Source organism: Chiroxiphia lanceolata, chromosome 4 (assembly GCF_009829145.1).
Source record: "Chiroxiphia lanceolata isolate bChiLan1 chromosome 4, bChiLan1.pri, whole genome shotgun sequence".
NCBI lineage: Eukaryota > Metazoa > Chordata > Aves > Passeriformes > Pipridae > Chiroxiphia > Chiroxiphia lanceolata.
Genome location: NC_045640.1, coordinates 75,141,796 through 75,281,494, shown reverse-complemented (window position 1 = coordinate 75,281,494; position 139,699 = coordinate 75,141,796). Strand labels below are relative to the sequence as shown.

Here is a 139,699-nt window from a genome sequence, read left to right as displayed (position 1 = left end):
AATACCCCGAAATCGAAGCCTCACAGACCAACAAACATTTTTACAAGATCGATGTGAATATTTAAGCCTGGCATTGCTCCTGACATCCAGCATCACAGGTTTGCACTGAAGCGACAGTGTTTTCCAAAGAGGGACAATCTTTGCTGGTCAGAGACATCTGCCCTTGTCACCTGAGATGTCATCAAAGGTGGCACTCTTCTGGGCTTGGATCCTCCTGCTTCCACTTCCCCTAGCACTGAGGAAGGCCCTGCCAGGTGCGGGATATGCCTTTTCCCAGTGTAACAGACTTTGTACAGGAATTACACATGCAGATCTCCATGCTGGAAAAGGAAAAGCAAGATCGCTCTCTGTCAGTGCTCTGAGGTCAGTGATTCACCTTAATGATCCTGGCTTGCCTCACCTGGGAATTAAAATTTTGTAACTTAAAAGTTGTCTTGCAAAATGTATATTTTTATACTTAATTTACATGTTGAAATAAAAAATGTCGCTTGGATTTTGTCAGGAGTTCTTGTGAATGTAAACAGTAACGTCTCCCAGCTCTCCCTTGGCTTGCCTATCTTAATTTCTTATGTTTTTCTTTAGCTCTATTTTCCAGCGAGTCAGTTTCCAGAAAAACATGTTACTGCAAGTCTGAATAAATGCAACTGAATAAATGCCATTATATTCAAAAGTTTGATATAGGGATGATGTAACAAAAGTTATGTCATATGCCAACTCCTTATCTCACACTGACCTAGTTCCTTAGTACTTGACCTTTTCGTAACTGTTTAGACTATAAGCGTTTCTGACGACACGTGTTAACTTTTATCCAGAAAAAAACCACTATTGCAATATAAGCACTAATAATTATATCAAACTGAAGCCAGCAGTGCTGTGATAGAAGCCAAGGCTGTTGGGTGTCAGCGCCGAAATCCCAGGCTAATTAGGCTGCAGTGCCGCGCAAGCACCACAAGACGGCGCCATCCCAAGCCCGCAGCGCTTCCGTGGAACCATAGACTGGTTTGCATTGGACTCACTCCAGCAGCTCCATATCCTTCTCATGTCGGCTGAAGAATCAATTTTGACAAAAGTTTGTATTTAAAGTGGTGAAGTTGAAATAAATGTACTCTCCCACTGGTGACACGACTGTTAGAGCTGTCAGCATTTGTGTATCAGTCACCCCCTTGTGAGATGCTCTGTTGAGTGCAGAAAAAACAACCGTTATATTTATGTTGGACAGACGTTTTAAGGGCCCATATAATTAAAGTGTTAAGGAGGCTATTAGAGCTTCCAAGGCTTAAGGAATGTCCAAAGGAAAACATGAAATATACACTGACTCCAGCATGCTACATGTAGAAATAAAATATAGCTGATGCCAAACCTCTCATTTACACCTGCCTTGGGACCAGGCTTGAAAAGTACTGAGTTTTAAAGTCTTCTGAAAGTCTGGAAAACTACAGGCCAGTAAGTGGTTGCCTTTACCAGGCAAATAAGTAGAAATCAGAACAAAGGATGAAAGTGAACACAGGACTACACCTAAAATTATGGGGAAGGGTTTACTCAGCTTTTGATGGCAAAAACTGTGGCTCAGGATCTCTCAGGATCCTGCTGAAAGGGGACCCAGGTGGCAAGGATACCCTGGCCCCAATGTCCATCACTAAAGATCCCTTGAGAAAGGAGAGGAGAAATGACTCATAGAAGAATAAAAGGTTAGAAACAGAAGGCAGGACTAAATAATGGTCAGATTTGTTATTGGAGAGAGGTGGTCGAAGTCCCACAGAGCTGTGGGACCTGTGCTGTCCCAATGTGAAATTAATAAGGAAGGTGAAAACTTATATCTCTGAGAGCTGAGTTATGTACGAAGAGGAAACAGTTCTCCTTGCCCTCTAAAACTCTTCACATACAATACGAGTACAGTTCAGCATGTATCAATCAAGTGTCCCATCAGTGACCTTTTGATCACACCTAATAATGTTAATGTGATCACAGTTAGGGATAACTGTGCGGAGCAACTTCAGTCACTACTCAGAGCAGCAAAACCTTCTCGTGCCTAAGTCTGTACATAACTCGGGTGGAATTAACTTGACAGGGGACAGACAGGCAGATTTTGGGTTTGGTGTTGAACCGTCTCCCACAGGGCCGAGAGCGCGCCCCGAGCTCAGCGCCGAGGCTGCTGTACCACATTCGGACACCGGATGGTGCTGCTCGCCCGCGTAACGCCCCGCGCCGGGCCGGAGCGCTCCGGCGGGACCCGCGCAGGAACCTCGGAGCGTGTTCCCGGGAGAAGGGCTTTCCGTGCATAGCTACTGCTGCCTTACACTCCTGGCTGAAAGATACGGGGGGAAGAACTTGACTTCCTGATTAGCTCGCCTAAAGCAGCGCTGTAGTTACATTTTACTGCGCTGCACTTTACTGGGGTGACCTGGGGCAGAACAGAGAAGGATGGACTGAGGTAGAGCTGCCTTTCACACGCTGCACAGCACGTGCAGAACAACCACACCAGCGTTTCCCTGCCAAAGGGGTGCCCGTGCTGGATCTGAGAATGCAGGAGCTGATGTGAAACAGAAAATTAGTCCAGGGTCAGGGATATTTTTAGATCTTCCTGCACAAGAAATAAGAGCAGAAAAAGGGCATGAAAGATTCAGTTTAAGTTATAAATGCTACAGTGGTTCAAGGGCAGGAAAGAAAACTGGTCCTGGACAAAGAAGCTGAAGTGATACTCAGGCTACTGCTTGCTTGAAGTTGCTGGCGAAGCACTTGTAAAGAGAAATCCCAATCCTCTCAGGAAAGCCAAATATTAAAGGAAAAAATCTAGACCAAAAATGCCAAGTCCTGGACAAAACAAGAAATGGACATGACCACTCTGACCTTTTCTGTCCTAAGGGCAAGAGGCTGCTTCTGCCCTTGTTGTGAACAGGAAATATCCTCTCTTTTACCTTGCAGATTTGTGAGTTAACGGACTGCAAGGAAACAAAATGTCCTCTCCCATCAAATACTGTGACCATATAAATAGGGCTGGATCTTATTGACTGCATCTGTGAGCACCTAAAATGATTGAGCTACTGGTATTGGGAGGCATCCCAGCACTGGATCACCCGCAGGAAGTGTAGATGTTACCTCTCATCCTGGCTGCTGTTCTCCCTGTCTGTTGGACACTGTTGGCACTGGGGCTGCTTAATGGCACATCTCATTAACACCATAAGCTTCTGACCGGTTCTGACCCACAGGGATAACCTGACAATTCCCAGGTTCAGGCTGTCTGACACAGACACAGCAAAATATCTGAAGCACAAACTTCCAGCTAGACTAAGGACACAACACATCATTTGTGTTCTAGGAAAAAGACCCAGTTAGCCAGTCAGCAGCTTGCTATTTCCTGGGTGGTTTGTGCGTGCAGGGACTTGCTCCTGCAGGTTGCTTTCAGTGTTTGTGTTTCCTCTAACAGAAATTAATCTGTTTCTCATAAAATTAAATATGAGTATCTCTTTGTCACCAGTTCTGAAAATCACATGGGCATCAGCTTGTTCTATTCCCGTTCAAAGAAAAGTCCTCAAGAATTTAATTCAAGTCCATGTTTCGACACTGTATGGTGGCAGATGCTTACAATACATGGGATAGCCTTTAAACGTGCAGTTCAAAGTCTCTCTAGGAGAGACAACCATTATATTTTAGGTTTTATTCTACATTTCTCATGTATTTCACTGACAATGCTCCTGGTGCTATCAATGTGCCCTAAGAGTGTATTCCATCTTTTTCAAAAATAAATACTAGACCAAAATGTGGGGGGGAAATACTTAATTTCATGGTGCCTGTTTTTGGTGGCATGGGGTAGGGGAAATACTTCCTTCATTCTTTTTTCTGCTATATCAGTAAAAGCAATTTCTCTAAAAAAAATGTGCACTGGCTGCTAAAAGCAAGGAGCTGTCTCTGTGGAACACCTCTGATTTGGGAGTATGAATAAATTTAGTCTAAAATTTCATCATTAGTGACAGAAGTATTAATATTAAAAACCTAAGGAATGGCGAAATCCATGGACAAGGACTTTTACGAATGATGACATGATTTTGAATACCTGAAATTCAAATATACCTGGCTTGCAATAACAACAGAAGGTGCATTCTAAAAATCAGGCCACTTCCAAGCTTTCAGCAAAACCAAAGGCATTTGTAGCAGATAACTGGACCATGAAGCACACTGGGAAATTTTGCCACCACTGCCAAGGGGCAGAAGATCAAGCCCAGAGCAAGCACACGTGATTTAAAATCATTCAGTGTCTGGTACTGAGCAGGGAACCTCACAGGAGAGTAATAAAGGCCTGTTTACATGGAAACATATGTTGGACACAATTTCAAAAACTCAGGGACATGTCTCTGAAGCTCAGCTGCCATCTAAAGATGAAAGGCCAAGAGATTCAGCCAGGGCTTTACTGCTGTGCCATAACTGGAAGGAAAACCTCTGTATTTTTCCTTTGCTGTTCAGAAAATATTTACATTGAGATTTTTTTCTGTTTGGAAGATTCAGGAAGAAATCAGACAGACATCCAGAAAAGTCACAGAAGGTATTACACTCTGATTTCTCAAATGATCTTGTCAAACTCCTCTAGCAATTTCCCTTTCTGAGCTTCACCTGGGACACTCTTAAACACCCCTTCTTGCCCGTGGGCCCAGAAGCCCATTTAAGCTTGGGCTTTGGCATTTTTCCTGGTTTTGAACTCTCTCTCTGCTTTTGAACAGGAAGGAGCCTGGGCAGTGGGGTCCCTGCCCTGCCAGCAGGGTCAGGGTGTTTGGCTCCCAGTCCCTCAGGGCACAGCCGGTCCTTGCTGGGCCCAAATATTCCCCTGCTGGAACTCGCCCACTTGCCACAGCACTGAGCACTGATTCCTGATAGCATTTCCTGTGTGCTCTCTCGCGGAAGATGTAAACAATTATGTTGATATTAATTGAAAATAAATGTAAAAATATTTAAATGCTTTTAAATTCATGTAATAGCAGGGGAGACACTTTGCTTCACAATCTGTTTTCATAAAGATGCTTTCAAGTGGATTCTGTGAATATAGTTCCTATGTAAGTAACAAGATTCTCCTCCTGTAACATCCCCTTTTTATTGGTGTCTACTCATCTAATGCTTCATCTGGCCTTTTGAAGTAAAACATTCCCATGGGCTCTGATGGTCATGAAACGATCAGATGCTTATTATGTTCACCTCTTTCACACCTTCTAAAACAGAACCATTAAACCCCTCTAGTCAAAAGACTGGTGCAGGATGCACACACGAAAGGAGTGCAGCACATACCAGCAGGAAGTCTTGGTAGTGTTTTTCACTACTACAGGGATCTTCTTCACGCCTGTGAAACGGGGTCAAAAATATCAGATTACACAAGTGGGACAGGGAAATCATGTCAGTGACTTCAGTGGGGTGAATAAGACCCTTGTAATCCCCAATAATGTGTTAGGTCAAATAATGCAGAAGAGAAACAAATCATGCAAATCCTTCATTAGAAGTGCAACCTGCGTCAGCTCCAGGCAGGAAGATCAACTCCCAGACAGTGTCTGTAAGAGCCACTACAATGAAAACAAAACAGCCTGCACTGGAAACCAGTGTGTCACCTGTGGCTGAATTTCCTGGCTCTAAGGTGTGGAGCAAAACCATAATCCACTTCAAATCCTTTTTTTCTGTGTCAGTTAATTTGTTTATGAAGTGCAATGAGGGTGAAATATTTTGCTTGAATCCTTTCCAAAGGATTATAAGGGAGATTTACTCCAGAAAGGTAGAGAGCAAGACACTATTTTTCTGACTTACAGATTTACAGGATTCTCTTTTAAAGGGTTAAAGTGCCTGAAATGTTAAAGATAAGCTTGTACCCATAATCTGCCTCGTTTCTCACAAAACATACAGAATTAAGGTGATGTTTTGTTCAAAGGTCTTCTAAATCCATACTTTCAAGTATACTTGGTACCTCCCAAATCCTACTTTTGGAAAAAGGAACACAGTTTCACTTACATTGTCCAAATTCTGCACCACTTGTATTTGAGAATTGTGCCAATTCTTTATTTAATCACATAACCCATGTCAACCCCCTGCTCCTGTTTTTTGTAAAGTGTATATATTCTTTAATAAAATTAAAATATCAATCATGCTGTTCTCAAGGCCTTAAAACTAACATTTTTCCATACTGTATATTTTAATATTTCTTTTTCTGAACTCTACAAATGATTCAGGAAGTCTTGGTAGCTCCAACACATCTCCCGGGAGACAAGGAGCTTCAATCTGTGGAACTTTCATATTTAATGTTAACATCACATCCCCTACCAGGTAACACCGAGTAGAAAATAGGTACATCACAAAGTGATGTCATATCCTTAGACAAAATTTCTGTGTTCAAATATCCACACGGAAATGGAATATTCGGGAATGCGAGCTTCAGATCCACGCTGTGATCTCAGCTTTGTGATTCAGGCCTCTTCTTTGCCTCCTGGGACAAAAGCAAGTAGCTGCTGGTTGTGCAACCTGGAGGGTGTTGAAAGGCTCTCTCCCGTTCTGGAGAGCTGTGGCTCAGCAGCAGGACAGTGCGCAGAGCATCTCAGGGCTCAGTCACCACTACCATTATTCATTTTCACTGGGAGAGTGTGCAAAAGCTTGGCTGCAGATAAGGAGCCCATTATTCCAGATACACTTACAAAATAGGAGCATGGGATGCTTGCTGGTGCTGGAATCTCACAGCCTGTGGCAAGCCCTGTACCAAGGACTCTAAGATGTCACCTGGTAAGACTGCATGTGCTGCTGGACACCCTGCATGTACACACCTTGCCATTCCTGGCTTTTCTAAGTGTGCTGGTTGCTAGGATTGTGGGGGAAAAGAGGAATTAATGCATCCACTTACTGATCCTCTTACAGACACAGATCATAACTCTCAACCCACTAATAAGCTCCACCAGGAACTCAGGCTGAGCAGTGGTGAAATGCCACCTCCTCGGAGCACAGGCACTCTCACTGAGCAGAAACATCAAAGTGCTGATTCCTGCTCCTGGCCAGGATGCTGGCCTGCTGGCCTGAAAGAGGGACCACCATGGCTCTTTCAAAATGACAGCGTCCTTGCTTGTGTGCCATTAGTGCAGAGGAGACTCCGTACACAGGGATGACACTGTGCAACCCTGGGAGATTGCAACATGATGCAGGGAGGATTCGATTGTCTTGCTGGACCTCTTTAGCAAGTTCCTGCCTCCAAGTACAAGAATGACGTGAAAATGGCCTTTGGATGTACCCTCAGTGATTCACTTTGAAATGAGTGAGGGCTGGTTCACGTGTTTGAGAATGAGGCCCTGAAAACCAGCAAAGGTCCAACGCACAGCATTACCTTTTGCAGGCGAACGGTCACAGCAGGAAAGCCAGGAGGCACATCTGTGAGCCACTTACCCCGGGCCACAGCGGCTCCTGTGCCTCCAGCCTGCTTGTTCTCCCTTTATACCATCACAGTCCCATGCAGCACCACACTGCACCTGCAATGCTCCAGTTGGGATAGGAGGTGTGCACTGGAGACAATCCCAGTATGGTTTGACTGCTTCCTAACAACATTTAGTGCCTGGTCCCCTCCCTGGCTGCTGCTGAGGTTCATGGATTCAGCATGTTATCAGAGATATCCAGCACTGCCATAATTTACACCCATTGCTGCTAGCAGGAAGAGCCAACGTGACTGAACTTGCCTCAAAATGAAGGCTTTCATTCCGTGATAAAAATGGCATTATGCCCTGTAATTCCATTGTGTCGTATAACTGAACTTCACGGTGCCTAAGTCTGTTAAGGCTTTAGAGCAACTGCTGCTAATCCTCCAGAAATTATCTGCCAGCTAATACAGCGTGTCTGGTGCTTCAGACAGTGGATCACTGTAAATCATTTTGTAGGCTGTGTTGTTACACTAATAGAGACACACAGTTTTGGGGAAGCCATTAAGATGTTTTTATTCCTTTCTCAGCCCTGGCCTCTCCTTCCCACTTCTGCAGTGCAGCTTTTGCACCATCTCCTCAGTTCTTTCACTACCACTGTAATAGAGTCACTACCATTGTAATAGATTACAAAATTGGACCCCTTCAAAAAAAAAAAGAAGAATCACCTCAAAAGCAAAATGATGGCACTGCAATGAAAAAAACCTGTCTGTAATGATGAGCACCTCAGAAATCTCAGCTCAATCCAATTCCCAAAACCCAAAGTCAGTCCCAAAAGTCCTCCACTGAAACTGTGATTTGACTGCATCTTAATGAGAACCACTAATCCTTTCTGGGTTAATTTGTCCAAGTCATAGTAAAACAGCACAATAGCTGTTGACTGGGAAATATCTTTGATTCTGCAAAGAAATAAAGACAGGCCAATCAAGGAGGACTCCAAGGCACTCACCATGGTGCAACACAACTTGCCTTAATGTTCTGCCTACACAGTAAAATGTGATTTTTAGTAATTCCAGAAGAAAAGCAATTCTTTTGTTGTCTGAACTTCTGTCATCTTATTTCCACTTCTTACTTTCAAAAAATCACATAAGTACTCAAAAAATGTGTTTAAAAACCAAGCTACTTTGCCTTTATGCCTTCTGCTACAGACCCATGCTTTCCATCTGAAATTTCTTTTGATAAATGATTACCATGATGTTTGGCATTTCCTTTTGGACTGGGCTGTGAAAAGGATAGGACATGCACTGGCTTATATGGAATTACAAGCATTCCTTTCACAGTGCACTGGGATGAGTTTAGGACATGACACACAACTTTGTAAACCGGGATCACAAAATGCCAAATCAAGAAAGCACATGATGCAAAGCACTACTTTTTTTGTTAGGACAGGTTTTAGAAATATTTGGACAGGATCTGACTGTCTGTCATGGTGGGGTTGTTTATGCCGGGGCAGCACAGAATATATCAGCTTTTTTATTCTGAGCGTATATTGACTTCAACGCTTGATGATAAATGGGCATAAAAGACTGAAAACTTCAACAAGGCTGCACAACTATACTCCAGAACTCATTTCCCCCTTCCTGTCCAATTCTATACCTTAAAATGGAATCCTTATTACCTAAAGTTTATAACAACAAAAGGCTACAAGTTCAAGAGTGACCTGTATCTATTCCCTTTCCCACATCACTATAATGTACTTCAGGAACTCGTGTGAAAGGTGAACAGTGACGTTCAAGTCATCAAGTGCACATCCTGCTCATCTTGCAACATTAAGTGGAAGGAAATTGTTTTCAAACTGTGGTTTAGTAACCATTCCCTGATAAAAAATACTGTCATATGTCCCTCACTGAAGTGCAAACCAAATCCTTATGTACTAATAGTTGCACGATGTTTTACAACCGAGCACCCCTGGTACAGACCTTTAAGGCACTACTGCCTGAAAACTGTTGGTGTCCCCACTGAGTTTGCTGGGCCTGCTCTGCTCCTGAAGGCTTTTGTCACTCATCACACTCCACACGCAATGAGCACCAAATGTGCAGTCAACACGACAGTAACAATAAAGCTGTTTTAGACAGCATTCTTTTTATATATTTATTTATATAGGAGCAGCAGTGCTATTTTTTTTTAATATTTATTTATATATTTTAACGTGCTGTAAGAGTCCTACTGGATTTGGTGGAACTGAACTCAGCCCAATGCCTCAAGTAGAACAGTAAACTAGAATACATGAGGAAAACCTTTTCAGGAGAGAACTACTGAAACCTCATCAAAGCCAAAAAGTAGATGAAACATAAAGTTTATCCAAGATGAAAGGCTCCTAGGTCTCCTGTATTCCACATTTACTCTATGACAGTCTATGAAGAACTCTTCTGGAGGACATCTTTGTACCCAAGGAGGCTTTGTCCTTCAAAACTGCTGAAGTCATGGGGCTTTTGCAGAAGAATTAGTAATGTTTTCTGAGCAATATGTGTGATTGACAGTCACACATGCCACTTCAGAAATGAAAATGATAAAATATTGGCTGGAATCAAGGCTCATAGTGACTCTTACCAATTCCTGAGCTCTCCAGAGGTTATTAAGCTTTAGAGGAATGGGGAAGGGATATTGTTTTCTGTGGGTGACGAAACATTCGACTCTGTGCCCCACGCTCATAGTGGATGGTTTCCTGATTAACTGTGCTGGGACTGGATACCTCAACTGGTTGGACCCAACAAACAGGTATTGTCAGACCTTCAGGGAAAAGGTGCTGGGGAAAATCAAACTCCTTGCTGCAGATTCGTATCCCTGATCTACATTAAATATTCATGTGTTTGAGTTTGGTATTGACCACTAATGGTCTGTGTCACACAGCAAGGCAGCTGTTTATGCTAGACAAAATGGGTCAATTCCTGGGTTCTGATAACATTACTTCTTATAAGAGAAAATTAGCTCTGGGCTGCAAGTAGGAGAAACAGTGATATATAAGAGTAATTTCCACATCTTTCTTCAAATCTCAATGACAAATACTTCTCCTAGAATAAAGCAGAGAGGATGCCTTTTACCCAAAGAGAATCCAAGCCCAGAAAGGACAAAACACTGATGCCTAATACTGAAGAGAGGATAGGGTGAGAATGGCAGAGGGAGATAGGGCTTTCACAAGTTCAGGACACACCTTGCTAAAGATATAGACCCACTTGCAGTTCTAACTGGGACAGTTCCAGCCAGCTCAGATCTTGATTGATGGTGGTTTGGTAAACGTCATGCCCACAGACATAAATCAGCATTAGAGAGATAGGATCTACCTCAGATGAAAATCCATCCGGGTAGGCAGTGTTCAGGTGAGATTACAAAGCACTCCTTTCAACTGTCCAGTCACTTTCTTTTGAAGATTTAAAGATTAGCTTCATCTTTTCCCCCACAGTACCAGGGTGAATTGCAAATGCACCTAGTGAGCAGAGGAGATATGATTCAGTGTATAAATACTGAGATAGTTAGGCAGAGATTTACACTGCTAAATAATGGTATTTTCAATGCCAAGCTCGCAAAATCTGAGAAAATTTGCACGCCAGTGGAGTTGCTTTCCAAAAGCGCTGTAATTCTGCAGGCAATCTGCAGAGGTTTAAAACAACATGAATTCGGTCTTCATACCATTGGGCCTTTAAAAATCCAGAGAGCTACTTGTGAGTGCTTGGAAAAAACCCAGGGTGTAAGTTCCCAAACTCTCTGTGTCACATAAGTACTCTGGTTTGCTGTGAGGAGTGGGAGAAAGCAAACAAGTCATACCTGAAGCGTTTGTTTGACCTGTTGCTGACTCTCAATGAAGTGTTACAAAATTCGTTGGAGTTAAAGGAAGTTCTCCATGGCAGTAGTTGCCAAGAAGCAATATAATGTAAATTATTCCCTGGGGTTTTCCATTTCAAATAGGAAATAAACCATATGAAATTAAGGAAAGAAGAGGAAAATCCAGTGACAAGAAAAATGAGTTGGATTTCCCTGAAAACCATTACCTTCCAGCACAGTGTTACTAAGCAGGAATAATAGACATTGGGGGTGCTGCCTTTGCTCTTTTTTCTTGAGGAGCAGGACTGGGCGGGAAGAGACGGGACCTGGGGTCTGTTCCCATTGCAGATGACCTTCCCAACCTCTGCCCAGCATCTGTAACAACTGCAGGAAGAAGTGGAATACTCAGGTGCAGCTGCAACCCAAATCCTTACCTGTACCTATTAATAGGGGATACCGATCTCTTTCACAGCAAATACTGAAAATCAACAGAGCACAGAACAAAGCAAACACAGATTGCCAATCTGCAGAAATCAAGGCCATGCACTCAGCAGGGCAAACATTCAACTTGTAAATAAACCAGTAGCACTGAATTCCCAGGAAAGAGTTACTTGTGTGGAGTCAGATAATGTTTCTGCAGTGTCCAACCAGTGGGACCACACCAGGGGTGGATTCCTTAGGATGTGTTTGTTCCGCTTGGACACTGCTCCAGGAGCATTTCCCTTCAGCTCCAGTGTCAGAGGTTGTTGTTTAAGGAGCTAAAAACTCTCTCTTGGTTTCCCATGATGTAAACATACACACAGTGTGCTCAGTGACCATCAGTCCCACAAGGGGCCAGCTTCCCACACGATGGAGACGGGCTCTCATGGATAAAATGCAGCTGCAGTCCCTTCCTCTCCAAGTTCTTCTGTGTTCAACTTCTGTTCTCTCAGTGCAGGCAAAAAGCATGTCTGTGAGCCCTCTATCTCCAGTTCAGACTGATCTTTCCTCCAGAGAGCTAAAGCTTTGGGAATAAAAAATGTCTGGATTTACACAAGGAATTCGAGGGCAACACACTCCTTTTGTCTCCCTAGGAGCTGTTCTGCTTTGCACCATCTCACTCCCTCTGAGTTCAAGACCTTGTTCTCTTCAGATTTGCATCCAATGCTGAAGAGTGACTCTGCTGATTTTAATTTATTCCGGATTTACACCAGTAAGTGGATGATTAGAATTGCAATACTCATGGAATACAGCACAGGGTTGTTAATTCTGCTTTGTTTACAGGTTTGAAAATACTGTAGTTTTGGAAAAACTGTCCTTATTTTATCCTCCCCCCTCAAGTAGGTAAAGGCTACCTAGAACACAGGCTTCTAGTTTTGGGACAGATGAGGGGATATGGGCTGGCAAAGGGGAGGCCAGGGAGTCAGGGAGGGAGTATAAGCAAGTGCTACTCCTAAGTATCTTCTCCAATCCTTTCCTTATTCTCCACTACCGTTTCTGCTCAGCCCTGGAAGTCTTGGCCTTGTTACATGAAATAAAATATTTTTCTGAGTAACTCTTTTGCTCATGTATTGTAATTGGTTTTCAGTCACTTATGACGATTAATGAATAAAGCTATTTGTTTAACAGGAAAGACAATACATGGTGTATACTGCAAAACTGGGAAGTCCCTGAGCAATCCTACTCCAATTAGTTTTTTCTTAAAAATGCAAGTAATGCAATTAAACCGCAGTGGTCACTTTAGTCCTTCGAAAAGGTTGCTGCATGTTGAGTAGCCTGGACATCCTGCTCATGCTTCAGGCAGCATCCTGTCTAGTTCTTCTTTTTCTTCCTTTTCTTTTTTTTTTTTTTCCAATACAACTTCCCTTTCTGGAGATGATTTCATTTCCTATGCAGTTACTACATGGATGGGGAAAACCCGGGAATACACCAAGGCAGATATTTTCCATCAAAGCTGATCAGCAAAAGGCTTTTCATTGTATTATGGATCAGCCAAAGGGCACAGTAAAAAAGGACTGCAATTTTGGATTCCTTCAGACTGCTGAAAAATGTGAACCAAATTCTGAGTCAACCAGAAATGTTCTTCTGGAAGCTGAGGGACTCTGCTGAAGCAAAGCTCAGCGCTGCCACTGGTGAATTTTAGAAGTCCGGTTGCAAGGCTGGAGTATGAAATGCAGAGCACTAGGATCCAGAACAGCCAGCAGGACGAACAATGGGACAACGAGCTGGCTAACAGAAAATTCAGGAGAGAGGAAGAATTGCTAGTGATGGGTTTAGGTGTGTTATATAAGTGGGTATTGCTGGAGCACCTGTTTGTGCTGCAGGGACGTGCCAGGTCCTCTCAAGACACAACTCGAAAGTGCCTCTCCTGCCTCTAAACCAGAGACTTCACCAGCAGTGTAGGTGGAAAAAAACATTCACCAGCATAGATGTTGCAATTGTGCTTCTCTGCAGCAAGAATCATGGGCCACACGGAAAATACAGGAACTGGGAGCATCACCTCCTGCACTGTGAGGAAGTAGTGCTGTGGTACAGCAGAGCTCTGCCTCTCATCCTTGTTCTCAGAAGACCGTGCAATTTTATGACTAAGTAATACCTTCTTAGAGCACTCACACAGTGACCTTTGTAACTCCTGCCCAGTGTCCAGCACTTCTGGAAATGAACAAATGCCATTTCCACCCTCGTTAATGGCGGTGAATATCAAAGATAGGTAGCTTCAGGAAGAGGGGAGGAGGCAGCCCCACAAATTTCAGTGACCTTCTGAGAAGGACGGCTCGGCAAAACAAGTTAGGTCTGCAGAACTGCATGTTAACTAAACAAAAGAGAATGAATATTTTTGGAGTGGGCTGACTCAGACACTGCTGAAGCTCATCAGAAGGTAGATACTAAACGTGGATCTCATGGTTGCACTTCTATTTACAGCCCTTTATTCCATGTCACTCTTATAAAAGTCATTCAGTGTGACAATCGGCAAACTTAAAATCTTGGGAGGGCTGTTGTTATCTAATAAAGGAATAGTTAGGGAGAAAAGACATAGACTTGTGGTATTTGTCACTGTAAGTAAGTTCTCTGTTTGGCCCTCTCAAGTCAGATAGATTTTGCATACAGGGTTATGGAAGTATAAAAAAAATATGAAGAATTTGCCTGCAGGAAATCTAAAGCTCAAGCAGGACTACCCTTTCCTGCTGAATCTAATACTCTTTCAAAAAACCCCAACAGGTCACATGGACTGACTCAGCTGCTCAGCGATTTCTAAATCATCTTTTACATCTTTGAATGTAAAATTCCAGGCATGAGGCATGATTTCTAAAGATACCAGTGAACAATCACTGAGGGAGATGAGGACAAGGCACTGCAAGAGATTCCCCAGGGGAAAAAAATTCCTCACTGCTCATGTGAGCATAAGGAAATGTAAATTTTGTGGGCACTCACAAGTCAGGGAAGGTTGGGCAGGAGCACACAGAAAATGATGTGAGAAACTCCAGTGTTTTCACTCTGTTACCTCTCCTGCCCTTTGTTGTGCAATAGCACAACTGAGGTGGAAGCCTTGATAAGTGGAATTACTGAATTTTACGCCTGTCATAGCACCTCCAGATTGATTTGAACTACTGCAGCACATACCAGTTTGCCATGTGATTTGGACAGGGACTTTTGTACCACAAAGTCCCAAAGTCCCAAAGAACCAAAGTCCCAAAAAGTTGGACATATGAGAGTCTGAACTTCTGTGTGTCATATACTGCCAATAAGCTCATCAGTACTCAGAAATCTTATCACTTGCTGGCTGTTAAAGCACTCTTATGCCAAGAAAAGTTCTCAATAACTATGTTTACGACCCTTATGACAAAAGAAGTGTTTATTCAGCTGGAGGCTACCAGATATCGTTTATGATAGTCATATTTAAGGCTTAGGAATGACTCTCTTCAGTCAGAAACTGTGTGCACTAGAAATCCAGCAGCTTTTAATTCACCCGCCTCACACCTCCAAAAGTAGGTCCTTGTAAATTAATAACAGCAGCTCCTCTCTTTCGCCCAAATCACACAGTTTACAATAAAACACGTGATCTTTTCATACAGAGTTCATCTTTCTGATTCTCTCCACAACCACAAGAGGAATTCTATCTTTGTTGACTCTGAGCTTTTTGCAAGCCACTCCTGAGCTCTCTGCTCACTACCTCTTCAATTACAAGTTAAAGCACAGTCTCCAGAACAGTGCTCAGTTGTCCTCACTGCCCCATATCAAGGTTTGTTATACAGTCATCATTATGTTATCTATGATAAATGTAGAACAGCTAAGCCCTTTCTTTACATTCGAGTAGAAAGGTACAAGAGCCACAAACATCTGATTTGTCTGGACCAAGAAAGCAGAAATAACAGTTCCTTAAAACACAACAGGCAGAAGGTTTTGCACAAAGACGACAAAGGGTAAAAGCTTCATTGCATGCAGAGTACAGAAACAACAATTTTGTCTTTGAGATAATGAAAATCAGTGGGGAAGTTAAAGAGGAATAACAGTTTTTTGGGTTTATTTGGAAAAGAATTCCACACTCTTCAGGCAATGCAATTCATCTTGCATGCAGGTCAGAAGACATTTCCATTGATGTTCCAGCTTGCATTTCTGTAAACAGCTTGTTGTGCACAGAAATAGTGTGTTAGGGGGAAACAAAAATTCCAGAGACAGGAATGAACAACCCAGTCTGTGCTGGTCTCAGCAGCTCTTTGTAAAAAGAGATTGACCAGGAATGTGATAAAGGCCTACAGAATTATGAAGGAAGTGGAAATCAAGGATGAGGATCAATACCTACATCACATTTCCCCCTAAAAGAATCAGGAGGTAGCAAATGAAACCAGGCTTGTAGTGGAAGACTACTAGGGATGAGTGTCAAAGACACTTCAATGTTTTCTTACGCGTTCCTGGACATCTGCCGATGGCCACGGTTGGAGAGGACACTCATCAGGCAGCCCTCTGGTGTGACACACATGGCTGTAATGAGGTGCTGATGTGCCCTGTTAGCTAATCCAGCTGTGTTGGCTGCACGCTGGAAAGCAGTGGGGAAACCACGGGCTTAATCCCAGAGCTGCAGCTCTTACTAGGCTGTTATTCAGAACACATCCTGTAAGGCTATTTACAGTCAGACACTGATAGATATGGTAATAGCAAGTGGAATTCAGTCTGGCATACAGAAATTTCTAAGTCCTTCATGATCACTCAGAGAAAAATAACCTATGTTCATTTATATCTGGTCCTGTGCTTTGTTCCTTTGACTTCTCCGTTACATGGCAGAGGAACAACAATGGGATTCCTTATTGTTTAACCCAAATAAAGCCCACTTGTGTTTTAGTATTTGTCTATACTGCTAGTAAAAATGGTTGTACATCTCTGACTTTATCTGAATAATCCTTCTTCATGATCTCATCTTCACTTTTCCTTTAATTTTATTATAATTAGAAGAAACTTTCTTTTCACAGGGTCAAATTAAAATTTGAAAAAGTGGTTCGATTTATTTCTGAATCAGAATCCTGGAGCAGCTTTTAGAACTTTCCTCAGCCCAAATTCAAAACAGCAAGGAGCTAAGAAGTTTAGGCTTCAGAAGAGCAGTCACGTTCAAAAAAAAAAAAGTCACCTTAGGTTAGGCAAAGTAATTCATCATGGCATAATAACATAGTCTGTATGTTCTCAGTGGTACAACAAAGTCAGTCTGGATTCTGTTGCTTATTAGGCAAAGCAATTCATCATATCATAATAATATGTTCTGTAGGTTCTCAATGGTGCAACAGTAAGTCTGGATTCTGTTGCTTATTCCAGTGATGCCAGATTTGAATTTATCAAAAAACATACTGTCAGTATTTCTGCAGATGTTATCTCAGAATATAATTATTTTTTAATATAAAGTAATATAAGGGAAAGGGGACCTAGTATCTATCATTTCTACGATTATTACCTCCTAGTTCTAGCAAGTCTTAAAATGAAGAAAAAAAAAATAGAAGACTAAAGACACACAGATGGAAAATAATGGAGAAAATGCCTTCCACCAGTGGAGGAAAGTCAGAAAATTATCACAAGAAATACAGAATTACAAAGCCCCTAGAAACTCCATACAGCTCAGTACAGGGCAATTCTTTTTGTCTTTACTTAATGAAGTGCTTTGTGTTAACGAGAAGGGATGTTGTGGTCATGAAGGGAAAGGGGCTTACCCATTCACCTGTGACTCACTGCACAGCAGCATCTCGCAGGTTCGGAGTTTCCGTGGTTGTGATGCTGCAGTGCACAGGGCAGCCAGGCAGGATATAAACACGGGTGGCCCCAGAGCACAAGCACTCGCCATCCCGGGAGCTGCCCGAGCTCACCCACCACAGAACCAGGCCCAGGCGACTCGAGGAACACACACTCTTGCATCATGATGGGCAAGGCTGTAGCTGCTGTCCTGACTCTGCTCCTGATCTCAGCGGTGGGAACACAAGGTAAAGGAACCCCTCCTAAAGCTCTCCTGACTGATGGCCAGGGCAAATGCTGACAGGGAGAGACTGTGCTGTCCGACCAGCGCAGCAAAGAACTCTCCTAATGCTGTCAGCAAAACGAACATGTTGTGCTTCCAGCAGAAACAGTGAAACACTCCACCTGTTTTTGTTTTCCAGGTAAGGCCCTGGCACGGTCAGCCATTGAACTCCGGTGCCAGTGCATAGGCACCCATTCCAGGTTCATCCATCCCAAGTTCATCCAAAACGTGAACCTCAGCCCCAGCGGACCGCACTGCAAGAATGTTGAAGTTATGTAAGTGATTTTGCAAAACCCTCACAGTTACTTGCCATGAAGGAAGCAGATTTTGTGCTCAGGACGGTGTAAGCGTTCTGTGAGTGATGTAACCAGCCAGCCGGCGCAGCTGCTGAGAGTGCAGAACAGCAAACTCACAGCCACCAGGCAGCAGATAACTTTCTAAAACTCTGAATTCCACCAGCACGTGAAAAGATAATGCACAGAGCCATTTGGGGCAAGTGATCAAAACATCAGCTTCAATGGTTAGGTCAAAAAAATGATCACCCTTCTACTCAAGTCAATGAAAAAAACAGCATTAGCATAGAAATCATATAATCTGGTCATTGTCCAGAACTTTTACTGTAACCAGTAACAGTACAATTTCTGAATCAAGATGAAAAGATTTAGCCCTTCAGTTAAATACAAAGCAAGTTGCCGAGGGAAAAGAAGCAGTTTTGAAAAGAGGGAGAGTCCTGCAAATGGTTTAATGCATCAGACAAGTAGATATGAGAAGATACGAGACCATTTAAAAAACAAAACTATGCTAGACTACAGTCTCAACTGATAGAGCTTAAAAGGGGAACACGTCAGTGTATACCTAGAATGATGCTATGAGACAAAAGTGACACTGCCCTGGAGTTCACTAAGTAGCCCTTTTCCCTTCCTTTTTTTTTGCTGTTGTAGAGCTACCCTGAAAGACGGCAGAGAATTGTGCCTGGAGCCCACTGCTCCCTGGGTGAAGCTGATCATCAAGGCAATTCTAGACAAGTGAGTCATTCCTTCTCAATGAGCACAACTTATCGAAAACCGGTATTTTAACTGAGCTACCAGACACATACGGTGTGCAGTGCTCCAAAATTCTGTCTCCTCAGGCACCTACTACTGTTTGTGTTCACTAATTGTGACAAACACTGTGATTGCTTTGAGCTTTAATTATAGCATTAACTACTGAAGCCTTACTGTGCCACACATCCCACTGGAATGTAACCTTCATCTCTCCTAAAACAGAAGCATTTTGAGAACCTGCAGCACAACTACTCAGGAAATCCAGGCATTAACTGATTGGTTTTCTCTTGCTTGCAGTGGTAGAAAGTAACAATCAGCTTTTCAAACTAATGGCATTTAGTTACATGGGAGGAAAAAATCAGGCTTCATTTGCCAAGTGAAGCATCAAACTGTGGAAGTCCACTGCCAGTGAATATCTGTGAAAAGGTCATGATGTACCAGTGTCCCTCAGGTTCAGTTACAGTTTTTCAGGAGCCTGGGCACAGAAGCACAAAGTGGTGGATTTCAGCTGATGCCAGCAAGTCTTACCTGTTCCATCTTCTTTCTTTCCAGGGCAAACCCCAAACCTGAGACAGTGTCCTAAGACATAGAAGAAAAATGTCCTAACTCGTCCAGCAAGACAAAAATAGGAGAGATGCTCACCCAGCTTCTGGCAGCTCCCCTTCTCCTGCCTACTATGTTCACCCTTTAACAGCATCTAGAATATGGATTCCTGCTTTGTAGTTAGTTGACAACAGTACTTTAAGTCTTTATGTAGGAGTGACACCCTGACAAGCAGGCAAAAAAATGGCTTGTGAAAGGGTACAGAGACGATTCTGGATTAAATTTTGCTAAACACAGCTGGAACAGTGCAGTGCATGCATGCTCAGCAGAGCTTTCACTAAATGACTCCTGCCTTTTTGCTAACAGTTTAGGAAAACACCAGCAACTCCTTCTCTTTAGCAAAGCACGGACAGGTAACAGCAACTGGACCTGGGTCACTGCCACTCACAGTGGGCTACTGGCCAAAAAGGGGAGCTTGCAGAATTGGGATGTCAAAATTCTGACACATCAGGTTTTATGCCATCATTTTCAAGATATTATTTATAGTGAATTAGTGTTGTAAAGGTATAAACATATATTTTAAATCCACGTCTTGTCTAGAAAAAAGCACTTTATTTATACATATATTTCTATTTATTTTTGCATATTTATTTCCTTTTGCATAAGAATGTAATTTATCTTAAATGTTTATTTATTTATTTATTTATGGAACTATTTATGTTCATGTGCCTAATAAACAGTTGTTGAAATGTTTTCACTTCAATACTGTGTCTTATTAATTTCCTTATAGAGAGCTGAAAAAAAAAGGAAGCATTTCCTTTCAGTTTGTATCACATAACGGGTTCCCAGAAGGGCAAGTGGTGTCTGAGTTGTGGTGTCTGTGTTGTTTGCAACAGCAGCAAATTGTCGTCTCTGGGGAGTGCAGATAATTTACAATGGGAGGAATTATAAAAATCATCTACTTTCTTCCTCTTTTCTTGGCAGACTCGTGTTTGCAGAGGTCTGGATGATAAAATTCCCAGGTAGTAATGAACAAATACTGGTTAATCACAGAACCTGCAAGGCCATAGCAGTGTGGTGCTCTAACAGCACAGCAGCTGAGAACCTGACAATAAACAAGGGGCTTCATTAACTTAAATAAACAGGGAAATCTGATAAATGTTGAGGAAGTCACTGAGCCTCCTCCCTAATTCCAGTGAGAAGAATAAGGGGAAATCCTAAGAAACAGAGCTCCAATTGTATAGCCTCCTATCTACCTATGACACAACAATTTACACAGGAATGTTGGAATATGAGCAGCAAACACTTGAGAAATGGGAAAGTTGAACAAATACTTTGATATTTGTTTAGCTTCGGTCTTTTCCAACAAGGAGCCACTCCATATTCTGGACAATCAGCTCATGTTTGCTCAAGGTGCAAGATATAAAGGGAATTTTTAGCACTGTTTGAGCGAGCTCTTGTGCAAGAGGACAACCATTGTGACCATGCTTTGCTCCCTGTCTCCATATCTGCCTCTGTCCCACAGCACGGCATTGCGCAGCCTGCCAGACCTCAGAATGGGAAGGAGTCAAATTTCCCAAGGGGACAGGTTTTGTTCAGACTTGTCTTACAACTCTAAGCCTCCCTGTTTCCTGAGGGATTTTTACAAGCTGACTTCTCTCAGAGATCCAGTTTGGAGATAAGCATGTGTCAGAAACATCAGCCAAGAATGGGGAGAGGTGGGGAAGACTCACTTGATCTGCATGGCTGTAAAAGTACGAGTGTATCCTAAAGGACTGGCACCAGTTTTAGTGCCTTACAGATACAACACATCTAACCTTAGCCACGAGCAAAATCCCAGTCAAGTTACTGGGAGCTGGGGCTCTTCTCAGAAACTCCTGTCTAAAATGTCAGCAATGGCTGTGCTCCCAGGAGCCCAGGCAGGTCACCTGCATACCCTCTTCCTCTATAGGTTATCATCACTCATTGGTGAGACGTGATTCCGAGGCTGGTTAGAAATGACACCGTATCACATCTCTGTTCCGTGTGCAGTCACGGAACACCTTTTCTCAGGAAGGCAACAACCACCCTGCCGCTTCCAAAAATGTGTTTCAGTGTTCCTGGAGACTGCTAAGGGGAGCACTGGGGCTCTTTGGGCTCAGTGACTGCCTTTGTCAGACGTGGGCTGTTCTTCCGTGTTAACAGAAGTCACTTACGACATGTGTTCATCTGCTGCCTTAAACACCTGTGATTATTCTAAATGCACGAGGTTAGAAAGAAAAACAAGCAACTTTCTAAGTGCTTATTTTAACCAGGTGTCATTACGTCCCTTTCTGCCAGATACTTTTCCTTTTCATAATCAGAACAGATTAAAGTTTCAGAAGAGTTTAAGTGCCTTTGGTGATAATGCCTCAGTCATTTTAAGTGCATCATTTCCTGCACAGTGATTAGAGAAGCTTTTCAGTACAGAATTAAGCATCTAAATCCCTTTAGCCACACTGAAAATTACAAAATCCTTTCAGAGAACAATAGACATTAGGTATGTCTTGCCTTCATAAGATACTGGCTAAATAATTTCATTGGATTCATATCAAAATACAGTAAGACTGGAATGAAAAGTTACTGGAATTATGTAGGGTGAAAGTTTTTGCACAAGACACTTAAATGTAACACAAAGAGCTGAACAGAAATTCTATATTCAGAGAGGAGGAAAAAAGTCCCTTTATTTTGGCTCAGGGGGATATCTGGTAATGCTGTATAAATTTCCAAGTGCAAGCTCAGCATTGCTGATTAAAACTAATATCCCATGAAGAAGCGCAAACAGCAAATGATGGATAACAACCACAATTTAAAGGAATAATTTAAAATAAACAGCAGCAAAAATTAGGGAAATTTGAAGTGCCATTGAATGGACTGCACAGAGATTTGGATTTCTTATGCAACACTCTCATGTGCTAGGAAACCTGTGTGTGTAGCACCCATTTGGTCAGCACTCAGGTTGCTGGGAGTGCACGCCTCAGGTATAAAACCCGGTGGGAAATAGCACCAGAGTGGGACATCTGTCAAGAAAACTTTGCACAGCAATGGATGGTAAATCTGTTGCTGTCGCTTTGGTTCTCTATCTGGTCTCAATGGCAGGGTCAGAAGGTAAGAAAATTATTTCTTAAAACTCAGGTAACTAATCAATAAACATACATATGCAAATGCAAGAGGGCTTAGATATGTCCATGATGGCTTTCTGCATCTTCAATAAACCATCATTCAGTAGTCACAGGAATCATTTGTACCTGTTAGGATGCTTTCTGTCAGTAAATGAGTTTATTCGTGTGTCATAATATATGCTTTTCTCCAGATTTTAAGAAGTGTTTGATTTAAGACAAGACCTTTTTTCCTAAATATGTCCATATACCTCTTCTTTTCCAAGTAACAATTTTCTCCTATTTGTGATTTTATTTTTGGTAGGCAGGTTGTTGATAGTGCTTCCTCAGAGCAAGAACTGTCTCATTTGCAGGAAAGAATAAAGAACATGAGCAGATGAACATGGTAGAAACTAATAAACAGTATGTGTACACAGTTAATGATGTTAACCCACTTTGTTCAAGTGATGCAATTTAGGTAGAACCTGGTCAGGCACAACGGCGCTATGAAAACACCTAAGTATTTTCACTTAGAGATCCAGCTTTAAATCCAAATGCACCTGTACATCAACAGCTCTAAAAATGTGGCTGCTGATTTTGTGCAGATGCAGTTAATTTTATCCAAGTATCCAGCAAATCAGAGTGCTGAGGAACGAGAGTAAATCTGGCAGAAGGGAATACACATTGCTTCATAGCAGCAAATAAAGAGACTGTTCACGTACTTAGACATAAGTGAGTTTTGTTCCACAGGTAAGGCCCTGGAGAAGACCAACGAAAAAGGTTCCCAATGCCAGTGCATAAGCACTCATTCCACGTTCATCCCTCCCAAGACGGTTCAAGATGTGAGACTGAGCCAAAAAGGACCTCACTGCAGAAATGTGGAAATCATGTGAGTACTTTTGCTAAACAGTATCTTGCTTCTAACAGGAGGAACTGAATCTGCATTTCTCACTCCAGTTACTTACGTACTTTGGGTGGAATACTTCCCTTGTGAAGCCTCAGAGAAACCAAGTGTCAGGAATTAGGGCCTCTATCCAAAGGAACGAGCTAATTCCCTGTCAATGTTACAGTCAGCTTCCAGACAGCTCACATCTTAATTATCACCAACATCAGAGGAGAGAATTAGATCCCCACAGCACATCCAGTGCTGTATCACCCAATTAGTAACTTAGACAACAAAGAATCAATCTAAGATATAATCTTGATGCTCTTGAGATGAATTCAAACAAATTCCACTGACTTGGTCTGCATGAGGCAAAGTTTGAAAGGCCGTGAGTTATTCCCTGTGTCAGAACTGCACACAGAGTGCACACTCCCTGCGTGAGGAGTGCAGAATTTGGATGACATTCCATGTGGGCACAAAGTAAAAGATACAGTGAGCTTCATTTAAAACCACACCAGGAACTGGTCACACGAACTGGACCAATGCATTCAGTAAACAGAAGGGCTCTTTCACTGTGGTTTCTTAAGCAAATACAATCATACCCTCTGTGCAGTACAGTGTGGCATCCAGCTCCACCTCACTAGGAATTGGTAATTTCAGCCAGGTTTGGTCAAAAAATTAAGTTCCTGAAAGGTCTGCTAAACTATGACCCCACAGAGAACTGAAATCAAATAGAGAATTCATTTGGCTCATTATAAGATTACAACATAAACAACTATCTTGACATCATTCATAAAACCCCCCAAACAAATAAGACAAAACCAAACAAGTCCTTCAGTAACTTAATGGACAAATGGCTAAGAGACATTTCCAACCATTAGGAGGGTGGGAGGCCCCCCTGGCCCTAACTTCTCTGTTTCTCTCTGGGCAGAGCTACACTGAAGGACGGCAGGGAAGTGTGTTTGGAACCCACTGAGCCCTGGGTCCGGCTCACTGTAAAGGCTCTGCTGGCAAGGTAAGCTGCTTCCTTTACTGGAACACCTTCAGTGAAGAGCTAGTTTTAGAAGGCACATTTAATTTCTTGGCATGCAAATGTTCACCCTCTTCAGGCATTAGTAATTCTTTCCCACAGTTCTCTCTAAATCAATACTTCTACATGCCTGAGGAGTAAAATATTGTCCTAGCTTTGACATCTTTCTGTTGTATTAAGCCACCCAAAAGGCCGCAATTGTGATGCCCCTAAACCTCTGCTGAGAGACAGCACATTTGGGGTGTGTTTGACACTTCCAAAAATCAAACTCTGAAAGACTCCCTTCCTCTTTTTGGGTATAATTCAGACATGCAGCTGGCATTTCCAAGAGCTTTCACTGCTGTAAACAGGCACAGTCAAATCCCTACTTTGCACAAAGGCACGTGCAAGTCCTTTCTGTTGGAGCAGTTCTTGGAGGAACACAGATTTTTCTTGACTTTGCACATATGTCAATCGGTTGATACAGTAAAAATAAGTCCTTAACAACTCATGAGCATTTATTGCTCTCCCTGTAGCTTGTATTAATAGTAATTGTTTCTTCAATAAATTTCTGAATTCACTTTGTACTTCATCTAATTACAGGGCCAGGGACAATACTGAGCCACCAGTCAGAGAGAAGTCAAGGAAAGATACACCTTGGAGTTCTTCAAGGATATGAAATGAGAGGAAACGCTGATGAGAATGCCAAGGAACAGATCCCTCACCTCTGCTACATTACTAGAGTTGATTATTTTTCTTTTCCTGAGATAGCTGCTAAATCTCCATATTTCCTTTGCTGTGTCTATCTCTAAACTTCTGTCTGTGATGGATCAAGGATTCAAGCTTAATGAATGTGTTTTAGTGCTGTAAGGATGAGAATAAACAAGATTAAATTAGTTACCCTTAAATGGCCTTACTTAAAGCAGAAACAGAATTAGCAAACACATGGATAAACACATAATAAGGAAGTATTTGTGTAGCTTGGAAGGAAGTAATTTTTCATGCACTTGTTACAGTTGTTGACAACTGTAGACTAGGGATGTGGCAGGCCCCACAGGTAGAGTCATATTGTCTTTCTGAAATCCTTTCACAGCCCTCACTAAACATTAGAAATAATGAGGCTAAGAAAGAAGTCTTGGAAACGAATACATAAGAGATGAAGTGCAGAATGAAAAGATCAGCTTTTATCAATAAAAGAACATCACCCATGGATTCCTACACCACTTTATGTGGGGTCCCATTTGGTTTGGCAGTTGCACAAGCTGTCTGGAAAGGTCACTTGCCATGAGCTGAAGTTCTCTGATGATGATGGAAAGACAAGGCTCAACTATAAAGAACCGCAGAAAGAACTCAGGAGACTCACAGATTAGGCGACAAACTACCAGGTGAAATTCCCTGCAGGAAGCAGCCAAAGTGAATGACAAAGGAAAAAACTACAAAGCTCCTATGAAACTAAGACATTCTAGGCTGGCCAGCAGCACATGGGAGAGAGATCTTGGGATGGTGCTAAGGGGTAAAATAGGAATATGAGACCAGGGAATAAAGAGAATTTCTAAGTGTCTTTAGCTAAACAGTATTTGACTGGGTGTACCTGCAGCACAGGTGCAAGAAAGCACGGGCTGACACCTAAACAGGTGCTTCACTGTCTCATCAGCAGTTCCAAGTCACTGCCAACCTCGGGGTAATGACTAGGAGTTCATGGCTTTCACAAGGAAGCTGCTAAAATTAGAGATACTACATCACCTGTGCTACTTCTATTTATTGTGCTGGAGTTTCCACTTAAAGACAGAAAGATGCAGGCAGAGAGACATGTATACACATATATAGCAAAAGAAGTTTAGAAATCATATTTCTGAAGAAAGAACACATTATTTATTTTAATATAACAGGAAATATTTGGCCTTTTTTTTGTGTGTCTCATGTTAGTTCTACCTAACAATATAATAGACCACATTTTTTTGCTTTGCAAAAGGATTTTGCGGCTTTCATATTTATTTTATGTTACTGCTTAAGGGTCCAGGGGAATGCTTATATGACTAAACACTGGTTTCAGTGTCAATTCCCATTGATTCACTGTTAATTTCTTTCTACAGTCAAAAGGGTGTTAGTGATTTGCTACACACTGATGATGCCTGGCCATATAAATCTAATTTCTGAGACAGCAGGTTCTAGCAGCAGGCACCAGACCAGAGATACATGGTGAGAGCAATAGAGGACTCCAAAATACCATGAGTTCCCTGTGGAGTTCCATCTTCCGAGCCCCAGGGTGGGAGGTGGGGTTTGACCCCCACTGGCCTCCTGACCAAAGCAACTCTGGATTGAGATCTGAATCCATAAGTTGACTGAATACACCCTCTGTTCCTTCCTGCTGTTGCCCCTCAAAGTTTTGGTGAACAGTAAGATCTGACCTGTCCAGCAGCTTGAGATGCAACGGATCAGCAGATTTACACACTACAGCTTTTCTGACAGTTCTCACTTACAAGAGTCAGACATGAACGTGTGACGTGTGTTATGGCCACTGACCGCTTCTAATTTAATCAAAAGTTCCCAGCACGAACTTCTTAAAACCTGCCATGCGTTTCCTCCTGCCGCTGCCAGATCTTACTCGCACAGTCAGAAAATGCTGCCGGCCAAACTCATGAAAGGCAAATGCAATTAAGCAATAAATGCAGCCTTCCTCTGGCAAGTAAAGCCCAGTTGCTGATGCCTAACAATTCCCTAGGTGGACTTAGTATCTTTTCTGTTAATACCAGGTAGATGAAGTTTATTTTTAATATGAATTTATTGATATTTACTAATATTTTGTTATTTCTACAATGAATACTAATGTATAATTTTCAATATTACTAGATGCCTCATATTAATATTTGCAATGACTTCTCATATTGAATTGCATCAAATGAAACATTTCATTTAATCCACAAAAAATTTTTAAGTGAAAGCTACAAGTCAGAACTGACTGTTTTCAAACAGAGCTGAAATATATATAATAAATAAGTATGCAATCATATGAATCTATAATTATACACTGTATTTATAAAAACATAAATTAAAAGGCAATCAGCTGAAAAGCCTGACTAAGGCTACATAACCATCTATATTAAGACACGGAAGTTTGAAAAATCCCACAAGCTGACCTAAGCCTTTCTCCTTTCCTTGCTATCACTTCCTCACATAGCAAGTCAAACCCCAGATGTCTAGCAGATATTTTGCTTTTTATGTGTCTTTCCCTAAGCTCTGCCTCACTGTAAATTTCCAGGAGTGTTTGCACAACATTGTGCCCAGCTTCTGAGCAGCAGAAGGGATTATTTCCTAGCTCCTGTATTTGTCCCCTCAGCTTTCTGCAGCTCAAGTGGAATGGCAGGCAAATACCAAGCCCTTTGCAGAGCAAAGGAGGTGGTTTCAGAAGACAGAGTGAGATTTTTTCCTTGAGGAACAAGAGTAGCTGGTAGAGAGGACACACAGGAGACAGGAGTTGACACTCACCTTGCACAAGCTCAGCTTGCACAGGCTGAACCCTCATTCCAGAAAAAACTTTGCCTCCTGGGCCTTTGGGTCTTGTGTGCACAACTTCTCAAGTGAGAGGTTGGAATTTGTCTAAAACAAGATAGATTCTTAATTTTCTTAGAGTAACTTTACCAGCCCAGGAACAGGAGTATTCCTCTGGAACTGGAGCTACTCAAACCAATAAGAGACTGAGGCTCAGCTTTACCGCATCCCTAGTGATGGTCTTGGTCACTGGAGAAGACCTGAATCCCCTTGTGTGGGGTGTGCTTTACTACCTACAAAGATCCCAATCAAGATCCTAAAATACGGCCTTTTGACTTTTGTGCTCAGTAGACAAGGTGATGAGTCATGAAAAACCACTAGTTTCCATCCTGCAACATAGAGAACTCATCCTATATCCTGCCTTAGAACACAGGCAAGGGAGGTATTTACTTCCTTTTCAGCAGTTTCAGCAATCAGACTATTGCATAAGTGTTGTTTTATTCACTGCCAGTGTGGTTTTAACAGGGTTTAGCATGGAAGGTCTCTGCTCGCAGCAGCATCAGCTCACTCGGTGACGCGATCCTTCAGAAGGAGCAGCAATTCCATTTGCACCAGTCATCCCTGATGGCTGCCAGGAAAACACGCTGCCAAAATCCAACACTGGATTTGCAGTTCCCATGGCAGAAGCCTGGATAAGATCCCGGGCAAAGTGTTGCAGGGATGTAGGGAGAACTTGGGTGAAACATGGCACTCCCAGGAATGCAGATTAGAAGTGACTGGCCTTCAGGCTTGATCTCAAGCCTCAACCTTTTCATGCCACTATTGTCTCTTACACCCCTTCACATAATCCCAATGAAACCGCCACATCAGCAAAAAAGTGGAGGGAGAGGAGATGCTTCAGCTCTCAGAAAACACAGTGGATTTACATTTCATTACAAACATCCTGCTATTTTAGATAGATACTCTTGGCTTGGGGGCAGGGCTAAGCATAGGTGGAGCAGGCTCTTGGCTTCACTTCTGACCTGGGGATTTCTGCAGATCCATTACTGCCACACGCAGGAAATAGCTGAGTGTGGTGGCAAGGAGGACAAGCAGTCACTGAATTCCCTGGGGGATTTGAAGGGGAATTCTCCTTTTTTTCCCCCAAGTATTGATAACATTTGAGTATGCACCAAAATTAGACAATAAGGCTGCAAATAACAGAAAAGTGGAACCCCTAATCGAATGTTAATTAACCTCTGTGTGTGTGCATACATGTGTGAGACAGAGATAAGAAGTCAAAAGAAAAAAATCAGCAAAGCCTTGTTTCAAGTAAACTGGTTAAAACTCCAACATCTACAATCTGATGCTAGTGAAACCACACATTAATATAACATAAACATCATAACACAATATAAGCAATAAAACATAAACCTTAGTTCCTGGCAAAACCCTCTTCTGTTTCACACCTTCAGAGAACTAAACGTATTTTTCAGTGAAGATCTCTAAGAGACACAGCTAAGGAAGAGCACCCTCAGGGGTCAGAATCAGAATCTTTGGTCAATGCAATACCCAGTAAGAGGTAGAAGAGACAAAGCTGCTGGATTTTATCCTGGGATGGCTGACATAGTAATGGGAAACAAATGAATTTTCATTGCAGAGTTCCTTTTATCGAGTTAATGACAAGTGTATCACAGTAAACCATAAGAAATCTTTCAATTCTTACTAGAAATAAATTACAATGCTTTACCTACTAAAAATGATTGAGTTTTTATGAACTCCTCAGAGTTGGAGAGAAGTGCCTCTATCAATCCACAGATCCCAAACCCACAAAGCTGTGAGGGTGGAGATGAGAAGCAGCAGAAGTCATCATGACAGAAGCACAGTGTTTTTACAGCACCAAAACAGAACAGCTTCTTGCAATCACACACACTCCAGCTGGGTTAAAAAACCCAAATCTTAATCTAAGCAACAGATCAGCATTTGAGCCCATCTTCCCTTGGAATTGTCTCCCTCAAGAGGTAATGTCTCTACCTGCCACAGCAAATAAAGACTCAGCATTCGCACAACAATGTTCCCTAACAGAAATGCCTAACAGTGCCATAATACTTACTGTTATCTCCCTTTCCTAAGACCTAAGGTTACTGTCACTGCAAAAACACTTCAGAAGGAAGTTATAAAAATTATCTGAACTTACAGAGGAAACAAAAGCAGTTGTGTTCACCAGGTCATGCTGTTATTTTGCCTATAAAGCTTCCTCTGTTTATCATTCATTAACATGTGTGACATGAAAAGTACAGGAATGATTTTCAAATCCATTCAGGATTCAATATCTCCTTCACACAGGCACCTTTGAATACTGAACCCTCAGTTCCTTAATGAACGCAGAGTATTAGAGATGAATTTACTTTGTAGGATGCCACTCGAACAGGAAAAAAAAGAATAAAAATGAAACTAGTTTAAATCAAAAGAGTGTTGAGGTAAAACGCTGACCCCAGTGAAAAAAACTTTATAGTGATTTCAGCACTGCCCAGTTTCCACTCCAGTGGCTTAAATCAGGGGAGTAGAAGCTGTCATCATAGATGGGGATGAGAAATTCAGTATCAAGTATAGATCTGGCATCCCTACAAAGAATAGTTTAAGGAACTGAAGAAAATAATTCAAAGTGGTAGCATAAATGTAACTAAAACCATCCTAAAGTTATCTTACTAAACAAGGGTATACATTAGAAAATGCACAAAATTCTCAAAAGTCTACCAAAAAAATTGGAATGCGTGGCTACTATATACATATTTTAATAAATTAACATATCATTCTTAGCAGAATAATTCCTCGTCATCTAGGAAGGAGTTTCACAACAGTCATGTGACTCATTTTTACTGCATCTGGGAAATTCCTGTAACGCAATCTCCATGCCAGCAGAGCACACAGGCTGGGCACAAAACTGTATATAAGCGTGATGGGTCTCCCAGAGCCACCATCAACAATCCTCCGGGACACGCGCTCACTGCTCCACAGAACCAGAGCTGAACAACCCACAGGAAAACTCCTGTCCAACCATGAACGGCAAACTTGTGGCTGTCCTGGCTCTTTTCCTGCTTTCAGCAGCTGTGTCTCAAGGTAAGTAAAGCCTCCCAAGGACCCCGTGGCTGTAGCATTGTCCAGGCATCTACTGAGATGCTTCTCCTTGCAGAGTAACTTTCTATTTGTCTCAGTAAATTAGTTTGGGAGCTTTTCAGCACCCCTCTTCAGTCAGAAAGAGAGCCTTTGGACTGAAAAGTTACTGACACCTTGTGGGAAAAATTTTAAGGATGCAACTTGCATTTGCTTTGTTTCTATGTTTCATTTGAAGTGCATGTGGCTAGAGACAGGATCTTCCGAAGTGTTCCAATATTTCTCTGCCTTCCCACACAGAGAACAGTTTATCTCATATTAGTTGCTTGGTGACCATCCTGCCTCAAGCAAGTAATATGCAGTTGGGAAAACAGAGAGCAAACAATATGAAGAGAAGCATGGGCAAGCCTCCAACTAATGAACAAGTCTAAGGCTCTGTCTTCTGCAGAGTGGCCAAGTTTTTTGAACCAGATATTCAAATAATGCAATTAACTATACAGTGTAGTCAAGTACAAGGAACCATAAAATATGTGGGTTTATTTTTAAAAAATGTTTTGATTTAGTTTCCAACATGCTTGGGCATCAGATCCTCTGAAACAAATAAGCTACTGATACTCATGCCCTGAGGATTTAGGCAGCTTGGACAAATGCAATATTTTAATTGAGAACATTGTTAGAATAGACCAGCCTTGCTTTATGTCTGATATAGTTACGATAAGGCCACCTGTTAAACCCCAATCTGCCCTTTCTGCTCACAGGTAGGACCGTGGCAAGGATGGGAACCGAGCTCCGGTGCCAGTGCATAGCCACTCATTCCAGGTTCATCCCTCCGAAATCCATTCAGGATGTGAAGCTGACACAGAGCGGCCCCCACTGCCAGAACGTTGAAGTCATGTAAGTAGCTTTGCAAGAGATTCCTTCCTCTTCATACACCCTGCTGCTGCCACTGCTGCAGGACTTTGGGGCTTCACAAGTATGACAGTGAGCAGGCTGACCTGATTTAGTCACATTTGGTTATTATTTTGGGAGAGACAGCTTTAAGTGATACACCACATTTTTCACCGTCTCTATGACCCTGTATTTCTGAACTGATTATTGCTCATCTGTCATGGGACATATTAAATATTTCTAGTGGTAGAATATGAATTGCAAGGACTTGTCAGTTCTTAATACATGAGGTAATGACGTAGCTTTAATCCTGCATTTATTAGGCTCAATGAGAAAAATTAAGTTCCCAGACACAGATTCAGGGAAACAATGAACCTAACCTGGTCTGAATAGCACAGAGGAGGGATTAAAATGTTGAAATCCTTATACTGTTGAACCACTTTTTCACCACTGGAGGTTTCAATTGTGTAAGAAACTTTTCTAATGTAAACAAATCCAAACCAAGCATCTATATATATTGATAGAGATTTTTGGGAATGTGCAACTGCTTTCAGAGCAGACACACAGACTCACACAATTATGGAGGGTTCTAGTCTCTTCACTTGTGGAACATATAAAACAAAATGGCCAAATCTAAGCTACAGCAGCCGAGATGAATTTAAACTATCTAATGTAAAAATGCAAGAATACATTTTGTGAGTAAAACAATCCATGTAGCAGTTTCCTGACTCTTCTTTACCCCCTGTTTTGCAGAGCTACTCTGAAGGACGGCAGAGAAGTGTGCTTGGAGCCCAATGCTCCCTGGGTACAGCGGATCGTACAGGCAATTTTGGCCAAGTAAGTCCCACTCCCTCTCAATTTGGGCAGTTGAGAGGTAAAACTCCCAGAAGAAAACCAATTTGTAGGATTTCTTAGTGATACTTTCTATTCCTTCTTAATCACATTTAAACAACAGGGAAATTTCCTGCTTAATTATAGAATTAGTCCTAGTTTTTCTGACCCTGCTGCAGGGTCCTTGCTCAACCTGATACATCAGTACTAAACCTCTTAGTACCAGCAACTTCATCTGCAGGGACAGAAACACTGATGAGTTCAGCTCCCTTTGAAAATGAGGCTTTAAAAAAGTCATCTTCCCCTTACTAAATTCCTGTTTCTGAGTTCATGAGGTTCTTGCTGCAAGTCAGTGCAGAAGTTCAGGCTGCAGAGGTTTCCCAGCTGGGCAGCAGACGCACATGCTGTGATTTCAGGAATTGCTTTTGAAACATTTACTTTATTCTCGCTGTCCCTCAAGATAGCACATAGAATTGGAAAGAGACCCCTCATCCTTAACTGTTTGTGCAATGCTAAGCAGTGATAACTGTCTTGAATAACCTCTTAAATAATCCTCTTTCCTCACCTCTTAACAGGGCTCAACAAAATTCCGACTCACCACTCTAAGAAACACCAGGACAGAAAAAATCTGGGAACTGCTCCTGCTCCTCCACCAAGAGGAGCATGGTTCAGGCAGTGCACCATCTTCCACCTCCTGCATGCGTGTTGTAATGTTAATTATGGACGGTTCTATTTATTTAACTATTTATTTAACTGCATGTATTTAAGGAAGTCTTTCACAATGGTCAGTGTTGTGCGTGGGACAGAGTCCCTTGACACTGCAGGAAAAGTGGTTTGCTGAGGGAGACTGAGAACCCTTGGCAGCCACTTCAGCCAAACACAACCGGTGAAGTGCAATGCACTTGCCGCACTGTTTATTTTTGCTATTGCACCAGCAAACTGATGAATCCTCCTGCTCCCCTGGAGTGCACTAGTATGTTGTGTCAACAACAGCTTCCTCAACCACAGTCAGCCTGTGGCCAGACTGTGAACTGTAATGTCAAACTTGAAAAACCTAACTACAGAACGTGTAACACTGTGTTTGGTATTTATGTATTGTGATTTCCATGGTATTTATAAACGTATTTATTGAGTAGTTTCTATGCAAGAAAGAAAACTATTATAATTTATTTAACTTCTACTGGATTTTTGATTCCTACTATTAATTTCTGAAGAAATACAATCTCATTGTTCTGTACTTGACTGTATGTCTAATTAGCTACTCCATCAGCTAACGCAAAAAATCGCATCTTACATACACAGAAATTGATTGTGAATGTAATTACTCCTAACAATGTATTATTAAAAGTTTTATATGAGAAATCCATTTGTTATGTTTGACGTTTTAAATTTTCATTTGCTATATTTGGAAGCAGTCGGCTTTATCTTTGTCAGCTTGATTTCTGGAACTGAAATGAAACCTTTCAGTCCCTGGTACCATAACTCCCCCTGTCACGGTAACCTAACATTCCTGAATACACTAACAAATCCTTAGGTAGGGTAAATGGCTCACTTTCCTCCTTTGGCTGTTCCCAATCCATGGGGAGGGGTGGGCTGCAGGCCAAGGCCCCTTCCTTAACTACCTTGCAGACAAGAGAATTTTACCCTCAGACACTTAAGCACTGCCAATGTACAGATCAGCTCCAGAGCTGTAAATCTTTACTACATCAAAAGGCCACCATTTAACTATCCAAATGGGAATTTGTGATCTTTACTTTGGGTACCCAAATAGCAAGCCTTTGCCCTGCTGTAACAACAGCTTCTTATTCTGACCCCTGGAACGCAGAGTGCTGAGCACACGATGCCTGCCTCTTTTAAAGACTGTCAGAAAGGGAAATGGGAACAGGAGAGAAAGGGCACAGGTTTAAAGGCTGTTACTTTAAACTAGAGTATACCTGTTTATTTGAGGGATGCACACTTTTATGTCACTGTTACCTCTGATCTAGATAGTCTTACAATAGCAGAAGGATTTTTGCCAGGTAGCTGTGGGATAGTAAATAAGAGAGCTGTTTCTGGCTTGCTTCTTCTTGAAGACCCTTCTCAGTAAGATTGATGTTGATCCTCTCCTTGGCCCATGTTGTGTCCCTGCATGACAATTTTATAACCCTGAATAAAAGCACTACAAGGCCAGGAGAGCAAAGTAAGGTTAACACCACTTAGTCTGTCTTCTGAAGTGGGTATGTTCTCTTATTGAAAATGAGATAAAAGCTGAGTTTCCCTCTTTCTGTTACCATTCTTTGGCTTAATGTAATTTTTCTTCAGGTGCCAGCAAAGTAAATAAAAAATATAACTCCTTAGGAAGCAAAATTAACTATATTTTTAAGTCAACTGAAGTCAGAAACAACTAAAAAAAATCAGCTGCCTGTAGAGCTGGAAAAGCTTTCACAGAGTTAGCTTGTAATCTTAATGTGCAAAAATTGCAGCATAAAACAATCCAGACAAAATCCAGAGCACAGACATCAGCACTGAAGTCACCAGTCCTCACTTACTGCGAAATACTCTAGGTAATCTGCTGCTGTTAGAGGGAGGACTTGACTATTGCAAGAAAATAGTAAAAATAAAGATCTCTGATAATTCGAAGAAATCCCTTCTTGTAATGTGGATCAGGATTTACTAAATGTGCTGCCAGCAAGAACACAATTAGGAAAGCTGTGTTCAGACATGGTAAAACAGGTGTGGATATTGACTCAGTAATTGCTGGAGGGTTTGTTCTCCTTTTTGGGGACTGAAAGTAAGAGAAAATTCCATCATCCAAATTGCTTTTTGTCTTCATGGTCTATCTTACATGATCTGAATGGAAAGTAGCAAAGTACCTGTTTTCTGATCCAACTGACTATAAGAAAGCTGAACCACTAAGGTTCTTTACATAAACTTGTTCCTTTCTGCTCACCCCTTAAGAGTTTTCAATACAGCAAACCAGGATGAAGGCTCTCGTTAGGAACTGCATGACTCCTCTAGATACACCGTGTTCTATAATCCCACCTACCTGGTCAGACTAGGGGGAAAGCTGAAGAAAAGGAGGGTGTAGCTCTGGTTACTTCAGCGATTAGGCCACTCCAGCTCTAAACAATGTGCCCTGTGGCCCTTCAGTTATCAGACCATGCAGAAGCCCCAGGGGAAAACGGCACCCTTTGGAACCATGCAGACTATGCAGTAAATGTCTTTGTGTGTGTACATCTGCACGTCTGTGTAACATACCAAGAAGCTGAGCAGGCAGTGATTAAGAGCCAGAACACTTGCAACACAATGGAAAGACAGACCCTGGGATTTCACTGCAGTTAACTAAATGTCCTTGTTCATCTCCTCCTTTTCCCAATCTCATGAAAGCTTCTGCTCCCCTTGGCTACTTCATTTAGCATCTAAGTTGTATTTCTGCAAGACTCTCAGAAGGCCATTACACTGTACAGCTGCCATGTGCATTCATCCCCTTCCTTTCATCTCACTACCCTCCTCACGATGAAAAGTAGCAGAGGTGTTTACATGTCCCTTCTCTCCTCAGCTATTCTCTTGGTCCCTTATTTAACCTTCCTCCCAAACCACTTTCATTTCCTTCTTTCACCAACAAGTTTGGTTGGGGGGCAAGAGGAGAGTGGCAACTACCAACAAACCAAGCAATGTCATTTCCTTATCCTCAAACTCCCCCTCTCATGCTTGGTTGCTGGAGTTCTGCTCTTGTATCAAAAGCATTTTCAATCACGAACTGTAATTTGTTCCCTTGAACTTCAGTGTTACTGTTCTTGTAATACTGAAAGTATATTTCTCTCAAAAGTATAAATGCTGCAAACTATAGATGAAGTCATTGGAAGAAATACTGGAAAGTCCCTGAAAAAATACTTCTAACTCTTAGAAGAACAGAGAATGCAAACTTTAGTTTGTTGGCCTCAACCTCTCTGTTGGTGCAGAATATTGACTAATATAAACATCCTGCTCATGTATAAGGTAACAGATGCACGACCCATGCTGTATTTGCTTTTGATTATCGATTGCTTCCCATTCTAAAATAATTGCATTTCTTTTGTTCTTATCACATAATAATGTTTCTGGGAAAATCCCAGGGAAGTTACACATAACACTGCCCTGATATTGCAGACTTGCTCCAAGCGTCGCATTTATTCCTGTTTATAACAGGATATTATGAGTGACTCCACAGGAAATGGACCCTTTGGAAATTATACAAACTGCCATGGAAATTTTGGGGTCAGCAAATAGGCATTGTGTTTCTGTGTGAAAAAGTGAAACAAGAGTTTTGCTACCTGCAGAAATAAGCCTGAGATCACTGTTGTTGCAAACCATAATGAAAACTGATTTTTACTATTACCTGCAGTTAAATTATTTTTAATAATAACCATTGGTGCCAGTCAGTGCACAGATGACTTCACAATCCCTGTGGATTTCTAGGGAGGGAGATTCTCAGTGTGGAAGAATCTGGAAGATTACAGGTATAACTAAGCTTACTGATACTGTTTTCTCTGCCCTTTCACGATATAGGCAGCAGTGTGACATCTCTCTATAACCTTCTGCAGGCAGATTTCAACACAGCTATGCCGAATAACTTAGTACCATTAAACAAATACCATTTATTTTAGCAAGTACCAACCTTTGATAGGTCCAGCTATCTTATTCTATCAAAGTTCAAATTCATGAGGAGCATGATAATTTTGTTTTGAAAAAAAGATTTGTACTCAGTTTGCCAGATCCCACCTGTGTGTATCTCCATGGACTCAGCCAAGGACTTCAGCAGAAGGATAAAGTGCATGTTGGCAACTCCAGTATTAGTGTGTTGATTTCTCCTACTCCTTACTGGAAGACAGGTGAACTGGGGAAAATCTAATCTTTTTATCTTTTACAGAAAACTTTTTCATACATAGACACCTTATAAAAATCTGTGGAAATAAAAGGTCATTAGGCAAGCAGCTTCTTTTGAGGGCCTATTTGGACCCAGTTAATTGACTTACCTCCTGATGAGCCTTCAGTTTTTGAGAAGGAGAGTTAAGCAGCTTTTCTGACTCAGCTAACACAAAATGCCAGAATTCCAAAACCAATTTTTAAGCACTGAACTAACATTCACATTGAACTCCTCAGAGCTTCTACTTTTCCCTTGAAACTATTTTCCGGAATGATGAAAGCTTTATAGCTCATTAGAGGAACAAATTAATAAGTCCACCCCCTTGGCCCAGCTCTTTTATTAAAGATATATACTGTATACTTGCACAGAAATAAGGAGTCTTCAAAAATACTAACGATTCTTCTTCTCTTCTTCTGTTTTTGAGACCACACTTTTTTCAAGTTTGCAAGCAGACAGGAGAATCAGAACTGAACCCAAAATGTCAATAAAATGTCAGAAGCTTGAAACATTAATCGCTTCTATGTGAAGCGTGTGCTAAAGCATTTAGTGAAAGGTTTCATGAACAGTGAGACTGGACGTGACAGTGAGAGCCTGGATTATATGTGTTTCTTTTTACTTGAAGTAGAACTTCTTGAAGGAATAAGAATGTATGAGAAGGACCCACTGTGTGTGGGCAAAACACAAGCACAGACAAAACAATTACACTGCAGTTAAAAGGGAAGGGTTTCTAACTGAAAGTCAGTAACTAATTAAGAGTTTGTCCATGTAGGTATCAGATCTTCGTGTGAGAGGGGCTTTGTCACCCAGCATAAATAGTGAAGAGCAAGTGACTTGTCAAAACATCTGATGCTCTGAAAGTTTTGTGTTTTACCTATCAATAACCAATAAAAGAATGCAGAGCCACCTGGCTGGTACGTGGCTGAGCCAGACAGCACCACCAGCAGACCAGTCATCAAGCCAATAAAAATGTGTTTGCTGACTTACTGAATTCCCGCTGTCAAAATTCCATCAGCTCCTCATTTTCTGCTTTCTTCTGTTTGGAACTTCATCTCTGACAGCAACGACCGTCATACTGCAAAAGAGAAGCGATTTACGTAGGCATTGCTTACCCTGAACACAAGTTTAATAAAAAGAGCCAAAGAAAACAGGCTTTGTTGTAGCTGGTTCATACTGAACACTGCAGCTTCACCCACTCCTCCTAACACCAAAAACACCCCAAGCAGTTTTTGCATAGTCAAATCTTTCCCCAAAGTCAGTAGGAGACTCCATTGACTAAGGAACACGGGAAAGAGCTGTCAATCCATCTGCACACATCTGACCTGTTGGTAGGCCAAATCCTACAGTCATTTCCCTGTTAAAAAATTCTCACAATATTATTCCTGCTTGGAGGAAAGGATGAAGGAGAGCATGTAATGTCTTCTGATATTAAAATGACTATTAAAAGAAAGAATAAGAAGAGAATGCATGAGAAGTACCCTGAAGAATTTGTTTCAAATGGCGTGTACTAGGAACACAAGCCAGGGCCACCCAGATGGAAAGTGTGCTTGATGGAACAGCACTCCCCTAAAAAATGAGGATTTGAACAAAACAAAAAACTTCATTAGAATACATATGATTTTGCAAATTCAAGTATATATTCAGATGCTAACGGCAAACTTTATCTAAATTAAACAACTCTTAGCTCACAGCAGAACAGTATTTGGAGAAAAGTGAAACGCATTTTTCAGTCAATGTCCTGATCATATTTATTTTATGGGAATTTTCTAATGTTTAGCAGAAAACCAAAGGTAAAAATGCAGAATTAAAATGGAATCAAACGTTCCTCTTTTCAAGAGCTTATTTTCTAGAGAAAGCCTCTAGTATGTTTAGTCTCCTACCACCTCAACATACTCCTGATGGGCATTCACTAGCAATTTTAGGAAAGAAAAAATGCTGTGCTCATGTTGGCTGCCATAACTTTTAAAACAATGTCTTGACATATTCCTGTACCTTGTGTGTTTTGAGGCAACTTGGGAGTCCCACAAGCTGAAAATTTAAAAAAGGAGGGAAACCAACAGAGAAACACAAGATAATGGGGGCTGTAACCATCCACTCTGTCCTCACTGGTGATCACATTCATCAAAAATGTTATCAATGGGTTTCCTCCAAAAACCTCCTTCCCTAAACACATCCTGAAACAAGATGAAAGGATATGTGGCCCTCTCACTGTTTTGTGTGTTCACTGAGAATTGAGCAAACTTATCACTGCCATTTTGCCTTCCTTTCTACAAAGGGCAGGCATTTTTTGTTGCCAGGAACAATGGAGTTCATTTTACCACAGACTCCAAAGATGCCCAAGGCTGACCCCGCACGTGGCACTCAAAGAGCTGTAAGACAGAATCCCCTGGGATGGCAGCTTTAGTATCTTCCAGGGTGTAAGCCAAGTATGACTTTGCTTTTCCTTCCTTGCAACACAAACAATAAAAGTAACAGACAGGATTAAAATGTGGTCGTCATGAGAGAAAGATGCAAAGATTTTGTGATGATTCCAACGAGTGTTCCCATTTTCTTGTGGTTCACCCGTCTTGTGTCACTGTTTTCTCAACTGATTTCAGCACTTCAACCAAAAGACCACAACTATCCAAAGCACACCCTCAAAAATTACTCAGCTCCACCGAATCTGAAAACTTAGTTGGATTAAAATTGTCTTTATCCAGGTTTAGGGGGATGTTGATTTGGGGGCTTGGATTGGGTTTTTTATTCCCATTATAGCCAGGAAATACTACAAAACATAGGATTGGTAGAGGTAAAAAAGGTAACATAATGATAAAACTCAGAGAGGGTAGCAGCAGGACACACCCCCTGACTGCAGACACTAGTAGGTAGCAGTGACATCACATTTTACAAATCACAACCTAATTCATTCCTAACCAAATCCCTGCAGGAAAAAGCCCTGCCCCTTCAGAGATTGCCCATGTTAAATGGTTCCCAGGCCAGGAAAAAAGTTCACCTCAGCCTTGTATTGGGGACACATCCTCCAAAGCCATTCTCCTGCAGTTAGGAGAAGCCCTCACTTGCTGAAAGGAGACATCTCCTCTTCAATTGGCGTTTGGCTTTCCTGGGCCTGCTGCCAGGGAATGCACGCTCCAGCTGCCAAGTCAAATAAATACCTGCTGTGGAAAGGCACACAGCCAAAGTCTGCAACAAAGCAGCCAAATCCCTTCCTGCACCTCTTCAATTAACATCTGGGTAAAGTGAAGGCAATTAAGCCATGGGGCAAATAATGCTCTGTAAGCACCTCCTCGGGGCCTGCCTGAGCTGGGACAGCTTCCCCTGCTCCAGGGTCCTGAGACCCACTCTAAGGACACCGAGGGATCTCACAGGATGTGCACACAGCAGCTCCTGCTAAGAGAACACAGGCAAGGGGGGTGACTTGAACAGTAACTTCAGGGAGGCAGATACAAACACCATGGTGAGTTCTGGCACAGCTCTACTGACACCACTGCTCACAAGAACTAAGTTCATCCTCACTCAGAACGATCCTCAAGGTCCCCTCCCAACCCACATCATCCTATGCTTCGATCTGTACAATGTGTGGCAAACTTATCTATAATGAGACATATGGCAGCAGGCAGGGGAGAATTCAGCTTTCTAAATTCTGTAGGACATGATGCTCTCTGTTCCCTGTCTTTTTCTTCCTTGCTAAAGGAATTGAGCCAAAGGCAGTGGAGGGAGACACAGGAAAGGTAGAATCCAAGAGAGTTCCTCTGCAGCTCAGGACAATGGCCTTGCCTCTTTCAAGAGTCCCAGGGGGACCCACTTCCCTTGTTCCAGGCCTGTCTGCACAAGTACTGACTCACAGGACCAGGCTCTGTACCCCCTGCTGCATCACAGCCTGTCCACCCCCTCTGACTGCTGCTCCTCTGGGCTCCTGCCTCTGGCAGGAGCTGGCTGCACAGTTTCACACACTGCAGCTCCATGTCTAAAAACAGCCTCACGCTCCAGACCCCAGCAGACTGCTTCTGGCATTTCCTCAGCAGTAACCCCTGTGGAATGAGCCTGACGGTTCCCATCTTGTCAACAGTCACCCAAGCACAAAGCCCAGCACTGCCACGTAAACCCGCCTTACTCATGTGTCCAAGTACAACACGTAACCTGACTGTGCATGACAAGGCCTTACTCAACAGATCTGCTCTCCAGAGCATCCAGTCAGAGATCCATCTACCTGCAGCAGATTATCTGGCCATCATCCAAACTGTTTATTGCCTTTGTCTGCTACAGCTGGGAAAATCCTGCTGGAATAGGGGCCTATTTTATATGTTATCTTTGAAAGCTGTGGGTCCCTGAAAACTTCTATGGTTCTTCTCTCCTGCTCTGTGTCACATTTTTTATTCTGATGCAAGTCAATCTACTAAAACAACAAGGGAAATATCTTCTTGTGCAACTCTGGATTTTTGACTCCCACCCAGTTTTCAGCTTGGAAGGACATACATTGCCCAACAAAAAATGCTACTAAAACAGGACACATCAAAAACCTCTCAGTTTTTTTAAGTCCTCAGGGGACTTAGGAACTGTTACCATCAGCTCTTTGAAATTCTCAAGATACTAAGCACCAAGAAAGTTCAGCTTGACTGTGCACTAAGAGCACCAGATAAATGAATGCAGACAGTAGAATGTACTCAGTCACAGTAAGCCTGCTGTTGCAACCTAAAACTGCTTGTAATCCTTAGAACTATTTCTTTTCTGGAACCAGAAAGAGGGTTTGTTTTCCAGCTTGGAGTAAATAGCATATTTTGGGCTCTATTGTAATGAACTTGATGAACTGAAGAATACTTATGTTTATATTTAAGCATTTATAAAATATTTACAGGAATGGCTGGGAAATTGCTTTGTTCTCCAGAGCTGCAGATCATGGAAGCAGAAAGCTTTCACAAAGAAATTTCAAATTGCTTACTCTGCAAGGGTACTCGAAGATGGTGACTGTCACCATTTGAATAATGTGTCAGTTGTCTGCAAGGACCTCTGTGGGAAGGCAGGAAAAGTTCTGGAAAAGTATATTCCACTTAGCATTACTAATAGAGGAACACATGCTTGTGCAAAACACGGCCAAGCGCCTTGCTCCGTGGATCTGAGCTCACTACCCTCTTCCACACAGAGACAGTGCACTCACAAACTCACCTGGCAACAATTATTAGAGGGCTTGGGGTCTTTTGGCCACTACTGTGTGATTGAAGGAGCTGAACACGTTGCCAGTGAAGTTGCTGGACTTCAAGGGGTGTCCACAGCCAGGAGAAATGAAAAGAAAGTCCCTATGCCAAGTGCAGAAACGGCTTTGCACAAAAAAGAAACAGCAGGCAGGTGTTCCATGTGAAACAGTTGGCATCATAAATAAAGCTGCCCTGCTGTCTGCAGAGATTATCTGAGGGATAATCTTGTCCTTGCATGTCAGCATAAACCTGACTTTTCACCTCGGCCCAGAAGTTCTTTTGGACTCTCACCTGCTCACAGCTTCACTTCTGACACCCACACACTGAATCTCAAATCTCACTAAAGCTGCTGGCCCTGCTACCTGTGTTTGATACTTGCCTTCAATGGACTGCTGATATCTCCAAGATCTATTTTTAGCATGTCTTACCCATGTTCTTCTATTACATCTGTCATATTTGTGAGCTTCCAATGAAGTGCTGAATTTGCAGAACCATACAATTGTTACTGGATCTCAAAGATCACCCAGTCCAGCTGTCAGTCTCCTGCTACTTTGTAAAACAACACTCTTTCTGTAATATTCAGACAATAAACCTAACACACCCTGGAGCAATTATTTTTATTTCAGTAAACTTGCCAGTCTTCTCTTCCAGGCTCTCCAGCAGTGATGCACCCAAATCCCTTAGACCCCGGGTACCAATTTACCAACCCTCATCACCACAAAAATGTCCCCCAAAAAGGACAGTGCTCAGAGCAACCTTACACAAATCTCCCTCTGTCATGGCCCAATCCCAGCCCACCACGGTGTTTGCAGCTTTTCCCAGGTGATGTCCAGCCCTCCACACCTACTCACCTCTGCCAGAAATGCCGGCTTTCCACGGTTCGCCCGGAACAAAACGCCCCTTCAGGCCCCAGAATGAAATCCGGGGCAGGAGCCATCTGTCCTTGCCTGACAGAAAAACACACAACAGGTCAGCCAGGGAAAGGCACAGGATTTCAACTCTCTGCTGGACAGAAGCTTTCTGCTGTAAAAATCCCCAAACCAGATATGAAGAGCTGAGAACTGTGCAGCAGTGGCCCATTACTGCTGCTATGTCTCTAATTCCCCACAAAGAAGGATGGTGACCCTGGAAGATACATAGGGGAATACCAAATAGTATAGGATTGCTGGGAACTTCACTGTGGATTTGCTTTGTTTTAAACTCACAAAGACATCTCCTGTTGACTTCAGCAGCAGTGCTAATTGTATCAGCATACCCCAGTAAAAGAAACATAAGGTGCTGGGTTTGTTTTGCTGATTTGTTTTCAGAAAAATAATTTTAATTTGGGGGGGGGGGTTGTTTGTTTGTAATAGAATAAGCTTTGACATAAAGTCCACACAAAGGAAGATCCCTTTAGCAGACAGGATTTGTAATGTCTGCTTACACTACATCTTAGAAGTCTTGGCAACCTTTTAATACTTTAAGATTATTTTAGAATAACTTAGAAGACATTAAATGCAATCAAGATATGGCAATCAAGCTTAACAGAAGCTTCCTGAGGCTGAAATTCGTGTTCTCTGCTGTTGCACTCATAGCAAAGAGCTCGAACACAACCAGACACCTCATTTTCACTCGTGCAGAGTTCTGTGGTGAGTCACAGCCTTCTAACGGAGTCCCAGCTCAGCAAATCTTCCTGACTATCACAAACTCAGCTGCTCTGAACTGCACTGGGAAATAACACAGTTTGAGCGGAATCTGCTTTAACTTACTGCACATTTTACATTCCTTGCCATCCAAACAGACTACCTGGGCTTTTGACTAACAAGGAAAGACAATGAGAAAGTCAAAATGTTACATACTTACGCAAAGGTATTACAGAATTTGGAGACTCTTACTAGTTAGGAAGAGCTGTTACTACTTCCAGTAGAAATAGCCAGGACTCTTCTACCGATTATTTGGCAGTAGCAGAAACTGATGTCTCAGCTAAAAGCAAATCAAAGTAGTTTCCTTGTTTCTCCATGAAAACATGCCTTGAAAGGGTCCAATAATATTTGTGAAAGGCATTACAAATGTTTGTCACTGTCTTTGTTGATTCTTCTTATACCTCCAATCTAAAAGTAAGACCAGAACCTTTGCTCCACACTGGATCCCACACCAAATGCTGCAATGTTCCTTTTTGCACACAAAAAGATACTTTCTATTGTTTCCACTGGAAGGTTCTTGACAGTGCAACAGCAAGACAAGGTGCAGAGGGAAGGAAAACCTTAATTCATTTTAATCATGCCAGAGAAAGCTGAGGAAAAGAGAAAACGTTCCATATTGAGGACCCCTGCAGAAATACAATGCACTGATAGTGAACGACACAACCTACCTGACCTGCATCAGTGCTTTCCAGTGCTCCCTGGAGAAAACAGTTCAGAACCAACCCAGGCCAGACTAGAAATGCTAGGTACTAATCAAATCTCTTACCAGTAGTTACTAATCAAAAAATGCAACTATCCAGAAACTTTAGCACTCTCAGAGCACTGATTTACTGCTTGACACCCGTATAAAGGAATGCCAATATAACCAAGATTCAAAATTCTCATTAACACAGACTTGGTGAGTATTTATTTCTTCAGTCCATGCCTCAAAACTGTGTATTGGAGCCAAGATTTTCCCAAGCATACAATGGGAGCCTGAGGACTGCTAAGGCAGTTGCATGGCAATCATGGGAAAAGCATTTGTAAAAGATTGCCTGTGCTCTGATGTCTTTATCTCCCTTCAGATCATAAAGATGAATTTCAACCTTGAATCTCGGTCTCTTTCATTTCCTAGAGAACAACACTGTGTGTGTTTTCTGTTCCAGCTGACAACTACAGTGGACAGAAGAAACACCATCAAATGACTGCTTGATCTTACTTACTGGAAAGTTACTCTGAGTTGGAGGTTTTCCCTCTGCAAACAGCCTTGGCTCCTTCTTTGAGATCAAGAGCTTCACATGTAGACACACACAGACTGGAACCCCTGCCTTGAACTGGATAAATTATTCAACGTGACTACTCTTTGTAATAGTCATAGTTTAGCAAGGACTCCAGGTGAGTTAGAACCAAGAGGTGTCATTATAAAAAAAAAAAGGCTGAAAAATAAAATCACAGTGCCTTATTGAACAAAAAAATTCAACCAACCAACCAAAAAGCACACACACTCTGCTACAAACAATTTATCCAACTGGTTATTAGGAAAACAAAGTATTAGAATCATACTTAGCAGAAAAAAAAGAAACCACAAACACCTTGCTTCTTTCCATATTACACCCAAACCCCAGTTTCTGTACTGTTTCACTTACAGAAAATATAATGTAGGCAACAGGTTGATTTTATTCTTTTCCTGTGTGGCTGCTCTGCATGTGCTCATTCTCACAGATGTCTCTTTCTCTTCTTCATTTTTTATGTTTCAGCCCAGTGGATCAGTCATTTTTTGCTACAGCCTCCAGACACAAAGTTTTCCACCCCTGGGCTCTCAGCACTCCATCTTTTGCAGCAGTTCTCACTGCTGGAATGAACATTTGTGACATTACCTGTTCACTCTGATCTGTTCTTAGTGGCAGAGATGTTTGTTCAAAGGAAAACCACCACATTCCAGCACATCCTTACTTGGGCTCCAAGAGCTGCCTCCTTACCTGTCTTGTACTTCCACCTGGTGGCAAATTTATTGCAGCTCGTGGCCGGGTTCAGGCAGCTCTCCTGGTAGACCAAGTGCAAACCCCCCTCACCAGGAGCACTGCTCTTGATTGCAAAGACAAACAAAGCACTTCTGACTCTCAGCACCTGTCCCAGTTCTGCTCTTTCACAGATGGAAAATGGTTTTAGTTGAGTTCAGGGCTTTTTTTACAACTTTCATCACTGTAAAATTACCACTTGGCCAGCTACTCCCAAGTGATATTTCAGGGAGATTATACTACAAATTAGGAGAAGGCAAATTAAAAAACCAAGATTTCAGTCAAGGCTTTTAGGACTTTGCACAAACCTCACCTGGAACATCAGGGACAGCACAGAAAACAGGAATAAATGCTGAAGGTAAAACCTGCAATCACTGTGAGAAAGGCTGTGGCAGCAGCTCCTGCAGAGCATAACTCAGCACCATCTAAGGGATGAAAGTATGGAGCTAAGGCAAAACACTGCAACAGGTTGAAAAATGAAGATAATTCAACTGGATAAATTAGGAGTGGAGGGAAATGCCTTGAAACACCACCCTGACTGATCAAAAAAAAGGTGAGTTTGACAGAGGAAACGATTCTCACAATTTGGTTTTTGGTTTAAAATGAACAGCAGGTGGAACAAAACAATTACCATCTCACCCAATCCTTCATGATGCATGTCCTCTCTCAACAGCTTCTCATGTCCCCAAGCAGCCCAAAAGCCTCACACTCTTTCCTCTCACACAGACTGTAGAGGAGAAATGGGACAAAAGGTGTCACCCACCGGGCAGAGGAAGCTGAACTAACAAACCACTAACTCTCGAATCCTTGTTGAGTTGCACTGTCAGATCCAAGAGCTCTTCCTCAGAAATGTCTTTAGGCCTCACAATGATCTCACTAGAAATGCCTGAGAAAAACAAAAAACAGGAGACACGTTAGCAAAGGGAAAGGAATCTATGGGCAGCTTGGTCATTTAGTCTAAAAACCTGTCTGAGGCTGAAAAATTCTTTCCTAACAACATTTCAATACAGAATTAAACTTAGGGTTCTCACTCCAGTGACATTAAAACTACTTTCTTCCTATGTCCATGCAATTTCTTTTCTTTAGGTTCAGCAGAGGAGATGAGGAAGAAAATGGTGCAAGATTAAATTAAGACAAAACAGGGGATTCCTCCTGCTTTATTTTTTTATTTTTAAGTAACGGTATCTTGTGCTTACCAAAGGATCATTTTTATGACATACCCACAGCTGCAGCTGCTTTTATCTTGTTCCTGACATAGATATGACTGGCTGGATTGTCTCCTACCAATAGGACAGTGAGATGAGGTCTCTTGTTCCCAGCAGATACCCACGATTCTACATCCCTTTGAACTTCTTGCAACACTTGGTTGGCAAGCTTTGTCCCTGAGAGAACTGTTGCTTCATCACTACAAAGACAAAAAGATACACAATATTTAGGTCTCAAATTTCACCAGGAAGACACTTTTAAGTGTGTGATCTACCATGGTAACCACTGCAAAACATTTTGATTCATTTGCTAGTATTTCATTTGAAAAACACACTACAAATCCACAGGAAAAGAAGCGTTTCCCCACTCTAATCTGAAGAGTATTAATATGCCATCACTGCACATGGAAAAGGAGCTCACCAGCCACAAAAGTGTGGAAAAAGGAAGGTTTTTGGTTCATCAGCTCTTAACAAAACACCATCAAAGGATTACTTGATCTTACTTACTACAAATTCAGTCTCCATAGGCTTCCCTCTCTGAGACGGAGAATTTAACAAGTAGACACATCAACACTGTAACCCCTGTCTTGAACTGAAAATATTAATTAAAAAAGACTACTGTTTGTAAGTGACAGTGTAGCAAAGAGTCCAGAGGAGTTATAATGAAAAGGTGTCATGATAACTAAAAAAAAAAAAAAAAAAAATCCCAGTGCCTGGTTAAAAAAACACCAAAACCGAACAAACAAAAAAAAGCCAAATATACAAGCAAAAAGCCAAAAAGCACACACACTCTGCTAAGAACAATTTATCCAATGGTTATCAGGAAAACAAAGTATTAGAATCACAGCTAGCACAAAAAAAAAAAAAGCACAAACACCTTGCTTCATTCCATATTACACCCAAACCCCAGTTTCTGTACTGTTTCACTTACAGAAAATATAATGTAGGCAACAGGTCGGTTTTATTCTTTTCCTCTGTGGCTGCTCTGCATGTGCTCATTCTCACAGATGTCTCTCTCTTCTTCATTATTTATGTTTCAGCTCTACATGCCCGGGGCACAAGACACTCCTTTCCAGGTACTCATTATCCCAGACAAACAATTAATGCCCACCCGTGCAGCAATGCCTTCCCCATTTAACTAGACAAGGATTTTACAACAGTTTGGTGCCCAAAGTGTGCTCCATCCGTAGGAATGACTATCCTGTTCCTATGCCACTTGCACTAGAAATTCATTGTCTAATGACAACTTCTCCCAGCCTCTAAGCAAACCATGTTCAGTGCACACTGTTCTTCAAAACCTGGCCTCAGGCTCATCAAGCTCTCAAGGTCTCTCCTCACTGAAACCTCACCCTTCTCACCCCATCACCTTCAGTCTTCTCAGTCATCCAAGGATCAAAGGCAAAGCAAGTGAACACATCAACAGTGCTAAAAAGGCACAAATCTAGAAGAAAAAAACACCCTGAAACACACAAAACTAGGAGAAAACACATACAATGCATCCTGTCCAGGAGGTGCTGGGATAGGGCTCTTCAACATCTGCATCTCTCCAAGGACAACAGGGAGTTGTACAAACCTCAGCAAAAGGCAATTTTAAAAGGCAAAGACTTGTCTGGAAAAAAAAATGTTTCAAGACAAAACTGCTCTGACAAATTAACACTCTGGGGCAGCCCAGATAGAAAAGAGGAAAATTATTTCACATTACTTCACATAGGCAGAAGAAAACAAGGACAATTATACCTTAGCAAAAAGTTCCCTCTTCAGTAATGTCCCAAACTGCTTCCAGGATTGCACTTCCAGCTTTATTTCTGCACAACACCAGAAGAAGGGTTGACTGGCTCAAAACAACCAGGTGGAAAGTGTGTTTGGGGGAACACGTTGAGCTCTGTACAGGTGGGACGGTCACTGCTCCGCCCTGCCCTCCGTGAGCCTCAGTCAGCCTCTGGTGCGGTCCAGAATGGCAGAGACTGACCCAGGGGCTGCCCCAAAATGGCGGCGACCGCCCCAGGGGCTGCCCCAAAATGGCAGAGACTGACCCAGGACCTCGAGAACCCCAAAATGGTGGGGGCTCACCCAGGACCTTGAGAGCCTCAAAATGGCGGGGACTGACCCAGGACCTCGAGAGCACCCACTATGGCAGGGACTGACTCCTTGGGCCCCACAGGGAACAGGGAAGCACAGCTGTGCCTGGGGGAGGCCCCAGCCAAGGGCAGCAGATAAAAGGATGGTGACAGGGGTGTCGAGGGGCTGTTCTGCTCCATTTCCATCTCAGAAGGATTATTTTTTGCAGCAATACACAAGTCCATATATAGAAGGTAAAAATTATTTCACATTAGTTCAAACAGGCAGAAGAAAACATGGATAATTGTACCTTAGCAAGAACTTATAGAATGGTCCTACTTCACAAGAACCAACCTCTCCTGCATTCCAGCAGCTACATGGATACTCTGAAGTTAAGAAAGATATCAATGCAAACAGTGCTCTGTTTTTCCTATTTCATATCTACTGGGAAAGGAGAGGGGAAATAGCATTTTTCACAGATGCCAAATATAAAAATATTAAGTACTAAATACCGAAATACCAAAATATTTTGGTGCTTCTCAGGTTCAGAATCCAGATAGTCTATGTCCTTCGATGGAAATATTACACAGGAACTACTTGAACAAGGAAAGCTTCAGCTGTACAGAAAGGTTACATTGCAAGAGCTATTCAAAACACTGAAATTAGGAAGTGAATTCTTACTATTATTATTTTAAACATTAGCCACATGAAAACCTTGACCAGGCGTTGGTCAGTGACAGATTTACTGACACTTATGACAGATGTAATGACCAGGTTAAATGACAGATTTCATACGTGTTACTATGCCACCCCGCCCCTGTGGTATCCTCGAGTACAGATGCTCTTAATCTGAACCCAGTAAAATGCGACTTTACAACAGAAAGTTCACTCACTGAATTCTTCTTGTAAATGAATCCAGTCACTTGCAGGGCATGACAGAAACAAAGATCTCAGCTGCTCTTCCAGATCAACCTATACACTAAAAGCCCAAGATCATATGGAGCATCACAACAGGATTCTCCACATCCCATACAAACCACACAAACACCTCTGGAACATCATTCTGGCAGGAACATCTCCCTTTTGCACAACTGGAAAAAACAGTTACCAGCAGCACAGAACAGAAGCAGGATATGCAGTGGTCTGGGAAGACACCTGCTTGGGCCAAAACTGGCAGAATCAATTCTCCATATACAGAACAGCAGATACTTATTTCAATGACTGTTCAGCTTCCTCATCTTTTCCCGCTGGAAAACACAGAGCAAAGACAATGCTTTCAGCACAGGCACTTGGGTTCTGCCAAACAGAGCCAACTTTCAGGCAGCATTTAAGACAACTCCAGTAGAAACGCAAGGGCTGACAAGCAGGAACCGAGTGAAACCCTCCCATCCACACCCAGGCAAGTGCTCGGAGGTGCTGTGCTACACCACCAGCACAAGAATCCCTGTGCAGACAGCACAATCAATTAAATCAGCGCGCTGATTAATGTCAGGACAACGGTCCTCACTGCACCAAACCGTGTCCTGCTTGCCACCACACCATTAATATACATGGTAATGCTCGAGAAAACCACTGAGAGGCTCTTGAAGGTACCAGGAGCAAACAAACGTGTAATACCGGCTTCCCCTCGGGGAGGGGACAGGAAAATCACACCGCAAGGGCTCCTTCCAGGCGCACCGCTTAAATCCCCACCGGGATTTAAATCACCGAGGCCAGGGCCGGGCCCGCTCGCCGCCCCTCGTCCCGCTCGCACAGACCTCCATTTTCCCGGGAAGAACAGTGGAACTCATCGGGGATCCGAGGGCATCCACCGCCGAGGCCGATCCTGAGGGGAGCCGAGCCCGCTGCCCCCTCAGGCCTTTCACGCCCTTTTCGTCCGCCCAGAGCGGCGCGCGCTTCCCGCCGCGGCGTGAGGGGACCGAGGAGGAGGAGGAGGAGGAAAGAACGAGAAAAAAACGCCCGATGGGCGCCGCGTACCTGTCGGCACTGCAGGGGGAGCTGCTGGCGCTGCAGGCGGCCCGCGGCGCCGGACCGGTGAGGGCTCGCCAACGCCTCAGCGGCGCCAAGCCCGGGCGCAGCAACGCCGAGGAGGAGGAGGAGGCGAAGGAAAAGGAGAACGCTGTGGTGGCCGCCGCCATGTCGGTCGGTCCCCAGGGACGGAAGCGACGCCGTAACCAAGCGACGAGGGAGGAGCCGGGGCAAATAGTGGGACCGACGGGAGGCGGGCGGAGCTGAGGGACGGGCGGAACTGAGGGAAGGGCGGTGCTGAGGGACGGGCGGTGCTGAGGGACGGGCGGTGCTGAGAGACGGGAACAGAAGCTGACGGCAACCAAAGACTGCAAACGAAGTCCGACCATTTGCGAGGCCTCAGCTCTACCCTCAGGCGCAACATCCTTCTCCCGGCGACCGGCGGCTCCGGCGGTCCCGCGGCTCCGGCGGTCCCTCAGCTCCGCCCATCCTTCGGCTCCGTCCCGCCCTCAGCTCCGTCCCGCCCTCAGCTCCGCCCGTCCCTCGGCTCTGCCCGTTCCGCTGCGACTCCGGTCCCGCTACCTGCCTCGGCTCCTGCCTCTTCGCTTGGTTACGGCGACGCTTCTCTCTCTGAGGACTGACCGACATGGCGGCGGCCACCACAGCCTTCTCCTTCGCCTCCTCCTCCGCCTTGCTGCGCCGGGGCTGGGTGCCGCTGAGGCGGTGGCGATCCCTCACTCGCAGCGCCAGCAGTTCCCCTCGCAGCACCGACAGATACGCGGCGGTGATCGGGGAGTTTTCCTCCGCGCTCCTTCCTTTTCTTCCTCCTCCTCCTCCTCCTCCTGCTGCTCCTGCTGCTCCCGCTCCTCGATCCCCTCACGCTGTGGCGGGCAGCGCGCGCCGCGCTCGGTGGGCGAAAAGGGCGCGAAACGCCTGAGGGGGCAGCGGGCTCGGCTCCCCTCGGGGTTTCCTCAGCAGATTTCAAGCGCCTGTACTAAAAGCGTTGTCTTTGCTCTGGGTTTTCAGACGTGGAAAGCTGAGGCAGCTAAACAGTTACTGAAATAAGCCTCTGACCCCCTGGATATTCTGTATAGCGAGAATTGATTCTGCCAGTTTTGCCACAAACAGCTGTATTTCTGGACCGGCGCCTGCTTCTGTTCTCTGCCTCTGTTGCCAAATACTCTGCAAGTGTTGGAATAAATAAAACTCTCTCCTACGGTCTTGGTAGTGTTAGAAAGGAAGGCATTACTTTGTTTCTGGCCCAAGGTGTGTGTGAAAGACTGAAAGAATCCCAGTCCCCACACAGGCACCAATAATAGTATTTTTCACCTGCTTTTACCTTTTAGAAAGCAAAGAGATAATTGATCATTGGTTCTAAATTACATAATTCTCTTTTCTGAGTTCCTATTCTACCTTCTTTTGGCTATTAATTTCTCCTTTTCTGTAACAATTAGTCCATATCTGTAATCTTTTTAGTGTCTTTTGCCCTCTGGTGGGTTTTTCGAGCACAAATACAAAGCCTTTTTTCTTCTTGTTACTTGTATTCTGTTTTTTGAAAAATGTCCTTCCAGATGTCCAAGTTCAACAATATTTTTTTCTTTCCCAGGCTTTGCTCATTGAAGCATATCAAGGTCAGTTTAGCAAAAGTTACTGTTTTAGTAATTTTCCCAAGATACATTCTTGCAAAAGTAGCTTATGACACCATTTTGCTAAAACCTGGCTAAGAGTAAATTAAAGCCTAACACAGTTTATGGTTAATTAAAAGGTTTAATTGCAACCATTGAAAATTAGAAAAGCTATATCCTTTCCAGCACTGCTAGTAACTGTTTTGTCCAGTTCTGCAAAAGGAAGGTGTTCCTGCAATAGTGATTTTCCAAAGGTTTTCATGTGGTATGTATGGGACATGTAAAATCCTGTTGTGATGCTCCATAAGAATGTTCTCATATTCTATTCCCAAATACAGAAAGTCACAGATGTTCAGTGGGGCTGGCTAAGTATGTTGGAAAGGTGGGTCATATAAGTGATACTTTAGTAAGCACAAGATATTGTTATTTAAAAAAAAAAAGAAAAGCAGGAGGGATTTCCTTTTTGTCTCAGTTTCATTTTGTACCATTTTCTTTCTTCTCTGATGCAGCTAAAGAAAAGAAATTGCATGGACATAGGAAGGGGAGGTGTCTGTCAGAGCAGGGTTATGCCCCATCCCAGGCACAAGGAAAAACTGCCAGGTTTGTGTTGCATGAACACCTGACTTGCCTAAGGTTAGCAAGTTCTCTTTTGCGAAAACCATTTCATAAGTTGCTCCAAATTTCCTTCTTCTTTGTTTTTTTGTATTCCCCAAGTTGACATAAAAACAAGGTTAGGGTTGCTTTCAGTCTCTGAGGAGAGTTCACTTCTAGGAGACTCTTTTATCAATGTACTTAATATCTCAATTTCCACAGCCCTTTCTAATTAGGAATCAGAAGAAAACTCCCTCTCCTCAGAAAATGGAGAATTAAGTTGTAAATCATAACAGTGTGGGTTAACTTTATGGGTTTTTTTAATTGAAAATCTTTTAACAAGAGATTACAATGTTCTAAGTTTTATAATATGCATGATATCTTTTAATTAATTATCTCCTTTTAATGCAAAACCACAAAATACTGACTAAATGCAAACACGGTGTTTATGTCCCTCAACTGTTGTTACTGGCAATGTCTGAATTTCCTTATTAACTTTCCTGTGCCTTTATTTGGCTTTTTTAACCATCCCGTAGTGCTCTCTGAATGGGACACTGGGATATATGGTCTCACAGCTGCAGGGTTATGTTGGGATCTGGCCTAGAATGGGTGACATGTGGTTATGTAAAAGTCCCCGGCATTTTGGGGCAGCCCCTGGGTCGGTCCCCGCCATTTTGGGGCAGCCCCTGGGTCGGTCCCCGCCATTTTGGGGCAGGCCCTGGGTCGGTCCCCGCCATTTTGGGGCAGCCCCTGGGTCGGTCCCCACCATTTTGGGGCAGCCCCTGGGTCGGTCCCCGCCATTTTGGGGCTCTCGAGGCCCTGGGTCGGTCCCCGCCATTTTGGAGCTCTCGAGGCCCTGGGTCGGTCCCCGCCATTTTGGAGCTCTCGAGGCCCTGGGTCGGTCCCCACCATTTTGGGGCAGGCCCTGGGTCGGTCCCCGCCATTTTGGGGCAGCCCCTGGGTTGGTCCCTGCGTTTTGGGGCTCTCGAGGCCCTGGGTCTGTCCCCGCCATTTTGGAGCTCTCGAGGCCCTGGGTCGGTCCCCGCCATTTTGGGGCAGCCCCTGGGTCGGTCTCTGCCATTTTGGGGCAGCCCCTGGGTCGGTCCCCGCCATTTTGGGGCAGCCCCTGGGTCGGTCCCCGCCATTTTGGGGCAGCCCCTGGGTCGGTCCCCGCTATTTTGGGGCAGCCCCTGGGTCGGTGCCCGCCATTTTGGGGCAGCCCCTGGGTCGGTCCCCGCCATTTTGGGGCAGCCCCTGGGTCAGTCTCCGCCATTTTGGGGCAGCCCCTGGGTCAGTCCCCGCCATTTTGGGGCTCTCGAGGCCCTGGGTCGGTCCCCGCCATTTTGGAGCTCTCGAGGCCCTGGGTCGGTCCCCGCCATTTTGGGGCAGCCCCTGGGTCAGTCTCCGCCATTTTGGGGCAGCCCCTGGGTCAGTCCCCGCCATTTTGGGGCTCTCGAGGCCCTGGGTCGGTCCCCGCCATTTTGGAGCTCTCGAGGCCCTGGGTCGGTCCCCGCCATTTTGGGGCAGCCCCTGGGTCGGTCTCTGCCATTTTGGGGCAGCCCCTGGGTCAGTCCCCGCCATTTTGGGGCAGCCCCTGGGTCGGTCCCCGCCATTGTGGGGCAGCCCCTGGGTCAGTCCCCGCCATTTTGGGGCAGCCCCTGGGTCAGTCCCCGCCATTTTGGGGCAGCCCCTGGGTCAGTCCCCGCCATTTTGGGGCTCTCGAGGCCCTGGGTCGGTCCCCGTCATTTTGGGGCTCTCGAGGCCCTGGGTCGGTCCCCGCCATTTTGGGGCTCTCGAGGCCCTGGGTCGGTCCCCACCATTTTGGGGCTCTCGAGGCCCTGGGTCGGTCCCCGCCATTTTGGGGCAGCCTCTGGGTCGGTGCCCGCCATTTTGGGGCAGCCCCTGGGTCGGTGCCCGCCATTTTGGGGCAGCCCCTGGGTCGGTGCCCGCCATTTTGGGGCAGCCCGTGGGTCGGTGCCCGCCATTTTGGGGCAGCCCCTGGGTCGGTGCCCGCCATTTTGGGGCAGCCCGTGGGTCGGTGCCCGCCATTTTGGGGCAGCCCCTGGGTCGGTGCCCGCCATTTTGGGGCAGCCCCTGGGTCAGTCCCCGCCATTTTGGGGCAGCCCCTGGGTCGGTCCCCGCCATTTTGGAGCAGCCCCTGGGTCAGTCTCTGCCGTTCTGGACTGGACCAGAGGCTGACTGAGGCTCACGGAGGGCAGGGCGGAGCAGTGGCCGTCCCACCTGTACAGAGCTCAACGTGTTCCCCCAAACACACTTTCCACCTGGTTGTTTTGAGCCAGTCAACCCTTCCTCTGGTGTTGTGCAGAAATAAAGCTGGAAGTGCAATCCTGGAAGCAGTTTGGGACATTACTGAAGAGGGAACTTTTTGCTAAGGTATAATTGTCCTTGTTTTCTTCTGCCTATGTGAAATAAAGTGAAATAATTTTCCTCTTTTCTATCTGGGCTGCCCCAGAGTGTTAATTTGTCAGAGCAGTTTTGTCTTGAAACATTTTTGTTTCCAGACAAGTCTTTGCCTTTTAAAATTGCCTTCTGCTGGGGTTTGTACAACTCCCTGTTGTCCTTGGAGAGATGCAGGTGTTGAAGAGCCTTATCCCAGCACCTCCTGGACAGGGTGCATTGTATGTGTTTTCTCCTAGTTTTGTGTGTTTCAGGGTGTTTTTTTCTTCTAGATTTGTGCCTTTTTAGCACTGTTGATGTGTTCACTTGCTTTGCCTTTGATCCTTGGATGACTGAGAAGACTGAAGGTGATGGGGTGAGAAGGGTGAGGTTTCAGTGAGGAGAGACCTTGAGAGCTTGATGAGCCTGAGGCCAGGTTTTGAGGAGGAGCGTGCACTGAACATGGTTTGCTTAGAGGCTGGGAGAAGTTGTCATTAGACAATGCATTTCTAGTGCAAGTGGCATAGGAACAGGATAGTCATTCCTACGGATGGAGCACACTTTGGGCACCAAACTGTTGTAAAATCCTTCTCTAGTTAAATGGGGAAGGCATTGCTGCACGGGTGGGCATTAATTGTTTGTCTGGGATAATGAGTACCTGGAAAGGAGTGTCTTGTGCCCAGGGCATGTAGAGCTGAAACATAAATAATGAAGAAGAGAGAGACATCTGTGAGAATGAGCACATGCAGAGCAGCCACAGAGGAAAAGAATAAAACCGACCTGTTGCCTACATTATATTTTCTGTAAGTGAAACAGTACAGAAACTGGGGTTTGGGTGTAGTATGGAATGAAGCAAGGTGTTTGTGCTTTTTTTTTTGTGCTAGCTCTGTTTCTAATACTTTGTTTTCCTACTAACCAGTTGAATAAATTGTTCTTAGCAGAGTATGTGTGCTTTTTGGTTGGTTGGTTGAGTTTTTTTGTTCAATAAGGCACTGTGATTTTATTTTTCAGCTTTTTCTTTGTACATTATATCGACACCTCTTGGTTCTAACTCACCTGGAGTCCTTGCTAAACTATGACTGTTACAAAGAGTAAGAGTCATACATCGAATAATTTATCCAGTTCAAGGCAGGAGTTCCAGTCTGTGTGTGTCTACATGTGAAGCTCTTGATCTCAAAGAAGGAGCCAAGGCTGTTTGCAGAGGGAAAACCTCCAACTCAGAGTAACTTTCCAGTAAGTAAGATCAAGCAGTCATTTGATGGTGTTTCTTCTGTCCACTGTAGTTGTCAGCTGGAACAGAAAACACACACAGTGTTGTTCTCTAGGAAATGAAAGAGACCGAGATTTAAGGTTGAAATTCATCTTTATGATCTGAAGGGAGATAAAGACATCAGAGCACAGGCCATCTTTTACAAATGCTTTTGCTGTGATTGCCATGCAACTGCCTTAGCAGTCCTCAGGCTCCCATTGTATGCTTGGGAAAATCTTGGCTCCAATACACAGTTTTGAGGCATGGACTGAAGAAATAAATACTCACCAAGTCTGTGTTAATGAGAGTTTTGAATCTTGGTTATACTGGCATTCCTTTATACGGGTGTCAAGCAGTAAATGAGTGCTCTGAGAGTGCTAAAGTTTCTGGATAGTTGCATTTTTTGATTAGTACTACTGGTAAGAGATTTGATTAGTACCTAGCATTTCTAGTCTGGCCTGGGTTGGTTCTGAACTGTTTTCTCCAGGGAGCACTGGAAAGCACTGATGCAGGTCAGGTAGGTTGTGTCGTTCACTATCAGTGCATTGTATTTCTGCAGGGGTCCTCAATATGGAACATTTTTTGTTTTCCTCAGCTTTCTCTGGCATGATTAAAATGAATTAAGGTTTTCCTTCCCTCTGCACCTTGTCTTGCTGTTGCACTGTCAAGAACCTTCCAGTGGAAACAATAGAAAGTATCTTTTTGTGTGCAAAAAGGAACATTGCAGCATTTGGTGTGGGATCCAGTGTGGAGCAAAGGTTCTGGTCTTACTTTTAGATTGGAGGTATAAGAAGAATCAACAAAGACAGTGACAAACATTTGTAATGCCTTTCACAAATATTATTGGACCCTTTCAAGGCATGTTTTCATGGAGAAACAAGGAAACTACTTTGATTTGCTTTTAGCTGAGACATCAGTTTCTGCTACTGCCAAATAATCGGTAGAAGAGTCCTGGCTATTTCTACTGGAAGTAGTAACAGCTCTTCCTAACTAGTAAGAGTCTCCAAATTCTGTAATACCTTTGCGTAAGTATGTAACATTTTGACTTTCTCATTGTCTTTCCTTGTTAGTCAAAAGCCCAGGTAGTCTGTTTGGATGGCAAGGAATGTAAAATGTGCAGTAAGTTAAAGCAGATTCCGCTCAAACTGTGTTATTTCCCAGTGCAGTTCAGAGCAGCTGAGTTTGTGATAGTCAGGAAGATTTGCTGAGCTGGGACTCCGTTAGAAGGCTGTGACTCACCACAGAACTCTGCACGAGTGAAAATGAGGTGTCTGGTTGTGTTCGAGCTCTTTGCTATGAGTGCAACAGCAGAGAACACGAATTTCAGCCTCAGGAAGCTTCTGTTAAGCTTGATTGCCATATCTTGATTGCATTTAATGTCTTCTAAGTTATTCTAAAATAATCTTAAAGTATTAAAAGGTTGCCAAGACTTCTAAGATGTAGTGTAAGCAGACATTACAAATTCTGTCTGCTAAAGGGATCTTCCTTTGTGTGGACTTTATGTTAAAGCTTATTCTTTTACAAAAAAAAAAAAAAACAAAACACAACACCCCCCCCAAATTAAAATTATTTTTGTGATAAACAAATCAGCAAAACAAACCCAACACCTTATGTTTCTTTTACTGGGGTATGCTGATACAATTAGCACTGCTGCTGAAGTCAACAGGAGATGTCTTTGTGAGTTTAAAACAAAGCAAATCCACAGTGAAGTTCCCAGCAATCCTATACTATTTGATATTCCCCTATGTATCTTCCAGGGTCACCATCCTTCTTTGTGGGGAATTAGAGACATAGCAGCAGTAATGGGCCACTGCTGCACAGTTCTCAGCTCTTCATATCTGGTTTGGGGATTTTTACAGCAGAAAGCTTCTGTCCAGCAGAGAGTTGAAATCCTGTGCCTTTCCCTGACTGACTTGTTGTGTGTTTTTCTTTCAGGCAAGGACAGATGGCTCCTGCCCCGGATTTCATTCTGGGGCCTGAAGGGGCGTTTTGTTCCGGGCGAACCGTGGAAAGCCGGCATTTCTGGCAGAGGTGAGTAGGTGTGGAGGGCTGGACATCACCTGGGAAAAGCTGCAAACACCGTGGTGGGCTGGGGTTGGGCCATGACAGAGGGAGATTTGTGTAAGGTTGCTCTGAGCACTGTCCTTTTTGGGGGACATTTTTGTGGTGATGAGGGTTGGTAAATTGGTACCCAGGGTCTAAGGGATTTGGGTGCATCACTGCTGGAGAGCCTGGAAGAGAAGACTGGCAAGTTTACTGAAATAAAAATAATTGCTCCAGGGTGTGTTAGGTTTATTGTCTGAATATTACAGAAAGAGTGTTGTTTTACAAAGTAGCAGGAGACTGACAGCTGGACTGGGTGATCTTTGAGATCCAGTAACAATTGTATGGTTCTGCAAATTCAGCACTTCATTGGAAGCTCACAAATATGACAGATGTAATAGAAGAACATGGGTAAGACATGCTAAAATAGATCTTGGAGATATCAGCAGTCCATTGAAGGCAAGTATCAAACACAGGTAGCAGGGCCAGCAGCTTTAGTGAGATTTGAGATTCAGTGTGTGGGTGTCAGAAGTGAAGCTGTGAGCAGGTGAGAGTCCAAAAGAACTTCTGGGCCGAGGTGAAAAGTCAGGTTTATGCTGACATGCAAGGACAAGATTATCCCTCAGATAATCTCTGCAGACAGCAGGGCAGCTTTATTTATGATGCCAACTGTTTCACATGGAACACCTGCCTGCTGTTTCTTTTTTGTGCAAAGCCGTTTCTGCACTTGGCATAGGGACTTTCTTTTCATTTCTCCTGGCTGTGGACACCCCTTGAAGTCCAGCAACTTCACTGGCAACGTGTTCAGCTCCTTCAATCACACAGTAGTGGCCAAAAGACCCCAAGCCCTCTAATAATTGTTGCCAGGTGAGTTTGTGAGTGCACTGTCTCTGTGTGGAAGAGGGTAGTGAGCTCAGATCCACGGAGCAAGGCGCTTGGCCGTGTTTTGCACAAGCATGTGTTCCTCTATTAGTAATGCTAAGTGGAATATACTTTTCCAGAACTTTTCCTGCCTTCCCACAGAGGTCCTTGCAGACAACTGACACATTATTCAAATGGTGACAGTCACCATCTTCAAGTACCCTTGCAGAGTAAGCAATTTGAAATTTCTTTGTGAAAGCTTTCTGCTTCCATGATCTGCAGCTCTGGAGAACAAAGCAATTTCCCAGCCATTCCTGTAAATATTTTATAAATACTTAAATATAAACATAAGTATTCTTCAGTTCATCAAGTTCATTACAATAGAGCCCAAAATATGCTATTTACTCCAAGCTGGAAAACAAACCCTCTTTCTGGTTCCAGAAAAGAAATAGTTCTAAGGATTACAAGCAGTTTTAGGTTGCAACAGCAGGCTTACTGTGACTGAGTACATTCTACTGTCTGCATTCATTTATCTGGTGCTCTTAGTGCACAGTCAAGCTGAACTTTCTTGGTGCTTAGTATCTTGAGAATTTCAAAGAGCTGATGGTAACAGTTCCTAAGTCCCCTGAGGACTTAAAAAAACTGAGAGGCTTTTGATGTGTCCTGTTTTAGTAGCATTTTTTGTTGGGCAACGTATGTTCTTCCAAGCTGAAAACTGGGTGGGAGTCAAAAATCCAGAGTTGCACAAGAAGATATTTCCCTTGTTGTTTTAGTAGATTGACTTGCATCAGAATAAAAAATGTGACACAGAGCAGGAGAGAAGAACCATAGAAGTTTTCAGGGACCCACAGCTTTCAAAGATAACATATAAAATAGGCCCCTATTCCAGCAGGATTTTCCCAGCTGTAGCAGACAAAGGCAATAAACAGTTTGGATGATGGCCAGATAATCTGCTGCAGGTAGATGGATCTCTGACTGGATGCTCTGGAGAGCAGATCTGTTGAGTAAGGCCTTGTCATGCACAGTCAGGTTATGTGTTGTACTTGGACACATGAGTAAGGCGGGTTTACGTGGCAGTGCTGGGCTTTGTGCTTGGGTGACTGTTGACAAGATGGGAACCGTCAGGCTCATTCCACAGGGGTTACTGCTGAGGAAATGCCAGAAGCAGTCTGCTGGGGTCTGGAGCGTGAGGCTGTTTTTAGACATGGAGCTGCAGTGTGTGAAACTGTGCAGCCAGCTCCTGCCAGAGGCAGGAGCCCAGAGGAGCAGCAGTCAGAGGGGGTGGACAGGCTGTGATGCAGCAGGGGGTACAGAGCCTGGTCCTGTGAGTCAGTACTTGTGCAGACAGGCCTGGAACAAGGGAAGTGGGTCCCCCTGGGACTCTTGAAAGAGGCAAGGCCATTGTCCTGAGCTGCAGAGGAACTCTCTTGGATTCTACCTTTCCTGTGTCTCCCTCCACTGCCTTTGGCTCAATTCCTTTAGCAAGGAAGGAAAAGACAGGGAACAGAGAGGATCACGTCCTACAGAATTTAGAAAGCTGAATTCTCCCCTGCCTGCTGCCATATGTCTCATAGATAAGTTTGCCACACATTGTACAGATCGAAGCATAGGATGATGTGGGTTGGGAGGGGACCTTGAGGATCGTTCTGAGTGAGGATGAACTTAGTTCTTGTGAGCAGTGGTGTCAGTAGAGCTGTGCCAGAACTCACCATGGTGTTTGTATCTACCTCCCTGAAGTTACCGTTCAAGTCACCCCCCTTGCCTGTGTTCTCTTAGCAGGAGCTGCTGTGTGCACATCCTGTGAGATCCCTCGGTGTCCTTAGAGTGGGTCTCAGGACCCTGGAGCAGGGGAAGCTGTCCCAGCTCAGGCAGGCCCTGAGGAGGTGCTTACAGAGCATTATTTGCCCCATGGCTTAATTGCCTTCACTTTACCCAGATGTTAATTGAAGAGGTGCAGGAAGGGATTTGGCTGCTTTGTTGCAGACTTTGGCTGTGTGCCTTTCCACAGCAGGTATTCATTTGGCTTGGCAGCTGGAGCGTGCATTCCCTGGCAGCAGGCCCAGGAAAGCCAAACGCCAATTGAAGAGGAGATGTCTCCTTTCAGCAAGTGAGGGCTTCTCCTAACTGCAGGAGAATGGCTTTGGAGGATGTGTCCCCAATACAAGGCTGAGGTGAACTTTTTTCCTGGCCTGGGAACCATTTAACATGGGCAGTCTCTGAAGGGGCAGGGCTTTTTCCTGCAGGGATTTGGTTAGGAATGAATTAGGTTGTGATTTGTAAAATGTGATGTCACTGCTACCTACTAGTGTCTGCAGTCAGGGGGTGTGTCCTGCTGCTACCCTCTCTGAGTTTTATCATTATGTTACCTTTTTTACCTCTACCAATCCTATGTTTTGTAGTATTTCCTGGCTATAATGGGAATAAAAAACCCAATCCAAGCCCCCAAATCTACATCCCCCTGAACCTGGATTAAGACAATTTTAATCCAACTAAGTTTTCAGATTCGGTGGAGCTGAGTAATTTTTGAGGGTGTGCTTTGGATAGTTGTGGTCTTTTGGTTGAAGTGCTGAAATCAGTTGAGAAAACAGTGACACAAGACAGGTGAACCACAAGAAAATGGGAACACTCGTTGGAATCATCACAAAATCTTTGCATCTTTCTCTCATGACGACCACATTTTAATCCTGTCTGTTACTTTTATTGTTTGTGTTGCAAGGAAGGAAAAGCAAAGTCATACTTGGCTTACACCCTGGAAGATACTAAAGCTGCCATCCCAGGGGATTCTGTCTTACAGCTCTTTGAGTGCCACGTGCGGGGTCAGCCTTGGGCATCTTTGGAGTCTGTGGTAAAATGAACTCCATTGTTCCTGGCAACAAAAAATGCCTGCTCTTTGTAGAAAGGAAGGCAAAATGACAATTTTTTGCTCAATTCTCAGTGAATTATCCAAACTAACACACAAAACAGTGAGAGGGCCATATGTCCTTTCATCTTGTTTCAGGATGTGTTTAGGGAAAGAGGTATTTGGAGGAAACCCATTGATAACATTTTTGATGAATGTGATCACCAGTAAGGACAAAGTGGATGGTTACAGCCCCCATTATCTTGTGTTCATTGTTGGTTTCCCTCCTTTTTTAAGTTTTCAGATTACCTGACTCCAAATATCCTCAAAACACACAGGGTACCTGCTGAGACAGTGGCTCAGCTCCACTGGTGCAGGTGATCTCACACACTTTAACACAGGGGCATCGTGCACAAGGAGGAAAAGCAGCAGAACTCAGGGAGTGATGGAATCACAAACACACACAGCTGGCTACAAACATTCTGAATATAATTAAGCTTTGAGACATTAGGCCAGACAACATGTTAATAACTGTGAAAAAAACCTGTGGGTGATTTTCATACTTATCAAAATAAGGAACTGTTGAGAACCATTAATAATGTGGGTAAATGCTGCCTAAGCTTCCCACACTCAACTCTGCCAGTAAGCTTTAATTTTCAACATATTAAGCATGAAAAAGATCAATATGGAACAACAATTTTTATCTGCTACACTTGCCTGGACCAGGATGTTCAGCAGTTTAAGATGAACCCACATTACACCTTAGTGTAAAGGATAATTCCAAAGCCAAAGTTAACATTTGCACAGACAAGCACAGAGGGAGAGCATAAGAGGACGCTTGAGCAGCTGTGGTATATTATTATTTATTATTTAGCAATTGTTTGAATTGATTACTCTTGAAATACTTCACAGACACAAAGGATTAAAGAAACAGAGAAGCAGATTCTGCACCACACTGACAGAAGAGCTCATCTGTGTCTCTTAAAGATTGCTGTAATTAAAAGTAACACTTCTTCTCTCAAATAACATAACACTTCTTGAGAGCAGACAGCTTGTGTTCTTATTTAAGAAAATAAATTATAAAAGATTCCTGCAGGTGTTGGCTCATTTGACTTACTGCCTATTCCAAGTAATTACCATAAATGAATCCTCTGAACTTCAATATATTAATATAACAGGTTTGTATAAAGTGTTTCACTGACCTTCAAAGTCCACTTGAATATTTCTTGATATGTCCCACATAGAAAACAATTATGCCTCAACTGTACACAGTTTGAAACTGCTACTACTACAGAAAACGGGGGGGGAAACACAAAAGAACCCCACTATGCCATGGGAGTGGTTTTGGTTCAGGAAACACACTGGACTAATAAGCAATTTTAACTGCTTTGGCAATCCCAGCACATGACACTGACCTTCCAAGGGGAGCTCCTACAACACACCATGGCCTGTTATTCTTTAACAATTTAGGAGACCCCTCCACACTTGACCAGAGAGGCCTGGCCTCGGCATTGCTCACCTTCATCACCTTCCAGTGGGCAACAGCTCTGTAGTGTCTGGGGTAGGATCCACCTTCCTTCTTGAACCATTCCCTCACTTCTGTCTTCCCAGAGCAATGTTTATCCCAGTAAGACAGCAGCTCCACAAAGGGAGTCTATGCTCCCCTCTCCCCACCAAAGCACTTTTCTCTCAGGTGGAGCAAAGACAAAAAGGAAAAGAAACCAAATCCATCTGGTTGGAAACTGCAGTTTTACTGGGGGCAAGCACTGGCATACGAGGTTTTGGCTTCCTGTCAAGTGCTGCAGCACAGCCAGACATTTGGATACAGGCAATACAAGAACCTTCCTTGCTCTCCATTTCTCACTCTCCCATAGGACACCAGCTTGAAACTCTGCTTCGCACATTGAGCAAGCCAAGACTTTACATTCTTTCCTATCCCCCTGGATAACATCTGGCTGCGTCTCCTTCATCCCGCTCTGATGCAATCCATGGCAAGCCGGCTGGTAGCTGGATAATGCCTCAGCCTCATGGGGGTAAATGATGTGTGTCTGATAGGGCTGGAAGCACATTAACGGAAGCTGCACAGTTACACCCTTTGTAAAATGGTTTGATAATAGGCCAAATACTTAATAGCAACAAATCAACTAACCCCCAAACCAAATGAGCAGATCTATTTACTTAAGCCTACTTTACATACCAAGTGGGAAGAGATAAGCATTAGAGCAGCTATTCCTAAAATGCACTGACTGAAGAATGTGGGAAAACCTTCACCTGGTAATTTTTGTAGCAAATGATGAATCGCATTTTAAACAAAGGAGAAAAAAGGCCCTACCTAATGCCAGCTTAGGTGCAAGGACGGTGAAACAGCCAATTTCTGATGCAGCTGACCAGACACTACCTGAATAAAGGGTCTGATTAACCGGCACTTCCTACACAAGAGGACCACAGATCACGTCCCAAGGGACGGCACAGGTAGTCCCAGAAGAATTTCATCTGGCATTTGGCACATTTGTCCCTTATCCTCTTTACCCTCTCCAAACCTAGCAGGCAGGTGAGTCTTCTCTCTCAGCAGACTGGAAAGCCAAGAGAGCAGGAGCAGCACGTTGACTAGTACAGGGGTCCTGCTGCCTCCATCCCTGCCCTGCAAGTCCTGTGGTGGTTCTATGAGCACCACAGGTAAAGCTGCACTTATCCTTCTACTCCAGGTCTGGGCCAATGGCAAAAAGAACAGACTCGGGGGGATGTCTGCATAGGCAGGGATAAAGGGACAAGATGGGAAAAGCTTTAGGATACACAGTGTCAGGTGTGCCTAACAGGAAATACGATGCTTTGGCAAGAAATCCAAAAGCTGGGTGGTACTGAAAGAGATTTTAGGGAGGGGTAGGCTGGACAAGGGCAGCATTGTTGGATCTTACGATGCAAAGTGTTGGGAGGGAACAAGAGGGGAGGAATAAACTGCATGGACAGTTACAATCCAAGTAAGCAGAAAAACAGGGGCCCCAAGTCTGGGGGAGAATAAGAGACAACACGCAGAGATGCATCTCCTCACACTCAGGAGTAACAACAGAAGCACCTGATCTGAGCTATTACCACAGCCAGGGATGCAAGTGAACAGAAGAGCACTCAGAGGTGGAGTACCACATCAGCCAGGCTCACTGCAACAAGTCACCAACCAGGAGCCAGGATGCAGACAGCTCTTTAAAAGTACTACATGGGAATGGGAGAAAGAGTGAGAAGAGCAATTGTGGTCCTGCACGCAGACACACACAAAAAGCTCTTTTCTGTTTCCACATCTTGCACAGTGGCCTGTACCAGCAGCTGTTGCAACCTGGCAGGGTACAAGTCACCTGTTCTACAACTCTCACGGAGCAGGTCACGCATTTCCGGGAGCGTGTGATCCCAACGGTACAACATGCACAGTTCTCAGGCAACAAAGGAAGCCTGGAGGGATTCCACCATTCTAAAGCAGAATCTTGCCCAGAGCACCCACTGGGGCAGGGCTGCACGCTGGTTGCACAACCAAGCCCTAGTGTTTTTTCATCATTCCGAGTATATCTCAAGTTGTGCAATGAGTGCTGGATCACACTCCTGTTACAAATGACACAAGGAAAATAATGGGAAGTGCCAACATGGCTGAATTGCTACTGGGTCATTTAACTCCAAGCAGAACCGATGACAAACCACGTTTGCTGTTAGAATCTGAAGTGATGATGAACTTTGGAGCGGGGAATTTGGATGAGAAGTTACTGGTTTATTTCCAGGTAGCACACACCCCGTTATCTTTCATTCACAGTGGGGAATTCTGGTCAGGTCCACAGGTGGGTAAATAGATGTGGGACAAACAAGCTGATTTTTGCTCCTGAGCTGCCATTGGAAAGGGACCCAGAAGTTAAGCCCTGAAGCCAAGAGCATCTCACTTCAGCAGGAAGTGACAAGCTTTAGACAGGTACCTCTCTGTCTCCACCTAGAAAACAAGGAAGCACGATTTGGGCCTTGAGGATGATGAGGAGGGAGAAAGGGAGCAGAAAAGGGGAAAGACACAATCCTCCTGTACTGCTTCAAAATGGTACAAGAGAAGGATGATATCCTGAGCTGCAAGGGACACACAGTTTTACCAAGATTTTAGTAAGTTGCATTATTTGTTTGTTTGTTTTGAATTATGGGGGTTTTCCTACTTATAATACCTGTAAACAAAAAACAGAGGTCTCTTAGAAGCAGTTGTGCTTGTTTCTTTGGGATAAATGAGTCAAACTCTAAGTATTTCACTCTACATTGCTTTATGAGTAGAGACACTGATTTTTCAGACCCCCGCCTCCAGGCCATTACCATTCTCTTCCCCTCTACACGATAATTGTAAAAGGAAAAGAACCCAGCCATAATAACACAGGTTACCAAAACCTTCAGTTAATTTAGCAGGGTTGCCCTCAATATTAACAGCAGGGGAATGATACCACGGGGTTCTATGAATGCAGCCTCCAGCTGATTTAAAGAAACCCTCCTGTCAGAATTTAAATGACTCATGACTTTTGCACGACACAGAGAATGTTTTAATTTACGTAATTATACCCGTATAAACTATGCACTGACTGGTTCCCAATCCTGAGTTCACTCTGAAGTCTCCCTAAGGCAAAGGTGTCACATGTGACGAGAAACAGTTTATGAGTCTGCAAATGTGAAGAGCAAGAACAAAGAGCCACATCACTCGCCCTTCCTACTGCAGAAATCCTCCCCACTGCAACACCCTCGGCAAGCGCGAGCACACCTTGCTCAGTGGGGCCTGGAGCAGCCGCTGCCAGACTCACAGTCCTCCTTTTGGGTTGGAAATGCTGCAATTGGAGGATTAACAACAACGAGCATTACCTGCAGCTACTATTACTATGTCAGCGAGCTGTGTATGGATCTTGAGCTGCTCTTTTGGGGTGTATCTGTGAGTAATGGTCACTGTGGCATCACCTGAAATGGAATACATTATCAATTAATTGCCACATATGAAATGCTCTAAAAAGTACAGCAATTACTTTCAGGTGCAAATTACTTACTTTGGTACATTAACAACAGAAACAGATGATCATCGGATTTGTCTTGGGATGGAACATTTCAATGAGCATAGGCAGAACACTCACAACACCCGCGGTTCACATATATGAAGAAACGTTTGCTCTTAGAAATTCTCACAGGATGTATTAGTTTATTCACTGTAGACTAAATTATTCCTTCTGCACCTTTGTTAGGTTCAGTGGAATTACAGAAAGCAAACCCAGCATGGAATCCAGTGTCTGCTTTATCAAGCCCAATTTGTACAGGGTGCCACAAGACTCAGTTGTTTGTCAAAAACTAAAGCTTCAAACACAAGATCACCAGTACAAGCAGGAAAGCACATATCCTTCGGGGTAAACTCAAAATACTTGGGGCCTGCTCCTGCACACACCCACAGTTCTAGGTAAGAGCTACAAATAAACCCCTGTGCTGTTTGATGGAGATCCCAAGGCCACGACACACAAAATGAACTGTCTGAAGTCTCCTACCGCATCCAACATCAAGTGTGGTGATCCCTTAAGGATTGCCCAAGCAAGCAGCCAAGGTAACAGCTCTCAAAGGAGATACCCCCAATCCTCTTCCTGTCAGCTATTTGTACTGCAGTGTTCAGACGTTACATCCCTCCATCTCTGCCTTCCACTCACCACAGACTCCTAAGCCACATCATTAACCATTAAACTAAAACTTTTTGCCATCTCAGATATTACCATCACATCTCCTTCCTCTGGAATGTGTCTGACTGAACCAACCTGTGCCTCTCATTAACTCTCTTCCTCAAGCATTTCCTCTTCAACATCTCTGTGCTCTGAATTCTTTGCTCTTTCCCCTCATCTTTCATCCCTCCTCCTTAGTCTCTATAGTCCCCATCATCTCCTTAAAGGGAGGTAGATCAAGACATTTGCAGATAATGAGAACAGAAAAGTACAGGCTTGAAACAAGAGTCTTCTGATACCTGCTTTAAACAAAAGAAGTATGTCTTCCCCGAAATCACAATCATAACTCAGCACAGAGGGTGAGAAAAACAAAAGGATAAACCCCAAAGTTACAAAGTTACCTCTGAGTCATAAAATCAGTGCTAATTTGCCACCAAGATTTTAGTGACAGATGTGTCTGTTGTCAGCTCCTGAAACCAAGTAATTGCTCTCATTACCAAAAAGGAAATGAGAAAGAAGGGGGGAAAGCCCCTACCTTGAGAACAGCAGTCCAGAAGCTTACAGACACCTCAGAAAGGGGAGGGTTTCCATTTATTTGTGATCACGCCAAAATAAAAAATAAACTATTCTTACACTGTTGCTTCTGTTGAAAGAAGAGGAGTATATTTAGCAATTAAGATTCCACATCATACTCCCAAGTCAATTCCCTACGTTATAAAACAGAGGTAGTCTCTTGACCTGCCTACACAGATCATGATTTGGTTTGGAAGGGTTCACACGGCTCTTCCATCTGATCAGATATTGCCACCTGCAGGATATGACTGTTCCTACATACAAAATGTCCCAAATGAAGACAGGTCCCACCTTTTCAGTTCTGTCACAATCTGTTAAAAGAAACACCAAAACCTACAACAGAAAGGAAGAAAAAAGTACTATCCTACACACCCCTTGCATCACTTCCCAATCAAAAACATTTCATCAAATCAGCCCAACTCCTGATAAAAACCTACCCTGACTGACAGCCTGAGAAAGTTCCTTTTCAGCACTTTGGGTTAGGTCTTGTCTGGTCCCCATCCTCCAGAGTTACAAAAAAAGCTGAAGCCTAACCCTGGCCTGCCTTGCCTTCCACACACCATCCAGGCTGGTTCTTGCTGTTCACAGCAGCAGCAGAGCTGAAAACCACCTGCAGGAGATGAACCAGATCTCCAAGGACAGCCCCATCTGCGAGTCACGAATAAAAACCCCACCGGATTACAACTATAAAACTATTTATCGCCACGTACACAACATATACCCACACTTAGTGCTGGTTTATCATCTAAGAAGTACACTTGTTCCTTAGTTTTCTCACTGCCAGCTGCTTTAGACTGTGTACCACCACTTAGGAGGTGGGAAAACTAGAACACCTACCTTACAATAAATACATTTCTTCAAATTAAGCAAAGATAACTTCAAGGAGTTAACTCTTTCTGGATCTAGATTCCAGTCCCGCTACTGCCAAGGCAATAGCCAACCATTTCTCTGTCCAACATCAAACACAGGACATACAAGGCATCACTGACAAGGCCAGCAAACAAGGGTGCCAAAGAAGTCGCGTAAGATGTCAGGAACCACAACACTGGCAGAAGACCCCAGAGTACAACAAGGTCACTAAGTCTCCAGATTTCCAACTGAGAAACATGTGAATGGTTTGCAAGCTAACTTTGTGCTGCACCAAGCCTACTCCAAACACCATCTGCACTGCCAGCAAGACACGTCACCCAGGATTCGCAGCAAAGGGCAAAAATGCGACTCATTTTCATGGGAATGGGGATGAGACCAGAACTATGCACCCATGGTAATTACAACTCCAACACCGAGAGAAGTTTCAAATAGCAACTTTCCCACAGAGGCTGAATGGAAAACCAACTCCGTGATTACTGCAAAGCTTTTAGTGTTTTATTATATTAATAACAGATTTCACTCCGCTCCTATTAAATGGGCCTGGGATTAAACGTTCATGTTTACCTCACCTGTGCACACCACGGTGGCACTTTCCAGCACCACAATGAAGTTGCAAAAGGGCAGCATGCTATTTAAATTATACTTGTTTCTCTTCCTACGGCACAATTATAGCAGCACATGCAGGCTTCTGTAATTAGAATTGCTGAAAAATATTTCCACTACAACCCCCGGGTTCCAGGGGGATATAAACTGCCCCGCAGAAACATCCCCCAGGCCAACGTGGGTAATAGCCCAGAACTCATGCTGAAACAAGTTACTTGGTTGGTCATTTGGGCATTTTCATAAACACCAATTAACTGACACAGCACAACAAAAATTATGGAATCTTTATTTTACATAGACAGATAAAAGCGTAGGTGGAATTCTGTGTATGTGTGTGCTCATGTGGGCACGAAAACCAAGTGGTTACCAAATAAGCAGGAGGGGAGGGCACAGAGCTGCACTGCTTTGTACAAACCTCACACAAACTCTGCAGCTCTTTAAGGCCACACTGTCACTGTTATCCTCAACATTCAGCGCTGACAGCGTGGAAACAGCAGCTCTTTCAAAGGCAGGACAGCGGGGTGATGTAATACCACAAAATGTCGACTCCAGTAACTACTCACCTGAGAATACGCCACGAAATAGATGAGCAGATTTATTTCCCTGCTCCCCTTAGAGCTGTTGACAAAAGTGAAAAGCTTTCTCTTGTAGTTGAATCCTCTGGTCAGCTTCACTTTCGGGATTTCACAAAAGGAAACATTCAAACAACATCCCTGGACTCACCTCCAGGCCTTTCGTGCTCTCCATCAGTATGTAACAGCATCGAGATAGGCATTCCAACATTCTTAGATCTTCCAGCTACAACAACATTTTTTCCAAATGTGAGTATTCCTTAGAGGAAAAAGAAAAAATCTATTTCACTCTTTTGATACACCTAAACCCTTCTTCTCACTCCCCAAGATTGAATTATCTGTTACTGTGGACTGCTGACATCAACCTGACGTGCAAATCCACAAGGCTGAATTTGAGGGATGAATCCACAGAACAACTTTCGGCTTTCCCCTTGCGGAAAGAAAACTGGCAACTCATTCAGGTGATCTGAACCACCCTCAACAGGAACTTCATTTCCCTTCTCTGACCACAAAGGGGAATTGAAGCTCTAATGGCTACCAGTCACAACACACACATTCGAAGGAGAAAATGAACACTAGTGAACACGTGGGCACTCTTTTCCCCTGAAAAAGGGGAATTAACTGCTCCCATTCTTGATCTTGGTTCTTCCCTTTCACTTACAGAAACTGATGCATACAAACCTTCTATTTCACAAATAATCAGGAGGTACACAATAGCACAGAAAGGTCCCTGCAACACTGGAAAAGGCAGAAAGTTACCAAAGTGTTCCACCAAGTACCGCTCTCCTCACTTAATTAATAGGTATGCTACGGGCACAAGATCTCATCTATTTGGCATCTCCTTATTATTCACATTACTCCTCTAAATGTTTGTTCTTCACTCAGCCCAATATACTGAGATAACCTTTAACTCACACCTCACTTAACCCTTTGCTCCTCTCCCCAGATGAAAAGGGTTTCAGGACAGCTGAGTTTCTTACCTGTCCATTTTATGATTTCCCACACAGCAGCAGCAGTGGCAGGAATTATGGAAAACATTATAATCTATTGCTTGACTGTTTAATAACATCCCAAACTGCTTCCAGGATTGCACTTCCAGCTTTATTTCTGCACAACACCAGAGGAAGGGTTGACTGGCTCAAAACAACCAGCTGGGAAATGTGTGTGAAGGGAACACGTTGAGCTCTGTACAGGTGGGACGGCCACTGCTCCGCCCTGCCCTCCGTGAGCCTCAGTCAGCCTCTGGTGCGGTCCAGAATGGCAGAGACTGACCCAGGGGCTGCCCCAAAATGGCGGGGACTGACACAAGGGCTGCCCCAAAATGGTGGGGACTGACCCAGGGGCTGCCCCAAAATGGCAGGGACTGACCGAGGGGCTGCCCCAAAATGGTGGGGACTGACCCAGGGGCTGCCCCAAAATGGCAGGGACTGACCGAGGGGCTGCCCCAAAATGGCGGGGACTGACCCAGGGGCTGCCCCAAAATGGCAGGGACTGACCGAGGGGCTGCCCCAAAATGGCGGCGACTGACCCAGGAGCTGCCACAAAATGGTGGGGACTGACCGAGGGGCTGCCCCAAAATGGCGGGGATTGACCCAGGGGCTGCCCCAAAACAGTGGGGACTGACCCAGGGGCTGCCCTAAAATGGCGGCGACTGACCCAGGGGCTGCCCCAAAATGGCGGGGACCGACCCAGGGGCTGCCCCAAAATGGCAGGGACTGACCCAGGGGCTCGAGAGTCCCAAAATGGTGGGGACTGACCCAGGGGCTCGAGAGCCCCACAACACCAGGGACTGACTCCTTGGGCCCCACAGGGAACAGGGAAGCACAGCTGTGCCTGGGGGAGGCCCCAGCTGAGGGCAGCAGATAAAAGGACGGTGACACACGTGTCAAGGGGCTGCTCTGCTCCATTTCTATCTCCGAAGGATTATTTTTTGCATTTTTTACATAACCAAATGTCACACATTCCGGGCCAGATCCCAACATAACCCTGCAGCTGTGAGACCATATATCCCAGTGTCCCATTCAGAGAGCACTACGGGATGGTTAAAAAAGCCAAATAAAGGCACAGGAGAGTTAATAAGGAAATTCAGACATTGCCAGTAACAACAGTTGAGGAACAGAAACACCATGTTTGCATTTAGCCAGTATTTTGTGGTTTTGCATTAAAAGGAGATAACTAATTAAAAGATATCATGCATATTATAAAACTTAGAACATTGTAATCTCTTGTTAAAAGATTTTCAATTAAAAAAACCCTTGGGTTACACCGTGACTGTTGTGATTTACAACTTAATTCTCCATTTTCTGAGGAGAGGGAGTTTTCTTCTGATTCCTAATTAGAAAGGGCTGTGGAAATTGAGATATTAAGTACATTGATAAAAGAGTCTCCTAGAAGTGAACTCTCCTCAGAGACTGAAAGCAACCCTAACCTTGTTTTTATGTCAACCTGGGGAATACAAAAAAACAAAGAAGAAGGAAATTTGAAGCAACTTATGGAATGGTTTTTGCAAAAGAGAACTTGCTAACCTTAGGCAAGTCAGGTGTTCATGCAACACAAACCCGGCAGTTTTTCCTTGTGCCTGGGATGGGCAGAACCCTGCTCTGACAGTCAGCCCCCCTTCCTATGTCCATGCAATTTCTTTTCTTTAGCTGCATCAGAGAAGAAAGAAAATGGTACAAAATGAAACTGAGACAAAAAGGAAATCCCTCCTGCTTTTCTTTTTTTAAATAACAATATCTTGTGCTTACTAAAGTATCCCTTATATGACCCACCTTTCCAACATACTTAGCCAGCCCCACTGAACATCTGTGACCTTCTGTATTTGGGAACAGAATATGAGAACATTCTTATGGAACATCACAACAGGATTTTACATGTCCCATACATACCACATGAAAACCTCTGGAAAACCACTATTGCAGGAACACCTTCCTTTTGCAGAACTGGACAAAACAGTTACTAGCAGTGCTGGAAAGGATATAGCTTTTCTAATTTTCAATGGTTGCAATTAAACCTTTTAATTACTTGTTTTAATTAACCATATTAGGCCTCAAATTACTCCAAGGCAGCTACTTCTATAAGAACATAGATTCTTATAAGTTTCTAAATTCGACTTAGCAAAAGTAAGAACTTTTGCTAAATTGACCTTGATGTGCTTCAATGAGCAAAGCCTGGGAAAGAAAAAAATATTGTTGAACTTGGACATCTGGAAGGACATTTTTCAAAAAACAGAATACAAGTAACAAGAAGAAAAAAGGCTTTGTATTTGTGCTCGAAAAACCCACCAGAGGGCAAAAGACACTAAAAAGATTACAGATATGGACTAATTGTTACAGAAAAGGAGAAATTAATAGCCAAAAGAAGGTAGAATAGGAACTCAGAAAAGAGAATTATGTAATTTAGAACCAATGATCAATTATCTCTTTGCTTTCTAAAAGGTAAAAGCAGGTGAAAAATACTATTATTGGTGCCTGTGTGGGGACTGGGATTCTTTCAGTCTTTCACACACACCTTGGGCCAGAAACAAAGTAATGCCTTCCTTTCTAACACTACCAAGACCGTAGGAGAGAGTTTTATTTATTCCAACACTTGCAGAGTATTTGGCAACAGAGGCAGAGAACAGAAGCAGGCGCCGGTCCAGAAATACAGCTGTTTGTGGCAAAACTGGCAGAATCAATTCTCGCTATACAGACTATCCAGGGGGTCAGAGGCTTATTTCAGTAACTGTTTAGCTGCCTCAGCTTTCCACGTCTGAAAACCCAGAGCAAAGACAACGCTTTTAGTACAGGCGCTTGAAATCTGCTGAGGAAACCCCGAGGGGAGCCGAGCCCGCTGCCCCCTCAGGCGTTTCGCGCCCTTTTCGCCCACCGAGCGCGGCGCGCGCTGCCCGCCACAGCGTGAGGGGATCGAGGAGCGGGAGCAGCAGGAGCAGGAGGAGGAGGAGGAGGAGGAGGAAGAAAAGGAAGGAGCGCGGAGGAAAACTCCCCGATCACCGCCGCGTATCTGTCGGTGCTGCGAGGGGAACTGCTGGCGCTGCGAGTGAGGGATCGCCACCGCCTCAGCGGCACCCAGCCCCAGCGCAGCAAGGCGGAGGAGGAGGCGAAGGAGAAGGCTGTGGTGGCCGCCGCCATGTCGGTCAGTCCTCAGAGAGAGAAGCGTCGCCGTAACCAAGCGAAGAGGCAGGAGCCGAGGCAGGTAGCGGGACCGGAGTCGCAGCGGAACGGGCAGAGCCGAGGGACGGGCGGAGCTGAGGGCGGGACGGAGCTGAGGGCGGGACGGAGCTGAGGGACGGGCGGAGCCGAAGGACGGGCGGAGCCAAAGGACGGGCGGAGCTGAGGGACCGCCGGAGCCGCCGGTCGCCGGGAGAAGGATGTTGCGCCTGAGGGTAGAGCTGAGGCCTCGCAAATGGTCGGACTTCGTTTGCAGTCTTTGGTTGCCGTGAGCTTCTGTTCCCGTCCCTCAGCACCGCCCGTCCCTCAGCTCCGCCCGCCCCTCAGCTCCGCCCGCCCCTCAGCTCCGCCCGCCCCTCAGCTCCGCCCGCCTCCCGTCGGTCCCACTATTTGCCCCGGCTCCTCCCTCGTCGCTTGGTTACGGCGTCGCTTCCGTCCCTGGGGACCGACCGACATGGCGGCGGCCACCACAGCGTTCTCCTTTTCCTTCGCCTCCTCCTCCTCGGCGTTGCTGCGCCCGGGCTTGGCGCCGCTGAGGCGTTGGCGAGCCCTCACCGGTCCGGCGCCGCGGGCCGCCTGCAGCGCCAGCAGCTCCCCCTGCAGTGCCGACAGGTACGCGGCGCCCATCGGGCGTTTTTTTTCTTGTTCTTTCCTCCTCCTCCTCGGTCCCCTCACGCCGCGGCGGGAAGCGCGCGCCGCGCTGGGTTGACGAAAAGGGCGTGAAAGGCCTGAGGGGGCAGCGGGCTCGGCTCCCCTCAGGATCGGCCTCGGCGGTGGATGCCCTCGGATCCCCGATGAGTTCCACTGTTCTTCCCGGGAAAATGGAGGTCTGTGCGAGCGGGACGAGGGGCGGCGAGCGGGCCCGGCCCTGGCCTCGGTGATTTAAATCCCGGTGGGGATTTAAGCGGTGCGCCTGGAAGGAGCCCTTGCGGTGTGATTTTCCTGTCCCCTCCCCGAAGGGAAGCCGGTATTACACGTTTGTTTGCTCCTGGTACCTTCAAGAGCCTCTCTCAGTGGTTTTCTCGAGCATTACCATGTATATTAATGGTGTGGTGGCAAGCAGGACACGGTTTGGTGCAGTGAGGACCGTTGTCCTGACATTAATCAGCACGCTGGTTTAATTGATTGTGCTGTCTGCACAGGGATTCTTGTGCTGGTGGTGTAGCACAGCACCTCCGAGCACTTGCCTGGGTGTGGATGGGAGGGTTTCACTCGGTTCCTGCTTGTCAGCCCTTGCGTTTCTACTGGAGTTGTCTTAAATGCTGCCTGAAAGTTGGCTCTGTTCGGCAGAACCCAAGCACCTGTGCTGAAAGCATTGTCTTTGCTCTGTGTTTTCCAGCGGGAAAAGATGAGGAAGCTGAACAGTCATTGAAATAAGTATCTGCTGTTCTGTATATGGAGAATTGATTCTGCCAGTTTTGGCCCAAGCAGGTGTCTTCCCAGACCACTGCATATCCTGCTTCTGTTCTGTGCTGCTGGTAACTGTTTTTTCCAGTTGTGCAAAAGGGAGATGTTCCTGCCAGAATGATGTTCCAGTGGTGTTTGTGTGGTATGTATGGGATGTGGAGAATCCTGTTGTGATGCTCCATATGATCTTGGGCTTTTAGTGTATAGGTTGATGTGGAAGAGCAGCTGAGATCTTTGTTTCTGTCATGCCCTGCAAGTGACTGGATTCATTTACAAGAAGAATTCAGTGAGTGAACTTTCTGTTGTAAAGTCACATTTTACTGGGTTCAGATTAAGAGCATCTGTACTCGAGGATACCACAGGGGCGGGGTGGCATAGTAACACGTATGAAATCTGTCATTTAACCTGGTCATTACATCTGTCATAAGTGTCAGTAAATCTGTCACTGACCAACACCTGGTCAAGGTTTTCATGTGGCTAATGTTTAAAATAATAATAGTAAGAATTCACTTCCTAATTTCAGTGTTTTGAATAGCTCTTGCAATGTAACCTTTCTGTACAGCTGAAGCTTTCCTTGTTCAAGTAGTTCCTGTGTAATATTTCCATCGAAGGACATAGACTATCTGGATTCTGAACCTGAGAAGCACCAAGATATTTTGGTATTTCGGTATTTAGTACTTAATATTTTTATATTTGGCATCTGTGAAAAATGCTATTTCCCCTCTCCTTTCCCAGTAGATATGAAATAGGAAAAACAGAGCACTGTTTGCATTGATATCTTTCTTAACTTCAGAGTATCCATGTAGCTGCTGGAATGCAGGAGAGGTTGGTTCTTGTGAAGTAGGGCCATTCTATAAGTTCTTGCTAAGGTACAATTATCCTTGTTTTCTTCTGCCTGTTTGAACTAATGTGAAATAATTTTTACCTTCTATATATGGACTTGTGTATTGCTGCAAAAAATAATCCTTCTGAGATGGAAATGGAGCAGAACAGCCCCTCGACACCCCTGTCACCATCCTTTTATCTGCTGCCCTTGGCTGGGGCCTCCCCCAGGCACAGCTGTGCTTCCCTGTTCCCTGTGGGGCCCGAAGAGTCAGTCCCTGGTGTTGTGGGGCTCTCGAGGTCCTGGGTCAGTCCCCACCATTTTGGGGCAGCCCCTGGGTCGGTCCCCGCCATTTTGGGGCTCTCAAGGCCCTGGGTCAGTCCCCGCCATTTTGGGGCTCTCGAGGCCCTGGGTCAGTCCCCGCCATTTTGGGGCAGCCCCTGGGTCGGTCCCCGCCATTTTGGGGCAGCCCCTGGGTCGGTCCCCGCCATTTTGGGGCAGCCCCTGGGTCGGTCCCCGCCATTTTGGGGCTCTCAGAGGCCCTGGGTCGGTCCCCGCCATTTTGGGGCAGCCCCTGGGTCAGTCTCTGCCATTTTGGGGCAGCCCTTGTGTCAGTCCCCGCCATTTTGGGGCAGCCCCTGGGTCAGTCTCTGCCATTCTGGACCGCACCAGAGGCTGACTGGAGGCTCACGGAGGGCAGGGCGGAGCAGTGACCGTCCCACCTGTACAGAGCTCAACGTGTTCCCCCAAACACACATTTCCCACCTGGTTGTTTTGAGCCAGTCAACCCTTCCTCTGGTGTTGTGCAGAAATAAAGCTGGAAGTGCAATCCTGGAAGCAGTTTGGGACACTACTAAAGAGGGAACTCTTTGCTAAGGTATAATTGTCCTTGTTTTCTTCTGCCTATGTGAAATAAAGTGAAATAATTTTCCTCTTTTCTATCTGGGCTGCCCCAGAGTGTTAATTTGTCAGAGCAGTTTTGTCTTGAAACATTTTTGTTTCCAGACAAGTCTTTGCCTTCTAAAATTGCGTTTTGCTGAGGTTTGTACAACTCCCTGTTGTCCTTGGAGAGATGCAGGTGTTGAAGAGCCTTATCCCAGCACCTCCTGGGCAGGACGCATTGCATGTGTTTTCTCCTAGTTTTGTGTGTTTCAGGGTGTTTTTTTCTTCTAGATTTGTGCCTTTTTAGCACTGTTGATGTGTTCACTTGCTTTGCCTTTGATCCTTGGATGACTGAGAAGACTGAAGGTGATGGGGTGAGAAGGGTGAGGTTTCAGTGAGGAGAGACCTTGAGAGCTTGATGAGCCTGAGGCCAGGTTTTGAAGAACAGTGTGCACTGAACATGGTTTGCTTAGAGGCTGGGAGAAGTTGTCATTAGACAATGAATTTCTAGTGCAAGTGGCATAGGAACAGGATAGTCATTCCTACGGATGGAGCACACTTTGGGCACCAAACTGTTGTAAAATCCTTGTCTAGTTAAATGGGGAAGGCATTGCTGCACAGGTGGGCATTAATTGTTTGTCTGGGATAATGAGTACCTGGAAAGGAGTGTCTTGTGCCCCGGGCATGTAGAGCTGAAACATAAATAATGAAGAAGAGAGAGACATCTGTGAGAATGAGCACATGCAGAGCAGCCACAGAGGAAAAGAATAAAACCGACCTGTTGCCTACGTTATATTTTCTGTAAGTGAAACAGTACAGAAACTGGGGTTTGGGTGTAAAATGGAAAGAAGCAAGGTGTTTGTGCTTTTTTTTTTTTTTTTGCTAAGTGTGTTTCTAATACTTTGTTTTCCTAATAACCAGTTGAATAAATTGTTCTTAGCAGAGTGTGTGTGCTTTTTGGCTTTTTGCTTGTGTATTTGGCTTTTTTTTGTTTGGTTGGTTTTGGTGGTTTTTTAACCAGGCACTGGGATTTTTTTTTTTTAGTTATCATGACACCTTTTCATTATAACTCCTCTGGACTCTTTGCTACACTGTCACTTACAAACAGTAGTCTTTTTTAATTAATATTTTCAGTTCAAGGCAGGGGTTACAGTGTTGCTGTGTCTACTTGTTAAATTCTCCGTCTCAGAGAGGGAAGCCTATGGAGACTGAATTTGTAGTAAGTAAGATCAAGTAATCCTTTGATGGTGTTTTGTTAAGAGCTGATGAACCAAACCCTTCCTTTTTCCACACTTTTGTGGCTGGTGAGCTCCTTTTCCATGTGCAGTGATGGCATATTAATACTCTTCAGATTAGAGTGGGGAAACGCTTCTTTTCCTGTGGATTTGTAGTGTGTTTTTCAAATGAAATACTAGCAAATGAATCAAAATGTTTTGCAGTGGTTACCATGGTAGATCACACACTTAAAAGTGTCTTCCTGGTGAAATTTGAGACCTAAATATTGTGTATCTTTTTGTCTTTGTAGTGATGAAGCAACAGTTCTCTCAGGGACAAAGCTTGCCAACCAAGTGTTGCAAGAAGTTCAAAGGGATGTAGAATCGTGGGTATCTGCTGGGAACAAGAGACCTCATCTCACTGTCCTATTGGTAGGAGACAATCCAGCCAGTCATATCTATGTCAGGAACAAGATAAAAGCAGCTGCAGCTGTGGGTATGTCATAAAAATGATCCTTTGGTAAGCACAAGATACTGTTACTTAAAAATAAAAAAATAAAGCCGGAGGAATCCCCTCTTTTTGTCTTAATTTAATCTTGCACCATTTTCTTCCTCATCTCCTCTGCTGAACCTAAAGAAAAAAAATTGCATGGACATAGGAAGAAAGTAGTTTTAATGTCACTTGAGTGGGAGCCCTAAGTTTAATTCTGTATTGAAATGTTGTTAGGAAAGTTTTTCAGCCTCAGCCAGGTTTTTAGACTAAATGACCAAGCTGCCCATAGATTCCTTTCCCTTTGCTAACGTGTCTCCTGTTTTTTGTTTTTCTCAGGCATTTCTAGTGAGATCATTGTGAGGCCTAAAGACATTTCTGAGGAAGAGCTCTTGGATCTGACAGTGCAACTCAACAAGGATTCGAGAGTTAGTGGTTTGTTAGTTCAGCTTCCTCTGCCCGGTGGGTGACACCTTTTGTCCCATTTCTCCTCTACAGTCTGTGTGAGAGGAAAGAGTGTGAGGCTTTTGGGCTGCTTGGGGACGTGAGAAGCTGTTGAGAGAGGACATGCATCATGAAGGATTGGGTGAGATGGTAATTGTTTTGTTTAAACCAAAAACCAAATTGTGAGAATCGTTTCCTCTGTCAAACTCACCTTTTTTTTTGATCAGTCAGGGTGGTGTTTCAAGGCATTTCCCTCCACTCCTAATTTATCCAGTTGAATTATCTTCATTTTTCAACCTGTTGCAGTGTTTTGCCTTAGCTCCATACTTTCATCCCTTAGATAGTGCTGAGTTATGCTCTGCAGGAGCTGCTGCCACAGCCTTTCTCACAGTGATTGCAGGTTTTACCTTCAGCATTTATTCCTGTTTTCTGTGCTGTCCCTGATGTTCCAGGTGAGGTTTGTGCAAAGTCCTAAAAGCCTTGACTGAAATCTTGGTTTTTTAATTTGCCTTCTCCTAATTTGTAGTATAATCTCCCTGAAATATCACTTGGGAGTAGCTGGCCAAGTGGTAATTTTACAGTGATGAAAGTTGTAAAAAAAGCCCTGAACTCAACTAAAACCATTTTCCATCTGTGAAAGAGCAGAACTGGGACAGGTGCTGAGAGTCGTAGAGGCAGAAGTGCTTTGTTTGTCTTTGCAATCAAGAGCGGTGCTCCTGGTGAGGGGGGTTTGCACTTGGTCTGCCAGGAGAGCTGCCTGAACCCGGCCACGGGCTGCAATAAATTTGCCACCAGGTGGAAGTACAAGACAGGTAAGGAGGCAGCTCTTGGAGCCCAAGTAAGGATGTGCTGGAATGTGGTGGTTTTCCTTTGAACAAACATCTCTGCCACTAAGAGCAGATCAGAGTGAACAGGTAATGTCACAAGTGTTCATTCCAGCAGTGAGAACTGCTGCAAAAGATGGAGTGCTGAGAGCCCAGGGGTGGAAATCTTTGTGTCTGGAGGCTGTAGCAAAAAGTGGCTGATGCGCTTTCTTCAGAGTTCAGTTTGTTGGGTTAGTTTTGGGGTTTTTTTCAGTAAACCACAATGTGTGGCTTTTGATCAACGTTGGGATAAAAACGGAATCAGAAATAGCTTTGTTCTCTTGCAATTTGTGAGATTGCCAACTTAACTGTGAGGATTGTGATCCCTACCTGAGGAGAACTTCCTTTCTGTGCATGTTTTGAGTGCATTGCCTGTGATGTGGTGCTGGTTTTCTGGAGACTTTCGTGTATTTTATTTGGAATTGCCTAGTAGATGGTAATTTTGTATTATGTTATGTATTTGAGAGAGAAGATGAAAATCCATCTGGTATTTTTTGCAATCCTTTTCTGCTATGCTTTTGTTTTCATCAGTCTTCCCCTTTGCAAGCTAGTGTTTATTTTCCCTGTGCCAACACTAGAGGCAGATGTTGTTTGTTGTGTAAATAGGAGTTTCTCTGTGTGCAAGTTGGAGTAGCTGGGCAAGGGATGCCCAGTGTAGCCCTGCAGGTTTAGCTCCCAGGGGAGAGGGTTAGTGCAGGGAGGAACTTGGCCTGGAGAGTGGCTTGGAGTGGCAGTGAGGAAATTCGTATAGATATCAGCTGGTGTTTCATGAGACTGGCAGTAAGGTAATTAAGGAATTACTGTGTTCCTCTGGAAATAAACAGGGCTGTGTTCAGGCACGTGGAAACAAACCAGGACAGTGCATTTCTTTAGACAAAAAACCTGCCCATTAAATAACACAGCAAGCATCTCTACAGTGTGAGTTGGGTTGGTTGGTTTGTTTGTTTGGGGATGGCCCAGCCACAGCAGAATTTGGCAAGTGTCGCTATCTTGTCTTCTCAGGCCCACGTCAGCCCACTTGTCCCCAGCTCTGCAGCTGCATTTCTTCCAGGTCCTCTGTGCCCTCTTCTGAAATTGTGCAAACCAGTTTTGAGTGGGGAAGACTATCCATGTAAAGCATGATTTCTTTCCCTTTGACATGATTGTGCCTATTACCTGTCTATTCCTGGGAAGCTAAAGACAGACAGGGGCGAGGAGGTGTCTGTCAGAGCACGGTTCTGCCCCATCCCTGGCAAAAGCTACCAGGTTTGTGTTGCAAGAACACGTGACTTGCCTAAGGTTAGCAGGTTCTCTTTTGCAAAAACCATTTCATTTGTTGCTCCAAATTTCCTTCCTCTTTGTTTTTTTGTATTCCCCAGTCTGGCATAAAAACAAGGTTAGGGTTGCTTTCAGGCTCTCTGAGGAGAGTTTCACTTCTAGGAGACTCTTTCATCAATGTACTTAATATCTCAATTTCCACAGCCCTTTCTCATTAGGAATCAGAAGAAAACTCCCTCTCCTCAGAAAACGGAGAATTAAGTTGTAAATTAGAGCAGTCAGAGGGTAGCCCCAGGGTTTTTTTAATTGAAAATCATGTAACAGGAGTTTACCATGTTGTAAGTTCTATAACATGCTTGATATCTTTTAATTAATTATCTCCTTTTAATGCAAAACCACAAAATACTGACTAAATGCAAACATGGTGTTTATGTTCCTCAACTGTTGTTACTGGCAATGTCTGAATTTCCTTATTAACTCTCCTGTGCCTTTATTTGGCTTTTTTAAGCATCCCGTAGTGCTCTCTGAGTGGGACACTGGGATATATGGTCTCACAGCTGCAGGGTTATGTTGGGATCTGGCCCGGAATGTGTGACATGTGGTTATGTAAAAGATGCAAAAAATAATCCTTCTGAGATGGAAATGGAGCAGAGCAGCCCCTTGACACGTGTGTCACCGTCCTTTTATCTGCTGCCCTCAGCTGGGGCCTCCCCCAGGCACAGCTGTGCTTCCCTGTTCCCTGTGGGGCCCAAGGAGTCAGTCCCTGGTGTTGTGGGGCTCTCGAGCTCCTGGGTCGGTCCCCGCCATTTTGGGGCGGCCTCTGGGTCGGTCCCCGCCATTTTGGGGCGGCCTCTGGGTCGGTCCCCGCCATTTTGGGGCAGCCCCTGGGTCGGTCCCCGCCATTTTGGGGCAGCCCCTGGGTCAGTCTCTGCCGTTCTGGACCGGACCAGAGGCTGACTGAGGCTCACGGAGGGCAGGGCGGAGCAGTGGCCGTCCCACCTGTACAGAGCTCAGTGTGTTCCCTTCACACACACTTCCCAGCTGGTTGTTTGAGCCAGTCAACCCTTCCTCTGGTGTTGTGCAGAAATAAAGCTGGAAGTGCAATCCTGGAAGCAGTTTGACATGTTATTAAACAGTGAAGCAATAGATTATAATGTCCCTTGTCATTGCAGGAAGGTTGGAAGTAGATGCCCTTTAAAGGTCCCTTCTGACCCAAACTATTCTGATTCTGGAATTGTGACTGAGGTACCACTGTGTAAATACATTTATTAAACAGTTTGCATTCTGGATCAGTAGGGGGTGTTTTATGGAGCTGTTCCTTTGGAGTGTTGTTCTTTGGGCCAGCTTTAGACTTGGGTTTGTAACTCTGCAGAGAGAGGACTGGCAAACATTTTTTCGTAATCAGTCCTAACGTTTATGCAGTATAAGCTTTAAGCAGTTGCAGACCTGTCCCATATCTTTAGTGCATATGAAAAATGTTCCTTAGGAATAGATATCAATAATATATGTGCAGATAACGTTGTTTAAGCCATAGACAGTGTTTTGAGCTCCTCAGTATCAGTTTTGTGTACTGTCAGCTTTGCAATGAGGTAGGATATGTTTTGGTCCTACTCATTACCAGATGAATAAAAGTGGTTGTATTGCTGGAAAATGAGAACTCGACCTGCGAAGTTACTTCAGCTTAGGGTTTCCATGTATTTGTTTAATACTTAGATCATTATCCCTTGTGATCTTACACGTACCATGGACAATGGCTTTTTTGAGCCACTTCCAGAATGCAGAATGACTCTGAAGTGACTTGCTTAAACCTGTCCTTTTATAGTTACTGTCATCATTCTCAGCTGAGTATTGGCCTCCCATATTTTGACAGAATCTGTTGTATTAGCACTGTGACAAATGGCATAGTGTACTTTTGAGTAGATTACTTGAAAGTAACTGCTGCCTGTAGAGGCACGGTGTAGTCTATTCCCAGTGAAGAACAATAATTACCCTCGTTAGTCCAGGTGTGTGTGTTTCTCTGTAATGATTCAGACATATTGGTGACTCCATCCAAGTGCCAGAACTGTAATTTGGGAGTATTGTGTATCCCAGATCACATAGATGAACGGAGAGTTTGCAACGCCATCGCCCCGGAGAAGGATGTGGATGGATTTCATATCATGAATATTGGACGTCTGTGTCTTGATCAGCCTTCCATAATTCCTGCCACTGCTGCTGCCGTGTGGGAAATCATAAAACGGACAGGTAAGAAACTCAGCTGTCCTGAAACCCTTTTCATCTGGGGAGAGGAGCAAAGGGTTAAGTGAGGTGTGAGTTAGAGGTTATCTCAGTATATTGGGCTGAGTGAAGAACAAACATTTAGAGGAGTAATGTGAATAATAAGGAGGTGCCAAATAGATGAGATCTTGTGCCCGTAGCATACCTATTAATTAAGTGAGGAGAGCGGTACTTGGTGGAACACTTTGGTAACTTTCTGCCTTTTCCAGTGTTGCAGGGACCTTTCTGTGCTATTGTGTACCTCCTGATTATTTGTGAAATAGAAGGTTTGTATGCATCAGTTTCTGTAAGTGAAAGGGAAGAACCAAGATCAAGAATGGGAGCAGTTAATTCCCCTTTTTCAGGGGAAAAGAGTGCCCACGTGTTCACTAGTGTTCATTTTCTCCTTCGAATGTGTGTGTTGTGACTGGTAGCCATTAGAGCTTCAATTCCCCTTTGTGGTCAGAGAAGGGAAATGAAGTTCCTGTTGAGGGTGGTTCAGATCACCTGAATGAGTTGCCAGTTTTCTTTCCGCAAGGGGAAAGCCGAAAGTTGTTCTGTGGATTCATCCCTCAAATTCAGCCTTGTGGATTTGCACGTCAGGTTGATGTCAGCAGTCCACAGTAACAGATAATTCAATCTTGGGGAGTGAGAAGAAGGGTTTAGGTGTATCAAAAGAGTGAAATAGATTTTTTCTTTTTCCTCTAAGGAATACTCACATTTGGAAAAAATGTTGTTGTAGCTGGAAGATCTAAGAATGTTGGAATGCCTATCTCGATGCTGTTACATACTGATGGAGAGCACGAAAGGCCTGGAGGTGAGTCCAGGGATGTTGTTTGAATGTTTCCTTTTGTGAAATCCCGAAAGTGAAGCTGACCAGAGGATTCAACTACAAGAGAAAGCTTTTCACTTTTGTCAACAGCTCTAAGGGGAGCAGGGAAATAAATCTGCTCATCTATTTCGTGGCGTATTCTCAGGTGAGTAGTTACTGGAGTCGACATTTTGTGGTATTACATCACCCCGCTGTCCTGCCTTTGAAAGAGCTGCTGTTTCCACGCTGTCAGCGCTGAATGTTGAGGATAACAGTGACAGTGTGGCCTTAAAGAGCTGCAGAGTTTGTGTGAGGTTTGTACAAAGCAGTGCAGCTCTGTGCCCTCCCCTCCTGCTTATTTGGTAACCACTTGGTTTTCGTGCCCACATGAGCACACACATACACAGAATTCCACCTACGCTTTTATCTGTCTATGTAAAATAAAGATTCCATAATTTTTGTTGTGCTGTGTCAGTTAATTGGTGTTTATGAAAATGCCCAAATGACCAACCAAGTAACTTGTTTCAGCATGAGTTCTGGGCTATTACCCACGTTGGCCTGGGGGATGTTTCTGCGGGGCAGTTTATATCCCCCTGGAACCCGGGGGTTGTAGTGGAAATATTTTTCAGCAATTCTAATTACAGAAGCCTGCATGTGCTGCTATAATTGTGCCGTAGGAAGAGAAACAAGTATAATTTAAATAGCATGCTGCCCTTTTGCAACTTCATTGTGGTGCTGGAAAGTGCCACCGTGGTGTGCACAGGTGAGGTAAACATGAACGTTTAATCCCAGGCCCATTTAATAGGAGCGGAGTGAAATCTGTTATTAATATAATAAACACTAAAAGCTTTGCAGTAATCACGGAGTTGGTTTTTCCATTCAGCCTCTGTGGGAAAGTTGCTATTTGAAACTTCTCTCGGTGTTGGAGTTGTAATTACCATGGGTGCATAGTTCTGGTCTCATCCCCATTCCCATGAAAATGAGTCGCATTTTTGCCCTTTGCTGCGAATCCTGGGTGACGTGTCTTGCTGGCAGTGCAGATGGTGTTTGGAGTAGGCTTGGTGCAGCACAAAGTTAGCTTGCAAACCATTCACATGTTTCTCAGTTGGAAATCTGGAGACTTAGTGACCTTGTTGTACTCTGGGGTCTTCTGCCAGTGTTGTGGTTCCTGACATCTTACGCGACTTCTTTGGCACCCTTGTTTGCTGGCCTTGTCAGTGATGCCTTGTATGTCCTGTGTTTGATGTTGGACAGAGAAATGGTTGGCTATTGCCTTGGCAGTAGCGGGACTGGAATCTAGATCCAGAAAGAGTTAACTCCTTGAAGTTATCTTTGCTTAATTTGAAGAAATGTATTTATTGTAAGGTAGGTGTTCTAGTTTTCCCACCTCCTAAGTGGTGGTACACAGTCTAAAGCAGCTGGCAGTGAGAAAACTAAGGAACAAGTGTACTTCTTAGATGATAAACCAGCACTAAGTGTGGGTATATGTTGTGTACGTGGCGATAAATAGTTTTATAGTTGTAATCCGGTGGGGTTTTTATTCGTGACTCGCAGATGGGGCTGTCCTTGGAGATCTGGTTCATCTCCTGCAGGTGGTTTTCAGCTCTGCTGCTGCTGTGAACAGCAAGAACCAGCCTGGATGGTGTGTGGAAGGCAAGGCAGGCCAGGGTTAGGCTTCAGCTTTTTTTGTAACTCTGGAGGATGGGGACCAGACAAGACCTAACCCAAAGTGCTGAAAAGGAACTTTCTCAGGCTGTCAGTCAGGGTAGGTTTTTATCAGGAGTTGGGCTGATTTGATGAAATGTTTTTGATTGGGAAGTGATGCAAGGGGTGTGTAGGATAGTACTTTTTTCTTCCTTTCTGTTGTAGGTTTTGGTGTTTCTTTTAACAGATTGTGACAGAACTGAAAAGGTGGGACCTGTCTTCATTTGGGACATTTTGTATGTAGGAACAGTCATATCCTGCAGGTGGCAATATCTGATCAGATGGAAGAGCCGTGTGAACCCTTCCAAACCAAATCATGATCTGTGTAGGCAGGTCAAGAGACTACCTCTGTTTTATAACGTAGGGAATTGACTTGGGAGTATGATGTGGAATCTTAATTGCTAAATATACTCCTCTTCTTTCAACAGAAGCAACAGTGTAAGAATAGTTTATTTTTATTTTGGCGTGATCACAAATAAATGGAAACCCTCCCCTTTCTGAGGTGTCTGTAAGCTTCTGGACTGCTGTTCTCAAGGTAGGGGCTTTCCCCCCTTCTTTCTCATTTCCTTTTTGGTAATGAGAGCAATTACTTGGTTTCAGGAGCTGACAACAGACACATCTGTCACTAAAATCTTGGTGGCAAATTAGCACTGATTTTATGACTCAGAGGTAACTTTGTAACTTTGGGGTTTATCCTTTTGTTTTTCTCACCCTCTGTGCTGAGTTATGATTGTGATTTCGGGGAAGACATACTTCTTTTGTTTAAAGCAGGTATCAGAAGACTCTTGTTTCAAGCCTGTACTTTTCTGTTCTCATTATCTGCAAATGTCTTGATCTACCTCCCTTTAAGGAGATGATGGGGACTATAGAGACTAAGGAGGAGGGATGAAAGATGAGGGGAAAGAGCAAAGAATTCAGAGCACAGAGATGTTGAAGAGGAAATGCTTGAGGAAGAGAGTTAATGAGAGGCACAGGTTGGTTCAGTCAGACACATTCCAGAGGAAGGAGATGTGATGGTAATATCTGAGATGGCAAAAAGTTTTAGTTTAATGGTTAATGATGTGGCTTAGGAGTCTGTGGTGAGTGGAAGGCAGAGATGGAGGGATGTAACGTCTGAACACTGCAGTACAAATAGCTGACAGGAAGAGGATTGGGGGTATCTCCTTTGAGAGCTGTTACCTTGGCTGCTTGCTTGGGCAATCCTTAAGGGATCACCACACTTGATGTTGGATGCGGTAGGAGACTTCAGACAGTTCATTTTGTGTGTCGTGGCCTTGGGATCTCCATCAAACAGCACAGGGGTTTATTTGTAGCTCTTACCTAGAACTGTGGGTGTGTGCAGGAGCAGGCCCCAAGTATTTTGAGTTTACCCCGAAGGATATGTGCTTTCCTGCTTGTACTGGTGATCTTGTGTTTGAAGCTTTAGTTTTTGACAAACAACTGAGTCTTGTGGCACCCTGTACAAATTGGGCTTGATAAAGCAGACACTGGATTCCATGCTGGGTTTGCTTTCTGTAATTCCACTGAACCTAACAAAGGTGCAGAAGGAATAATTTAGTCTACAGTGAATAAACTAATACATCCTGTGAGAATTTCTAAGAGCAAACGTTTCTTCATATATGTGAACCGCGGGTGTTGTGAGTGTTCTGCCTATGCTCATTGAAATGTTCCATCCCAAGACAAATCCGATGATCATCTGTTTCTGTTGTTAATGTACCAAAGTAAGTAATTTGCACCTGAAAGTAATTGCTGTACTTTTTAGAGCATTTCATATGTGGCAATTAATTGATAATGTATTCCATTTCAGGTGATGCCACAGTGACCATTACTCACAGATACACCCCAAAAGAGCAGCTCAAGATCCATACACAGCTCGCTGACATAGTAATAGTAGCTGCAGGTAATGCTCGTTGTTGTTAATCCTCCAATTGCAGCATTTCCAACCCAAAAGGAGGACTGTGAGTCTGGCAGCGGCTGCTCCAGGCCCCACTGAGCAAGGTGTGCTCGCGCTTGCCGAGGGTGTTGCAGTGGGGAGGATTTCTGCAGTAGGAAGGGCGAGTGATGTGGCTCTTTGTTCTTGCTCTTCACATTTGCAGACTCATAAACTGTTTCTCGTCACATGTGACACCTTTGCCTTAGGGAGACTTCAGAGTGAACTCAGGATTGGGAACCAGTCAGTGCATAGTTTATACGGGTATAATTACGTAAATTAAAACATTCTCTGTGTCGTGCAAAAGTCATGAGTCATTTGAATTCTGACAGGAGGGTTTCTTTAAATCAGCTGGAGGCTGCATTCATAGAACCCCGTGGTATCATTCCCCTACTGTTAATATTGAGGGCAACCCTGCTAAATTAACTGAAGGTTTTGGTAACCTGTGTTATTATGGCTGGGTTCTTTTCCTTTTACAATTATCGTGTAGAGGGGAAGAGAATGGTAATGGCCTGGAGGCGGGGGTCTGAAAAATCAGTGTCTCTACTCATAAAGCAATGTGGAGTGAAATACTTAGAGTTTGACTCGTTTATCCCAAAGAAACAAGCACAACTGCTTCTAAGAGACCTCTGTTTTTTGTTTACAGGTATTATAAATAGGAAAACCCCCATAATTCAAAACAAACAAACAAATAATGCAACTTACTAAAATCTTGGTAAAACTGTGTGTCCCTTGCAGCTCAGGATATCATCCTTCTCTTGTACCATTTTGAAGCAGTACAGGAGGATTGTGTCTTTCCCCTTTTCTGCTCCCTTTCTCCCTCCTCATCATCCTCAAGGCCCAAATCGTGCTTCCTTGTTTTCTAGGTGGAGACAGAGAGGTACCTGTCTAAAGCTTGTCACTTCCTGCTGAAGTGAGATGCTCTTGGTTTCAGGGCTTAACTTCTGGGTCCCTTTCCAATGGCAGCTCAGGAGCAAAAATCAGCTTGTTTGTCCCACATCTATTTACCCAACTGTGGACCTGACCAGAATTCCCCACTGTGAATGAAAGATAACGGGGTGTGTGCTACCTAGAAATAAACCAGTAACTTCTCATCCGAATTCCCCGCTCCAAAGTTCATCATCACTTCAGATTCTAACAGCGAACGTGGTTTGTCATCAGTTCTGCTTGGAGTTAAATGACCCAGTAGCAATTCAGCCATGTTGGCACTTCCCATTATTTTCCTTGTGTCATTTGTAACAGGAGTGTGATCCAGCACTCATTGCACAACTTGAGATATACTCGGAATGATGAAAAAACACTAGGGCTTGGTTGTGCAACCAGCGTGCAGCCCTGCCCCAGTGGGTGCTCTGGGCAAGATTCTGCTTTAGAATGGTGGAATCCCTCCAGGCTTCCTTTGTTGCCTGAGAACTGTGCATGTTGTACCGTTGGGATCACACGCTCCCGGAAATGCGTGACCTGCTCCGTGAGAGTTGTAGAACAGGTGACTTGTACCCTGCCAGGTTGCAACAGCTGCTGGTACAGGCCACTGTGCAAGATGTGGAAACAGAAAAGAGCTTTTTGTGTGTGTCTGCGTGCAGGACCACGATTGCTCTTCTCACTCTTTCTCCCATTCCCATGTAGTACTTTTAAAGAGCTGTCTGCATCCTGGCTCCTGGTTGGTGACTTGTTGCAGTGAGCCTGGCTGATGTGGTACTCCACCTCTGAGTGCTCTTCTGTTCACTTGCATCCCTGGCTGTGGTAATAGCTCAGATCAGGTGCTTCTGTTGTTACTCCTGAGTGTGAGGAGATGTGTCTCTGCATGTTGTCTCTTATTCTCCCCCAGACTTGGGACCCCTGTTTTTCTGCTTACTTGGATTGTAACTGTCCATGCAGTTTATTCCTCCCCTCTTGTTCCCTCCCAACTCCTTGCATGGTAAGTTCCAACAATGCTGCCCTTGTCCAGCCTACCCCTCCCTAAAATCTCTTTCAGTACCACCCAGCTTTTGGATTTCTTGCCAAAGCATCGTATTTCCTGTTAGGTACACCTGACACTGTGTATCCTAAAGCTTTTCCCATCTTGTCCCTTTATCCCTGCCTATGCAGACATCCCCCCGAGTCTGTTCTTTTTGCCATTGGCCCAGACCTGGAGTAGAAGGATAAGTGCAGCTTTACCTGTGGTGCTCATAGAACCACCACAGGACTTGCAGGGCAGGGATGGAGGCAGCAGGACTCCTGTACTAGTCAACGTGCTGCTCCTGCTCTCTTGGCTTTCCAGTCTGCTGAGAGAGAAGACTCACCTGCCTGCAAGGTTTGGAGAGGGTAAAGAGGATAAGGGACAAATGTGCCAAATGCCAGATGAAATTCTTCTGGGACTACCTGTGCCGTCCCTCGGGACGTGATCTGTGGTCCTCTTGTGTAGGAAGTGCCGGTTAATCAGACCCTTTATTCAGGTAGTGTCTGGTCAGCTGCATCAGAAATTGGCTGTTCCACCGTCCTTGCACCTAAGCTGGCATTAGGTAGGGCCTTTTTTCTCCTTTGTTTAAAATGTGATTCATCATTTGCTACAAAAATTACCAGGTGAAGGTTTTCCCACATTCTTCAGTCAGTGCATTTTAGGAATAGCTGCTCTAATGCTTATCTCTTCCCACTTGGTATGTAAAGTAGGCTTAAGTAAATAGATCTGCTCATTTGGTTTGGGGGTTAGTTGATTTGTTGCTATTAAGTATTTGGCCTATTATCAAACCATTTTACAAAGGGTGTAACTGTGCAGCTTCCGTTAATGTGCTTCCAGCCCTATCAGACACACATCATTTACCCCCATGAGGCTGAGGCATTATCCAGCTACCAGCCGGCTTGCCATGGATTGCATCAGAGCGGGATGAAGGAGACGCAGCCAGATGTTATCCAGGGGGATAGGAAAGAATGTAAAGTCTTGGCTTGCTCAATGTGCGAAGCAGAGTTTCAAGCTGGTGTCCTATGGGGGAGTGAGAAATGGAGAGCAAGGAAGGTTCTTGTATTGCCTGTATCCAAATGTCTGGCTGTGCTGCAGCACTTGACAGGAAGCCAAAACCTCGTATGCCAGTGCTTGCCCCCAGTAAAACTGCAGTTTCCAACCAGATGGATTTGGTTTCTTTTCCTTTTTGTGGATCCTACCCCAGACACTACAGAGCTGTTGCCCACTGGAAGGTGATGAAGGTGAGCAATGCCGAGGCCGGGCCTCTCTGGTCAGGTGTAGAGGGGTCTCCTAAATTGTTATAAATAACAGGCCATGGTGTGTTGTAGGACCTCCCCTCTGGAAGGTCAGTGTCATATGCTGGGATTGCCAAAGCAGTTAAAATTGCTTATTAGTCAAGTGTGTTTCCTGAACCTAAACCACTTCCATGGCACAGCTTTGGTGAGGGGTTTTTTTAAGTCTTTTTCTTTTTTTCTGTAGTTGTAGCAGTTACAAACTGTGCAGTTGAGGAACAATTGTTTTCAGTGTGGGACTTATCAAGCAACATTGAAGTGAAAGAATTGTGTTCTGTCATGTGCATTCATACCTGTGCATGCACACCCCTTCATCTTATTCAAAACTGATGACCTAAGACTACGTGGCCGTGTTAATCCAATATGTTGTTGCTGATTCCAGGTGTCCCAAAGCTGATTACTACTGATATGGTCAAAGAAGGTGCAGCTGTGATTGATGTAGGCATCAACCATATCCATGATCCTCTTACAGGAAAAACCAAATTAGTTGGGGATGTGGACTTTGAAGGTCAGTAAAACACTTTGTACAAATCTGTATATATTGAAGTTCAGAGGATTCCTTTAAGGTAAATACTTGGAATAGGCAGTGTCTCAAATGAGACATTATTTGCAGAAATTTTTTGTCATTTATTTACTGAAATAATGCAATCTGTCTCCTTTTGAAAAAGGCTATGTTATTTGAGAGAGAAAGTGTTGCCTTTAATTACAGGAACAGCAACCTTTAAGAGGCACAGATGAGTTCTTCTGTCAATGTGGTGCAGAAGTTGCTTCTCTCCCTGTTTCTTTCATCTTTTGTGTCTGTGAAGTGTTTCAAGAGTAATCAATTCAAACAATTGCTAAATAATAGATAATAATAATAATAAATCAAAATCAATCTGCTCTCTCTCAAGCAGAGGGTCTCCCACTGTTCATAGCAATCATTGTTATACCACAGCTGCTCAAGCTTCCTCTTACGCTCTCCCTCTGTGCTTGTCTGTGCAAATGTTAACTTTGGCTTTGGAATTATCCTTTACACTAAGGTGTAATGTGGGTTCATCTTAAACTGCTGAACATCCTGGTCCAGGCAAGTGTAGCAGATAAAAATTGTTGTTCTGTATTGATCTTTTTTTATGTTTAACATGTTGCAGAGCAAGTTCACAATATAACTTGATGAAGTGTCTCTGCTCTGGAGGAGTTCCAGACTGGAATAGCAGGATTGTTGGAGCTGAAAATTAAAGCTTACTGGCAGAGTTGAGTGTGGGAAGCTTAGGCAGCATTTACCCACATTATTAATGGTTCTCAACAGTTCCTTATTTTGATAAGTATGAAAATCACCCACAGGTTTTTTTCACAGTTATTAACATGTTGTCTGGCCTAATGTCTCAAAGCTTAATTATATTCAGAATGTTTGTAGCCAGCTGTGTGTGTTTGTGATTCCATCACTCCCTGAGTTCTGCTGCTTTTCCTCCTTGTGCACGATGCCCCTGTGTTAAAGTGTGTGAGATCACCTGCACCAGTGGAGCTGAGCCACTGTCTCAGCATGTGTTTGGAAATGCGTAAGTGGATGTGTACAACAGAGCTCAAGGAAAATCACACGTTTGGAGGATAACTTGAAAAGTTTCTCTTCCTTTCTTATCTTGCTTATGCTGTCACAAATCAAAGGTTCAATTTTCTGTTTTCAGAACTGAACTAAAGTACAGAGATTTTTCACAATTTTTTGCCTGAGCAGGTATTGGAGTAAAAAAGCTGTAACTTTGAGAAACATGAAACTACATCCTTCATGTTTGTTTCTCTTCAAACACAAGACCTTGTGCCTGCAATATAGGTGTAGATTCAGTGGCAGGGCTGTGATTCAGAGTTTCAGCAATGCGCTGTATCTGTCTCGTCATGTCTGCTGTGGGTTGTTCTCAGGATTTTACCTGGGGGGAGGGAAGATCCAAAAAAGAGGGAGGATTGGATTATGCCACTACAGTTGCAAGTAGCATTTCACTGTGCATTGCCAAAGGGAAATTGTTGTTGGTTCATTGGTATCGGTGAAAGTTTCACTAAATCTCTAACAACAACAAAAAACATCCCAGTGTGTACAGTTCTGAATACTAACAAGTAAACCACCCTTGGCAAGTATTTGATTTGACAGTCAGGAGATGGAACAAGCCAGTGTGTTCATGTAGCGAATCATTTTTTCCTTTTCCTCCATTTGATCACTTGACTGAATTTATATTTAAGTCCAAGTGAAAATGATTTTTGCAGGTTGAGGCCAGGTACATAAATGGCTGGCATGACATAGGGCTCCTGTTAACCATCCTGTAGCCCACCAATATCTATTGTGTCTTCACTCATATTAAGTAGAAAAATGTGGCTGTGAGAAGAGCAAAGGTTTAACTGGGCAATCAAAGGTCAAATTTCGTATATAGAAATAGATAGCAATGGCTTCTTTCACCAGATCTCCTGGCTGAAAAGCTCCTGTAGTGGAAATTAAGTTATTAGGTGGCTGGAAGCTGTTTTGATTCAACTGTCATATCCAAGCAATACTTAGATGCCATCTTCTAATCTCTGTGAGGTAGGTTAGACAGTGAAGGTGTTACATCTTTAACAACAAAAGGATACCATTTCAATTTTTTTTAATGTTTTTCATTATTAAATTCAATGTAAAAAATGCCCAGAGGCACTCTTTGAGCAACACTTATTTGCAACAATTATTAAGTGTCTTTAAACAATATTTGTGATTTCCCACATCCCCACGTCTCTTTATTTTGATACCCCACATAATAATAATTTTATTTCCACATAAAAAACGATGGAGTTTTTGTCTGGCATAGTTTACTGGGCAGTTCCAAGGTATCTGAAAGAACAAGACTGGAGAACACTGTGCATGTGGAGGTCAGCTGCGAAGCACTGGAGTACCCAGCCTGATACTGCAGGGAGGTTTTAAACTGCTTCTGCAGTTCTCCATGTATAACCAGCACATTGAGAGGACCTCTGCTCATGTTAAGAATTTGCCAGAACCTGTGGTCTAGGGCAGCATGTTGCAGTCACAGAAAGGGAGACCTGTTTCTATGAAGAGGAGAGTGCACATGTGGGTGTATTTGGCCCTGTTTTATAGGGCTTTTGTTGCCACAGCTTTACTGCCAAGGGAGGAGGAGGGCTACAAGGACCAGGAACATGAAATAAAGGAACAACTTACCCAGAACATTTAGCTGGAACGGCTTTTTTGGGTGGAACACCAAAAATTTGCAGGAGGGACTGGTAGAGCAGGGTAGTAACACACCAGCATAGTAACTCACCTTTGAAACTGGAACTGGAAATGCCCTTGAAACCAAGTTACCTGTATCTCTTTACAATTCCTTCCATATTTTGGACAAACAGATGGCAGTGCTGGCTGTCGAGTCTTTATTAGGTGCTTATGTAAAAAAGAAATCTTTTGTGTAAGACCTTTGTAGGTGAAGTAGTTGCAATATCATAGAAGATGCCGAGTTTGAAGGGACCCATGAGGATCATCGAGCCCAGCTCCTGGCCCTGTACATGAGAACTGTTCAATTGGACTTGCCAGTGTGGAAGAGATTCTGGAAAATGGGTACCACCAGGAGCAGGGAGGCGTTCCCTGTGCTGAACAGCAGAAGAGATGCCTCAATTAGTGATGGCAGTAGTGCAAGGTGATGGGCGTATATTATGAATTTCCTTTGAATGAGATCAACCCATGATAACCTTCAAATGCAGTTTATGAATGGAAATGGTGGTCCTACAGCTGTACCTCAGCTGCAGTGTGCCGGAAACCCAGGCTCTGTGACAGCAGCTGCTTCTGACAGGTGTCTGCTGCCGCTCCGCGTTCACTGTGATACCTGCCTGCCTGTGGGCTGCTCCTCAGTTATTGAATCCTTTCCAAATTAGCTCTGTGTGCAGCTTTTCCAGACAGTGGTCAGGAAAATAGAACATGGATGTTCCAGCTGCTTTTGCTATAGCTTTAGTTAGTTCATTTCTCAGGTGATTTTGAAGAACTGGCATTCATTTTGCAATTAGTAAAACTCCAGTCTGTGGAATTGTGCCACTGTACTGCTGCCCTGCAAACATCAGGGAAAGCATTGCCTGCTGTTGTGCTCCATGAGTGCAAGGAATCCAGCAGAAGGTTGGCCTTAGGCAGTGGCAGCCAGGCTGGCTGGTGGCTGGGTGGTGGCAGTAAGCTGCTGGGTGGCCCAGGTCAGGTTCTTCTCTGGACAAGAGGATGTCGTACAGGGGCCTCACTAAGTAATCTGTGATATTTTGCATTTTTGCTGCCAGCACTTATTATCCCAGGGCTACCACGACATCCCATCCACCTGTCTGTGCTAATTAGCTGAATGCGGAGAAGCTGTGGTGCGTAATCTCACGCTGGGTTTCTCTGCTCAGGATGCCTCTGTCGCTTGGCTTTTAGAGGTACTGGAGAGGGAAATAATGCACTGTTAGAATTATAGTACTGGGCCATAATTCCTTTGTTTTCCTTTATATTGCAGTTAAAACAGGTGCAGTAAGAGAAACAGGGCCAATATGCAAAAGAAGGAACTCTGAGAAATGGGGTAGCTGCTTGCTTGTTGGTATTCCACAGTGTAGTGAGCCAAATCCCAGAGCGTGTGGAGCTGAACATGGGATATCTGCTGTGAGTGCTGAGCACGTGATTTCACGCTTAGGCGGTGCTGCAGGGATGCAGTGATCTGGTGTAGCTTTACAGGGACTTGTAAAGCTGTGTGGAAACAGTGCTTAGGCAGGAATTACTCTGCATCACTTAATGCAGATGCACAAGACCCAGAACTGCCTTCAGGTTGAGACTTGCTCTTGGTTTGTGTGATTAACCCTATTAGGTGTCTGATGTCCTCAGCTTTAAAGGAACCAAGGAATGAAGAGCTGTTTACAAAGCTGTGGATCCTGTTTTTCAAGGAAACAATCTACATTTCATTTGTTCTGAAGAATCAAAGGAGGATTTCAAGGTTCTCCAGAAGCTGCAAAATAGCAGCTCCTCCTCCATAGGCACCTAATTTGCATACCAGCATTTTCCAGGTTGGAGGGGAAGGCTTGGGAGACCAGCACACATCAGGAGAAAGCAGAAGTAAGGCTGGGGACAAAGTTAGACTATTCCTGTGAAGCAGAAACAAGATCTGAAGGAACTGACAGCACAACACCTCACCTGCCTACACGAGATCAGTCACACTCAAGTGCTGTCTGGGAACTGTGCTTTGGCCTACTGCACTTGACCAGGAAAGGAAAATCTATTTACAATTTTGAAGGCCACGGTATTTGGCCGCTTTGGTATTTACTCTTACCGATGACAACTTATCAGACAGTAGTTTCCCCAGCACAGACACCTGTTGTGCATTTGAAAATGTGGATCAGCTTTTGTGAATAAACTGTCTGGATGGTTTTATGCTAACTGACACAAAGTATGGCTTCTGCCACACCGACTCACAGGGATTTCCATAATGACAGAGTATGGGTAGAGGAATTCCCCAGCAACTTGGGAAAACAGTGCACTGTGTTTTTCCTGCTGACGAGGGTTACTAACATCACAGGCAATACATGTTGTACCTGATACTCATTAGAAGGCTTTCTTCAGGAAAGGCACCATCTAGTTGTGGATTGTCCCTCCTTGTAGGTAAGACAGGAGAAGTCTGAGTAACAGCACAGAAAGAGGTATGTGACATTGCCGTGGAAACAAATGTATTCCATTTTGAAGTGCCTACAGTATTGTCACTGTTAATGTCTGTGTTTCCTTCAGATGTGGGTACATTTCAATCATTAGGATATTAATCTGAGAATTCACAGTAAGTGTATTAACGATAAGCACCAATCTCAAATGGTGGATAGTTCAAAACATGATGACTATTAAAAAGACAAATTATTTGTGTTTGAGGATATTAAGAGGAACTGCCATATGAAGTCTGAATTTGTTATATTTTACATGTTAAAAAAACCGCATTGCAAATTGTTTTCCTTTTCATATATTTTAACGGTATAGCTGGTGGTACCAGTCAACTGAGTAATTAAAACCCTCCCAGTTGTAATTACCATCTCTCCTCAATGAGCCTTAATCTTCTTCTGTTCTTCAGTTCAGTGAGATATTCGCCGTTAACTTCTGCGAATGCTCTCATTATGTCCCTGCCATGGGGAGTTCAGACAGCATTTGATTAATTTCTTTTAACCCCCTCTTCCAAATCTAATAAATATTCTTTCAAAAAAAAATTCCCAATATCCAGTTCCTCAAATTCTCTTCTGATATGTTTTTTTTGAGACCTTTTTATTCCCGACAATTAAGCACCACATAGATTCAAGATGAATATCCTTGCAGCAGGAGCAGCTTATCTTGTTTGTTCCAAACCTAGGTGCCAAATTTTCCATCCCTCAATCTCTTATGGCCAGACACACAGTCTGCTCTGTAGTGACTTCAGTGGAATTGAATGTGCTCGTGTCAGTTCTGCTTGCTCAGTTGTCTTGTGTGTGTGCCTTTTGGAAAAACAATGCTTTTGAAAGTGGGGCGTGAGTTACCCACAAAAAATTATTACTAAGCAAGCCAAAAAAACCCCCAAACTAACAAACAAAACACCTCTCACAGTGACACCTGAAAAAAAACCCCTCGGTAGTAACCAGGTTAGTAAAAGGCTCTTTGGACTGACTATCATTAATAAATAACTGCTCCTTACAGTTTTTTATGTGATTAGTTCCCAGGAAGTTGCACAAAATTGCTTTGCAAGCAGCTTGCAACTCCAGTCAATGGCATTTTGCACAGTATATAAAAATATCAAGTCAGGATTTATTGCTACATTACATTAATTCCTCATACAAATAGGTTAACTTGAGTGCTTACAAAAATTAATTGGTGCATATTTGCCTCAACACAAGCATTCAAGGTGTGCACTAAATTTGGATAGTCTGGTGTGGTTCATGGTTGGAGCTAATTCAGCTGTAACTCTTTCCTTTCTGTTCAAAGCTGTACTTTCTCCCTTTGCAATTTCAAGTTCCCTTCTGTGATCCCAGGATGTCTGTGTTGAGTGTCGCTGCCGTGGGGAAAGGGCAGCCTGCTGCAGGTAGCTCAGGTGGGACAGGTGGTGACAGCCTGCCCCAGGAGTACTAATACTCAGCTTAGCAGTACCTTGCACTTCTGTCACTGCAGTAACACTTCTGCCTGGGCCTGTCCTGTGCTCTGCAGTACCTGCCCAGTCACACTTCTTTGTGCTCCTCACCAGCTGGGCATTTGTGGGCAGGGAAAGGGGGAAAACCATTCTGGAAACATTCTTAGCCAATGCCTATTTCTGTTTTCTCTTAGAAGTGAAGAAGAAGGCTGGCTTTATCACTCCAGTGCCGGGAGGGGTAGGACCTATGACTGTTGCAATGCTTCTGAAGAACACACTCCTAGTTGCTAAAAAGCTCATTTACTAGAGGAAATGGTCTACCTTGGAAGACGAATCTGGGTTGTTCTATTTATTGATACACAAAATGTCTATTTTTTACTACAAATATATTTATTTCTGCATTGTATTTATTTTTTCATGTCAAGTGTGCTAAACCTGATGGTTTACAAAATGTTGAAATACTTTGTGTTACCTCCTCCTAGCATATTGTAAGCAAAAATGAGTTGGAGAATGCAACCTGCACAGTTATGTTGTATGTGTTTGAGAATGAAGAATGAAGCATGAATTACAACTGTACACTTGCACTGGTGCAGGTACCAAGGGCTTGTAAGCACTTGGGACCCTCAGGTTTGATCAAATAGTATGAAAACTGAGTTTCAACATGCGAGATATCTTTTAAATATATGATTCGAGTTCTGAGGTCACAAAACACTCTGGATGTAGTTCGAAGTCTTGAAATATTTTTTTGTTTTAAACACTTAGAGCTAGCAGCAGAAATCTCAGTTGCAAAAGGAGTGAGAGACTGCAGTGTTTGTGTCAGCTGCCAGGCAGTAATGTTGACGTGAATGCAAATGTTCAGTAAATGTTTTAAAATAGCCAAGTAAACTTGAATGCTGGTGAAATTCTGATTTTAAACATCTGCAAGAGGTAAGCATGAATAAGTAGGTAGAATGGAGGCCTGAATTATTTTATTTTCATATCTGGACAAAATGTTTTGGTGCGTAGTCTCCTCATCTCACAAAAAAACCTCCCAAACTGAACAGTTGACTGGGCTGGATTTGACTTAACTTAGATGAAATGTAGTTGACGTTACTGCGTATGTGCAGTATAGTGGGGCAGCGGGTGAAGAGGAAGAGCAAACCAAAACTTTATCCATGACAGAATATTTGTGTTGGAATTTAAAGCCATTTAATTATATTCCCTTATTTTCTGGAGCTGCGTGACAAGGCTTTTTTTTTTATTCCATGTTGTAAGGCTTGGCTTCAATGGCCACAATGTTTTGCTGCTTAAAGAGGACTATATGGGATAAGATCAGTATGTTTCTATTCCCAAAACTTTAGTCGCTGGATGGATCTAGCATAGTCTCATGCAGTGTACAAGTTGGAGTGGAGTTAATGCTGAGATGCCTGTTCAGCTGAGTGTGTGCACTGTTTGCATTCCCACTGAAGGCAGTGGGAGCCAGTTGGGACTTTTTATCTTCGTGTTTTTGTCTCAGTTGGGATAACTGATTTATTTTCATCAAGAGCCTTAGATGTTTGCTGGTGGTCTATAGATAACTTGAAAGAGGAAAGAAAAATTTGTGGCTAAATACTATTGCATTAAACAGAAAAATGCAATTACTGTAATAAAAGAGCCAAGGTGGAGCATCCCTTCCATGCTGACTGTTCTTGTGATGGACTTCCAGAGAGTTTGCCTTAATGCAGTGTTTGCAAAAGTTTGACAGAATTATTACAAAATATACAATGGCAATAGTGCAGACACTTGTCTATTTAAATTTAAGTGGTAATACAAATGTTAGGAGAGTCAAGGCACCTATGGAGACTATGCTTGGACTGATCAACCCATGACTGAAAGATGGAATAAAACTTGTTCACTGTTTCATTAGTCTTGGTGAAAAATGTTGATGGAGTTTTGGGGGTAGTTGTGTTTTTCTCTTGTTTGTGTGTGTGTTTGGAGCACAGCAAATGAAAGCCTTGCATGTTCAGTCGTTGCTGTGTCTGGCTGTTTGCATTACTCTTCTAGATTCGTGTTTGCTTTTGTTGATTTAACCCTGATTGTCTCTGCATGTTTTGGCAGAATAACCATTTCTGGTGCTGTGCTCCTGTCCTTTGAGCGAGCCTGCTTCTGTCATGCCCTACAAACACATTGTTGTGCATCGTAAGCTGTTTCCCTTTTCTCAGCTAGTGAGACCCAGGCTTTGCTCCACAGTGTGCTGTCCTCAGAGCTGCCAGACCCACCAGTGAGAGTACTCTCCACTGGGAGAACATCCAGAAGGAGCATCCAGAGGGAAGGGCCCATGAACCAATCCAAAAAGCATGCTGGTGTGCACAACCTGGTCAAGCCCGGTCCAAGTATGAACACCGTGTGTTGGACAGAGCGCGGCCTTGCCCACTACAGCTTGGTCCCAGGCCTACCACACCCAGTGTGTTGCCTCATGACAAAGCCTCCTGTTGGATTCAGGCTGGATTAAACTCCCATTGTGCAGCTGTGTGTTGAAAGCAAGGCTCATGAGCCTTATCCCTGCTTGGGACTGATAGCAGAGGTTATCCAGGTAGGCATAAACACCCCTGTCTGTCTGGGAAGTGTGCAGGGCACTTGATCAGCGTGCAGGCATGCAGCAATTCAGGATAGCAAAGGAAGGGAATAGCCTCCTGGAATGCAGTCCATGAGCAGGAAAACGCATAATTAAAATGTGCATAACTAGCTTGTGTTTTTCCCTTAACATGTGAAGTGGTTAGATGTAATCCTGCAGATCACTGGGGAGAGCGCAGTGGAGAGGGAGAACTGGAGCTGACCAGTTATTAGGGCATCTATTAGAAGCTTTTTGGTTTTAAAATATAAAAATTGTGAAATGTTGTTGTTGCTTGGAGCTCACAGTTGAGAAAGGAAGTTGCTGGAGTGAAGGGTGTAGCTCCTCTTTGGTGAGAGTCAGGTTGTTGATGTCCGTGTATATTATTGAACTGGGTTTTTCCAATAATCTGCTCCAGTATCCTTCGGAGACCAGTCCTAGTCATTCCAAGCTGCCTGCGTCCAAGGAAGTTAGACGGTGTTTGGGGCTGTGGAGAGTGGTTTAGTATAAGAAATGTGTTTGACAGGTATGTGCTAGAGACCTGCAATCACATGGTGTAAAAAGTGCAGTTGTTCTCATTATGCACAGTCTCTTGATGGAGAGGCAGAGATAGGCTTTTCTGGCAGTAGTGAAGGGATCTCCTGATACAGGAGGCAACAGCTTACCTGCTCTTTCAGTCTGTGTTTCCTCAATGCCTGTGCTTTGCCAGCTCTGGACTTCTGCCCCACATCTCCAGCCAGCAATCCAGGCCTCGTGGATATCAGTGGGCTGCCTTGCTTCCTAGAGTTGTGCATGGCCAGGCTGAATGGAAAGAGATTAGCACACCCCTCAGGCTTGCAGAGCCTGGGATCAAAGGCCTTTTGCTGGCAGTCACTGATGGAGAATATCATCCATTATCTTTGTGTCTGATCACTTCCTAATCTCAGCACTAGCTGTTTGAACAGTTCCTCTTCTGGATGGTGGGGACTGAGGGACAGGGAGGACCGGGGGAGGAACACTAGCAGAGCAGAGCAGGGGCTGATCCCTGGACCCTGACCTCCAGAGTAGTATCCTGAGGCTGAATATCCTCCTGGAAGTAACACAACACCTACACTGCGAAGGGAAGGAAACACTACGTTTTCACAACATGTAATTTTTCATTTTGCTCACCTCTGTTTTGCTGGTTTTCGTTCCTCTGCTCTGTCAGATTCTGGGTCTCACTCTAAAACTGTACCTTTGCCTGCGCAATTATGCCCACAGGTAATAGGAAACCAGGGTTTCAAAAGAAAACCTGATCCCATTGCTAGATAATAGCAGTTTCCTAAATAAATGTGTGGTTGCCCGGGGGGGTGAGGTTGTTGCCAGATGCACCTTTTCTTGATTGGTGAGAACAAGAGATGACGCTTCCTGGCATATAAGTGCAAGAGAAAACACGGGAGCACAGATAAGCACAGCAAGCGAGCCACCTGGAAAGAAGAGCTGAGAAGGTGTTAAAGCAGCTGCCTGCCATGGCATTTGGAATGCTAATCTATATTTTGCTGAAAGGTAGGTTTGGAGGAAGCTTTTCCATGTCATAAGATCCAGGGCTTTGTTGAACAATAGTTGGCCTCTTCTGGAAATAAGCAGTGGGGTGGGAAGTGTGCAGAGACATTGCGAAGCAGAACCACTTCAGTTTGAAACCCAGATGAAATTTTAACTGGTAGGGTATAATTTAGAATTCTTTGAAAAGAATCTGCTTAGGCTGGTGAAGAGATGTAAGGTTGTAGTATGTTACACATACCTGTGTCGTAAAATTGTGTAAGATAATAGAGTGGAGAACAGGATGGATTTGTATTTGGGAAATTTGCAAAACCGTATGTTTGTTTTCTCACAATCATAATTATGCCGTGGCAAAAGGAAGTTTGATGCAAAAATGTTTTAAGTGAATTGTTATTAAATTGCTGCCTTGTATGGGGGTTGTATGAAGTGCATGTTGTATGAAGTGCTTTCTAGGTGAAATGAACCTTGAATAGATATACTGAGCTTTTCTGTTCCAGTAAGCATCTATTTGCATTACACAGCAATGGGGGCACTGAGTGAAGAGTCAGCTATTACTGCTTCATCCCTCAGCACAGACTTATGGAATAATTGGACAAAAAACAACGCTGAAGGTATTGCTTTTTTGTTCTGTTTGCTAATCTGTCAATTAGAAAAAAACCCAAACAAAAAACTCCACCAAAATCTATGGCGTTAGCTGCTGTGGTGCTCCTGTCACTTGGACACTGTTGGATTTGTGTGTTTTATTTGTGAGATGAGCTGCTTTCTTCATGGAGCCTTCGAAACCTCTCCGTACTCAGAGCTGCCACCCAGCTGGGATAGGCTCCGTGATAACCAGCTGAAGGATCATTTAACCCAAGTCAGCTATAATTTGAAGAAGACAGGGCTAATTGGGATAGATGACCTGCATTTCTAATGGCAATTTCTGTTACTTTTACCTGGTGCCTGGTTTCCATCTGTCTTCAGTGTGCACCTTGGTGTGCAGAAGTGAGAATGAATAAGCACAATTTCAAGCGATACCTCTCATGACTGTTACTCAGTGGTTTCTTTCTTTGTTGCAGTTTTGCTTTTGGCTGTCGTGGCTTCCACAGCCCTCCTCAGAGTGCTGGCTCTCTCCCTTGTTCCTTTCTTTTTTCTGACTGAAGTGTGAACTCAAGCTCTTTGCCTGCCAACATGTGAGAGCAGAGCACTGTTTATCCTGCCAGCTGCATTCTTGATGTTACTTGAGGTGCTGGTGATGTCAGTGCTTTGGGAGAGCTCTGCCATCTGGGTCTGAGGTTTTGGCAGGTCAGTAAAGGAGGAAAGGGTTCTAACTGTGATACTTATTCATGTCTTTGCACTTTTAGAAAGCACATAAATATGCACACAAACCATCTGCTGTTAATTCTAAGTCCTCTCAGGATGTCTTCCAAGCTTTTCTAGTAGATCCATAAGATTTTTATTTTTCTTAGAACAAGTCAAGCTGCTTTGTTTTTGTTGCTGATCTGTCATAGTGGTACAGTGTTATATATACATTCAGCCATACACATACTGTATATGTGGGTTTCATATATATGTACATAAAACATGGATGCACATACACATGCATGTGAAGTCAAGAAGATGTTGATTTTTGACCGCAGTACTTTGGTTTAGCAACTCAAGCACTGTGGTCTGGTTTAGTGTGTCTGTGTCTGACACAGTTCTTGCAGAGCTACATACAGCAAACAGGAGGATAATGAAGTGGAAATATGTTGTGGCTCATTAAGTGTCCTGTTTGTGTTGTTTCTAGAAAGCAGCAGTGATGGGTCATGTTTTAACAGAGAGGAGACTTATTTACAGGGTCACAGCCGTATCTGTAGTTGTCCTGTGAACCTTTATGACAGCTGGGGCTGTGGTAGTCAACAGGATACCAGCATTTCCCTTAGAGAGTGTTCCACTCAGAGGTAGAAACAAGTTCAAAAACATTCAAGCACACGTTTATGTGGAGAGTTAAAAGTATATTCCGGTGGGCCTTTTACAAAACCACTGAAAAGTTAGAAAACAGCATTTCCAGAGGGAAGCTCAAAAAGAAATGCCACCAGAAAAACTGGCTGGATCTCTCTGAAGTTTCCTGGTAGCTCCTATTCCTATGCAGTGTAAGTTTATAGTAAGATTTGCAACTGGGGTTCATAATAGTGGATTCTAAAAAAATGAATTCCTGGTTCAGTATCCACTGGAGGAACTGGCAGTTTCTTGTGGGATTCAAGTCCTCAGGAGACTGAGGTGCAGTCTGTGGAAAATCACTAATTTCTGCTCAATCCCTTTGCCTCCTATTTACAAGATCATGTCCTTTTTCCTTATGTATGTTACATAGGCTTTACTTGTCACCAGTGCTGGGGATAGGGAATGTTAGGCTCAGTGATCAGCTGTGGGAGGAAGGGTCATGGAGAGGAGGTGGGAGGAATGGCACGGCAGGAATACAGAACTTCTGACACAGTTGGGGCTGAAACAGAGCCTTCACAGCAAAATGGACAGCCAGGAGTAGGGAAGGGCTTGGTTTCACTGGGGAAAAAATGGGATCCCTTCGTTGCTGTCAGCTGGTTTTTCTGGGCAGCCTGTAAAGGCGGCTCTGAACCTGTGGCTGACCCCTTCCCTCCCTCCCTCCCCTTTTGTACTCTCCCGTTCCTCCCCGGTGCACCATATTTGAGGGCTGAGCTGTCCTGGGCTTACTGGCTGACTCTTTGTTGCCAGTCTGTCAGTTTTGGCAAGCCCAGGCTTCCAAGTGCCTGTAGCCTGGATTTCATGTCAGCTCTTGCCAGCTGTATCTGTTTGAATGACTCAGTTGCAGGCAGCTGTCAAGTGCTTACACTGCATGTTTCGCTCTCCTCACGTGACATGAAAGGGCACATGGACGTGTTTATTCCACAGCTTGTTTAGTATTTAGGTGGACAGTATGATAGGAATTAGCATAATGCTCTGGGGTGGGTTAGAAAAGCGTTCTTTTTTGTTTTCAAGACACATTCTTTCAGAGGTCAGTTGTACTTTTGCAATGCCAAAATAATTAGCACATGCAGTTTTTGTGTGTAGACTTAATATCTGATCCTGCAAACCCACAACGGACCAAGCTCTTCCTCCTGACAGCGACGGAGGAATGTGTTGGTTTGTCTCATGCTTTCTAGGCAGGCTGCTGTTCCAGGCTGACCTGGGATTCTAATAACAGCAGCACTCAGGGAACAGGATCACGGGCATGCACGAAGCAAGGTTTCCTGCGGGGGTTGGTAGTAGGAGGCTGCCACCTCTCGGCAGCGCTGGTGTGAGTGAGGAGGGATTCAGGATGTGGGAACGCAGGCGGTGGAAGTGGGAGGTGGCTGGGGATTTCATGCCTCTGCAGTGTGGATTTGTACCTTCCACATGTTTTTTTTGTTTGGTTTTTTTTTTCCTTTATGGCAGAGACAGAAGTGAAATATTAAACCTGTGCAATAGACATCATCTCAGGGTCTAGCAGAAGAGTAGTACTTTGGGTGGCAGGAACTGCAGGTTAAAGGCTGAACTTGATGGGTTATTTTTAGTGATTTCCTACTGCACTTTGTGCTTAAATGGAGATTCAAAACAGTTGGTGCCCAAGTGTTTGAGGTGAGTCCTGGGGAAAACGTGAATGTGCCACTGCCTATTTTCTGAAACTCTTCCCTGCAGAGCTTTGGTCTGCAGGTACATTAGGCCTAACTGAAAATGGGATTTTGCAGATCCCCTACATCCTGCATCTCCTTGACAAGCCCAACTCTGCAGCTGTGTTGACCACGTGCCTTGTTTTCCTTCGTGCTTTCCCCATCAGAGAGCAGTGTACAGTCCTCCCAAGCACAGTAGTGTCACCCATCTCTTGTCACAAGATCTGTCTTTTCTTCCTGACATCTGTCCTCTCTTAACTTCTTCCTTAAGTCTGTCCCTTCAAGGCCTGTCCTGTGCTGACTGTGCCCTGAGCCTGTCCCTGGAGATTGTCAGCAACATTCTGGGAGCCAGCCAGAAAAGAGTCAGACCTGAATTCTAGGGTCAGACCAACTTGTTCCCTTTCATTGTGTTTCTAGGGTCCACAATGTGAAGAGAAACTTGTGATTTTTTTTTCTCCTTGCAAAAATGGGTAAGATGCCCTTTTCTCAGCCCTTAGAAGTTAGTTTTAAAGCAACATGTGTTTCTTCCACCTCTGTAGCTTTTCCTGAGGAAGTGTAGTAAACCAACATGGCATTTTTCAATCAGATTTGAATTGTTACTTGTTCTCCTTGAGTCCTCTTGCTAAGCTGGAAGTCTGATGACTCTATCAGGTTTGAGAGGGCACTGTTCTCAAAGTAGTTGTGTTTGATCTGAGTATCAGTGATAGCATCATGCCTTTTGGGTGTCCAAACCACATCATTCACAGCTGAAGTTGTGAATTGCTTCAGCTAGAGCAGCTGTCTGCCATCGCCTGTCATCTCTGTGATAAAGCTGCAGATGGAGAAAGAAAAAATCAGCTTAGTAGAGCACACAGGGGAGATTTCTGCCATTAAATGTCTCCAACTGGAATATGATGTGGAATTTAGGGGGTCAGTGGTGTTACTCCTGAAAGATGTGTAGTGGGATTGTGAATTGCCCACAGGATTGCTTGAGGCTTCTGTCCATGGCAGTGGTTCCATGTAGTATCTCCAGACCTTGATTCAGCACTTAGTCAGAAAGGAAGGGTTCTGCTTGCTGTACCATTGTTGTGTCACTCCGAGCAGACCTTGTCACCTTCCTGCATGATGTTATTTTTCTTGTGGTCATAACTGAAAGCTGGTGTTGACATGCACTTGGTTAGGAAATCACCTTCAGCCACCACTAAAGCAGTCCCCTGAAATAGTAAGGCATTACTGGGACACCCCACCCCACCAGTGATTCCAGTAACTGAGTAGAGGGACCAGTTGGAACAGATGCTTGCAGTGACGGTGAAGCTTTGGAGCTTTCCCTCCACCTGCCGCACCCCTGCTCCCGTGGCTTCTTTATTCCCATTTGAGCCACCATGGCTGAGAAAAAGGTAGCATTTTCTGTGCAGGAAGTGTGCCTGCTGACCTGGAATTTTGTATGAGTTCAGAAGCTAGGTAGCCATGGACTGAGCTTTTTGCACTGGAAGATCATCCAGGCAGTCTTGGGGGCTTACTAGTGTCATTGGACACTCTGCTAACATTAGAACGTGGAGGAAGGAGGGAGCAGTCCCACCATTCATCCTCCCTCATGGCTGCAGAGCTGGCAGGCAGGAGTGCTACAAGTGCAGTAGTTTGTCTTGTGAGCAGGAAAAGAAAAAATGAATTAACTATTAATTTGAATTCAACTGGAAATGATACAGAGAATAATGCAGTGCTCTTCATGTGTCCTAAACTCCTGCTATTCCTGGGATGATTTTCCTATTTGGATTGCAGGTTGGATAATGCGAATGTTACCCTGGATGAATCTCCCATTATCATTTTTGTACACATTTGTCAAGAGCAAGCAACTGATTTATAGTTTGTGCTCTCTCAAAGCCGTGCTGGAACGTCTCAGCAGCTTGTTCTGCTTCGTGCTGATTGAATCTGCTCTCGAGACAGAGCACAGTAAAATCGATGTATTAAGTGTTTGCTGCACACAATGGCTGTTCTGCTTCAGTTGTGAAAGTATATTCAAGTGATTTTTTGGTGCTAAACTTAACATGACTTTATTCTGTTTCACAGTGGATTACACAGAGCAGCCAAAGCTCTTGAAGCTCATGCAGACCTGCCTTGAGGAACACCACAGCTATTGTATCAATGGGCTCTGTGCCTTCCACAGCGAGCTGAGGAAACCCATATGCAAGTAAAGAATGCTGCTTTTTAGTATCATTCTCCTAAAATAACACTGCCATTGTTTCTATCTGCCACATGGTACTAATGAAGCTTTTTAGTGCCAGTCAAGTACTTGCAAGCTTAAAATATGGCACAGACCCGAGTCCTGTGGCGGCTCGGGACTGCTGAAGAGGCTGTAATGCTGTGCTAGTGTAAATGGACTAAAGAAGGGAGGGGGGGAATTCACAGCTTTGTAGGTCACTGCCATGGTGCCATTTCAAATCACAGCTGGTAAGTAGTAGAGGAATAAGTAAATTTTCACAGTTGGCAAGAGGAAGGGGACAGGATCTTCCAAAATGTCAGCTGCAACTCCCTTATTCCACAAGTGCCTACAAACCGATCAGGACCATGATGTCCTTAAAATTCTGTAGGATCCTTACTGGGCAGCTTTGGCCTTGGGAGACATTGCAGCAGGTAAGGATCATCAGAGCACAGTGTTCTTAGTCGACACCCTGCACCACGAGGGGATGTTGAGACTGCATTGCTGCTGTGACTGCAGTACTTGAGCTAGCTTTAAACTAGATAAACTGGGGCAACTAGTAGTCTTGGTGGAGGGAAGAGGTTCTGACTGAGCACCAGGTTCAGCCCATCCTCATTTGGACTTCTGATTTGTTTAAAACTGATGAAAACTAACATGCATCTGAAATAGAAAGCATAACAAGTTCTGAATAAAGTTTGCATGGTGTGTATTTATTTTGTAGGTGCCTTGCAGGTTATAATGGAGAAAGGTGTGAACATTTAACACTAAATTCATATGCACATGATTCTTACGAGCGCTACATAGCTGTGGGAATTGGTGTAGGAATACTGACCAGTGGAATACTTGCCATCATCTACTGCTACGTAAGAAAGAGGTACGGGAGATCTGGAACCTTCTGATTGCATTAATCTGAATTAATTGATCAATTAATTGAATTATTTGATTGCAAAAATCTGAACTGGAGGGCTCTGGGAATGTGTTCTTGCCTGTTGCTCATCTGTGGTGTGATCTTAAGGGAACTAACACTCTACCTCTGCTTTCCCTTCTGCCAGTGGGTCAACAGTGTGATTGTCTGAAATGCGGGGTTCACCTGGGCTGCCTGAATGAGTTAGGTGATTAGACTTTGGTTCTGTTCAGTGTGCTGTGCTTTTAGGCTTTGGTTCTGTTCAGTGTGCTGTGCTTTTGTCTGATAAAAATCACAGGATGGTGTCCATTTTAGATGCAGGAAATTGAAATCCCCCTACAAAGTCTGCGTGGGCGAGACGGCGCTGTGAAGGTCTGGCACTGGGACACTCACCAGTTTGCCTGCAAAGGAGGGGAGGGTCTGCTGGGAAGGCCCCCCTGCACCATCCGACAGGTGCCCCAGCCTCGCGGAGGAGATGAACTCGAGGGAATGGCAGAGCAGGATGTGAAGGGAACTCCTGCAGAACTGACAGGCTCCGTTTAGTGTTGAAGAAAGACCTCCTCTCCTTGGTAAAGGTGGCTCATGCTCAGGTCCAAACAGCTGAGGGCACTGGCAGGCCTCTTGACACTCTCCTGTGGTTGGTGTTTGCCAAGGGGAGGACCTGGTTGGTTTTAGCTGTTTTCAGTCATTTCAAGCCCTAGAACAGTGTTCTGCTTTGGTCTTTTTTGTGTTTTGTTTTGGTTTTTTGTTTGTTTTTTCTTCTTTTTTCTCCTGGAGGAAAAGCACCACCTCTCTCACAGTGGAGCTGTATTCTGGACATCAGGCACTGACCAGAAAACATTTGGATTCTGATTTTGGTGTCTGCTGGCTGTGTGTATGGATAAACATCCCTCTTCCAACCCAGCTGTTACCTCTTGTGTAATGGGCCAAGTACAGGCTTCTGCTGCCATAAAGGATAAAACCAAAATGCTTTGGACTGAGGACAATGACTGGTTTGCAAAAACTTTCTTAAACTTAGGAATAGAGACTAAGCAATTCCTGGAAAATTAGATCATGACACCTCTGGGCATGGCATGCTCTTATTGTTTTCATGAGCAAAGGAACCAGGCATCTTTCTCAAAATGGATTATGGAGTGTGCTTCTGACAAAGAACCTTTCTCATCCCAAACATCATCCAGCAGCTCCTCAGATCCACGGAACTTCAGGCAGAACATTGCCTTGCTGCACCCCGATTTCTGCACAAGACTTCAATTTCTAGAGAAGCTGGAATTTTTCCTAAAACTTCAGTACACAGGAAACAGACTCTACTCCATTCTCACATTATCAGCACAATGTGACCACTCAAATAAGAAAAAAATTATCTTGGGGATTTGGTTCTACCCTGGACAAACAGATTACATATCGGATGCTTGGCTCTCTTCATCTCGTTTACAAAGAATTGCAAAGGTACAGAGATTTTGTTCAAAGAAAAGAGAAGAAAATTGATTCTGAAGATGGTGGCACTAACTGGGACTTCTCAGTGACAGCTGGAGTGTTTGCCAGTGCTGACGAGACTGGAGATGGCTCTCAGAGGTTTTCGTTTCAGCTGTTGTACGTTGTAGACTCACCTGCTGTGCTCAGTCATCTTCCAGGGAAAGGCAGCTGGTACTTCGAGATTTTGTGGGGTAATATCAGCTCCTAAATTCAGGTGGCTTGCTGAAAGCGCAGTTTCTTTGTTATGTGAATTAATTTTCACAGCAGGAGGCATGTTGCTTGTTGAAAAAACTGTGTATTTGTGAGACTATGGTGACAATTCTGATATGTGAATGAAAGGTGGAGTTTGAAAGGGTTAGAAGTGCCTGTGGCACTCGAGTGGTCTGGAGTTCAGGGGGAACCCCCTCTTTCATGGGGGTCCTGGTCAGTAGCTGAGCTATTTTGGCTTTCCGTGTGATACCAACAAATAAAACAGCACATCACACACTGTTTGGAATCCCACATATCAGAGGGAACAAGTGGCACGTGCCTGGATTGAGACCAGTCCTTTCCTCTGCACATCAACATCAGCATTTTCCAACTCAGCCTTTTTGTCTTCTTCATCTCAAGTTAAATCCTCAAATCTCTGCACTGTTTGCTCCTTTCCATTCTTCTGACCTTTTATAATTGTCCACTGCCAGACAACTTGTGCTCTTCACAATTTTCAACTCAGCTTTCAGTAGTGGCCCCAAAGTTTTCTGTGTCACATATGTGTAGTGAGAGGGCAACGATATGTGAATTACAGTCTGTGCATCCACACCAAGGCACAGACAAAAACCACCCTTCACCCCTCTCACATGGAAATGCCTATTGAAAACATGCATGCTGTCAGGAAAACACAGGTGAGAGATCTTTATTATCGATCTCAGAGAAAATTTTAGAGCTACGTATCCAAAGGATGAAAAGCCTCAGGATTTTTGTCATGAGTGAATCTTCCTCTCAACAGTGAGTTGTCTCTTCCTGTGTGCACACTGCCAGTGTTGGATTCACCCCCCGGGGACCAACCCTCCTCCATGGAAGAGGCTCTGTCTTGGAGCAGGCACACACCTTCCTCAGGGGGTATGTGCTGTTGTTAAAGAAGTTCTAAGGGCAGGAGTTTGAGCAGCTGGACTTTACCTTGCCTAAAGAAAGCTGTTGGAGAGAGATGGATTTGGTTTGGTTTTAGCTGTTTGTATGTCCTCTTACTGATGTTTTTTATACCCTTAATGTACCAGTGGCCAAGCAGAGGATATGGGAGTTGTTCTTCAAAAGTATTTACTCATTGCAGTGAGACATTCTGTACCTGTAGAAAACACACACTAAATTTTTTTTCATGTTTAGTTAAACATAACTGAAAAGGAAGGTTTACTTCAAGGCCACAATTTATCGAGAGACTACATAGTGAAATATATTTTTCCTGTTGGCTTTCTGGCCCAAGGCAGCTTTGGAGGGGCTGCCAGTGTGAGTTTGCTGAGATTTTTTTGTTAGTGGAAGAAAAGCTGGAGAATGAAACACGAGATGAGTCTGTGCCACACAAAATGAGACTTTGTGTCAGGGTAGAATGAGAATAAAATGGAAAGACAAAGATGAGAAGAAGGAAGGAAGGAAGCAAGCGGAGGTCTTTGCTGTATTTTAGCGTTCTTTGTCCAAATAGCGTCAGGGCTTCCAGAATTGGGTTCGTCACCACCTGGGTGCTGTGTGCCCTTCACGCTGAAGCACAGGCTCGGAGCAGGCCCAGGCCGTGTTTGAGGCATCCCTGCCTGCCTGACTCACTGTGCAGTTTGGTGCAGTGCCCTGGCTGAGGAAGCCTGCTCTGCCTCAGATCACTGCGTGGGGTCAGCCCTGCTGAGCCCTGCCTTGATCAGTGACAGATGCTGCCAGCCTGGTATGGTGTGTTGCTGCTTACGGTGCTGAATTTCCTGCAGAACTGGCCTGTCAGAGGATCAGGATCATCTTTCCTGGCTCATTTATCAGGCTCAGAGTCCTTCTGTAATGGCATAATTAACAGAGTTGTAAACTTCTCCTTCCCATTCTAGCTGCACGTGCCAAAAACTGTCATTTCAAGAGGAGCCCTTGTGTTTGTGTGGCTTTTAGGCTGGTCTGCCTCAGCTGTGAGGGGCACCAGCTCCGCAGGGCCGAGCCAGAGACATCAAAGACTGGGATCAGCCTTTCCAAAGGACAGAACGCTTGCCCTGTGCATGATCCTGGCTGGTGGAACCATACTGGCTTTTCCTGCAGCGCATCTCAAGCCGAGTTGCCCTTAAGCCACCCAGCCCTCAACCTGCTTCACTGGCATCTGCAGCCGCTGTGCAGGTGTGCTGGGCTGTGACTTGAACACCTCCCTCAATTCAACACCCACTTCCTGCTCTGGCGTGTGGGTGGCCTGCAGTTACTGATCCCAGCAGGGGCTGTTTCAAACAGGGAGGTGCAAGCCTGGGGAAAAAAAGGCTGTGCTTTCCAAACAGTCCTTCCTGCCAGGGCACACTGTGGTGAACAGCGGTGCCGTGATCGCTCTCGGAGCTGCACTGGCACAGGAGCACCTGGGCCAAGAGCCAGCCAGCCACTGCAGACGGTGCCAGAGGCTCCTGGAGAAGGTTTTGGAGCTCTAGTGGCAAGCAGGTAGGTAGGAAACAGTTTTCCCTTGGAGAACATTTTGCCTTTTTCTTAGTAACCCCGAGTATGTTTTGATAGTGACACAGCAGGGTTTCTGGTCCATCCCACTTACAGTAAAAGTACAAATCCAGTTTGCACTGCTGCAGCCAGCACAAGGCTGCCTGTCATGTGGTCTGAGTGTAAGTCCTGCCTTGTGTTCTAAGAACTACCTGTGAAACTGGTTACTTGCTAGTGACTCAACTTCATGCAAAAAAGACCCCGAAACCAAAAATCAAACAGAACAAAATCAACCCCCCAAAACTTTGGCTCTCAGCAAAGTTTTAGAGCTTTGTAATTCTTTACAGTCATTAGATGTTTTGTTTAATTTCTGGTCCATGAAATACACTGTAGCTTTCAAAGCATCCCACAAGGAGAAGGCTCATTTGGCAAAATAACTGATATAATTCAGTTCAGAAAGCTCCTGTGACCCCTGAAGTGCTCAGTCCTTAATGGATTTGTCTTTAGAGCATCCCCAGGAACCAAAGCAGTGCTTCGGGAATGATGTGCTGGGGAGAACTAAGACAGGGAGGGATTAAAGTCACCTGAAGGAGAGGCATCAAACTTTTCCAACCTTTTCAATAACTCTTCCGTGAGTTCTTTTAAGAACTCCAGTGGTGCTCTGGTAGGTCAGTAACACAGCAGCAGTGTTGAGAGGGGAAAGACGGGTCAGATTTGGTCAAGTGCAAGTTTCATGACGGACAGCAAGGTGGCATCCGTAGTGACTTGTGGCTGCTCGTACCTGTCCTGAGCCTTGCTCTGAGCAGGGAAACGCCGGTAGAGGTCCCTATTGTACTGCAAATCCAGGAAACCAGCCGGGACTCCTCCTTTACGACCCAGTTAACAAACAAACAAACAAAAAAGTGCAGGTACTCATTAAAAGCTCAGTGTGAGTAGTCATTAATTATCATGACAGCAATAAAATCTTGTGCTGGGACTCGACGTGGGGCTGCTCCTACTCTCGCTGAATTGACTGGGAGCGAGAGCAAGTTCTGTGAGCAGCAGCTGGAGGTGAGCACAGCCAACACCACCGGGGTGTGCATGAGATGGAAATGGGCACGGGGCTGCTGCTGGGAGCACTGGGACTCCTGCCCCCTTGGCCTCTTGGCTGCACAGCTGGGAAGAGCTCGCTGTCCTGTGGCTTTGGGATTAGGAGTTGAGGCACAGGCTGGTTTTGGCCGAGAGCAGGGTTTGACTTGCTGTGTAAGGCCAGGGCCTGTGTGGGCAAGCCCACCTCTGAATGAGAGGTTGTTCAATTCAAATTAAACTTCTCATTTCATTTTTATAAATATAAACATAAACTTTGTCTGCAACACACAATTTCACAAATTAGGATTAAAACTGTTTTAAATGCTTATTCTCTGGAGCAGTTTGGGATGAGCTGAACTTGGGAATCGAGTCATGCCTTACATAGATCTTTGGAGGGCATTTTCCACTTGATAGTTTGCTGGGGTTTTCCCGTGTTGTGGAATTAGGACCACCTGTAAAATGGAGCTTAGCTCTGAGCTCAGTTTTCTAACTTGTAAAAGGGTCAGAGGTATCCAAAGGCCAGGTTTTGACATTGTCCATGCCTGACATTGAGTAATTTAAAAGCTAATTTTTAATGAAAACTTCATGTTGAATTTATCTGGTGATATTGGCGAGCAGGTTTCCTTGTAGAAATTCTCTAGTGGCATTTCTTTTTAACAATGTTTTGTCCTTTAATAAGCAAAAATGCTGTTTGCTGTACTTCAAATTCCTGATACTCAAATTGAAGCTGTGTTTCCTGGCCAGGACTGACCAAAATGCAGCATTGACTCTGCTGATGAGAGTCAGGCTGTTACTGAGTACAAATTGATGTGCTGTTACCTTCAGCTTCCCAAGCTGAGGGGCCACATTGAGATCCAGGGACAGGAGTGTTGGAGCTTTGTCACTCCTTGAAATCTGTAACACTCTTTGCTTTTTTTAATCGTTGTTCAGGTTTTTTTGGTTGGGGGCACAGGCAATGCGGGAACCCTTCCTCTGTCCTCTGTGTCCAGTGCTGTGGTGCAGAGATGCCCCTCCACAGCCCCCTCTGACTGAGAGCACAGCCAGGGCTGTGGAGAGGACAGGGCCGAGCTTTGCAAGAACATCTGACTAACCGAGGCAAAGGTGACTTGTTTGACATCATTTTGGTGCGTCAGGCTGGGTCTGTTTGTGTGCCATTGTTGTGGCAAATCCCATGATGAACGGCGTGCTATTGACTCCTGCCGGCCGTTTGACGGGAGCGCGGCAGCGAATTTGGCCGTGAGCGCTGTTCCAGGAAGTGTCTTAAGAGATGCCAAGGCCGAATTTAAAGGCTGTGGGGCAACAGCTGGACCTCTCGGGGACCTGGGGCAGCTTTATGTCACAGGGAGGATAAGGAGCTTCCCTTGGGTGCATCCGTGCTCTGCGGGCCCCACAGCCCAGCAGCCACCTCCGGGTGGAGGTAGCAGGGCAGGGTGAGTCAGTGACACGAGGGGACCCCGAGTTACAGGCCCTCCCAGAACATGCACAGTTTGGCTGAGAGTTCTGTGTCTGTTCCCTTCATTTCAAGGCTGTGACATCCCGTGTTCATGTGTGTTTCTTGGAGGGATGCTGTTGAGGAGGAGAAACTCAAGGAGGGCCCCCAAGTGGCCTTGTCTGTGTCTGTGGGTTTGGAGACTCTCAGCATCTCAAGTGTTGGGTTGTTGGGTACAAATCTTTGTAGCTCTGGCATGACATTTGGTGGACATTGGCAGCTTAATCTGCCTTATGTCTCTCAGGATGGATGGCTCCCGTGGTGCCCTTTTGGGCTGTCCGTGTTTGCCAGAGTGAACCAGCACACTGAAGTGCAGGCAGGACTCCTGAGGAGCTGAGAGACAGGAAATTCTCTTGCCCTTTCCCCTTGCCTTGTTAATACTTCTCTTGACTTTGGTGGCATGTTCATGATGTCTCACGTGCAAAATACATTTGAAAGTTCTCCCTCAGGCATTTCTCATCTGTCTACAGAATTCCTTCCTCCATCACTAACTGCATTTTCCATCAAGATTACAGCAGGAAAAAAATGTTCTCTATGGGCTAGGTGCTCCCCTGTGCGTGAAAAATGTGTGCCGGAGCCAAGAAACACTAGGAGTTTGTTCCTGATTGTTCCCAAGAAGAATGGGCAGTGACGCAGGCGAAGGGCATGACCTTACACCAACACACACACGTTCTGAGGCCTGCGCAGAAACAGCTGTGCTCTCATTGCAGCACTGAGGAGTTTGGGGTGTCTGACCCAGCTGGGTGTCCCCTCACATTCCTCCCTGACCCTTCTGGTCCAGCAGGGGCAGGTGTCTCTCCTTCAGGAGCAAGTGCCCGGATGCAGAAGGAAGCACCTCGGTGGGCTCTGTGTGGATGCTGCAGAGGGGCATTTTGGCCCTGGTGCTGAGCTCTGCCAGGGGCTGAGCTGCTCCCTCTCTGGAGAAACTGTAAAAGGTCTTGTGGGGCTGGGAGGAAAGATGGAGCCTGCTGTCCTTGCTTTCCTCTCTGTCACCTGACCACGTTTGCACTGATGTGATGTCCTCGGTTCCTTTAGGCAGAGGGGGATTCCCCTGTGTGCGGTGCCACTGTAAACTTGCAGGTGCCCTCGTGTAATTCAGGTGCCACGTGCAAACTGCAGCCTGGAAGGACTTTAAAGGGGTGTTTGATTCCAACTAAGGGTTAATTTGATTGCTTTTTAAACTATTAAGGGTTTGTGACATGTAATGGTGCAATACCTCCACTGAAGGCTTTTCTGGAGAATTATTCATAAAACAAGGATCTGTGATTTTCCCAGTTAGCTCTGGCCAAACTCCTAGCCCTGCTGCAGGCTGTGGTAAAACAGTTGTTGACTTCAGTGGGTGCAGACTTGGCCTACTTGCACCACCTTGAATCCTTGGGTATTTAGGCATTCATGGCTTTTAAATGCCGTGGGATTCTTAAAATTCCCTTTTGTTTGTGGTGGTTTCTTTAATAAGAAGTACCATGATACGTAAGAAGAGCAAGGTGAGAGACACAAACCAACATGACACTCAGTAACAGCAACTCAGAGATGTTAAGTGTGCTTTGAATACTACTTGAGGGTTAAAAACCCCTGAATGTAGGAGGAAACTCAAGGGCACTTGGCTCAGTATATGTGTGTGTATATATACATATATATATATGCACAGTTTGTGTAGAGCCTGTTGAAATTCTGGGCACTTTTCTATCAGCTTCATCAGCCTTTGGAACAGACCACAAGGGGCTTGGGTTTCCTGGGACACAGGAGAATCTGGCCATGTCTGTTGTGTTGGAGTCCCTGCCTCTCCTGTTCGTGCAGATAAAATTGTAGCAGAATTCATGTGGATTTTGAGCAGTAGCTTGTGGAGTAACTCGTGGCACTGGGGGGAATTAGATTGAGTATTTTCACAGGATTTTCCCTCAGCGATCCATCAGTTGTTCATGCTTGCCTTAGGGCTGCTGGAGGCTGTGCATTGTCCATAATTTCAGTGAATTGCAGTGAGACTGCTTCTCTCCCTCAATACAGATAGTTCTGCCTGTATCTATTGAAAGAAAACATGACACTAATGGGAGCCAATTTCCCTTTGTCTTCCAAACACATTTAAGACTGTGCATTGCCCCTTTACTTGCACATCCTTCCATCAGCACTTCAGCAGGGTGCTGGCCCGTGCAGAATTCCTGTTCTGCCAGGTGATATTTTCAGTGCCCAGGTGCCATGGAAATACCTGGTCAAATATTGACAGAGGTGCCCTCTGTGTGTGTGAGAGAAAATCTCTGACTTTAATGTGAATGCCGTACCTTGTGCTGATGCAAAGCTGAGGCTCTCCCTTAGATATCAGGTGGTTTGGTAATGTTGAACAGCAAGTTTGTCTTTATTTCTCATAAAAATTATCTTTGTTGACTTGGATCTCGGGTTCATGCAGATCAGTATATGTGCAGAAAGTCCTGCAGAAAGCATTTCAGTATCCTTCAAAGAACTCAGGGAAACACAAACCCAAACCCAGCAATGTGAGAGGGAGAATTGGCTCCCCTGTGCTTACAGCCGTGTCCCTCCTGAGCCCCATGGAGGGTTTAGAGCTGGAGGCTCTGCCCTGGCACAGTGGCAGGTCTGTATGTGAAAGGTGCAGATCAAGGCCTGCACAGTCCTCATACTCTGCACCAAATCTTTAGTCTACGCCTTTCCACATGTAAATTCCCCCCCAGGTTTATGGTCCTGTGCAGAATACAAAAATGATAATTATTAGAAATAACACAAAATACAATTCCATATGATTTAATGCAAGTCAGTGCCAAAGAAGTCCAAGCAAACATTTCGCGTATCATGAGGAACGAAATGGCAAGAAAGCAGCTTGATCTGCTTCATGAGGCCTGTTAGTTCAGAGGCTTCAGCTCAAACACGGCTCCTGTCTTTTTTTGTAAAGCAACCTGAGTACCAGACAGGAGTGGAGCACAGGGCCATCGGCACGAGGCCCTGCACATGTGTTTGGTAGGTTACAGACCCTGCGTGTGCCTTTGTGCTGCCACCAAACAAGTATCCAAATAACTACAGGGATGCCACGGGGATGAAAGTGTTACAGACTTTGAAGGTAGTCCAGAGGGGCTGGAGGATGGTAAAACCAATACTTAGTCCTTAAGTAATACTTTGCATCTGTTGATGGAAAACCAAACACACTACCAAGTGTGCACTGTGGGGGGAGCAGGCAGCATTACAGCAGCCAGCTGAAGTTATCCAGCTGAAATTATCCGGAGACTCCCCTGGCCTGTCACACTGCAGAGTACGTGGAGGCTTCTCAACGTCTGCTTTTACCGCTTGCCTCCTTCAGCCCTGCTGTCCATAAACAACTGGGGGGAGTTTCGGGTGTTACTAATTTTAATAGAGTGGTTTTAAGTATGTTTTGCCTCTGCGGAGCTTTCATAACATGTAGTAATAGAGGCTTTTGGCAGGAGCAGTAAAGCAAATTGCTCCCACCCTCCCTTAGCATGCGGTAAGCTGGGTCTGTCCCAGCAGCCACGTGACTGAGAGTGTGAGCACGGCACAGCACCTGGGGAGCTGGGAATGCCCGTGTGAAACACGCACGCTCCGTGTCCAGCACAGGAGCACCAACCTTCTGCTCTCCCACGCTCCCTGGGCCCGTGATCTCTGCCAGCTGATGCACTTCTGTGTAACCGCTTATTCTGGAGACGAAGGGGAATGTTCTGTCACTGGGGATGCACATCCTTGCACCATGGTTGACTCTAAGCCTTAATTTGCTTTGCTTTTTGAGGGCTTGCATCAGACTTTCAGGCACTTTTGAACAGAGACATTTGTGTTTATCTGCCTACCTGGTAAGGGAAAGGTAAGCAATTTTTATGCTTTAAATGCCTGTCATATCTCCCCAAGGGCATTTAGTTATCTCGTTCCTTAGCTGTAGGTACAGTTGTAGTGGGTGTAAGTTACAGCTTCCTCCTGCTTTATCTGCAAAGCAATCTGGAGCCCAGCTGAGTTCAGAGTGCAATATGCAGGGATTTGCTTTAGAACAAGTAGTGCCAGGACTTCACACTGCTGCCTTTTCCTCCTGGTTTTAAATTAAACAACAAGTTCCTGATGATTTCCTTCACAGAGAACACCTGCCTCATGTGACTGTCAGCGTTCAGTGCTAATGGTGGGTTAGAGGGGTGGAACACAGGCATGGTGTGGCAGTAGGGATGACACCAGAGCAGTCTGTGCCCCCCATAGGAGAAAAGCAGAAGAAAACGGGGTCCTGTCTATGAAGGTTTTGGGGACAGCAGACCCTCTGAGGTTATGTTGGGAATCAGACTGAAATGAGACTTGTTCTAGTTTTCACTTGCTTGTGACATGGCATATGAGTCTTGTCCTTTCACTGAGGTCTGGGGGAAGTGGCTGAATGCTTTGTTGGCATCTGAGCTGATGCAGCAGTTGTAGCCTGGAGTTACAGTTCTTCAAGGCACTTGTTTTGGAGCTAAGGACATCCTGTCAGACTACTTGGCATCAGTGTGCTCCCAGTAGTGGGTTATTCACATGTGAATTAGCAGCAACACAACTTTTGCTTCTACACCAAGGGTTCTTAGTGTTGTTCAGCTGTTGGCTTCCAAGCTGGAGCTTCCCTCTGCATGCAGGCAGCTCCTCCATCCCCCAGAGCTGGCTACCTAGTCAGTCAAATGTGAGCTAGACAGGGTAGGTGTGCCTTGCTTTTAATACAGTATTTAGCTCAGCAGGAACTTTGAGCTTCTCTCTAGCTCTGCTGAGAGGCTGTGTCCTGAGATGGACTGCCAAAGAGTGAGAGGTTAGTGTTATGACTTCTTTTTGAAAGGTATCTTTAGATTTACTGCAGAAAACTTGCTGGATTATGGATAGGTATCTAATTATTGACCATGAAAACACCCTATTTTGCAACACTGAAGAAGAAATTCACGAGAAAATTTAGATTTTTCTATGTGTGTCACTGTCTTCATTCAGCTGGAATGGGTTGTTTATATGAAGGAGAAAAAAACCCCTACCTCCAAGTAAGATGTAGCAACAAACACTCATAGCAGTGCAACATCGTTGCCCTCTCTCCCTGAGTGAGAACTACACAGCATAAGCCCTTGGGAAATGACGCCAACAACAGTGTATCATTTCCTTGATTTACAGTTCCCCGGCAAATGCTGCCAAGATGCGCCGACTGCTTCAACACTTTGTAGAAGCCATGAAGTAGAACCACTGAGGGCACTTGTGTGGTCAGTACGACTTGTGCAACGTTCCCAGGGAAGCCGTAGTTGAGAGAGAGACTTGCAGCAGGTGGGCATGTATCAAGCGGGTCCAGTGCAGCTGAGGGACTTCCAGCAGGATATTTACAGATCGTTGATATCCTGTTTATGGGAGCAGTGTAAACAATCGAAGGCCATTGCCCAAAGGCTCCCATGTTATTTCAACGTGCGTCAAAGCCAGCTGCAGCCCCTGCAGTGCAGTGGGCAGCTCCGATGGCGGGTGGCATGGCAATCAGAGCTGCTCCGCTGTCGTTAAATGTGCAGCAGTGTGCAGTAAGGGGCTCTGTGAGACAGGAGGGAAAAAGCTTACAGAGGGACCCCTCTCTCAGCCTGGTTAACCTGTGCGCCCTTTAAAGTGTCTGCGTTGGGAAGATGAGTAATTAGCTTTGTGTACAGTAGCTCTTCCTGGAAATCTCTCACCTGGTTCACAGAGGGGAGTGTTACAGGAAAGGAGTAGGGGGAAGGGTTGAGGAGGCTGGATGGAGACAGAAGAGCAGGGCTATGCTCTGCACAGGCTCTCAGGTCTGGCACGTTTCACCTGAGACAGGCCATCTTCTGCACTGGCGTAACGGGCTTCTGGCTGATGTCAGGCTGCTTGTGTGCTGGGTTTCCACAGGGTAGGTTAGTCTGGGTGTGGAGCTGGAGCGTGAGCGTGTGGTGCTTGCAGGGGTGACCTCGGCTGTAGGCAGCCTGCAAGTCAGGGGGCAAAAGCATCTCATCCTGAGCATCTGGTGTGCAGCCTCACAAGAAAGGAGTTCTCAGGGGTATCTGTTCAAAGTCCTATATAGGAACTGTTGCTTTTCAGGAATTCAACTAGGTTTGGAGACCAAGCCTGTGTTTTAACCTTTGGCTGACTGACCCTTATCCATAGCCCTTTATTTCCTGTATGAAGGACAAAGACCCTGCAGCAGGAGGATTGATCAAGAACTGCCAGCCGTAGCTTAGTGCTGTTCTTAATTTAGTAGTGATGCTGATCTAATTAAACCCAGCCCTGGCCTTTGTCCTGTCCCACTTGATTTGCACACATGCGCTCTGCGTGTCATAAGGAAATCTCCTGCCTCTCTTAAATAACATCCAGTGGCAGGAAAGAGGACAAGGGGGTGGATGTGAAGATTCCACACAGAGGAGTTATCCGTGGAAGTGTCACAGTAAGGGGCTCTGTGAGACAGGAGGGAAAAAGCTTACAGAGGGACCCCTCTCTCAGCCTGGTTAACCTGTGCGCCCTTTAAAGTGTCTGCGTTGGGAAGATGAGTAATTAGCTGCTGCTGCCACCTCCCCCCCAGGACATCCAGTTGCAGATGTCCCATCTCCCCTGCACACTGCAGGCAACTGGCACACTCTGTTCCCACCAGTGGGTAGGTGGACAAGTTCCCTAAAGGTTAGGCCTAGGCCTTCTGCTCCTCTTGGCCCTTGGACAAACCCACAACCCCTTGCTGAGAGCAGAGAAATGGGCAGGGGCTGAACATCTTTTATTTTGCTTTTCAGTGCATGAGGAATCCAGGCTGCACTCCTTAATGGGTTGGGGAACAACCAGCTCTGACCAGAGAACTGGAGTCTGTCTCCTTTCCTGGTGGCTGCCAGCAGCCTGACCTGCATACATGGGAGGAAAAACCTGTGTTGGAGGCACATGGTTTCCACTTGTGCAGGAGCTCCCCCTGCCCTTCTCAGCCCCACAGAGGCCTAGAGTCCTTCCCAGTGGCTCCCAGTTGGTACCCAGTGTGTGGCTAAGTTGGCTAATGCATTTCTTTGGTGTGTGACCTAGGAACGGTGTCTAGGGAGACTTGGATACCTGAGGTGATGTTCAGACCATTGATGGGAGGAGAAGGTGACTAGAAGATGATGTCACATAGTCTTGATCATTCCCAAACCAAACCCCAGAGGTTTCCACATACCATGTGACTCATGATTGGCTCTCAAGAGTTGGTGGTACTAAATTCACTGGAGATCAAAGAATATGGAGTTTTATAGCAGGTTGGGCCCAGTCAGGGAAAACACCGAATGGAAATGTGATGTTGGGTGTTGCAACCCCAAAGTATTCCTGGTCAGCTTCTTTCCCTTCTGCCTGCATCTTGGCAGACAGAGAGCATGAGGTTCAGCCTGGCTCCCAACTGATGCAAGCTGGAGGAAGTGCTGGGGATTATTTTTGCTGGAATTGTAGGAGAGCTTCATTGGGGACCACAGTGTCCTAGTTTAAAATCTGAGTGCAATGATGCATTGGGCACCCATGTTTATAGGCTCCCTGAGGCAGGCTGTCTCATCACCTCTGCATGCCAACAGCCAGCACAATAAAGGCCTGATCCTCACAGCTTTTTTTTTTTTTTGGTCACTTCAGTAATAGTAATGATTAACAGTAATTATCAGGACAGTAATGGGAGTGTCCCGTGATGCTGGTGGATGGGGGAATTCCACCAAGCGCATCTGCTCCCTTGCCTAGCACTGGTTACCAGGCCAAACAAATACACCGGGGACCCGTGGCGCTTTCCTAGATTTGGTTTCTGGAGCATGTGCTGGCAAAGCTGGTTTCAGGTGACTTGCTGTTTACTCTGTCATCCCTAATGACACACAGCTCCTGTCCGGGGTGCCCCAGCTCCCTGTGCGCGTGGCTGGCGTGCAGGTGACGCTCTTGTAGCCAAAATGTGGAGGCTGTGGACGGCTGAAGTGCTGGTGATGGAGCAGGGCCTGGAGCACAGGGTGAGTCACAGCTCAGGGCTACACCTCATTCAGCAGGCCAAGCACAGGCTGGGAAGTGCCCACCAGGCAGCTCTTCCTCTGCTGGTATATGCTTGATACAGATGAGCAAAATATGTATCAAGGGCCAAAACATGCTTGCCAGGGGGATTGGAGCCAATGTAGCCGAGACCTGCAATGACCGAGGTTCCCAGATGGAGCAGGGAAAAGGCAAGGGCTCTGCTGATGTCTTGAGTGCAGCACGTATTGCTTAGGCTTTACTAGCCTTAGAGGCTGGCCCTGTGCTTAGCAGGTCTGTGATTCCCAGTGACAGTGCCTTCCTCTTGTCCTCCCCGTGCTAGCACCAGCTGTCCCGATGGGAGGTACAGGGGAGGGATGGAGGGTAGTGGTGGAGAGCCCACAGCCAGGATGGACTGCTACGGAGAAAGCTCCACAGCAGTGGTGAGTCACACCAGTCCCCACAGTGGTGGGTTTGCTGTCATTTCACTGTCCTGAGGTGGATGTCACTCTCTGGGCAGAGCTGTTGAGCGGGTGGGCCATGTGGTCATCCACCAGGAACACGCTGTCACATAACAATTTCCATTCTCTTGGCGACTGCTTCACCCAGGTGTGCAAGTGGTGAGCTGCCAGAGAGGGCAGTCTTTGTGTTTGCATGTGTTCTGTCTCTCAGTGGTTAATCCTTGTCTTCCTGGAGAATGAGAAATGCAGTGGAAGAGATGACTTTATGAACTCGAAAGAGGTGTCAATGGACAGAACAGCACACAGGACTGATGGGTGAGGAGCTGGTGTTTTTCTCCCAGCTTACTTTCAACTGCTACATGCTGTGGGAGAAACCCCATTTCTTCCACCGTGGTCCTCACATATTCTAAACAATTCATTTGGAGCAAGGAGAAACAATTACTGGATATATGGGCAGTGATATGGGGGAATTGGGCTTGCTGACATCCTTTATAAGGGTACAGATAAAATGTCTGCACAGGTTGGTTTAGCAGCAAGTAAAGGCAGAAGCCATGGAAAGACTTCACAAATGCAAAAGGCTACAACCCCTTGGAGGCTAAGAAATCACTTAGCATGGAGCACCAGGCTGTAATTAGGAAAGGGAAAACACCAGCTGAGCATTGTGAAGCTCTTGCTGCCCATGAGATGTGTTGAGCCACTCAGGAATTGCCCAGGGGAGAGTAATGGAAAAGTCATACAAGCCAGAAGAATGAAGCTTTAAAAACTGTCCTCTAGGAAGGAATCCAACATGAACTGGCAGACTTGTCCACTTTTTACTGCCATCTTCTGAGATGGAGGACAATTAGCTGTTTGGGCTTTTTATCTTTCTTTTTTAAGTTGTTGGTTAGTTAATACTGACCCAAGAAGTTGGCTAAGAAATCAATGAATTTGGGGAATTGCTTTTTTGTTTTCATAGCAAAACATCTGTGTTGTCCTGTAGCTTTGACCTCATGCTGCATTTACAGGAAGAGACATCAGCCACTTTCAGCCTTGGGTGCAGTGTTTTGAACTCTCATAGTTTATAGGAGAGACTGGTTGTTTAAGAACGTTTGACCTAATTCATCCCTCAGATTCATGGCAAATTTGAGACTGACCTTTAAATGGAATAATTTGGCTCAAGGTTTTTCTTTATTTCCTCCAGACAGCCACATCCACGTATCCCTGTTAAGTACATTCCCTTCTTAGGGCATTTGTGTTCCCACGAGCCCCAAGCTTTTGACCATTTAATAATTTCATAGAATCATTTATTTGGAACGGCCCTCTAAGATCGCCGGGTCCAGCCATTCCTCCAGCGCTGCCAAGCCCACCACTGAACTGTGACAGTAATGCCACATCTACACGTCTTGTAAATCCCTCCAGGGACTTAATATTCATCTTGTGTAGTTCAAATGGAAATGCTTTCAAGAGTGAGCTGCACTCCAATTAACATCCGACTTTCTGAGAGTATTTCTTGAGCATCTCTCATGCTGTGCAGGGAAAGCTTGCTATATGTAAAAATCTGTCTTACTGTTTGAAAAATGTTGGCTGATTTTCCCATGAATTTATGAAAATACTGCTTTTGGTTACTTTGTGCCTGTGTGTAACAGTCTTGAGTGCATCAGAGCAAGACTAGGAATGATCTTCTTTGAGCTTCAAAAATGCTTTCTAAAAAAAAAAATGTTGATTTTGCAAATAGGTCTTGTTCTCAACAGACAAAACCAATGCAGATTCATCCTCACAGTAGCAATTCGTAAAACTGGGTGCAAGTCCTACAGTAAGTAGGTGAAATAAGTGGTGTAGTCACTTGTCACATATGGTTTTAGTTATGTAAAAGCATGCAGATAAAATGGCAGTTCATTGCTGTGAACACGTGTATTCTTCTACAGCAAGTCACCATGAGGAAAACAGAGGCCACAGAAAAATCTACATTTAACCTGGTTTTCTTCCTCTGTAAGGTGAGATGGGTGTGTTGTTGTAGAAAGTGCTGTGTGTCATCAGTGATAGATAAACTGACAGACAAAGCTCAGTCCCTACCCTTGCAATAGTCACTGCTGTGAATCTGCTGCTCCCTCCCAAAAGGGGAGAGGAGTGCTTGTGACACTGAGAGGGGCAAAAGCACAGCGTGGACTTGAGCTGAGCCTCTGTGCTTTGTGAATAGAGGTTTTCTTTAAAGGCGATTTTTCAGCCATTGCAAGGTCATAAGAGCAAGTCATTCTTTCACGCAGGTTCTTAAGGTATTTCCTCATATTCTTGTTACACTTTTTAAAGAAGAAAATCCTGAAATGTCAAAGCCTTCAGGGGGCTACTCAATGCTCTGGTGCCAAGGGGCACAAATCCCATCAGTGCCTTGTCCTGGGCATGCCGGTTCACCGCGGCTGAAATCAAGGCCAGCAGCTGATGCTCTGTTGCCCAACCAGTGCTGCCTCTCAGCGTTGTACAGACATGTTGCTCCGTACCCAGACTGTGGGATGCAAGGAACCTGCCTCACAATGACCCCATTGATGCAGGAAGGCACCACGCAGTGTGAACAGCCTCTTGGAAAACTGGCTCTTGAGGTGTGTGCCAACCTTATCCCAAGAATCAGCCCCCACGTGGAGGAGGGGATGGTGAAAGCCACACGCGGGGATGCTGGGTGCGAAATCACGCACCGTGAACTGAAACACATGACAGACAGATGAAACAAAGATGTGTGCATGATACTTGTTTTCCATGTGTTCAAATCTGAAAGAGGAAATTCCAATGAATTGCTCCAATTGTGTCAGCGTTACTTGGTATCTGGGTACCGGTACAAGACTATAATTAAATGTTGCCTTTCAGAGGATAAATCATGCAGGAATTAGGGTAAAATTAATTATAAAGTGGAAGTTCTATGGTGATGCTGCTTTTTATGGCATCTGTAAGCCCACACACACAAACACTTTGCTAATAGCTGCAATTCCTTCCTTTACACATTATGACCCCTGAGAGAGCAGACAATAAAATCCTTAATAAGGAGCATCAGCCCAAATTAAAGAAGCAACAAAAACAGTCATGTGGCATGAAAAAAAGGTACCATCTACATGACATGACCCCAGCGCTGGAGGGGGGGGAAAGGGGAATGACAAAAAGATTCCAGCTATATCATGTGCCACTTACCGTGGAGGGAAATCTAAAAGCTACTTTCACATTGAGCTTTATTACTTTTATCCTGCCACCTCTCCTACTATTTAGGTCATTAATAAGTTGTGCTGACACGCAGTTCTGTCGTAACGCACTGCCTTTTTTCATTTCAGCATCTGCATGCCTCTGTAGAGCTAAGAAAATGCTCCCAAAATTACGAGGAGTATGATTTGTAAGTACCACATCTATTCCAGCCCCCTTAATTAATGCTTTTATTACTTAGAACTGCTATCTAAACATGGAGTTATGGTATATCATATTCTGCAGTATCTTCTACAATTAACTCTCTTATATCAATAGCTGCTTATAAAATGGAGAAACTATAGGTGCCTGAGTCATCAGTTGTTCCAGTGCACCTCAGTGCCAGGACTCAGACTCCTTTCACTCTGAGATAGGTTAAATTGGTTATCAACATGCCTTTATTGACGATGGAAGGCGGTAAGGCAGGGGAGGAGGATTTTTCCTTTAAGAGGAAAAGAAGTGACCAACATTGCTGAGCAGTTTGTTAAGCCAAAACACACTTTGTATTTCAGGCAAATGCGTGCAGAAGGGATCTGATGGTGGGGGACCCCTCAGCCATCCATGGTGGGCTGTAAGCACCGAACGAGGCCTTGCCTAATGTAGCGATGAGAGTGCGTGGGCTTCAGTGGATTACTTGCATTTTTCTCAGAAGTAGCTGTAACTGGTTGGCTGCTGTTTAGGGAACTGGAAGATGTGTTGCTTCCAGGAACTGACCATGCTACTGGGCTGTGACAAGGCCAAAGGCTGGAGGGGAAACGTGACATAAACACCCCCTGAGCTCGTGACCATTGCAAGCAGCCCAGGTGCCAGGTGAGGTGCTGGCATTCCTGGGGCCTGTGCTGTAACTTAATAGACCATTTCTGCCCCCGGCCCCAGAGCTCCTTGGCAGCCCCACGGAAGTGCCAGGAGATGGGAGATTAGGGATGGCAGCAAGTTTCACACTGCCCACCCTGAGGCATTTTCCAAGCCTTGGTTTAGGCACAAGTGATGTTCATGGCAGTGCAATGGCCCAGTGGTTCTTTGAGCACCAGCAGAGCCCATCTGGGCAGCAGTTGGCTCCCGAGCCTCGTGCCATTACACTTTGCATGGATGCACTGAGGGCAAGCAAAGGCAGCAGTGCCAAGGCTGTGCCATCAGCTGTGGGCATCCACAGCCTTGGGAAGTCCCGAGCATCAGTGCCTTAGCCAAATTGCTCAGAGGGGACAGGTGGTTTTACAGCCCCAGGGACTGTTTGCAGAGATACTCACTAGAACGAGGGATATCGAATGTCCCCGGGGAGCATCCGACGGCCAGAGGGGCCCGGGATGCCCTCCCCTCCCCGCCGAAGCACCGGGGCAGCCGGGCCGCGGCGCTCCCCCTGCCCGCCGTCGGGGCATCGCCCGCGGGCACAGGAGCGGGAGCGGCCAGTCCCGTCCCGTCTCGTCCCGTCCCGTCGGGGGCGGCGGGGCAGGAAGCGACAGGAGGCCGGGCAGGTCGCTGCCCTCGCCGGGCGGGCCGGGTGTCGCCGCCGCGGGGCCCCGCCTCTCCGCCGGCACATAAAGATGCGGCCGGCCGCCGGCTCCACACCGCTCCTGGCTCCGCCGCCTGCCTTCCTGCCGCCTCCTCTGCTCCCCGGGGACCGAGGGCGATGGACGCCGGCTGCCTGCGGGCCCGCAGCCTGCTGCTCTTCCTCGGTAAGCGGAGAGGTCCCCGTTCCCGCGGCCAGGGCTGGGAGGGCATCGGGCATCGGGCGCTGCGCTCTGGGGCGGGCGTTCTCAAGCTACTGGGAAATCTGTGTCAAAGCGTTAAGTTCAGGCTGCCTTTAGGTGAAGCTGATGTGTTTCTCTCCGAGGTGAAGTCACAGGTAGTGACAGGTGTACGGGGGAGGTTGTGTGAGTTGAGGAGCAGATCACACACTCCATGGTGTGTTGTTATGGGATGTTTTGTTGCTTGGGTGATGCCTGGATGTGCTCTGGGACTGAGCGAAGGAGAATGTTCTTTCCCTTTCTCCCCAGCTCTTCTCCTAGTGCTGTCAGTTCTCTTTGACCTTGTCCTGTCCTGTTTATAGCCTGGTCCTGCTGCCTTCACCCAGGCCATGCTCTGAGTGAGCTCAGCGGGTGAGTCCCCACAGGAGCAGAGACTTCCTTATGGTAACAAAACAAGTCGTGGCCTCCCTCTGCTTGACACTTCTCCACCTCCTCACCGGGAGCGTGTAATTCTATTGTATGACATAAGCTACCTGAAAGTCCAAAGTGAACACGTGTATCCTTAGAGCACCGAAAGTCCTGGGGCCTGGGTGTGCTGTGATGCAAGAGCTGATCCTTGTCACACACCTCCACAGGGCGCTGGCAGTGACAGGCAGTGACTGCTGGGAGCTGACCCTGTGGGGCAGTTGAGCCGTGTGGGCAGCGAAGGTCTGAGGCAGGACCGAGGCCTGGCACACTCACACCTTGCTCTATGGACAGAGCATATTCTCACATCCGTGGTGTTGGGGCCGAGGTCATAGTCCATGGAGGGACTCAGTTCCAAGACTTTTCTTTTGGGACAGATGTTTCCCTCACCTGCTAAGCCCACTGCAGCATGAGTTTGGGTCTTAGATCTTGGCCAGCTGTTTCCATAACAGCTGATGGATCAGCTGCACAGCATCTCACTTGCCAGGACAGCAGGCTAAACATCTTGTAGTCTGTGACTCAGCCATGCTTTGCACAAAACTGGCACTGGAAGGAACTGGTGTGTCCTCATGGATCTGCATACGGATTTATTTGTTTCCGGGGCAGGCACAGTATCTAATAGTAAAGGATAGATTAGTCATAGCTAGGTGGCATCATAACAAGTAGTGCCTTCCCCTCCCAGGGCAGGAGTGTAAGCAGAACACAGTGCTCCTGGGAAGGCTGTCTGTTGCTGGTGTTATGCCAGACTGGAAGAGGTTCCCTGCTGAGTGGCTGAAGCCTGTAACTGAAGTGACAGCCATGTCAGGTTTGGATCCTGGCTCTCGTGGGCTTGGTGACTGTGCAGCAGAAAGGCAGCGGTGGCAGAGAGCTGTCGCTCACTCCTAAGCAGCCATGGTGCCGTGCCACCCGTGTGCTCATGTGGTGGTGGAGCCAAGCCCAGGCTTGGGAGTTGCTGCCGAAACCTTGGCACTGGTCTCCTTGTGGTCCCTGTAATGCTTGCTCAGACCTCGAATCTCCAGACCCACCTTATGTTTTCTTGTGTCATGTGTGCCTGGCCATCAGCAAGTGGGCTGAACAAAAAGGTTGCTGAGTCTGGAGATGGAGAAAGTGTTAGGGGCTGATGTGCCTGGCTGGAAACAATAATGGATTTCTGCTTCTTTGACGTAGGGATCTCAGCCCCCATGCAGGTGGTGAAAGCAGAATGGCTGAGGCACAGGGGCAGTATGTGAGTAAGATGACTGGTGTGTAGGTCTCCACAGGGGTGGAAGCAGTACCGGGATGACTGGGTGCACATAATGCATAATTATCTGCATTATCTCTGCTTAAGGGCAAGTCCTGGCACAGTTGAAGATGATCGTGTGGGCCTGTAACAATTTTGGAGCAATAGTCTTCCCATGACAGACTGGTGTTTCCAGGGCTGCCTTAGAGCTGCTGTGGCCAGGCCCGGGCATCCATGGCTGTGAGTCTGCAGTTCTGCAGTTAGACAGTGGTAGTAGGGATGCTCACAAAGCCAGTGGGACACACTGGCTAACGTCCATTTTTCCTGCTTAGTCTACACAAAGAAGGCCTTAGACAGTCAGACATGCTCTGAATGTCCAAAATTCGGTGATGGGGATACACTCTGCAGTTAAAATGGGCTGAGATCCTTCAGGTGTGTGTCACCTGGACACCTCTGAGCTTGGAATTGCTTTGGAAGTGCAACCCATTGAAGAGTGTAGGTGCTACCGCTGCGGCAGAGACCACAGAGATGCCAAATGTGAAGTAGCATCATGGGCTCTTCTTCAGGCGAACTAGTACAAGACTGGCAACCCTGGTGACAGGCAAAGCCAGCTGAAGTGATGATTGACCTCTCAGAAATTTGACAGTTCCCCTCTAAAATGGGTATAAATCTTGCAGAGTAGTTAGTGTATCTCCCATGTGCATCCTTCATTTTTAGCAGTCATCCTGCCACTGGGAACTACAGCTGGCTTTCAGTGGATAAACTCACAGCTGGTCCTTGCAGGACATCTCTGATGGAGGCTACAGGAAGCGAAGGCAGTTGGTCTGTGTCCCTCATTTTCTTTTTCCCTTGTGGAAGGACAAGCAGGCAGCAGCATTGTTCCTGTTCCAGTAAGTGCTGTCAGTGTTAGCCTTGTGGGAATACCTGGGATGTTGGATGCCAGTGATGTAGCAATCTGTGTAGCACTCACGTTCCTGCAAGGCACACGTGAAAATCCACCACCTCATTACTGTTATCTTGTGCCCTGTATTTGCTTAGTGAACAGCAAAGGAATAAAAATATAACCTCTCCCAAGTGCTGTGTTTGATATACATCACTTGATAAATATCCCGGGAAAGGCTCTCCTTTGCCATTGCTGTGTGCGGATCCCTTATCCTCCCAGTGATGTCAGAGGAGAAATATGTGCATGGGCGAAAGGGCAAAACAGAGCAGTGCAAAGCAAGAAGAACTTTGCCCAAAAGCAGCAAATACTGCTGGGTGTCAGCAAGTATCTACAGCTGTGCTCCAGCCTTTCCAGCCCTGTGTACCTGCTTTCAGGTGGAGGAGGATGTCATTCACCGTGCATGGCTGGGGTCAGGCAAACCTTTGGACAGTGTTCGAGGAGGAGGTTATTTGTAATTTGTCCTTCACAGGTGTCTGAGTTGTAAAGTGAGGCTTCCTTCTGGAGCCAAGGGGAGAGCTGACCTGTCTCTTCCACAAACCTGGGCTGGAGCTTCTCAAATGCAAAAGCTGGGTTCTGGTAACTCTCGAACTGGGAACTTCAGATGAAAAATCAGCTGCTCAGGTGGTGCTGCTCAGGTCCAGGGAGTATGCAAACTGGCATAAAAATGTGGAGGCTAGAAGAGATCCTCAGCTGGCTTCATCAATCTGCCTAACAAGCGGGTGTCTTTGATACCTCTGGCATGTTTTGCCTTGACTCCTGCTCTTTACTGCTGTTACCTCTTTCTGTGACATGTATCCTTGTCATGGGACAGAGCTGTCCTGTGCCACAGCTCCTCCCTGCCAAAGGAGCAGCTTAGTCTGTCAAGCACTCCTGAAATGTCCCCCAAGTTCCTGGGAAGAAGGACTGACTCAGTAAATCTTCTTTTCCCAGCATCTTTGGGGACCCCAGGTCCCTGCTGGAGCTCAGTCTGCCATTCTGGCAGTAACTGAGCTGCCAGCATCTGTCAGCCGATGGCCTCTTCTTTCAAACTCTTGAACTTTCTGTCATGGCAACTCAAACTGGCCTTACAGAAATGTTAAACTGCTGCCTCTGAGGAAATCTGCACTGAGCACAGCGCTGCTTTAAAAGAAAATCCCACCCTGAAAGTAAACTTGCACGTCCTGCCCTATTGGAGTGAAAGGCAGGTCCTGCTGAGTCACGCCGGCAGGCACAGGAGTCTCCAGCTTGTGCAGGTGCCAGCATCATGGATCTGATACCATGGCTATGGCCCTGGGGGGGGGAGAGCCCCATCTAAAACTCGATGGAAACCTGGCTTCTTAGCTTTGCAAGGAATGGTGGTTTTAAAAACTCAAACACAGGAAAAACCCCTGTCCCTCTTAGATATTCCGGCTGTCCTCGTATGTAGCTGGAATGAAGGATAAAGGAAGCCTACTAATCGCCCAGAAATAGATGAGCTGCCGGAAATCCATAAATCACCACTACTAGATTTAACCCTGAGATGTAATGAAACTTTCTAATAACTGGAGTTGAATTAGAGTGATCAAGAAATTATGGAGGCACACTCCCTCCATTAGACATGCATGACCTGACAAGTTAATAGAGGCAAACAGCCCAAAGACACAAATTACAGACTTCCGTGGAATGGGGCTGATGACTAAGCAGTTCATGAGCAGGTTAATTTGTGACCACAGCAGGAATGTTAACCAAGTGGATTTCATGGCCAGCTGGGGCAAACATTCACTGTTCCTCATGGGCAGGCCATGGTGCTTGTGAGTACTTGTGCTGGCCTTCAAATCCTGTTTGAAAATGTCCATTTAACTAATGGAATTCCTGAAAGCTGTGCTTGTTTCTTGTGGGGTTCTGCTGAGATAAGTAACAGTGGCCCAGGGCCCAAAAAGGGTGGATCTTACTGCAGGAACTGTCCAGCCCTTCAGCTGCCTACAGCAAGGACAGAGCTGAGGGAGCTCTTTCATGGGAAAGAGCAGTTTTTGAGTTAAGCCTGCTCCAAGCAGTTTGTGATCTCTGTAGCCAGTGGTGGGGTGTGCTGAGTCATCAGCTGTACTGACTTGCAGACTCCTCAGAAATTCTCTTCCTGTGGACTGCTGTGACTCAAGGATATCTTGATTTTTATCAGCGAAAGAACTGCTGTGATGAATGCTGGATTGTTGTGCCTAATTGTGGAACTCTGGCTGTGTCCCTTGCACAGGTGCCTTGCCAGGCCAGTCAGAAACCTAACATAATCATCAAATGGCCCAATTCCTGCCCTCCTGCGTAATCTCTCTGAGCCTGCTCCTGCCCAGGTTCACTCAGTGTGTGGGTGAGAGGTGGTCACAGACACCAGGTTTCTATCTGATCTCTGTTCTGCATCAAAAGTTTGTATTTCAGAGATGTGTCTTTGGGCTGCCTTATATGCCTCACTCAGACCTGTATTTTTTCAGCTTACAACACTGGGTTTTTCCTACTAGGATAAAAAGTTTCTATCCTTGTATTAATGAGTGTGGCAGCTTAAATACTTAACTTGAAATGCATCTAGTTTTGACTCTTGTTTTTATTCTCTCACAGGTTACCTATTGCAGGCAGCCCTGGGCACAACAGTGATCCCGTTATGTGGGCCTGGTGAAATGGAGAACTGCACCACAGCGCTCAGTAAGTACTGCACAGCTCTTCCTAACAACAGATCTTTGCTTCCCATCTTCCCTGGGCTTGCAGCCTCACTGAGGTGCCCTTGGAAATCACCTTTCTGCTAAGCAACATTGCCCACCTCCTGAGGTGCTAATGAAATCTCTTTGCAGTCCAGACAGAGAACAGCCCACGTGTGGCCCAAGTGGGGATAACGAGATGCAAGCCTGAAATGAAGGACTACTGCTTCCATGGGCAGTGCGTGTACATCGTGGACTTGGATGAACACTACTGCAGGTGTGGACAGGGCCCTGTGTGTCCTGCACGTATCCCTGGGGTGGGCTTTGAGGTGAACTTGGATCTCACTGCTGCTGGCACTTAGCTGGAATACTCAGCCAGCCGAGTATTAAAGGCTCACAAGAACTTGGAGAGGAGCAGTACGTCTATACTGCACTTCAGCTGCATTTAGGCAAGTGTTAAGCACATGTGCTGCCTCCAGTGAAATCTCTGTGTGTGAGAGTCTCAGACACCAGAAATTAATCACCAACCCACCTCGGGACATTTATTCTGATGTGCTTCCCTGTCCATCTGTATTTACAGTAGTGTGAGATCCAGATCTCAGGCACAGCACCAAGGGTCTCCCCTTTGATCCACCCTACAAAATAAAGACCTTTTTATGCCTAAAGGCATTTTTAAGGGTACTCCTTGTTTACCTGAAGAATTTGCAACCCTTTCTAGGACCATATGGGCTTGAGTTACATCAGGTTCAAATGGCTTATCCCTGAGGAAACAGCAGGCCAGCGTTTCAGCACATAGTCCGTGCTGCAGTGGAGCCCCTCAGGCGTGTCTCTAGTTCCGTGTCTCTCATTCCCAGGTGTGACGTGGGGTTCTCTGGAGTGCGGTGTGTGCACTCGGAGCTGGTCCGGCAGCCCCTCAGCAAGGAGTACGTGGCACTGACGGTTATCGTGGTTCTGCTCTTCGTCGCTGCCATCTCCCTTGCAAGCTACTACATCTACAGGAGGTAAGACAGGTGTCCTCGGTGGCTCAGGAAGGTGAGCTGGCTGCAGGTGTTGCCAGGCACCCTCAGAGTACCTGTGGACAGCCTGGCACACCGCACTCCCTCGAGTGCACGGATTCGGTTTGATGTACAGACCTGCTGGCCTGCACCAGAAGTGCTCAGGAAAGGAAGTGTGCTGACAGCGTGGCATAACCCAAATTGCAGGCCAGGCTGCAGCACTCCCAGGTGCCTTTTCACCCCAGCACAGGACTATGTAGCTTGTCTATATAAGGACTATATAAGCATGTCTGGCTTAGAGGGTGTGTTGAGGTCAAGGAGTGAGCAGAGAGGGAATAGGAAAGTTCTTGTTCTTTTATTGGTAGTGCCATTTCCCCAGTCATCAGGAAATGGAGAACAACTGGATTACTACTTGCTAATTCGTTATCTGCCATGTTATTGCAGTGCCTGTAATATCATGAGCATTGCCTTGTCAGCTTTACCATGGGGGACAGTAGTCTTCTCCATGAACAGACCCACAAGCAGCAGGAATCATTCTCCAGGCTAAAAATTAACAGTAAGCAGCTGCCAGAGAGCTGAGGAGGTGGAACAACTCCAGAGGGAGAGCTCAGCTTCCCAGATCTGATAGCTAGATGGTAACCAGCAGGATTTCTCAAAGACAGACCTACTTACCCACAGGAAGACTTTAAGGCAGATGTGGAATTTTCAGTGAAGAGCTGAGAAAGGAGACTGCACGCGAGTGATCTCAGAGCTGGAAATGAGCACAGACAGAGCCCAGGAGCTAGAGATTTAAAGGAGGAGAGATTTAAAGCAAACTTTAGAAGGTCATACAGCTTTTTTTTTCCTTCCTTCCCTTCACTCCCCAAAAAGCCATTTGGAACAACCGTCTTTCCAGAACTCACATTTCTCTCCTCTGCTCCAGGTACCGAAACAAGAGGAGGCAAACAAACGCCAGTGAATACAAGGAAGTTGGTGCCCTATAGGAGAGACGGTGACCTCCTGCAGTGTTCCATTCATCTGGATGGACTCCGTGGCTTCCCATCTATTTAAATATTATTTTTATTATTAATATTTACTATATTTATAACCTTAAAAAAATTTCAATTGTTTGGTGATTCAATCTGTATAGGTCAAGCATTTTATTTGCAGTGTTTTATTTTTTTATTAAATAATATTTCCTAAAGGAAACCCCACCTAAGTGGTTCTGTGGGATAGAGATATATTTTTATAAAAACCCATCTTCTTGCTCTGGAGAGAAGAATTTTATATTTATTCTTGTGAATATACTCAAAGCAATTGTATTCCTTGAAATAAAAGTTCAGACAAAGTCAAAATATCTGCTGCATTGAAAGGATGTTGGGTCAGTGGAGTCACCTCCAGCTGGTGGCAACTGGTTCCCCAGGGCTCAGTACTGGGGCCAGTCCTGGTTCATATCTTTGTCGCCGCATCCTGTGTTCAGTTTTGGGCCCTTTACAAGAAGAAAGACATTCAGGCACTGGAGCATGTCCAGAGATAGGAACAGAGCTGAGGAAGTAGCTGGAGCACCAGAGGGAGCTGGGGAGGCTCAGCCTGGAGAAAAGGAGGCTCAGAGAGGACCTTCTGGTTCTCTCTAACTCCCTGACAGGAGGATGGAGCCAGAGGGGGGTCAGGCTCTGCTCCCAGGGAACAAGGGGCAGGACAAGAGGAAAAGGCCTCAAGTTGCACGAGGCGAGGTTCAGGTTGGACACTGGGAAAACTTCTTCCAGAAAGGGCTGTCCAGGCCTGGCACAGCTGCCCAGGGCAGTGGTGGAGTCACCACCCCTGGGGGGATTTAACAAACATGTAGATGTGGCACGTGGGGACATGGCTTAGTGGTGGCCTTGGCTGTGCTGGATTAATGCTTGGACTCAATGATCTTAGAGCGAAACTTGACGTGGTTTGACTGAGCAGGATCTTTGAAACCCCAGCAGTTATTTTTGGAGAGAGAAACCACAGTATTGTTAATAATATATATCAATGCACCTTAGTTCCAATGAACAGCTTTTAGCTGGCATAATTGTAGGAGGTCTTAAAACACAGCTCCTAGTGCAGCCTATCCAACAGGTACTGCATGACAGCAGCACAGATGCCAGGCCATACCCTCAGGAAGGTTGTGCTTGTTATGTTTTGGATTGCAGCAGGGACACAGCAGCACAAGTGGATCTGTGCAGCTGAACACACTAACCCGTGGCTGCTCAGCGTGTGAGTATAGCTACAGAAGGAAATCTGCCTCAGAACCAGGACACAAGTCCTCCCCACACTGTTTCTGCCACACTGTCCATCCTACAGGTGGGAGGAGGGCAAGGAAAGGTTTTGAGTTTGGGCATAATGCGGATATCTTGTTGGCCTGAAATATTGATAGAATAACCTGCTGGGTTCAGCTACACCCCGTGTGTGGCTCCCAGTGAACAGGAAGGATTCCTGCACCTCCTGAATCATCCTTGCTAATCCCATCACTTCTCACACTTTCAGAAGATGTGAGAAAAAGCCCAACCTTTACGTCATTCCCAGTTGGCCTGCATTGTTGGGAGTTTGTGGGTGTGAGAGCTGTGATCTCTTGACTTGTGCAACAGTGGGTTATCCTGTAGGGATTATGCTCACCATGCTGGATCTGTGCAGGTAGCCTGTGGCTACCTTCTGCCACCTTCTGAGATAACTCAAACTCTCAGCACTGGCAGTGCCACAGACCAGTCCTTGCCCAACCCTCAGTGCAGATCAGTCAATGGTT

General features: G+C 45.0%; 7 protein-coding genes and 2 long non-coding RNA genes across 34 annotated transcripts; 7 read left to right on the top strand and 2 right to left on the bottom strand.

Moving 5' to 3' along the window:
- Positions 1-17,550: 17,550 nt before the first annotated feature.
- On the top strand, positions 17,551-19,275 carry LOC116785697 (interleukin-8-like). Its single transcript, XM_032685668.1, has 4 exons — positions 17,551-17,614; positions 17,789-17,924; positions 18,591-18,674; positions 19,245-19,275. The coding sequence occupies exons 1-4, from the start codon at positions 17,551-17,553 to the stop codon at positions 19,273-19,275; spliced, it is 315 nt and encodes a 104-aa protein (XP_032541559.1).
- Positions 19,007-51,811, bottom strand: LOC116785682 (probable bifunctional methylenetetrahydrofolate dehydrogenase/cyclohydrolase 2). Of its 17 annotated transcripts, none has more exons than XM_032685636.1 (9): positions 51,315-51,488; positions 49,868-50,712; positions 49,237-49,304; positions 48,431-48,940; positions 48,007-48,036; positions 47,515-47,699; positions 47,058-47,180; positions 43,467-43,562; positions 39,002-39,454 (listed from the first exon to the last, which is right to left on the bottom strand). In XM_032685636.1, the coding sequence occupies exons 4-9, from the start codon at positions 48,523-48,525 to the stop codon at positions 39,345-39,347; spliced, it is 639 nt and encodes a 212-aa protein (XP_032541527.1). In that variant the 5' UTR covers positions 48,526-48,940; positions 49,237-49,304; positions 49,868-50,712; positions 51,315-51,488; the 3' UTR covers positions 39,002-39,344. The 17 variants fall into 17 exon arrangements, with proteins under 17 accessions (XP_032541531.1, XP_032541521.1, XP_032541530.1 ...); XM_032685635.1 differs by lacking the exon at positions 51,315-51,488 and having other exon boundaries at positions 49,868-49,943; positions 50,078-50,797; XM_032685633.1 differs by lacking the exon at positions 51,315-51,488 and having other exon boundaries at positions 49,868-50,479; positions 50,595-50,797.
- On the top strand, positions 22,275-25,413 carry LOC116785694 (interleukin-8-like). The gene is made up of 4 exons (XM_032685663.1): positions 22,275-22,361; positions 23,102-23,240; positions 24,166-24,249; positions 24,847-25,413. The coding sequence occupies exons 1-4, from the start codon at positions 22,298-22,300 to the stop codon at positions 24,920-24,922; spliced, it is 363 nt and encodes a 120-aa protein (XP_032541554.1). The 5' UTR covers positions 22,275-22,297; the 3' UTR covers positions 24,923-25,413.
- On the top strand, positions 30,699-33,869 carry LOC116785695 (interleukin-8-like). The gene is made up of 4 exons (XM_032685665.1): positions 30,699-30,831; positions 31,584-31,719; positions 32,467-32,550; positions 33,120-33,869. The coding sequence occupies exons 1-4, from the start codon at positions 30,771-30,773 to the stop codon at positions 33,148-33,150; spliced, it is 312 nt and encodes a 103-aa protein (XP_032541556.1). The 5' UTR covers positions 30,699-30,770; the 3' UTR covers positions 33,151-33,869.
- Positions 51,694-64,171, top strand: LOC116786267. The gene is made up of 5 exons (XM_032686716.1): positions 51,694-51,727; positions 51,845-52,559; positions 53,658-53,750; positions 59,323-59,418; positions 64,043-64,171. The coding sequence occupies exons 1-5, from the start codon at positions 51,694-51,696 to the stop codon at positions 64,113-64,115; spliced, it is 1,011 nt and encodes a 336-aa protein (XP_032542607.1). The 3' UTR covers positions 64,116-64,171.
- A 3,141-nt stretch (positions 64,172-67,312) lies between these two features.
- On the bottom strand, positions 67,313-72,876 carry LOC116785710. Of its 2 annotated transcripts, none has more exons than XR_004356650.1 (3): positions 71,784-72,876; positions 71,590-71,697; positions 67,313-68,083 (listed from the first exon to the last, which is right to left on the bottom strand). It is a non-coding gene; the product is annotated as an uncharacterized LOC116785710 (long non-coding RNA). The 2 variants fall into 2 exon arrangements; XR_004356651.1 differs by having other exon boundaries at positions 72,120-72,875.
- A 3,105-nt stretch (positions 72,877-75,981) lies between these two features.
- LOC116785669 (probable bifunctional methylenetetrahydrofolate dehydrogenase/cyclohydrolase 2) lies at positions 75,982-112,630 on the top strand. Of its 2 annotated transcripts, XM_032685609.1 has the most exons (11): positions 75,982-76,219; positions 80,245-80,429; positions 80,763-80,885; positions 85,079-85,231; positions 85,953-86,060; positions 89,566-89,658; positions 93,299-93,424; positions 104,598-104,687; positions 109,746-109,866; positions 110,597-110,749; positions 111,095-112,630. In XM_032685609.1, the coding sequence occupies exons 1-11, from the start codon at positions 76,062-76,064 to the stop codon at positions 111,147-111,149; spliced, it is 1,365 nt and encodes a 454-aa protein (XP_032541500.1). In that variant the 5' UTR covers positions 75,982-76,061; the 3' UTR covers positions 111,150-112,630. The 2 variants fall into 2 exon arrangements, with proteins under 2 accessions (XP_032541500.1, XP_032541498.1); XM_032685607.1 differs by lacking the exons at positions 104,598-104,687; positions 109,746-109,866; positions 110,597-110,749; positions 111,095-112,630 and adding an exon at positions 100,184-101,873 and having other exon boundaries at positions 75,985-76,219.
- Positions 76,660-79,246, top strand: LOC116785715. 3 transcript variants are annotated; one of them, XR_004356659.1, is made up of 4 exons: positions 76,660-77,156; positions 77,272-77,883; positions 78,647-78,714; positions 79,011-79,246. It is a non-coding gene; the product is annotated as an uncharacterized LOC116785715 (long non-coding RNA). The 3 variants fall into 3 exon arrangements; XR_004356660.1 differs by having other exon boundaries at positions 76,660-77,673; positions 77,808-77,883; XR_004356658.1 differs by having other exon boundaries at positions 76,660-77,883.
- A 130-nt stretch (positions 112,631-112,760) lies between the features above and the next one.
- EREG (epiregulin) lies at positions 112,761-138,287 on the top strand. Of its 6 annotated transcripts, none has more exons than XR_004356631.1 (7): positions 130,372-130,680; positions 131,840-131,962; positions 135,882-135,965; positions 136,112-136,235; positions 136,813-136,959; positions 137,632-137,777; positions 137,876-138,287. XR_004356631.1 is itself a non-coding variant. In XM_032685658.1 (6 exons), exons 2-6 carry the CDS (start codon positions 129,152-129,154, stop codon positions 137,934-137,936), a joined length of 423 nt encoding a protein of 140 aa, XP_032541549.1. In that variant the 5' UTR covers positions 112,761-114,889; positions 129,100-129,151; the 3' UTR covers positions 137,937-138,287. The 6 variants fall into 6 exon arrangements, 4 of the variants coding, with proteins under 4 accessions (XP_032541549.1, XP_032541550.1, XP_032541546.1 ...); XR_004356632.1 differs by having other exon boundaries at positions 137,612-137,777; XM_032685658.1 differs by lacking the exons at positions 130,372-130,680; positions 131,840-131,962; positions 137,632-137,777 and adding exons at positions 112,761-114,889; positions 129,100-129,158.
- Positions 138,288-139,699: the final 1,412 nt, after the last annotated feature.

What these genes read in the sequence shown, in the direction of transcription:
- LOC116785697 (XM_032685668.1), top strand. Translation starts at nt 17,551, where the DNA reads ATGATGGGCAAGGCTGTAGCTGCTGTCCTGACTCTGCTCCTGATCTCA. An exon ending in CTCAGCGGTGGGAACACAAG is followed by an intron (nt 17,615 to 17,788) that starts GTAAAGGAACCC and finishes TTTGTTTTCCAG; the next exon opens with GTAAGGCCCTGGCACGGTCA. An exon ending in ATCAAGGCAATTCTAGACAA is followed by an intron (nt 18,675 to 19,244) that starts GTGAGTCATTCC and finishes CTTTCTTTCCAG; the next exon opens with GGCAAACCCCAAACCTGAGA.
- LOC116785694 (XM_032685663.1), top strand. Translation starts at nt 22,298, where the DNA reads ATGGATGGTAAATCTGTTGCTGTCGCTTTGGTTCTCTATCTGGTCTCA. An exon ending in CTCAATGGCAGGGTCAGAAG is followed by an intron (nt 22,362 to 23,101) that starts GTAAGAAAATTA and finishes TTTGTTCCACAG; the next exon opens with GTAAGGCCCTGGAGAAGACC. An exon ending in TGCAGAAATGTGGAAATCAT is followed by an intron (nt 23,241 to 24,165) that starts GTGAGTACTTTT and finishes CTCTCTGGGCAG; the next exon opens with AGCTACACTGAAGGACGGCA.
- LOC116785695 (XM_032685665.1), top strand. Translation starts at nt 30,771, where the DNA reads ATGAACGGCAAACTTGTGGCTGTCCTGGCTCTTTTCCTGCTTTCAGCA. An exon ending in TTCAGCAGCTGTGTCTCAAG is followed by an intron (nt 30,832 to 31,583) that starts GTAAGTAAAGCC and finishes TTCTGCTCACAG; the next exon opens with GTAGGACCGTGGCAAGGATG. An exon ending in TGCCAGAACGTTGAAGTCAT is followed by an intron (nt 31,720 to 32,466) that starts GTAAGTAGCTTT and finishes CCTGTTTTGCAG; the next exon opens with AGCTACTCTGAAGGACGGCA.
- LOC116786267 (XM_032686716.1), top strand. Translation starts at nt 51,694, where the DNA reads ATGTCGGTCGGTCCCCAGGGACGGAAGCGACGCC. An exon ending in GCACAAGGAAAAACTGCCAG is followed by an intron (nt 53,751 to 59,322) that starts GTTTGTGTTGCA and finishes TTTTTCTTTCAG; the next exon opens with GCAAGGACAGATGGCTCCTG. An exon ending in AGCCGGCATTTCTGGCAGAG is followed by an intron (nt 59,419 to 64,042) that starts GTGAGTAGGTGT and finishes AATACTTCACAG; the next exon opens with ACACAAAGGATTAAAGAAAC.
- LOC116785682 (XM_032685629.1), bottom strand. Translation starts at nt 51,695, where the DNA reads ATGGCGGCGGCCACCACAGCGTTCTCCTTTTCCTTCGCCTCCTCCTCC. An exon ending in TCCCCCTGCAGTGCCGACAG is followed by an intron (nt 47,700 to 51,534) that starts GTACGCGGCGCC and finishes TTGTCTTTGTAG; the next exon opens with TGATGAAGCAACAGTTCTCT. An exon ending in AGTTCAGCTTCCTCTGCCCG is followed by an intron (nt 43,563 to 47,057) that starts GTGGGTGACACC and finishes TTTTTCTGTCAG; the next exon opens with GCAAGGACAGATGGCTCCTG.
- LOC116785669 (XM_032685609.1), top strand. Translation starts at nt 76,062, where the DNA reads ATGGCGGCGGCCACCACAGCGTTCTCCTTTTCCTTCGCCTCCTCCTCC. An exon ending in TCCCCCTGCAGTGCCGACAG is followed by an intron (nt 76,220 to 80,244) that starts GTACGCGGCGCC and finishes TTGTCTTTGTAG; the next exon opens with TGATGAAGCAACAGTTCTCT. An exon ending in CATAGTAATAGTAGCTGCAG is followed by an intron (nt 89,659 to 93,298) that starts GTAATGCTCGTT and finishes TGCTGATTCCAG; the next exon opens with GTGTCCCAAAGCTGATTACT.
- EREG (XM_032685655.1), top strand. Translation starts at nt 130,635, where the DNA reads ATGGACGCCGGCTGCCTGCGGGCCCGCAGCCTGCTGCTCTTCCTCG. An exon ending in TGAAGTGACAGCCATGTCAG is followed by an intron (nt 131,963 to 135,881) that starts GTTTGGATCCTG and finishes ATTCTCTCACAG; the next exon opens with GTTACCTATTGCAGGCAGCC. An exon ending in GAACTGCACCACAGCGCTCA is followed by an intron (nt 135,966 to 136,111) that starts GTAAGTACTGCA and finishes ATCTCTTTGCAG; the next exon opens with TCCAGACAGAGAACAGCCCA.